This window comes from Dasypus novemcinctus, chromosome 11 (assembly GCF_030445035.2).
Source record: "Dasypus novemcinctus isolate mDasNov1 chromosome 11, mDasNov1.1.hap2, whole genome shotgun sequence".
NCBI lineage: Eukaryota > Metazoa > Chordata > Mammalia > Cingulata > Dasypodidae > Dasypus > Dasypus novemcinctus.
The window spans coordinates 113,680,169-113,824,347 of record NC_080683.1 but is presented as its reverse complement, the minus strand read 5'-3'; the positions used below and the strand labels follow the sequence as shown (position 1 = coordinate 113,824,347).

Below are 144,179 nucleotides of genomic sequence, written 5' to 3'. Positions count from 1 at the left end.
TATTTTTTTCAATTAGAGAAGTTGTAGTTTTAAATAGAAATCATGCATAAAATATAGACTTCCCATATATCAACCTGTTATTAGCACCTTGCATTAGTGTGGTACGTTTGTTACAATTCACAAAAGAATCTTTTTATTTTCTGTACTCTTAACTATAGCCCATGATTTAACTTAGGGTCCTCTGTTTGTGTTATACAGTCTGGTTATTTGTTTTAGTTTCTTTAATCTTTATTCTGGTGACATGCATACAAACTAAAATTCCTTCTTTTTAACCACATTCAAATATATAATTCAGTGCTATTAAATACATGCACAATGCTGTGCTACTATCACTACACTATCCATTACCAAAACTTTTCCGCAACCCCAAAGAGAAACACTGTAATCATTTAAGCATTAATTCCCTATTCCCTGCCTACACTTGCCCCGGTAACCTATATTCTAGTTTCTGACTCTATGAATTAGCTTATTCTAATTATTTTATATATGTGAGATCATGCATTATTTATCATTTTGCATCTGGTTTATTTCACTCAACATGATGTCTTCAAGGTTCATCCATGTTGTTGCATATACCAGAACTTCATTCCTTTTTACAACTGAATAATATTCCATAACACATTTTGTTTAGCCATTCACGGGTTGATGGACACTCAGGTTTCTACCACCTTTTGCAGTTGTGAATAATGCTGCTGTGAACATCACATGTAAATATCTGGGTCCCCATTTTCAATTCTTTTGGACATATACCTAGAAGCAGGATTGCTGGGTCAAATGGTAATTCTATACTTAACTCTCTGAGGATCTGCTAAACTGTCTTCCACAGTGGCTACACCAGTTTACATTCCCGCCAACAATGAGGAAGTAATCCTACTTCTTCACTTCCTCTCCGGTATTTGTAAATTTCCATTTGTTAAATAGTAGTCATTCTCGTGGGTGTGAAATGGTATCTCATTGTGGTTTTGACTTGCATTTCCCTAATAGCTACATGTCGAGCATGTATTCATGTGCTTTTTGGTCATTCATATATCTTCTTTGGAGAAGAGCCTATTCAGGTCTTTTGACCATTTATTAATTGGGTTGTCTTTTTGTTGTTGAGTTGTAGGTTTTCTTCATATATTCTGAATTTTAAACCCTTATTGGATATGTGGTTTCTAAATTTTATTTTTCCATTATGTAGGTTGTCTTTTTACTTTCCTTATAAAATCCTTTGATGCACAAAACTTTTAATTTTGATGAGGTCACATTCATCTATTTTTTCTTTGGCTGCTTGTGCTTTGGGTATAAAGTTGAAGAAACTAACACAAGGTCCTGAAGATGCTTCCTTCTGTTGTCTACCAGGAGTTTTATCGTTCTGGTTTTTATATTTAGGTCTTTGATTGATTTTAAGTTGATTTTTGTATATGGTATAAGATAGGGGCCACCTTCATTGTTTTGCGTATGGAGATCCAGTTTTTCCAGCATCATTTGGTGAAGAGACTATTCTTTCCCGACTGAGTGGACTTGGTACTTGTTTTAGTTTGCCAAAGACTGCCAATGCAAAGTACCAGAAATATGTTGGCTTTTATAAAGGAGATTTATTTGGAGTAAACTTTTATAGTTCCAAGTCTGTGAAAAGTCCAAAGGAGGGCATCATAAAAGGTGCTCTCTCACCAAAGTCAGCTACTGTTGATTCTGTTGTCCAGGCATGTGGAAAAGGAAGATGCCTGTCAGTCTCTGCCGAGGTTCCAGCCTTCCCCTCCAGGCTCACATTTCTTGAGCTGCTCTGTGGGCCTAGCCTCTTTGAGCCTCTCAGGGGCTTCTGTTTTCCTGCAGTCCTTTCTCACACATTGTAGAATCAAATATGCCAGTTCTCTTTTCCTCTTTCTGTCACTCTGTGTCTCTCTGTGCCTCTGTTTATATCAGACCCACCAAGGGGCAGACTCTCAACCTGAGTCCAATCAAAAGCCCTAAAGCAATCTTATCAAGTAATCTAATCAAAGGCCCCACAGCTGAATTTAATGCAATCAAAGGGTACCACGGGAATAGGTTAGTTTACAAATACAATCCTTCTCTTTTTGGGATTGATAAAATAATTTCAAACTGCAACATCATCTGTGTCAAAAATTAGTTGGCCATAAATGTAAGGGTTTATTTCTGATTTCTCAATTTGATTCTCCTGGTCTGTATGTCTTTCCTTGTGCCAGTGGCATAGTGTTTTTGTTCATGTTTTTTTCAAAGATTCATTTTTTATTTATTTCTTTCCCTCCCCCCCCCCCATTGTCTTCTCTCTGTATCCATTCTCTGTGTGTTCTTCTCTGTTGCTTGCATTCTCGGCAGCACTGGGAATCTGTGTCTCTTTTTGTTGCATCATCTTGTCACATCAGCTCTCCATGTGTGCAGCGCTTCTCCTAGGCGGGCGGCAATTTTTTCATGTGGAGTGGCTCTCCTTGCGGGGCGCACCCCTTGCGCATGGGGCTCCCCTATGCGGGGGACACCCCTGCGTGGTATGGCACTCCTTGCATGCGGCAGCACTGCGCATGGGCCAACTCAACACATGGGCCTGGAGGCCCTGGGTTTTGAACCCTGGACCTCCTATGTGGTAGGCAGACACTCTAACTGTTGAGCCACATCAGCTTCCCAGCATACTATTTTGATTACTGAGGTTTTGTGATAAGTTTTGAGATTGGGAAGTTTGAGCCCTCCAACTTTTTATTTCAAGATGGCTTTGGCTATTTGGGGCCCCTTACCCTTCCATATAAATTTGATGACTTACTTTTCCATTTCTGCCAGAAGGCTGTTAGATTTTAATTGGGATCGCATTGAGTATGTAAACTGCTTTGGGTAGAATTAATATCTTAACAATATTTATTCTTCCAATCTTTGAACATGAACATGGAATCATGGAATGCCCTTCCATTTATTTAGATCTTCTTTTTTTTTTTTAGCAACTTTTTATAGTTTTCTGCGTGCAAGTCTTTTATATTCTTGGTTAGACTTGTTCCTAGATATTTGATTATTTTAATTGCTGCAGTGAATTGAAATTTTTTCTCAATTTCTTCTTCAAATTGTTCATTATTAGTGATAGAAACACTACTTATTTTTGTGTGGTGAATTTGTACCCCACCGCTTTGCTGAATTCATTTATTAGTTCTAGAAGTTTTGTTTCAATTTTTCAGTTTTTTCTGTATGTAAGATAATGTCAATTAAGAAAAGTTTTACTTTTCCTTCCCAGTTACATGTATTCTATTTCTTTTTCTTGCCTAATTCCTCTAGCTAAAACTTTCTGTACAATGTTCAATAAAAGTGGTGACAGTGGGAATCCTTGTCTTGTTTCTGATCTTAGAGGGAAGGCTTTTATTCTTTCACAATTGAATATGATATTATCTGTGGGTTTTTCATAGATCCCCTTTATCATGTTGAGGAAATTTCTGTCTAGTCCTAGGTTTCTAACTGTTTTAATCAAAAAGGGGTGCTGGATTTTGTCAAACGCCCTTCTCTGCATTATTGTCCAGGCTTCTCCTCCCCTTCTTTCTATGTGCTTCTTGTATCTGCAGCAACCCCAGTGATCTCTTTGGCCCAGGCCTGATCCTGCTCTCCAGTGTATATTCCTTCTCTAGTTTCTATGATCAAACACCCAGGACCATTATGGCTGAAATTATATCATTGTTCTTCTGAAATACAGATACATCTCCTAGCACAGGATTTCAAGTTTGAAAAGATCCACCCTCTGCTTCTTGGGTTCCCTTTATTTTTCTCTAGACCAGAAGTAGAAAGATGAGGGGACAGTGTGTAGGGATGAGGGTGACCAGAAAAAGGTACCTAAGACCTTATATCCTAGTCAGTTTCCCTTTGTTGGCAAAGTAATAACAATCCTATGGGTCTCACAAGACCTAAATTCAGGCACAGAAAGGGGAACGTTTCTCTGCTCCCAGCAGACAAAAATGGAAGCAAATCTCTAGTTAGAAGAAATAGCTGGCAGCTGTGGAAAGGGAAACAGCTGTATCTATGTAATGGTGAGGAGAACTCACCCTCTGTGGGCATTAGCAAGAGGCTCCTAACACTTCTCCCCTCAGACAACCATCTACCCTAAGTGCCTCAGGCTGCAGAGCCACTGAGAATGATGAATTTGGGCTAGAATGGTCTCTGTTCCCTCTGGCAGGAGGAGCAGGGACTGGAGTGTGAAGGAAGCGCCCTGAATTTGCTTCTACAATTCCAGCTCAGACATTCTAACACCTAAAGCTGGCACTTTCACCTTAAGCAAGGCACTGGTTCCATTGTGCAGTTATTAAATTGCTTCATCGATATAGTGTGGATGAGAAAGGGTGCCTTACAGCTGATCAACTAACCTTTATTGAGTATCTACTCTAGCCCATGAAAGGCTCTAAGGATTCTTCATACATCTTACCTAATCCTTAAAGTAACCCAATGACTTACAAGTATTTCTATATCTTCCATTGTAAAGATGAGAAAACGGAAGCCCAGAGAAGGTTAGGCAGAGGTGGGGTTCGGATCCAAATCCAGATGGTCTGCCTTCAGGGTCCCTGCTCCAAACCCCCTGCCCATAACCTCAGATACTTCTATTTCTGTGGACCTTGAGCCCTCACTCTCTGAACATCTTCAGTCTTTTATCTCCTTCCCTACCTTTTGACACTACAGCGTTTTTACCAAATATTATAACTACTTTTATACTTATGTTAACTCTCCTCCTAGACTTCCAGTAAAGAATATCCTGCTCTGGATTTGACCCATCTTGGAATCTAAAGAGCTCAGAATTGTTCCTTACATATATTAGACCTTAAATAACCTTTTCAAATGAATGGATAAATGTGAGTAAATAAAGCAGATTCCAAGTTATAACCAATCCACTTGGAAAAGGCTTTCTGGAGCATCACCATTTTGTAAGTGCTCCTATTTAGTTAAAAAATGACTCTCAAACCAAGGCACACAGAGCAGCTTTCCTCAAATTCATTCCTACTAAAACCTTTTGCCTCTTAGGAGTTCCTTCTTGTGTGAAACTGTCTCCTCAAGGTTTCCTCAGACAGATCTTCAAACAAGCAAACAACTGGTACCCATTATAATTCTCCTTTTTTCTAGATTCTGCTTTGCAGTTTAATAAAAATAGTCATTCCCAAACAGTTGTCTCTATGTCTCCTCTCTGTCCCTTTGGTGAAATTCAACCCCAAATAGCCATCCTTCATCACTTTTGTTCACACATTTCACTTACACTTTCATTTGCACATTATACTGAAATGAGAAGAGGAAGTGTCCATGGAAGAACTAGAGCGGTGAGCCAGCTCCATGCCTTCCCACCCCCACCCACCGGCATCACCCAGACATGCTCATAAACTTGTCCAACTGCCTCGCTTTAGTTCCCTTTTCCTGGACCCTCCCAACCCTTAAAAGCAGTGACTCTGCCAGAACATACCAACCCCATGTCCATTGGATTGCCTGGGACTGGTGCCGGCAACTGGATCCCAGATCCAGAGTTGACTCATTGTACAGAGTATTCACCAACTCGTCATCATCCCCATAATCTAATTTATAGACCATGGAACATTCTGTACATCTGGCCAGAGAGGTGACTAATACTGTTTTTTCACAAAGACAAACACTTCACCTCCTTTTAGAGCGGAATGTGAACCCTCTGTTGCTGAGAACTTTCACCACTGGAATTAAGGAAGTTTCCAGCAAGTGGGAAATTTCAATCACAGTGAAGAAGGGTTTGGTAATAGTTACTTGTTTTCTGTTTTGTTTTTATGGCACTTGGAGATTGCATTGCCTTGGGATTTTCCTGTACAGGACTCTAAGTATAACCGGAAAATGGGCTCAAAATTGCAGGTAAAGATTTGACTTTTTGACCAAAAATGCAGTGGAATGAAGCTGTAGGGGCTAGGGGTGGAAACGCAGAGAAAGCCTATTTCCCTGATGCTAAGTAACCCTCTGGTTCTGTGAAAACTACAAGACAAATTCCCTAACTAACCCACGTTAAAGGTAGCCTTGGATATTTTTTAAGTCACTATGATATTGGCCAAATGCTATGAATTACAACAATTCTGTATTTTTTAAATGAAGAACAAAACCTTATCTCATCACTCTAACAAATCAACTGCTTTGGTTTGCTCAGGGTTGGCTGAGTCCTTGGGTTTCTTTTAGATTGTTAGGCGTTAGAACAGATAAGAAATCTGAATTATGGCCATTATTTTTCTTCTTCTTCTTGGCCCCTTCTATTTAGTTAAGACAAGACAGCTTGAAAGCTCATACAAATATCTGACATGCAATCATAAAAGATTTGTTGGGAAGTAGATGTGGCTCAAGCAGTTGGGTACCACTTACCACATGGGAGGTCCTGGGTTCGGTTCACCACGCCTTCTAAAAAGAAGACGAGCACACAATGAATGGGCAGAGAACAGACAGCGAGCACAAACAATGGAAAGGGGGGAGAAAAATAAATAATAAATCTTTTAAAAGTATATATATTTACCTATTGAACTCCCACCCTGCCCCTCCATTGACCAAACACCACTCAGCCATTCCTTACACATGTGACAAATGCTGTAGTGAAGGGAGCTATGCAGCGATGGACGCACAGAAATAGCAGTGGCTATGCATTTAAAAATGATGAAGCAGCTACTCTTCTGGGTGAGGCAGGAGGAAGGAGAAATGGGAGGAAGGAGAAGGCTTCCAGGCTGCAGGGCTGTGCAGAGGCAGAGGGATGGGAAATCCTGGAGCCTGGGCAGGGGTGGAAGAAGCCTGGTGGTCTTGGTGAGGAGTCCAGATTCCAGGGCCAGGCCAAGGCATCTGGCACATCCCGAAGGTGACTGAGAGCCACTGGTCTGTGAGTAGGTAAGAGCCAGGCGCAGTCTGAACCCAGAAGCTGCATTTACTGGAACCTGCAGCAGGGACACCCCCGAGTTCCGCATGCATGGATTCAGCTACAGTGTGTCTTCGATCACCCTTTGGGGCCTGGCCTGGGGGTGTCCTTCCCTTGCAACATTGTTTCCACTGAAAAAATATACTTTTATTGCCAAAAAGCCACCAGGCAAACAAATAGTTGAAAAGCAACTTGCACCTAAAATGAGGCTCTCTGGCAGCATATTGGGTCATGAACCTCTGAACTCTAGTTTAAGAAAAGAAAGAGCAAGGTCTCTGAAAGTAGCAAAAAGAACAAAGCAGCATCATAAGCTGACCATCCAGTCTCTAGCTCTCAGAGACAGCTGGATTTGCTTAATCCATATCAGAGAGGTGGAGTGGACACCGCCATCCCAGGGTCCTCAGGAAGGAGGAATAAAATATGGACTAGAGTGGACTTACTGGCCCTCTACTATAGAATTATTGTGGCTCTAGCAATGGAAGAAATTATATCATTAATGTGAAGACAGTGGCCATGAGAGTTGCTGAGGGCAGGGCAAGAGTAAAAGAGGTGTGCTGCTGGGGTATTTTTTGGGCTTGGAGTTGTCCTGAATGATATTGCAGGGACAGATGCTGGACATTATATATCGTGCCATAAGCCACTGAATGGACTGGGAGAGAATGTAAACTACAACGTAAACTATAATCCGTGCTGTGTAGCAGTGCTCTAAAATGTATTCATCAAATAGAATGAATGTAACACACGAATGAAAGAGGTTGTGGAAGTGGGAGGAGTGGGGGTGTGGGGAGTGGGATATATGGGAACCTCTTATATTTTTTAATGTAACATTTTGTGTGATCTATATCTTTTTTTAAAAAAAGATAATAAAAAAATAAAAAAAAAAGCACATTGCCTTGCTGCTGAAGAGTTCAAAAGTCAATGGGAAACCTCACCCTAAAGTCCACCTTACCTGGGTGCATACTAAACATGGATCAATGGCACCCAGTGCTGGGCACTATGTAGGCCCTTTATGCCCACTGCTCCAATGAGTCTTTTTTTTTTTTTAAGATTTATTTTTTATTAATTTCTCTCCCCTTCCCCCCTCCCCCCCCAGGTATCTGCTTTCTCTGTCTATTCGCTGTGTGTTCTTTTGTGTCCGCTTGCATTCTTGTCAGCGGCACCAGGAATCTGTGTCTCTTGTTGCGTCATCTTGCTGCGTCAGCTCTCCATGTGTGCGGCACCAATCCTGGGCAGCCTGCGTTTTTCTCATGCAGGGTGGGTCCCCATGTGGGGCACACTCCTTGCACATGGGGACACCCCTGCGTGGCAGGGCACTCCTTGCCCACATCAGCACTGCACATGGACCAGCTCACCACATGGGTCAGGAGGCCCTGGGTTTGAACCCTGGACCTCCCATGTGGTAGGCGGACACTCTATCAGTTAAACCAAATCTGCTTCCCCCCATTTAGTCTTTATAACCCTCTAAGTAGAGGGGTGAGGACAGTGAAGCTCAGGATATTAGCTGATTTCCCAGGCCACACAGCTAGCAAGTAGCAGAGCCAGAGATGGGCCTTGGACCTGCTGGAGGCCAAAGCTGGTACAGCCAACCCTCGCCCAGATGCTGCTGTCGATCAGTCAGCCCCTGACTATGTGCATTTTTTCTCCAGCCTTTTAAAACAAGTCCGTTTTCTTTGATGGACCAACTCAGGTAACAAGAGCATTTAATCGGTGCCATCCTTCCAAACTGCCCCCACTCCTTCCAGGGTGATCTTGTTCAGGTTCTCAAATGTGACAGTATTTTCTGCAGGCTTTCCAAGTGGATCATCTGACATGTTTGAAATCTCCCAGCACGGCTCAGCCATGGGCAAATATTAACCTCCATTACTTACGGATTGGTGGACTGAGCTAGAAAGAAGGTGAACGGCATGTTCTGGCATGTAGCAGGGATGGGAGTTGCTCTGCAAAATGGCAATGGCACCAACGGCTTTGACAGACTCATGACTCCACTGTAAGAAATTTCCTGCGGGCGATGGCAAGCAGGATGTTGAGTGCTCGGGGTACTTTCTTGGCTTGGGAATTCCATTCAAACATTGATTTATAACCGTACAAAGAATCCTGTGTTGATGAGCCCTCAGGTTCGTGTTCACCAACTGGCAGTCCCTTCCCAGGAATCCTTTGGGAACAAATATCAGAATCAGGAACAAAGTGTTTTCTAAGAAATCGCATCAAGCCTGACTCAGGACCATGCAGCAGCCACACCAAGGCAAACAGGGGCCTTGTAGGGCGGATGAAGGGGGTGAAGCTCCCGTGGGCTTCCCCAGCTTCCTCTCTGGAGATGCAGGCCCCGAGTCAGCCCTTAGTAGGGCTGTTTGTAGCCCTGGGGGAGGGGAGCCCTTTCTTGAGGTGGACACAACTGGAGCAAGCAGCCTTTCCCCTGCATTGTGACACCAATGACAGCAGTAAAGGGCAAAAAGGAAACAACCAATCAATACGAAACACAGTCATGTAAGCAGCTGTGTCCTCAGTACCGTGGTCTGTGTCACTTTTCACATGCACTCTAAAGAAATTCAGTCTCCTGTTGTAGCCTGCCCCAGATAATTCCAAAATGATGTTTGCAGAATCATTTTACACACATACATGTGTGTCTACATATTTCTAACACAATATTTACAGTTTGCCGTTGTGCTGCAAACTCCAGCTAAACCTCAGGACCACATGATGATGTAAGTGAAATCCTTCTTCCCACCTTACATGGTGAACACTGAGGCAGAGAGGGCTGCCCAAGGCTGGACAGTGGGGAAATAGAGTCATGGTATGAGTTTGACTCAGGCTTCACCTTATATCCACTGACAGCAGCTGTAGAGGAAAATAAATCTCGGACGAAAATCTCTGTCTCAACAGATGTTTGATCTGCTGATTTCAACTTCCTTACCAAGAGAATTAGATCACTTCTCCATCCAATCCAATTGATCTGCCATGGTTGGCTGTGGTGGATTGGGTTATATATCTCAACAAAAGACATGTTCTTAATTTTACTCTGCACTCCTGCAGATGTACACACAAGTAAATAGGACTTTTTGAAGATGGTACTTTTAGTTAAATCATGGCACAACTGAATCAGGGTGGGTCTTCATGTGTATTTCTGAAGATTTTATGTAAGAGTCAGAGAAGGACACGAGAGCTAGAAGCCAGAAGTCAGTGGAGACCAGGAGAGCAGATGAATGGAGCGAGAGGTCCCCAGGTGACAAAACAGAGAGACAAGCCAAGGAACCCCAAGAATTGTGGCAAGCCGGCACCAGAGCACTAGAGACTCTGGAGAGACACATGGTCTCGCCGACACCTGATTTTGGACCTCCAGCCTCTGAAACCAGGAGCTAATAAGTGCTTGTTGCTTAAGCCAAGCCATTGTGTGGTATTTGTCATAGCATCCTGGCACACTAAGACATTGGCCTTGCACAGCATATGCAGCACCAAGGTACCATCATCCTAAATCTATGTCCGGTGCTGATTGCACCATTAGAAACCCAGATCTGTGTGGTCATTTGTCCTCCTCCATTTTTTCTCTCTCTAAGAATACCAAACAACAAGCACTATAAGACTGATACCTAAACAGTAGCTAAAGGATGACCAACTAAAAAAAGCAAACATGCTTCAAATAATTTATACCAATTTCATCTGATTAATTAATGGTCAGGAAAAGGTGAGACCTGGGTGGAGTAAGCATTTCCCTTATTTCTTGGCTTCTGCTTCGGGACATTTCTCTTTCCCCTCTCCATAGTGCAGGCTCCACTACCATCTGGAGTTCCCACCCCACCAAATCCCCTCCGGCTCCTTCTTCTTCCCAGTCCTGAAGGTTCACGGAGCCATGAGATTCACAAGCCTCAGGGACAAGCTTGTTTTGCTGCAGTCCTCTGTGTGCCCAAAGATCTACTGATGTACAGAATCTAAGGAAGAGAGAGGTGGATGTTTTCATTTCCCAGCTGCTAAAACAAATTCCATACAATGGGTCAGCATAAGCAGAGGGAGTACTTTCATTTGCAAAGGGCTGCTGATGCAAAGTACCAGAAATGGGTTGGCTTTTATACAGGGGATTTATGTGGGGGTAAAAACTTACAGTTCCAAGGCCATGGAGAGTCCAACTGAAGGCACCATAATAGGTGCTTTCTCACGAAAGCCAGCTTCCACATGTTGAAGCAAGATGGCTACCAATCTCCACCAAGGTTTGAACTCAGCTGAGGACAACCAGGCGTAGGACTTGTCTCTTTCTGGGCCTCCTATATCAGTCTCAGCTTCTCTGCTTTCTTCCCGAGTTCAGCTGTAAACTTCAGGCATAAAACAGGACTCATCTCCTCTTGAGCTGCTCCATAGGCCCAACCACCCAGGCCTCGTGCTTCAGCTATCCTTGAGTCTTCTCTCACATGGCAGGACCAAAAATGGTGGCTTCCTTTTCCTGATTCAGTATGTCTCTCTCTGTCTCTCCATTTTTATCAGACCCAGCAAGAGAGCAAAACCTCAATGTGAGTCACACCACACTGATGTCGTCCAGCCAGTTTCATCCCTTACCGACTCCATGCCCGTAATCTATTTAAGCTATTGTCCACACTTTCAACATGAATATATTAATTGCTAGCTCAGCAAGGTACAGTGAATGAGATATCATGCATGAGAGCCTAACACATGGCATGTCTAGAAACACCGACACCTCCAAAGCCTAGCGCACCTGCTCAAAGAAGAGGCGAAGCCAGAAGCTGCACCTGGCCTTGGCTGTGGAGAACAAGAGGCGCAGAAGGCAGAGAGAGTTGACAAGCAGGTCTGGGCTTCCCACAGCCAGCATCAAATGCTGCCTAGTCCTTATGTAGAGAACCACAGGCTTTAAGGACTTCATACAAAAGCATCTGTCTAAGGAGGAACCTGCTTCTCCCTCAGAACTGGAGAAGGCACCCAAAATGGAGCCAGACACCCTCAGTTCCTAGATAAGGAGTCTCAGCCCCCGAATGCACCACGGTCCAGCCCAGCGAGTGGCCGAGCACAGACCAGCACCCACGTTCCTGATTCAAACGTGGTCCCGGGACTCTTCCCTCAGCACCATGATGCCCGGCCCGTGAAAGCAGGAAGGTGGCTTGAAAATGGGGTCGTCGCCACCCATTCAATCTCCTTTCCTTATTCAAGAACGATCAGAAGAACCGTGGCCCAACCGACCCAGCTCACAGCGTAACTGACGGAGCACCTTAGAGAGGCGGGAGAGGGCAGGGGACAGCAGAGGCAGCTGAGCCCGGAGCACACTGTGACCACGTGGGCATCTGCTTCATCTCTGCCCCGCAGCCTTGTGGTCATGTTAATAAAATGTCTGTACACACAGTGAAGAAAAGGAGACCTATTTTTGCCTAAGAACTGGAAGCACATGAGGGAGGGGCTTTTACTTTTCAGTATGAATTTTAAAAACTCTTTAAAAGCACAAGGGCAAGCAGTGGCTGTGCTGTTCAAAAATACAAGGGGGAGACCAAAAGCCGAAGCTGAGCCAACATCTCTGAGTCAAGGTAGTTTGGGAAGAATAATGCCATGGTTATTTAGCCAGATACTCCCAGGCCACTTCAATTCTGGGCGCTACATTTTACATTTTAAGACTAGAAATAAATCCTTTCATGAGTCTCATTTTTAGAGTTATGAGTTTCCATTCTTAGATTCCCTGAGCTGGATTTTTAGGCACAGACCATATTAGATCTCTTCTGTACAGTTCATTTTTAATGTTTTTCCTTCATTTTATTATTATTTTCATTTTGAGGGTGTTTTATTTAGTCTGCAGAGTTTTGTTCTGAATGACCAACACTGAAACAAATCAGGCAATTTAACGATAAATTCACGATTCTGCTTTTTGAAAGAACCTAGAACGATCAGGCAGCTTTGGTCCCACACTCCTCGATGCCAACAGTCCCCAGCAGTCGCGAGAAGCCCCCTGCACAGGCGGGCGTGTGCCCTTGGGGTCCTCCCTATCTGCCACCCTGAATCCCCAGGAGGCTGACCCGTGCCGCGCTTGCCCCGACTTCCCGGGGACAGTGTCCACGGAGGCCGGAGCCAAGCTCGGCAGTGGACCACTGGGATTCACCCCCCAGCTCCCTCCCCACTCTTCTCACAGCAGAAGCTCCCACCAACCGCCTTCTCCAAACAGCTCCCCTCCCCAGGTCCCGGGACCGCGTCCCCCTCTTCCCAGCGCCAGGAAACCACACCAAGCTCTGCGGTTTCCCTAAGCCCTGCCTGCACTTAGTACATTGTCCTTGATTCAATTTTCCTCAAACTGCTGAGCATGAACTAGCCTCTGTTTCCTCTCAGGTCCCTGCATGATGCACAAGGGAAAGCACTGGCTGCATATTAGAGGGTCAGTAAAGGGTGACAGAGTTGGCTGTAACTACGTTTAGCTTTCACCATCCTGTGTTTTGGGTAGCCCTGTTTAGTGTTTGGAAAAGGAAATATCCTGCACATTGCTGGACTGCATCTGTACCTATGAAACAGGTTGGAAATAGAATGCATGAACTCACTTAGTCAAATACTAGCTATGAATAAACAGTTTTCATCTGGCTAGACATGACCCCACAACTGAAACAGAATCTGGAAAATTCTGAGGCCCTGGGATCAGGATTTGGTCATGCTTCCTGGGAGGCAGGTACAGCTCAGGTGCTGGAAGAAGGAAATTTACTCTAACAGTCAGTAGGTGGGCTTGCAGCATTGTCAAAATGTGGGTCCCAGCATGCCCTGAGAACGGGTAAGAAATGGGGCTTCTCCAGCCCAAGTCAAGAATCAGAAACTCGGGGGCAGAGCCCAGGTGCCCGTGTGTTAATGAGCCTCCAGGTGATTCTGAGGCAGGCTGAGGTGGGAGACCCCCTGGACTGGAGAATAGCAAAGCTGCCATTTGGATGTCCAGGTGAGCCCCTGGCATCAGCTGATCCGTCAAAAAGCAAAGACCTCAGGAGCAGAGGAATTCAGAAACGGGGTTTGCTCTGGGGATACTCAGTCAGGAGGAAGTGGGAGCCCCGATCCTGGCTACAGTTCAAAGCAGAACTCCGGGTCTTACAGGGGAAATGAAGAGCAGGTACAATCAAGACAGCCCCCCAATATCAGAGGGGCTGGGGGCAAGGCAGATTAGAAGCAGGAAATAGGAAATGTGGGAAACAGATGTGAACTGGGGCCCTCATGCAGCTGGGTGTCTGAAACAGCCCAGTTAGCATAAGTAAAACTCAAGAGCAAACCTGGGGAAGCATTCCCCTCTCACCCTGAGATGGCTACCTCATATGTTTGCTCGTTGGTTTTGCTCATTGTCTGTTTGTTTTTTATTTTAGGAGGCACCAGAAACAGAACCTGGGACCTCCCTTGCTGGAGAGGGGTGCTCAACTGAGTGAGCCACATCCACTCCCTGCTCGTTTTTTGTGTTTTTGTTTTTGCTCATTGTCTGCTCATTGTTTTTGCTTGATATCTGCTCGTGGTCTGCTCATCTTCTTTAGGAGGTACGGGGAACCAAACCTGGGACCTCCCACATGGGAGGTAGGCACTCAACTGCTTGAGCCACATCCGCTCCCCTGGAGAAACATTTTGAGTGATTCAACATTTGGGGCTTGCATGTTTGACCAGAGTGTTCTAAGTTCCTCATGCCTCAAATTAGGACTGGTCCAAAAAGCCACAATGCAGCTGTTTTGATGCAGCTGTTTCTCCTGGCAAACCAAAGGTTTTGGCCAGAGGGGGACATGGTGCAATGGCTCTACCATCGGACTGGCCTGGCCAACCCCTCCCTACCTGCCACATGCAGGCCTCTGGCTCCCTTACTCAGCTCAGTGTTTTCCAGCTGACTTAGGGTCTGCAGTCTTGAGCTGTGGGGCTGGATAATTTATGGAGCTCTTGTGCTGTGTTTCGGCCTCTGCTTGTTCCTTGCCTTGTTCTTAGGAGTTAGCCAGGCTCCTGGCTTGTTCATGCCTCTGTGGCTGGGGCAGGCCTGAAAGCAGGAGCTGCTTGAAGACAGAGTCTCTGACTCCTGCCTGTGAAAGCCAAAGTGCATTGAAGAGCAGAGAGAGGGGGCAGAGAGGATGGGGGGCCTGGGGGGCAAGCGACGGGCCAGGCCTCCAAGGACAACAAGAATGGGGCGGTGGCATCAGCGGAGGGAGCCACAGCAGTGCTACTCCAGACAGTGCCAGGGAGGGAGCAGGACCCTTGAGGAAGGCCCTGGGCACATTCAGGAACCTCTGACCTCTCTAGAGAGTCCTGCACCCCAAATGTGGCCAGGAAACAGCAGAGGTCGAGACCCCTCAGTCTGGGGCCACAGGCACCTTGGGGTTCCATTCCCTTCATGGGCACGATAATCACCTGTTAGAAAGTCTGATTCTGGGGTCCACTGAGATCTTCTGATTCAGTGATGGGGGGTGGGTGGGCACTCAGGGATCTGCACTATAACAGATGCTTCAGAGGCAGGTGTTTTCTAGGACTCCACTCAGAAACACGGGAAAAGGTGAAGAAAATCTGCCTTCGACTAATACCTACCTGCAGGCAGGTGGTTTCCTTGCAAATCAGCATAATAGAAGCCATCTCCCTAAAGGTAAGTGATTCTGGTTCTTGCATCTTTAAGACCCCAGCAAGGCACCTTCCCCGAAGCAAAGCTGAGAAAATCTCTTCTGTCACCTCCCAGAACCCATAATTTCTCTCTCTACCCCCTATTTTGAAAAAAAAATTTTTAATTAAAAAATAAAAAACATACATATATATATAGTTGGTGAAAACTAAAGTAGCCCCATGAATTTCACAGTCTATAGAATCCATGGGTCATGACATCACATCCTGATGTTTGTGTCAGAGATTTTTTTCCCCAGAGTGATTTTCCACTGCGTACTCTTGAAAAATGAATTATTACATGGGTGAGTACTTGAGTGAGTCAGATGTGAACAGGCCACTTGTCTTCCCAGACGTGAGCCCACACCTCATTTCCACCATGGACTAAGTATAGCCGCCATCCGGCTTTGCGGCTGTGCCATCAGAACAGCACACAGGCAGCCTATGAGCAGTTACTTCTACACACTTGTCAGTTCCTGGAGTCTTCAGCATCAAGAACTCGAAATCCTGAAGATCTACAACAAGGGTTGGCAAACTGCAGCCAGAGAATCAAATCTGGACAACTCCCTATTAGTACAGAGCTAAGAATGGTTTGTACAATTTTTAATTGTTGGAAGATCAGTGTCCAGAGAGTGCTATTGATGCACACACACAAACACACACACACACCTCTTTCATCCCTGTCTTTGTGGCTGTTTTCAGGCTACAACAGCAGAATTGCGAGGTTGCAGCTGAGAACGTGAGGCCTACAAAGCTGAAATGTTTACTACCTGGGCCTTTACAGAAAATGGTTTGCCAATCCTTGACTATAAATTTGAAAAAGTTTCTGTTAAAGTTTCTGAATGAGTTCAAGGAAACAATGGAAAGTTGATAATAAAGAGCTTTGAGAATTTGGCCTTTTTTTTACTGTCAGCAGACAGGAGTTTGTGCCTGGGAGGTCAATGTGCAAATAGTTTTTCAGGGAGAACCCCTCCCTTTTAACCTTTGGTGTGTTTTCTTCCAGTTTTTTCCCTATGTACATAAATTTCTTACCTAACTGATATCATACCATAAACACAAGTACCTGCATACTTCATATGTGTGGTTCTGCTTCCTTTTATCCATTTAATAATTATGAAGTTTTACCATGTTGTTTTAATTTGCTAAGGCTGCTGGGAGAAAATACCAGAAATAGGTTGGTTTTTATAAAGGGAACTTATTAGGGTAAAAGCCTACAGTTCCAAAGCTGTGAAAATGTCCAAATCGTGGCTCCATCAGAAATTCTCTTTCCAAAGATCGGCTTCTGGTGACCCTGGACTCCTGCCACGTGGCAAGGCAAGATGGCAGCTGATCTCTGCTTTCTCCTCCAGGCTCACTTTCTCCTAGAGCTTAGCTGTGGGAGATGAGGCATATGGCTCTGTCTCTCTAGCAATGGGCTGCTCTGCTGATTTCAGCCTCCAGCCTCTCTCTCAGCCTCATTGGGTTTCTCTATCTTTCTGTGGCTATAGGTGGTCCTGGAGTCCTCTAGCTCACATAGCAGATCAAATCGGAAGCTGCCTTTTTCTGTGTCTGTTTTTGCTTTCAGTTCTCCACTTATGTAAGCCCAGCAAGAAGGCTGAGACCCAAACTGAGTCATGCCTCATTGATATAGTCCAATCAAAGGCCCTAAAGTCATCTAATCACAAGTGATCTAATCAAAGTTTTCCTTAGCTGACTCTAATGCAATCATAGGATCCCAGAACCACAGGAATGAATTAGTTCTAAGAACAAGATCTTTTCTGGAATTCACAAAAGCTTCAAACTGTCACACATGTCATTAAAAGTTCTTTTTTGTTTGTTTGTTTTGTTTTTAAAAAGATTTATTTTATTTCTCTCCCCTCCCCCCCAGTTGTCTGTTCTCTGTGTCTATTTGTTGTGTGTTCTTCTTTGTCTGCTTCTGTCGTTGCCAGTGGCATGGGAAACCGTGTTTCTTCTTGCTGCGTCATCTTGTTGTGTCAGCTCTCCATGTGTATGGTGGCATTTCTAGGCAGCTAAAAGTTCTTTGAAAACATTTATGTTTTGAGAAGTCATCTCTTAAAGTCACTGTTATATAAGACAATATCTATAACATAATATCTAATATAATACAACATCTACATACAATATAATACAATATAATATAATATAAATGAATGATAAAAGACCAACCAGAAAATTCATCTTATTCCCTGGGAGTCTCTTCCTTGGAGAAAAGACCCACAAGCAGGACCACATTTATATTACCTGCCTACAGTGCTCAGGTAGGTAATGTAAAGGTGAGAGTGAGATCAGGTTGAAGGATGTGGACTAGCTATAGATGTTACACCCCATTTCAGGATCCATTTCATCAGCTACATGTCACATTTACTCTTGAATAACAAGAGCAGTAATGAAATTCTATGAAAACATTAAGAAATGATAGCTGGCAGCATTTTCTTAATAATAAATTGTCTATTCTAGGCCAGGTATAAAAAAAACAAAAGAAAACATGTTTAACGTCTCTTAATCACAGCTTGAGCTGAATCCAGGCACTAAACAGTTGAAAAGGGTGGCCCCAGTGTAGTGGTGCCAGTGAAATGACTGGAGATGCAGAACAGGTGCTCATCCTTTAGAGAGGTTGTTCCACTGATGGCCCTGCCCCTACCAACCATGTCTTGAGATGGATATTGGGAACTGCCTGTCTGCAGCACTCTAGGCCCCTTTAAGGGCCTTAGGCTAAAAGAACACTTGCTAGTCCTCTTCGCAATGGAGTTCCAGATTTGGCCACCTCCAGTCTGACGCACTCGCACAAGAAAGCCAGGGAGGAGAGCAGCCTTGGCTGATGCCAACTGCAGCAGAGGAGGAGCCTGCAACCCAGCAGCTGGACAGCAACTCCTTGATGACACAGCTTCCTGATCGTCTAGAGGTGCAGCTCCCCCACCCCTTAATGCACTAGTTCTATAGGGTGGGTCACCCCTTAATGCACTAGTTCTATAGGGTGGGTCAGGGCTCATTCCAGGAAACCCAGCCTAGGTCTTTTTTCTCAGCTCTTCCAGGAGTTTGCAACTTATTTATCCTTCCTCGGAAATCCCTTTCTGCATCCACTAGCCAGAAAAGATTCTGCCATGTGAAGTGAGGATGCTGATTAATCCATTGACTCTATTTCTAGCTTTCTTGAAAACTATTAAGATGAAACAAGTGGATAGTGCTACATTTCTTCTGAAATCCCCAACAGGCCATAAGAAGAGAAGGGGAACAAGGAAGCGAGGACTGAAGGTAGCTGAAAATGATACATCTAGGGAGGTTGGATCACGGAGGACCATTTTACATCTTTCGGTTTTTCTGCCTAAGGGTTGTTGATTTAATGTCTATCCTCCTCCCTAGACTGTGAGCAACTGAGAGCAGTGCCGAGCTTGGCAATGCCCTGTATGTGCTACCTACCACACTGCCTGGCTGGAGGGAGGCTCAGCTAAAAAGGCAAATAGACAGGGCCGAGCCTGCCAGTGACAATGGAGGCAGAGGTTAAAGTGCTGCCACTTCATGCCAAGAAAAGTCACAGATTGCTGGAAACCACCAGAAGCTGGGAGAGGTAGGACTCCCCTCCTCCAGGTTTCTGAAGGAGGCGCACGGCCTCGCTGACATCTTGATTTCAGGTTTGTAGCCTCCAAAACTATGAGGAAACACATTTTTTATATTGTATTTTATTATTTTTTTAAATATTTATTTATTTATTTAATCCCTACCCCCCCCCCCCCCGCCCGTTGTCTGTTCTCTGTGTCTATTTGCTGCATCTTGTTTCTTTGTCCACTTCTGTTGTCGTCAGCGGCACGGGAAGTGTGGGCGGCGCCATTCCTCGGCAGGCTGCTCTTTCCTTTCACGCTGGGCGGCTCTCCTCACGGGCGCACTCCTTGCACGTGGGGCTCCCCTACGTGGGGGACACCCCTGAGTGGCAGGGCACTCCTTGCGCGCATCAGCACTGCGCATGGGCCAGCTCCACACGGGTCAAGGAGGCCCGGGGTTTGAACCGCGGACCTCCCATATGGTAGACAGATGCCCTAACCACTGGGTCCAAGTCCGCTTCCCTCATTTTTGATATTTTAAGCCACCAGTTTGCAACATTTTGTTATAGCAGTCCTGGGAAACTAAGATGCCATTTATCAAGCAAATACCAAAATGATTACATTTATCATCCCATTTAATTTTTACCACCACCTTACAGAGCAGATTTCTTTTTTTTTTTTTCAGTAGATTTCTTTATATGCATTTTAGAGATGAAGAAATTTAATCTGGAAGATGACAAGTGGCTAAGAGTCACAGCTCATGCCTGTGTTGTGGTTGCAATCCAAAGACGCTGATTCCACAGCCTGTGATGTGGTTCCCAGCACACCTGACATATTCAATTTTAGGGATCCAGTACCTTGCCTGGCAACTCTGGATCCCTCACGGTAACTAGGAAACCCAATGTTTGTACCACAACTTCCTCCTTCTGTAGGAAACACTTCAAAATGATTCTAGCATTTGGCATCTCTGGGTATGTGAATAATTATCCATGGGGGGGGGGGCGGTGCTTCTCCTCACCAGAATCACACCTGGAGGGAGGAGCTACCTACCTGTGAGGCTCAGAGGCTGGTCCTCCTCACCCTCAGGTTGTCCTAGTGTTATGCCAACCAATTTCTGAGGACACCAGCAGGAATTTTCCAAGCAGGAATTCTTTCAAAGAAAATGTATCTTGCCAAGGATTGTTTCTGTCATACAGTCACAGTCACCTGGAGAGCGCCTTTGGACTTGGAAAAATCTTCTAAAAGCTGCTGTGACTCAGTGGGAACCTGGTTGATTCAGTCAATTTATTGTTCATTCATTCATATATTCATGCATTCATTCATCATACAGCCACGATCCTGCACAGGGAGCTCCATTTACATGTAGTAGTTTTATCTCTTCAGTCACTACAGTAAGACATAGGGAAGTTGGAACACATTGTTTAGTAGTAAATATTTTGGGTGATCCTTTCTTAGGAGTCCTGAATCCTGCTTGTATGACTATAAGAAGCAGTTAATTTCTTGTGGGAGATTCTGTTATCTGCAATACCGATGCTGATTAACACACTGAAACTGTCCATATCAAGTTGGGCTCAGCCAGCTTACTCATAGAAATACATACACCTTGAACTTGGGTGTGATCCATCAGTCCTCCTAATTGATATCCCTCAGCTGCCTATGAAACGACTCAAGTTCAAAACATGTCCAGAGCATCTGACATAAAATCTAATGTTCTAAGTCTCATACATTGTCTCTGGGCCTTTCTTAAGGCTTCTTTGATCCTGATGCCAAATGTTTTAACAAAACTTTACTTCTCTTAGCTCATCAGAGTGCTGGCACTACTATGAAGAAGAAAGGAAAATGCCAACTTCCAATAGATTTTAAATGAGATATTTTTGCTGGGGCCTGTTTAAGCAAACACCAGTCTTCCCTGATCTTCTCACCCCGCTGTTCCCCAGAGGTGGAAACAGATTCCAGCTGATGATTCATTATAGAGCCAAGTCCAGGTAAACCCAAGCAAAGGCACACACCTCATTAGAGTTCCTCCTGCAAGTTCAAGGTCTAACTCAGTCTACTGGGAAGGTTATAACTTGCCCATAAAATTTACCTTTGGGCTGAAATATGGCATGTGAGTTCTTAGCCCATAACTACTTTAAAAATCAGAAAATTCAATTAGGTACTCCTAAAGTAAATGGCTGCTAATTGGCAGAGCATTTGGTTTTGAAGCTTAAAGCTTCTTGCAAACAGCTTGAGACGTTTTAATGTTTAAAAATGATGAAAACATAGGGTAACAGTTCGAGCAGTGTAAGAAATCCAAGACAATTCAAAGCCAGCTTCCCACCTGTCCCTGCCCCCACACCCCTCTCCCTGACCGTGGGAGATACTACTTAGTATTTTTGTGCCAGGGTTTCTCTCAACAGAGAACAGCGATGCTATTTACCTTTTCCCAGAAGATGTAAGGGAGTCAGTTTAATGAGTCTAATTCCCTTTTCCGGTTCAACTAGTGCACTCTTCTGAGGCGGGAGACTCACCGGAGCTTTCCTCCCAGCTCTGTGGTGATGGTTGGGTCTAGGCCCCTCCAACCCCTCAGAATTTGGAAGCCTCCCTGCCACCCTCATTCCCTCCTGTTTGTGCCTCACACAAAAATGCAGATTCGGTTTCACTGAAGCTGGGATTCAAACTGAGCTCTGCCACGTTCTCCCGTGTGGACTGTTTTCTGGTTTGTGAGTGAGAACGTTTATGTGTGAGGAATGAGAGAGCATATGTCAGGTGACTGGTGTCACGGGAGACAATCAAGGGTGGCTGCCGGGGTGAACACCCAGCCAAGAGTCCAACCTGGCAGCAGCCCACCGCAGGCCTTGGGGAGGCCTCCCCCCCGGGAGGGCAAGTTCACGCAGCAGTGGATTCCTCTCACCCTCCTGCAGAAAAGCAAAAGGAGGGATTTGGTTTGGGGTCAGACATTGCATTGGGGAAGATGCTTCAGCAATGAAGGAAATTTTCCAACCCTACACTGGCAGCATTTCCCAACCAGTAGCATGACTTTCTTTTCCCTCCATGATAGTTTTCATAATGATTTTTAATAGGAATCTGCTTGCTTAATGGGAATACAATGTGCAATTCTGCATTTCATATTAATGCTCTAAGGAGCAATAATAGTCAAAGCTGGGAAAGCTTATTAAGACTAATACCCCAACGTGGTTAAATGCATTAAAAAGCCTTAGTAAAGAATATGCACTATTGATCCCATTCACAGTCTGGGCTTTGGCAGACGGTCCATTAAGGCACAGCATGTTTTCAGTGCAGATTAGTCTCCAGAGTGCAGCTCTCCTCCGGCTTAGGATGAGGGGATGTGAAACTGAAGAAGAAATATTCTGGAAATTGCTGAATAGTGAGAGTCCTTTCTTTTCTATTTCTTTCCTTGATTTATGTAATTTATTTACATAAGGTTTCCAAAAGTCAGTGTCTCAGGTGCAAACAACAGTTTTCCAAATTGGTGAACGAGAATATAATAAAACAGATGCTCTCATGGATCTCCACAAGTGACTTGCTTTTCCTGCCTAGGGGCCCAACACTGGCGAATAACGGGCATCAGGCCCAGTTAGATACAAATAAAGCTTACGTGGCTGAGGGACAGTTAGTGCTTTTGCGATGTTGTGGGTCCCCCTCCTCTATCTAGCCCCAAAACATTTTCACCACCCCAAAAGACGGCCCAGTACCTGAGAAGAGGTGACTCCCTCTCTCCAGCCCCTGAGAACTCCAAGATTGGATGGTTTTAAAGCTTCTTACAAGAAAGAAGAGGAAGAATGCACTTGTCTTCACCACAGGTGCAATCGCAGTGGTCTGTAGCCCTGGGTAGGCTTCCTGGGCCCCTGCCCAAGATTCCCCTACAGTCAGTCCTCCCTCCCTCCCTTCCCACCTTTACCCCAGCAAACAGACACACTACATCGTCCGCCAAACCGTCCCCGGTGAACCAGTGCCCTGTCCCTTTCATCAGGGGAAGCATCATCTCCCAGGGGCCTTCTCTTTTTCACTTCTTGGCCACCCAATCAGGCGTGAAGGAAGAAAGGAAGGAAGGAGGGAAAGAGGGAAGGAGGGAGAGAGGAAGGGAGGGGTGGCATTAGCTTTAACAAAAGGACCGCTGGTTGCCCATTTTTATCAGGGAGAGCTTAGGCACAGAGGCAGGCAGTTTGTGGATCTGGGTGGGTGGAGAGGAGGCTCCTGACTGATGCCTTCAGCTTTCTCTCTGCACTAAAATGACTCACGGCTGAGAGTGGGGGGGGGGCGGTTCATCACAGGATAATGGAGAAGGCAGAGCATTGCGGAAGACCATAGAATGAACTTTCTAGAGAAGGAGAGCAAGTAGGGATGTGCTGAGGATGAAGACCGTGAAGATGCAGCGGTTCCAGCTCTGCTTGTCATGGAAGTTTCTCGGTGGGCTCAAGAGCTCAGTGAAGGCAAGACAAAGCAGGTTGGAGGTTTATCCACAGGGCGGGATTTTTCAAGAAGAGACGGGGCAAGGGTGAGGAGGCATTTGCAGGAGGAAATATTCAGACCGTCACAAGAATGCAGAGAACTTTCAGAGAAAAGATGTCCATGGTGGGAGAGAAAGATAGGAGATGATTATTGTTTTCCCCCTCCTCACCTGTGGCTCTTTCAGTCTCCCCCCACCTCCATCCCCAATTCCTTTCTGCCAGCCCAATTCTTTCATTCAAGGTCAATTTTAATGGCCTTTTAAAAAATGTACTTATCATGAAAAACTAATTTGCATCAACACTAATAATATATTTTGACAGCAAAAGCAAAAAAATGTTTCAGCCTCTCTATCAAAGAAATTAAAACGTCTTTTCTAAAATACAGCTAATTTTATTTTTTTTCTTACTAGGAACATGTGCTTTTAGCTGTCCAGCCTTCCTTTTACCCTGTTTGTAACTGAACCCCCTTTCCCTCCCCATTCTCCTGATTCAAGTCTCCGTTAGGGAGAATCTCCCCCCAGGCCCAATTCCATCCGTCTCCCCACTGCCCCCCTGCCTTCCCTGAGCAGGGCCAGTGAGGGGCGCATCTGACGGTGAGAGTGAGAGACGAAACCGTTTTCCCACTGCCCGCCCTTTTTCTTTTCTTTAAAAAAAAAACAAACAATTTGTTTTAGGCCCGCCCATGTGGAAAACACCTTTGTTTTGGTCTGCTCTCTGTCCTATGGCAAGGGGCCTGCCAGGGGTTGGTCTTGTGGCATCTTACAATTGCGGGGCTCGATCTGTCCAACTCAGGCCTGAGCATTAGCAGATTCGTGTGACCACAGATGTCAAACTGTGTCTGCCAATTATCTGTAATAAAGCAGAAGCGTCTCCCAAAGCGCCATTCCCTATTGCCCAGGAGTTTCTTGGTTCACGGCATCCTTAGTGTCTCAGAAAACTTTCCAGGGTGCCCCTAGGCCTAACAAGTCTTTTTATTAAGTGGTGTAGCCCAAACAATTTACGAGCTGTTTGGGGAAAAAAAAAAGTGCACATCATTGGAGAGAAAAGATAATGATCAGTCTATTTTTAAATAATCCCATTTACTTGCCAATAGACTGGGTGTGCGCTGGGCCCTGCCTGGTTTCTGAAACCTTGCAACCAGGTTGGACGCCACCCCACCCCATTTCCTATTCCCCAAAGACATTCAAGAGGAGCTTACTTTTTATCACCGCAATCAATGAAAAAACAACTTCACGCTGATACAACATCATCAAAAGAAACATAGTAGACCTAATGCTGAAAATGTCAGCTGCCTTGCGGCAGCAGGATGAGCACTGCCTGTCAGGGGTGGAATATGGCCATTTCCCTCAGAAATGTAAAAGCATCCCACAGCGTCCCTGCGAAGTCATTGTGGTACCCCAGGGTGCTTCCAGGCACAGTTTGGGAACCCACGGGCCTCATCTGAGAATCTTGTTTCAAACATGGAGCTCACACCCGGGTGTTCCCACGGCTTCCCACCTGCCATCGTGGCAGAAAAGATGCAGGTCACCAGAAAAAAAAACAGACCAAAGCCCCACTTAGTGAGGCAGGGAACTTAAACGATAGGGAGATGATAAGCTAAGTCTGAGGCTCTCTATATCTGAAATAAGGACTCTGGTGCAAGAAATGGATATCCCATCCCAGACCAGACTTCCAGCATCAGGAATGAGAAGGGACACCAAAAAAGAGAGTCAAACTGGGTTGGATCTGCTGCTCTCAGCGTCCTGATCACAGGTCATCTCCAGTGCCTTAGAGAGGAGGAACTGGAGACTTATCAGAAGACGATCTCCTTGCATATCTGTGTACACCCTTCTGAGCTGCCTCAGAAAGTGGAGTGGAAAGAACATGAGTTAAACAGAGCGAGTTCTCTTGTTTACAAGTTCGTGACCCAGGGCAGGTTGTTGACCCTCTCTCAACCAGCGGTTGCTGCATGTGGAAAAAGAGTTGCAAAACCAACAGCCTCAGCACCAGAGTGGGGACTGAATGTGTTAACTTAGAAAATCTGCCTCACACAATTAGTCCTTATTTGCATGGAGGTTATCTGATATCATTGTTGTCGCTTTTCAAAAGGAAGCATAAAAATATTCCTCTTACACAAAGTTGGGCATTAGAGATGGGGAAAAGCTCCACCACCAATATTCATGAGACTTTTCATGCCGTTACTTGCCTAGTTATTCATCATGGACTACAAAGCAATGATTGGAGTCAGATCAGAGTTGGAGAAGTGCCACCAAGTAGAATAGCAGCATTTTAGACTCGGTTCCCATTCTCTAAAGGTGCAGAAAGTGCAGCTTACTCCTCAGGGCAAGGGCTTAAATGATTTCAGGGTTCATGCAGCTCTGGTCCAGGCAAAAGAGTTCTGAAATGGAGAGCGTAGACATCTGGAGCCCTTACTTACGTGGGTCCCTTCCAAAGCCTTGAGAGAAACCTGAGCAATGTGCCCATATGGCCATGTCTTTTTTTTTAGATTGTACACTTTATTAATATTTATCAATAAAACTGATCAAAATTTTTAACAAGTGAGAAGACAATTCTTTTAAACAATAAGGGACATAATAAAGCCAACATAAACTATCAGAAAGTATTGTGAAAAGACAGAGTCTATCTGCCTTCTAGGCCAAATACTTAAAAGTTAAGTATATCTTTTTACAATCTCTTACTAAGAACAGACCAAAACTCCTAGTTAATATTGAAGTCCTTGTTTAACATGACAATAAGACATTTCTTAAAAATCTTACAGGAAAACCTAATAAATCGTACCCAAATTTGACCACGAAAAATAAAATTCCTTTTCTGCAAACCGTTGACTACTTTCCATATCCCTTTGGGTTTTACCAAACATTTTTCTCTCTTTCCCCCACTCTCCAAAATGGCTCCCTTGTCTTTCTGTTCCTTGTGTCTGCCTTTAGTCAGCTCGTCTTTTCTTTTTCCAGTAAAATTGTCCTTTTTTTTTTTTTTTTTGGTTCTATGATCTCTATTTTTTTTTAATGTTACATTCAAAAAATATAAGAGGTTCCCATATAACCCCCACTCCCCTCCACCCCACTCCTCCCACACCAACAACCTCTTTCATCATCGTGGCACAGTCACTGTATTTGGTGAACACATTTTGGAGCACTGCTGTACCGCATGGATGATAGTTTACATTCTCCCCAGTCCATTCAGTGAGTTATGACAGGATATATAATGTCCTGCATCTGTCCCTGCAATATCACTGAGGACAACTCCAAGTCCCAAAAATGCCCCCACATCACAGCTCTTCTTCCCTCTCCCTGCCTTCAGCAACTACTATGGCCACTTTCTCCACATCAATACTACAATTTCTTCCATTACTATTCACAATAGTTCTGTAGTAGAATATCAGTAGTCCACTCTAATCCATATTTTATTCCTCCATTCTGTGGCCCCTGCAATGGTGATGTCCACTCCACCTCTATATTGAGAGGGGGCTTAGATTCCACATGGATGATGGATGCAATTCTCCTGCTTGCAGTTGTAGGCACTCTTGGTTCCCTGGTGTGGTGGTTGGCCATCCTCACCTCCCTGTTAGGTGACCTGGGTAAGTCCAATGAACCAGAGAGTAGGAATTGGCCATGTCTTTCTGTAAAATTTGCTAAAGGAATATGTTTCCACGCAATTTGCTAAGATTGCTATATCTTCCCACTCAGATGTTCCCTCTGTCGGACTTTAGCTTCTGTCCGGTGGAGTTGAAGTGGCCACATGCATCTTGGGGACCCAGTTAATGGGAAGCTGAGTTGGGGATGCGTTTGGTTTGGCTTGTGGTCATTTCCGTCAAGTTCAGGCTAGCTGTTCTGGAGTAGGGGTGACTTCTAGAAGTACACCAACTGTCCACCCAACTCAGCCAGCATCATGGTGTGAGTCTACCATTCTAGGAATGTCCCCTACTTGCTCGGCCCCACTAGTTTGCAGACAGTAGAGGAGGGGTGATGCTTGAAACCTATGAAGCCAGAAGTCAGTCCTTGGCTAATTCTTCCAACTGTCAGATGTGTAAAATTTGAAATGGAGATTCAGTTTTCACAATGTCTACCCAAATTGGAAAGAAAATACTTGATAATGGCAAACATGCAAAAATAAATGGAATGCATTTCTTGCTTTTCGTTTTTTATGGTTATCACATGACAATTGATCAGAATCTCATCTTTTGGAGAATACAAACCTTTAGTGAGAATATACCTCCATGAGGAGCTGAATGTTTTATTCATCACAATTATCAATAATAAGAAACAAATTTCAATCACCCATAATAGAAGACTAAATTATCTTTTCATTGTCATCATACAAAATGATTTTTTTATATTGTTATCATAGGAAGGAAAAATCAGAATATGCAGCCAAAATATGCAGGGAAAAATGCATTTTAGAGGTATAGTAAGAAGTTAATAACAAATGGTACAGTATTTTTCTGAATTCTATGAGGTATTTATGGTATTTGTCATCTTTTTTTTATTAGTGATGTTGTAAATTTACATAAAACTCATGTAGAAACTACAGCCCAATAGATCTCTTCTTTTATTAACACTTTGCATTTGTGTGGTACCTATATTACAATTATTGGAAAGAATCTTGTTGTAATTGTACTCTTAACTACAGTCTGTGGTTTACATTATGCTTTCCTATTTTTGTCGTACATTCCTATGTTGTTGGGGCATTCTTTCTTAAATTTTTACTCTGGTAAACTATATACAACTTAAAGTTTCCCTCTTTAACCACATTCAACTATATAATTCAGTGCTGCTCATTACATTCACAATGTGTGCTACCGTCACCACCATCCAGTACAAAAACTTCCATCATCCCAAATAGAAATTCTATATAATTTAAGCACGAACTCCCCCTTTCCTTCTCCTACCCTAGCCTCTGGTATCCTGTATTCTAGCTTCTGACTCTATGAATTAGCTTATTCTAATTATTTCACTAATGTTATTAAAGTTATAACTGGTTAAGAATTCTTTTCTACAATTTGCATTTGCCTCCATAACCAATTTTGCATACTTTTTTTTAAGTTTGATAATTTTTTAATAAAGTTAAATGCACTTGTATCCTATGATTCAATAATTCTACTTCTAGATATTTACCCAAGAGTAATGACCACATATATGTACGAAAATTCCTGTAAACAAATAATCATAGCATCTTTGTTCTTTTTTTTAATAAATTAAAAAAATTTTTAAAGATACATAGATCACACAAAATGTCACTTTAAAAAACATAAGAGGATCCCATATCCCCCCACTCCCCACCCCCCATTCCTCCCACATCATCAAATCCTTTCATCAGTGTGGTTGCATACTTTTTTAAAAGACAATCTCCAGAGCTGTACAACTTTAAGGTCTTGCAAAACTCGGATCCATCCCTGATGTGAATTATTCCTTATAAAAAATACCTTTACTGCAATGTCTCCTAGATGGGTCAGTAACTACTCTCTTCATCTCTGGCAAACTTTACTTCCAAAACAAAGTGCAAACGGATATGAAATAACTTTCTAGAGAAGTGACCACCCTCGGCATGACCCATCAACCAGGCCCAGGCAGGTGATTTCACTGGCTCCAGGTAGTCACGGCCCCAAGGACGCCAGTGTTCCACAGGTAACATTATGTCCCCTAAACTAAGCAACATGGAAGACAATCTTAGAGCTATTTTTTTTTAAATACTAGTCCACTTCTCCAAAAGATGCTCTCCACAGTTGCCCAGCATCTCTGATTCTGCACTAACTATATAGAACTTGGGCAGATGCTAAATGTTTTGTCTTCTATGGAATTCAACAGTTTCCCCAAATACATCCTGATTCCAGTCATTCCAGTGCAAAACTATAGGTCTGAAACACTCTCCCTTTGCATGCACCAACCTCAGGGGCTGTGGAAGTACATGTTTATGCTCAGAGGACATGAACAATGGCTATCAATCTTCACTTGCTCTATTAAGTGACAAGGAGCCTGCAGATTGAATTACAGTCTTAGAAGTTATTGCCACTCAACTCACATAGAAGTAAAAGCTTTTGAAGGAAGAAGGTATTGGGAGTGTAATTTTGTCCCCATAAAGTCACCTTCAGGTCCTAACTTCAGTCCTGTGAACCTGACCTTATTTGGAAATGGGATTTTTGACAATGTGATTAGTTAAAATGAGGGCAAACTGGATTAGCGCAGACCCTAATTCAATAGTACTGGCATCTTATCAGGAAGGGAAAGGAGATCCAGACCCAGAGGAGAAGGCCATGGGATTGGAATGCTGCTGCTGCAAGCCAAGGAGTGCCAGGGACTGCTGGCAACCACCAGAAGCTAGAATAGGCAAGGAGGACTCTCTCCCTGGAGACTTCGGAGGGAACATGGCCCTGTTGATGCCTGGATTTCAGACTACTGGCCTCCAGGATTGTGAGAGAATAAATTCCCATTGTCTTAATCCACCCGGTCTGTGGGACTTTATAATGGCAGCCCTGGGATACCAAGACAGAGGGTGGGAAGGCTCAAGGGAGAGGTAGATGGGAGAAGTGGGGTGCCAAGGGAATGGTGACAGGCAGTGAGCACATAGCCAGCACAGGAGTGGCCATGTCTGGAGATGCCCAGGGGAGAAGCTGGGAAGGTGGCTGGGATGGGCGACCTCTATCAGCCTCACCACAGAAACTGGCCCCAGATCTGTTGGATCTGAGTGGATCTGAATCTGGACTCAATATGGTGTCTCAGAGGAAGCAACTCAAACCAGTACCATCTCTAATCCAGGGAGTTTCCAGAAGTGGAGGCTGAAGCCAGTGCAACAGTGCTCCATCTCAGTGCTCTTTAATCCAGGAAGCTTTAATTCCCTAAAGCATTCCTGAGTGGCCCTAGAAGCTCTTGTTCTTTTTGCCCTCCAGCTTCTTTGGGGCCCTCCATTTAGAGAGTAGCCAAGGAAAAATTGGGAGACGTTAATGGAGAGTATCCATAAATCTAGTCCTTCCAAATGAGGAGAAGAGATGGGAAGGGATGTATTAATCAGGGCTCTCCAGAGAAACAGAACCAACAGGATGGAGATATGTGTAAAAATATTGATTATAAGGAATTGGCTCACCTGATTGTAGGGACTGCCAAGCCTGAATTCTGCAGTGCACACCAGAGGCTGGATATTGTGGTAAGAGTTATACTGAAGTCTTCAGCCTGTATTCCATATAATATTAACACAGGATATTAATAATCACTTAGGTTGAGGGAAACTACATCAAATATAAGATGCAGGCAATATTTAATAGTAATATTGTGATGATGTAGTTTGTAACAAGTGTTTCACAGTAATTTAAGGTGTTGTTTGGTAAAGTGATATATGATGATATGCATGTTTGGTTTGTAAGTCTACAACTTTTACTAAACACTTATTGCTTATGTATGTTCGCGTATGAATGATATATTCAATAAATTCTAAATAAAAAAGAGTAGGAAAAAAAAAAGATGGAAACTCAGTAAAGAGTAGAGGGTATAGTCTTGAGGCCAAATTCCTTCTGATGCCGAGAACCCTCAGGTCTCACTCTTTAGACTTTCAACTGATCAAAAGAGGCCCGCCCGCATTATGGAGGCTGATCTCCTTTACCCAGAGTCGACTGACTGTGGATGTTAATCCCATCCATAAGATACCTCTACAGTAGCAGCTAGGCCAGTGCTTGACCAAACAGCTGGACACCATAACATAGCCAAAATGACAAGGAGGAAGGATATGGAAAGTGACCCTGGTGTGTGTGCTCTTTGACCAAGCAGGGCAAGAGAGTGGGTATAGAAAAAAAAACACTGGAAAACATGTTCAGCATACCAGCCTTCTGCTGACGGGGACTGAGAGCAACCTTAGGATGGAGCCGATGCCATAACTTTCCAGGGTGTTTTCACTGCTAGCCCTGGAGAGAAAACGCGGTCTTTCTTTAAATTTTTAATAAATGCATTCAGTGCTGGTACAATTCTTCTACATTAATGGCTTGTATCTTGCCTCCTGGAGTAGAGAAGAAGAGAGGACAGAGAGGACAAGGCCTTCCCCTGCTGTGGCACAGTCCGGTCCTACCCTGACCCCTAGAACATTTCTGGGGTAATCTAAAGATAAAGGGTTTTAGTTTGGCAAAGGACTGCCAATGCAAAGTACCAGAAATGGGTTGGCTTTTAAAAAGGGGATGAATTTGGGGTAAGAGCTTACAGTTCCAAGGGTATGAAATATCCAAATCAAGCACCATCAGAGGTGCCTTCTCCCCAAAATAAGCTACTGTTGATCCCATTGTCCAGCCACGTGGAGAGGCAAGATGGCTGCTGACCTCTGCCTTCCCCTTTAGAGTCTACCGTCTCCTGGAGCACAGCTGTGGGTAACTAGGCTAGGAATTGTCTCTTCCTGGGCCTCCCCTATCAATCTTGGCTGCTCCTCTTTCTTCCTGAGGTCAGCTGTAAGCTGTCAGGCATGTGGCTCAGCTCTCCCTGGGCCTCAGCTTTTTGAGCCTCTCGAGTCTTCTCTCCTTGCAACTCAGCTGTGGGCAAAACTGGAGTCCTTTCTCTCACATGGCAGGATCTAATATGTAATAGTAGGTACTAGTTGTTATGTAATCTGACAGTTCTAGCAAATGCAAACAGCCTCCTGATATCTATTAGTAAAACACTAAATAGAATTTTGAGCTCACATTTGTAAGATGATATTGCAAGAATTTCTTGGTCTTTCTTCATTTTATTGTCAGACCCTATTGCCAGAGGACACAAAGTATTTAAAATTGAGGGGGTTAAAGAAAATATATAAATGTCATTTCCCTTAGGAATGCTTTCAGCTACAAGTAAGGGAAAGTGATAAAGACATTTAGTTGTTGGCTACCACGTTGCCCAGAGGTGGGCAGTTTCAGTTCCATTTTTGAGACAGTAGCTCAAAGTGACAATAAGGATTGAGGCTCTTTTTATGGTTCCACTCTACTATTGTTTGCATGTTGGTTTTTAATCCAGTCATCTTGTCATTTCATGGTTATAGAATGATTGATGCACCTACAAGCATCTCAGCTGCTTTCAAGACAAGAAGAATGATTTGGGGGCCAAAGGTCTTTTTACAAGTCTCTGTATTTTTAACAAATATAGAGAAATCTAGAAAAAAGATTTCTAGAAAGATTTTTCCCTTACATCTTTTCAGCAAATTTGGTCACATGCCATACTTGAGACCAAACACTGGCAAAGGGGGACAGAATTACTATGACTGGATAAAACCTATGACATTCATTCCCTGGAGATCACCGCTTGCCTTGAGAACCAGGAATTGGAAGAAAATCATGGTTCTGGTGGTAGGAAGGAGGAAATGGCCGTCAGATGGTAACAAGAAGCGCCTTTCACAAGGCCTTCCTCCTCTCATCCTGCTGGCATTATCCAGCTGCCTCATCAGAGCAGGCTGAATGACCTTTGTAAGTCAACTCACTGGGAAGGCTCTCAGGAAAGTAGGTCACCAGTGTACTTTCTCCACACTGGGTAAAAGAAAAATGGACGCAGCTGAGACCAGTGATCTGACCCTCTAAAACCTTTGCTTCAGCAGGAATGGCTTTAATTAAAGACTTTTTAATGCCAAATACCTACTAGAGTAAGACAAATTCCAAACCTCCAAATGTTCAGGTTCAAGAGTCAGTCAGATCAAAAGCTAAGGGCATTTCAGATTTTGTCTTAATTCTCTGCACATCAATAATTCACAAAATGCTGAAAGCAATTCTAAGTGATTCTGCTCTGTGTCCATGGATGCTTCCATATTAAAAATACCCATGAAGTAAGGACAAGATTAGTTTACTGCTTGGTTGACATTTGTTTTTCAGAAAGAACCATCAATTCCTGGGGCAATTAAAATTTGCGCACTTGCATTCGTGAAAATCTTATTTAGACCCTCTTATGGAGACTAGCTTTTTTTTTTTTTTTGTAGATCAAATGAATTTTATTAAAACTGAATATCAGTTTGTTCTTATTTCACTAAAATGTTCAAATTATCAGCTAAGTTCTCTAATCTCAATATAACCATTTAGTAGGCCTTCCTGCATTGTCAAAAACTCAGAGAAGTTACAATATGGTAGACTTTTGGCAGAATTCATTTAATGTTTGAACTTGCCTTGGAGTGAGATATTTATGCTTACAGGCATTACAGAGTGATAATAACCAGTAGATATTGATCACTTACTTTAAGGGGTGCTGCACCAGGCATTTTCCAGACATGTTCTTATTTAATTTTCATAAGTCTGGGGAGAAGGCATCACTTCTCAAATATTATATATGAGGTAACTTCTTAGGAAGATTAAGTAAATGTTCCACAGTTACCGAAATAATGTGATTTTTAATTGCTGTTATTTTAAAGGCATTAGGTTGAACCAGATACTTTACATTTGCTGAAGTCCACAGGCGCTTAGAATATGATCCCCTTGGTACATTGAGACTTATTAGAGGTCTTTGGTTACAAGCAAGAGAAACAGATTCTAGGTAACTTAAATAGAACTGAAATATATTGGAAGAACATGGAGTAGCTCACAGAATCAAAGGTGCACAACTGGATATTGGAAGAGCAAGAACTAAAACAATTCCCAGCACGTCGGTAACAGAAACTAATCAACCCGTTTCTTCTGGAAAACACCATAGGAATGATGAGCATCAATCACTTCCTGTTCACCTGGCTCACAATCGGAGTTTCTGGGAGGTTGAATCTGATTGGTCTAGCTCAGGCCTTTCTGTACGGGGGGAGGGCAAGCCTCTTAATTGCCAGCACAAAATAAGGGAGAGGTGGTTCCCTAAAGGAATAAGAAGGTGCTGTTTCTGGAAGATGGGAGGGTGAATGCTGGATTGGGAAAAACACAATGTGTCCACAACATCTGGGATTTAAACTCCAAAACAAATCCAAAATCCTTTGTATCAACCATTTTCCTATCAAGTGATTTTTTTCAATCACTCCTTAGTCAAATAGTCAATCCCAGTGGGAAAAAAAAACAAGTAAAATATATAATAATAATTTGCACTGCTGTGTACAGATTAAATCATGACACCAGCAACCACGGAAAGGTTTTGCAGATGCTGAGTAGCGGGTCTTATTGGTGGTTCTGGGGTCTTGTCTGCCGGACTCCATCGTGCATTGGAGAGCTCCCTTAGCAGCCAGGCTGATCTAATCAACCAAAGCTGAGACCTTCTAGCGGCCTGGGTTCCCAGTCCAATTGCAGAAGTGTATACTTCCTGTTTCTAACCAGGATGACGTCAGAAAATCAACATTCTTGCTACTCTCGATATCCTCAAGCAGTTTCATATGTAGCGTAATGTTTCATCTGGGCTCTGGGAAACAAAATATCAGGGTATATATATTTAAATTTCCAAGTTCCTTTTTGAAGTAGATTTATTCTTCCATGGAATCCCCATGGGTTTTTATGAATGTGTAAAAGAGACGACTTGGCTTATTAACTTACGCTTGTTAAATTAAAGGCATGTTTCAAATTGTAAAGAAGCTACCTAAAAGTCTCTTTAATATTTCCAAACTCTTACCATCCAATAGCTTTATTTTTTGAGCTTTTAGGCATATTATTCTGAAATGACTGCTGGCTCCACTTGGAGCCAGCTTTTATTTGTTGATTGATGGTTTTGTTTCTTTTTTTTTTTTCTTTAAATATTGTATGTGTTTTAGTCCAGTTTTGTCCTGGAAGGAAGGGAGGGAGGGGAAGAGAGGATGAGAGGAAGAAAGGGAGGAGAGGAAGAGGGAGAGGGAAGGAGGGAGGGAGAGAAGGAGGAAGAGAAAAAGTAAATTGAGTTATTCTTAATTCATAGTAATAATACTCATTATGGAGCCTCTATGGCCAGGGTGTAGGGTGTGTAACTACACAACCGTCTCAATTGATGACAAAGATAATTACTGCTAAAAATAAATGTAAGTTTGTGAGGGAAATGTAGGGATAAAGAGGAAAAGGACCATGGCATTGCTCCAACAGTAACTCTGGCAGTGCTGTATTGAGAATTTAAAAGCTCTCGAGTTGATATATATTTTTTTTAAAGATTTATTTATTTATTTAATTTTCCCCCCTCCCCTGGTTGTCTGTTCTTGGTGTCTATTTGCTGCGTCTTGTTTCTTTGTCCGCTTCTGTTGTCGTCAGCGGCACGGGAAGTGTGGGCGGCGCCATTCCTGGGCAGGCTGCACTTTCTTTTCACGCTGGGCGGCTCTCCTCACGGGCGCACTCCTTGCGCGTGGGGCTCCCCCACGCGGGGGACACCCCTGCGTGGCACGGCACTCCTTGCGCGCATCAGCACTGCGCACGGCCAGCTCCACACGGGTCTAGTTGATATTTTTAAAAGACTCTCTGAAGGTTCAGTTAGACTTATTAAGCCGAGGGGCTAAGAACATTATTCTAGATCTGGTCTTGAAAGGTTCCAATCCCAAGTGTACTATTTAATAACAATGTGATAAAATCAAGTTACTTAATCCCTGTGAGCCTCAGTTTCCTCACATGTAAAATGGGGATAATAAAACCATCTACTACATAGCTTGTTGTGAGATAATACTTCTAACATACTTAGAATGCTGCTTGGACTTTATATTATTGTATCTGTGGGTAGGATACTGTATTAGTCAAAGGGGTGCTGATACAAAATACTAGAAATCTGTTGAGTATTTATTTGGAGTAGAAACTTACAGTTATCAGGCTATAAAGCATAGGTTGCTTCCCTCACCAAAGTCTGTTGCCACGTGTTGGAGCAAGGTGGCTGCCAATGTCTGCAAGGGTTCAGGCTTCCTCTTCCTTTTCAGGCTCCTTGGTCCCAGCTCCTTCCAATATCAGCTGTAGGCTGCGATAAGTATCTCTCTCTCCTGGGGCTTGTTTCCCTCTGGGCTCAGCTTCTCTGCTCTCTAGCCAGTCTACAGTCTAGCCAGCTGTAGACTATAAAGTTAAATGCTTGTCTCTTTTCCCAGGGTCTCTGTAGTGTCTATGGAGCCATCTCTATTCCTGTTTTCTTCTCTTGTGTGTTTACTTCCTGGGTTCCAGCTCAAAACTCCCACTCCCTTCTCTGCCGTATAGTTTTTCTCACCCCCATGAGTCCCCAACAACCAAGGGGGTAGGGACTCAACATACTACTGATGTGGCCCGATCAAAGTCCTAATCATAATTTAATCATGCCCAGAGGAACAGGCCAGTTTACAAACATAATCCAATAACTATTTTTTGGAATTCATGAACAATATCAAACTGCCACAGGTACTATAGAACCATGAAAACTGTATTAGAGAAATACCTGTTGAGATGTGGGAAAGGTGTGTGTAAAATAGCATATAGTGCATGAATCTCACTTTATTTTTCAGAATATATATATATTCATTAACAAAGGAAGTGAATACAATATAATATCAATAGTGGTTATCACTAAGTGGTAAAAATTAATGCTGAACCAACAAATTTTCGATTTATTTAGAAAAAAAGATATAGCTTTAAAAAATGAAGTAATTATATCATTTATTAAGATTAAGATGAGATTAAGAGTGATTACTTTGGGAAGCGGAATTGGCTCAGCAGATAGAGCATCTGCCTAACACATGGGAGGTCCAGGGTTCAAACCCAGGGCCTCCTGACCCTTGTGGTGAGCTGGCCCACATGCAGTGCTGCCACGTGCAGAGTGCCATGCCACACAGGGGTGTCCCCCACATAGGGGAACCCCACGTGCAAGGAGTGCGCCCCATAAGGAGAGCCACCCTGCAAAAGAAAATCGCAGCCCACCCAAGAGTGGTGCTGCACACATGGAGAGCTGATGCCGCAAGATGATGCAACAAAAGGAGACACAGATTCCTGGTGCCACTGACAAGAAGACAAGCAGACACAGAAGAGCACACGGTGAATGGACACAGAGAGCAGACAACAGGGGGGAAGGGGGGAGAAATAAATAAAATAAATCTTTTTTAAAAAAGAGTGATTACTTTATTCATGGTGTTCCTCCAAAATTACCAAAATTCCCCAAATGAAACTGGATGATTTTATAACCAGGAAAAAGTTCAATATACAGTAACAATACAGTGTTTTTCAAAAATGGTCTGTCCAAGTAGGAAAGACAAACTCAAGTAGTAAAGAACCTTTCCATTTTGATGATCAAGATCGAAGAAACTCCAGCTAGGTCACAGAGGAGCAAAAAAGTCTAAGGCTTAGTCCAGTGTAACTGCAGGGAAAGAAAATAATGCGGGAGTCAGATTCAGATGTGTGTGTGTATTTTAATCCTGCAAAACAATAATTGTGAGTCCTTACGCAAGCAACTTAACATCTTTGACCTTCAGTTCCTTATTTGTAAATTGAAACTGGCCAAGGCATGTAGTGGAGAATGGATGAAGCACATAAGAGTGAGGCACACACCTATGCATTCAATAATACCATCTCCATTCCAAAGCAGTCAATTTATCATCTTCATTATTCATTAAATGGAAAAAATAAGAATGTTTCTATATAGCTTCCTGCCATAAACCGGAATTTAAGTAAGCTTATGAAGGTAATAAATAACTGAAAAGTCCTTTTTCCTTTTATTAGCATTTAAGTCTAAAGGGCAGTACTGGGATCCTTTTTTTTTTAAAGCAACTATTTTTTTTTAGCTTGTCTTTATTTTAGCTATTATTTATGTCTATAAAAATTAATGCTGAACCAATGAAGTTTCAATTTATTTAGAAAAAAAGACATAGCTTTAAAAAATGAAGCAATTATATTATTCAAGAGCTTCCAAACCATGGGTGGAGCAGTTCTGAGGTCTTCTAATCATGCTGGTGTTATAGGAAATAGGTGTTGACCTATTGGTAATTTTCATACTAAGAGTCTGATTATGCTATGAGGAATTTAAATATATTTTAATTATCTCAGGATTCCAAATAGCCTTTCCTGTGTGACCTCCTATTCTCTGTATCCTGGTAGAATTTATTATGATAAGCAGATCCTCACCCACTTTCAGAATCAAATGCTACTAGAAGGTCAGAGAGCTGAATTTCAACCAGACCTAGTCACCAAAAAGAATCACCCCTTTTTTTCTTGTTTGTTACCTTTATGTGTGTATGTATTTTTGTGTATCCTCTAGTAATGCTCATCTCTGGCATTCACAATGTTCAAAGGGAATCATGCAGGTTTGAGGCTTCCTTGCTGTCTCCTCCAAGACCAGTCTTCTACGCTCAAAGTAAAGTATATCACAAAATGCAGACATCGAGAGTGGGGGAGATACCAATCAAGTCTTCTTGGCTAGGTAATATCTGGGATATCAATTTCCAATGCAGACACTACCCAGTTCATTATATTATGAAACTGAGCCTCTGGCATACAGGTCTCCTGAAATAACTCACGAGACCTGCAAGGTAAATATTCAGTGACTTGTTAAAGATCCCTTAAAACACAGCTTCTGCTTTCCTGCCATTGCTCATCCAAGGAATGAATCCAGCCACCTTGACATATCAAGGGTTGTTTCCATTATTTTCAGGCATCACACCTATTTAGTCTCATGGAAAAATGACACCTAAATAAGTAGGAAGAACAAAGAGGAAGAAAAGGTCACTCCATCTTCACCTGGTCCCAAATCTTATTATTCTCAAAAGCTGTCCTTCTCAAATTTTCATGTGTATAAGAATCCCTTAGGCATCTGATTCAGCAGGTCTGGAGTAGGATCTATGATTCTGCATTTCAAAAGGGTGATGCCAATGCCACCTGCCCATGGACCACGCTTTGAACAGCAAGGCCCCAAGAAGGCCCTTGGAATATCAGTGTACTTGGTCTCAGTGCTCCCACATCACAGGTGACATCAACTGAGGAACAGGCACACTGCTCATGATTTTTGGTTCCCCCATAATGCTATTGTATTTAGTGCTTCTGCTCATTTTGCTCCTGCTGACTTGTTCTCTAAAGTTCACCTCCACCTGGAAAATTACTACTTACACTTTAAGGCTTATCTCAAAAGCTATGTCTTCTGGGAAAGACCCACCCGGTGCACGGCCTATAACAAGGGACCTTGAAAAATCCCTGCTGGTTTATGAGGAAGGTTCTCCTTCCACTGCTTCCTCTTCCCCTCCTCATTCAACTCACTTGCTCAGTGTCCATTAAGAACCCATAAAGAGCTCCTTGGGTTGGGGAGGGTGCCCTTTTGGGCACATTCCTCTCATTCGGGTGTTTCCCCAGATTCTGTAACTCTTCAGGACACTGTGGTCCATACAACCAAAAGAGATGGAGTGATTTCTACCCTTTAACGTTAGCTTAGTCTTCTGAATTCCTTGGGCAAAGAGACCTGTGAAAATATAAAGTGATATATACAAATATACAAATATCACAGTCCCTCCAATAAGAGCTGTTTGCTTTATAACAGAAAAAAAAAATTTCTGTGTCACTCTCCCTCCCTTTCTATCTAGCAAAGGAAAATTCAGAGGCATCCACGGGCCAGGAAGGCAATATCCATGAGTGAAGGTAGTCAGTTGGGGACAGCATCTTGGCAAACCCACAATCCATCTGAGCAGAGCCGCTTCCAGCCATCCTCACGTGGGAGAGTGCTGGCCAGGCTGCCAGCCCTCCCAGATGCCAAAAGGCCAGATTTTTATGTGTGGAAATCTCCTACATCAACAAATCCAATTTTTTTGGTTTTGTTGTTTAAACACTGTGAAAGCCAAACAAAACGAAGCTATGGGCCAGATGTAGGTGGTTGGGCAAGGACAAGGAGCAACGCTTGATTTTTACTTTTGACTTGAAGTAACCCTATTTTTGAAATAATTTTTACTTTTAGACTGTTGAGACCAATCAGAGTTAAGTGCAAGGCTTACCAGTGCCTGACAGTCTGTGCTTGGCAACAGCTTTATTCCTAAAGCAAGATGAGGGCAGCAGGGTCAAGTCCTACTCAGGATACCCTTGGTTCCTACACACAGAGCTGATTCTCCTTATTCATGGTCGTTATGTTTTATAAAGTGGCCTTGAACACTGAATGAGGTTCGTCCTCTAGGCTCCTGCCAACCTCTGGTCACGATATTTGCATCAACTAATCAGTACATAACCTTGTTTTATGTGGGTTCCAGTTTAAAGACACCTGATTTAAAATACATTGTTGGAAAGAAAAAAAGAACAAAATAGAATATATTGTTGATTCATTAACATTGAACTCACAACCAGCAGCGCTACAACTCGCACCTGAATGAAGCAGATCTAACACACATATTGTCACCATAAGGCACATCACAGTCTTCTTGTACTTTGGAACAATAGATGGTACTTCAGTGCTACTCTAGGGGGTCATTTTAAACTGCAATAGCAGCACCGACAAAAAGTGCAAAAATATGAAGAACATGGCACTAAATATACCGCAAAGAGCGCACTTGTTTACCATCTGAGAGCTGAAACTATAAGACAGAACATCACCTTATTTGACCTCAACTTGGAACATGCACATTGGGCAACTCAAATTTTTCAGTGCTCTGGATATGTCTGCAAATGACCACAAAAACATCAGGAGTATGGACTTGAGGGTCACAAATACATTTTAGCAGGTAGGCAAATTTGCACGTAAGGATGGACTGTACAATTTGCATATATGGCCACAAACACCAAGAAGCATCTGGAAAGTCTGGTTCCCATGTCTTTATCACCTAGAGACCTATTTTCCCCAGTCTTCTTTCCAGAAAACTAGCTGCCATGTGATGGGAGGCTTCAAGAGGGCTGGAGGTCGCGTCGGCTTCTGACCGAGCTCTCTCTGGGCAGTGCAGCACCTGCTTCCAATTCAGGCTCCATTGTCTCAATCAGATGGTGCAGCAACTTCTAAGTCTGGCAGGTGATATAAAAGGCTCTGGATATTGAAGCTTTGATTCCCAAAAATAAACCCATGAAACTTGCCCAGGTTGAACAGCATGTGGGACAGAAGAGAGAGCGTGAACATCAGCAATACATTCTGTATCACCTTTGAGCAACAGTATCCTGCAAATCAAAGGACAACAACTATCAAAACATTATACCCAGAGAGCCCAGAGCACTGTTCCACTGCTTCCATTTTCATGCTTTTTATCCGTTTTTGTCTCTATTTTTTAAATGGGGGAAAAATATCGGAAGGTATCGGAAGTAATGGCTTCATGTTTTACATGCCTTGGGGTCCTCTTTGCATTTCAGTAGAACTTCAATAAATATTAATCTTGGCCCAGTGGTTAGGGCATCTGTCTACCACATGGGAGGTCCACGGTTCAAATCCCGGGCCTCCTTGACCCGTGTGGAGCTGGCCCATGCGCAGTGCTGATGCGCGCAAGGAGTGCAGTGCCACGCAGGGGTGTCCCCCGCGTAGGGGAGCCCCACGCGCAAGGAGTGCGCCCCGTAAGGACAGCCGCCCAGCGCGAAAGAAAGTGCAGCCTGCCCAGGAATAGTGCCACACACATGGAGAGCTGACACAACAAGATGACGCAACAAAAAGAAACACAGATTCACACTGCTGACAACAACAGAAGCGGACAAAGAAGACGTAGCAAATAGACACAGAGAACAGACAACTGGGGCGGGGGGGCGGGGAAGGGGAGAGACATTAATAAATAAATAAATCTTTTTTAAAAATTAATCAATTGAACAAAGGGGTGAATACATTATTTTAAATCACAGGGGTTAGAACAATGGCCTTTTTTCCTCTGTCACCATCCAACAAATCCGAGGTGCCCATTTATTACACATAAATAATGAATGAGCAAGAGGCTTTCAAGTTCCTCCTGATCACTAGCAGGCAGTTTAAAATCTCCAATGTGACAATTGCCACGAAGGTGTTAATACATGAGAATGTATAATAGAAGGATTTGACCTAGCAGGGCTATCACCGAAGGCTTCCTTGGGGAACGGATATTTGAGCTGCGTTAAAGCATGTATAGGGTTGTACAAAAGCTTGACGTGCACATGTCTACAAATCACTTTTGACTGCCTTTGCCCTACAATGGCAGAGTCCTTCATTGCCACAGAGACCAGATAGTTGGCAGTACCTAAAATATTTACTATCTAGGCCATTCCCTTCAAAGTTTGGCAGTCCCAGTTCTAGGCAGATGGGAAAGGTTGTGCAAAAGCCCTGTGGCCAGAGAAAGCACATGGAGCAGGAGTGGCTGAGAGGAGGCCTGGGCAACCAAAGTGGGAGAGGAGGTGATGGATGGCAAGAGATGAAGGTGGAGAGGGGGCAGCCCCACATCATAGGCACCTTGTAGCCTCCCAGGCAGAGTTTTGCCTTTATTCTAGATGCAATCAGAAGCCATTCAGATAGTTTAAACAAGATGGAAAAAGGAGGGGGTGGCACAGCTGCCGTGAGTAGTGCACGCGGGGAGGTCTCATCCAGCCAGTTGAAGGTCTTAAAAGCGGAAGTGATGATTCCAGTTGTCAGAAGGGAGAATTTCCCTGTTTACCCTAGTCAGCCAGCTTCCCCTGGGGAATTCACCAAAACCTCCATCAGAGCCCCCAGCCTGCAGCCTGCCCTGCAGAATTTGGACTTGCCTCCCCACTCCCCCCATCGTCATGTGAGATAATTCCTGTAGCGATCAGGAGCCTTGACCACGACAACAGGCACAGCGGTTCTGTCCACTAAAGGAAAACAAGAACCAGCGATTGAGGAGATTCTTTGGGCGAGCTGCAGCAGGGGGCTCAGCCATGGAACCTGCTGAGGACATTTCGCCCTCCCAGCCCAGAGCCTGTCAGTCACGGTGGAGCTTGTGAACACACTGCCAACCCCCTCCCCGCTTCATTTCAAGTCCCCAAGCCCCATGGGGGAGGGGCGCGCACTGCTGGGGGCCGGGGTGCCAGCCAGAGACTCTCAGCAGACACACTGGACCCTGAGGAAGTCACTGATGTCAGAGAGCAGAGGACGGTTTTTGCAAGAGGCCACAGCAGCTCGCGGCATAAGCATTCATTGACTATCATAAAAAGCGATCAATATCACTGAGAATATTTAAAAGCAAATATTTTCACAGTAGTGCTGCTCTATTATAACCTGACTTACTGATACTTGGATGCACCTTTTCTGAAAGTCAAATAATTATATATATGTGTGTGTATATGTGTAGGCTTGATTAGTATGTAATTGGCTTCTAACACTACTTTTATTTTTTTAAAGATTTATTTATTTATTTCTCTCCCCTTCCCTGCCCCACCCCCCCACCTGGGTTGTCTGTTCTCTGTGTCTATTTGCTGCATTGTCTTCTTTGTCCGCTTCTGTTGTTGTCAGCGGCATGGGAATCTGTGTTTCTTTTTGTTGCATCATCTTGTTGTGTCAGCTCTCCGTGTGTGTGGCACTATTCCTGGGGAGGCTGCACTTTCTTTTGCACTGGGCAGCTGTCCTTACGGGGCGCACTCCTTGCGCGTGGGGCTCCCCTACGCGGAGCCACCCCTGCATGGCAGGGCACTCCTTGCTCACATTAGCACTGCACATGGGCCAGCTCCACACGGGTCAAGGTGGCCTAGGGTTTGAACTGCAGACCTCCCATGTGGTTGGCGGACGCCCTAACCACTGGGCCAAGTCCGCCACCTAACACTACTTTTAAAACTGCACGCTACCACCTATCCATGGGTCATGAATCATATGGCAAATTGCAATCAGCATTTTTTAAATTAAAATCCCATTGAAGTTTTTTAAAAAAGAGTTCATCACGCATAGAAAAAAATATTATTTAATGGCGTTTTTCTTCAGATAGGCATATACACCAGCTTATGATAAATACTGATTTCTTATTGTGGGTCACAGCCAAAAAAGTTTGCAAAACACTGGCTCATCAGATGAACTGCTAGTCCTGTTCCTCAGTCAGTCTGAAAGTGAAGTTCCCAGGCAGTTTTCACTCATAGATAAGCTAAGCATTACCTCAATTTATCCTTCCGGACTCTTCCATTTATTGGGACCAGCACTGCATTTTAGAAGATGAGCACTTTGCACGCAGTCAGGAAGCATGAGATTGAGAATCACTGCAGAGCCAACAATACCATTTAGTCCAAGATAGCTCCCCAATCTAAATAAAAACAAAGAAGAGGAAATCAAGAGAACCTACCAGTGGACAAAAAGAAGCCATCACTAAACTCTATCTCCTGTTCTACTGCAGTGACCCAGTCCACCAGCACAAATTAAAAGGTCTGGCCTGGTATTATTTTCCTAACAATGTCCTGATGAAGGTCACCTGGATTTTGGGGGAATCAAAACAAACATATGTTCTATTGAACTATTTGGTTCCTCCACCCCCATCCATTCCTTACTTAAATGACTCTTAAAATATATATACTGTGCATCACCTGTGGGCTCACATAAATGATTAAAGCCATCATACATAAATGATTAAAACCTGATCCTGCCAGGCTTTCCTGGATCCAATTCATTGGCCAGTCCTCCAAAGTCGCAAGAGCTGTCAGAGATTTTGTTGTTTGTTTGTTTAGTAATTAGAATAAATCCTAAGGGCATAGTTGACCCACCTGCCATTATTATACTCTATCACGCCCTGACAGTAAGAGAGTGTGAAGGGAACTGTTTGAAGCGTCCAGTTTCCTAAGGGGAGGCTAAAATGAGACCGCAGAAATGGTTTTTGGGATTTGTCACACCTATAGGATTTATACTCTAGAGCTTCAGGGCGGGAAGCCTCTTTGTCTTGGTGAAGCCTCTCTGGTCTTTGGTGAAGTGAATGGCTCAGGAGCACCCAATGAGTGAGAGCCTGCCGGCACGCAGGCCGGTTTTCTGTGCATCCAGTGCATTCCGCCAGCTGCCTGTTGTAGCACCTGCATCTGTGTGAGGCTGAGCCTCTGAGCCCTGGGCAGGTTGTGATTCTAATCTTCAGCGCAAAATCGAAGCAGCTGGGGCTCCCTTCCAGCAGAATGTCATTTCTGTGACCACCTGAGAAGCACCCCCCCCCTCCTGCTTTCACGGCGTGCTCTGTTTCACAAGCCCCACAGAAGGCAGTGCGCAGGTGAACCGAACAGATACTCGTCCCCTGGTCCACTGGCCGTCCCCCGCTGACCCAAGGACGGCGGGAAACGTCGCTCCTGCCTCCCGGGTAGCAGCCGCCCTTGCCTTGCAGATGCTGTCACGCTTTCCTTCTCCCGGGCTGCAGTAACAGAGCACGGCAGAGGGGCTCAAAACAACGGGAACTTACAGTCTCCCAGTTCTGAGGCTGAAGTCCAAAGCCAGGGTGTCGGTAGGGCCGAGCTCCCTCTGAACCCTGCAGGGAAGAAGCCTTCCCCACCTCTTCTAGCCTGTGGTGGCGGCGGTGGTCCTTGAGGCTCCTTGGCCTGTAGCTGCCCCACTCCAGGCTCTGCCTCCATCTTCCCACGGCTTCTCCTCTCTGCATCTGGGTCCCTTCTCCTCTTCTTACAGGGACACCGTTCATACTGGCTTAGGGGCTTGCCTCCCTCCAGCATAACCTCGTTTGAACTAATTCCATCAGCCATGACCCTACAGCACACTCAGATATTGCAGGTTCCATTCTAGAACACTGCAATAAAGCAAATATGGCCATAAAGCGAGTCACGTGAAATTTTTGGTTTCCTACTGCATATAAAAGTCATGTTTGTACTCTACTGTAGACTATTAAGTGTGCAATAGCATTAAGTCAAAAGAACACAATGTATATTCCTGAACTAAGATATGACACAGAGACACAAAGTGAGCACATGCTGTTGGAAAATTGGCACCAGTAGAACTGCTCAACTCAGGACTTGCCGCAAACCTTCGATTTGTAAAAAATGCAGTATCTATGAAGTACAATAAAGTGAAGGACAACAAAACGAGTTATGTCTGTATTTCCAAATAAGGTCACCTATCTATCTATCCTATCTCTTTGGGGTCACAATTCTTCCCATAACAGTGGATATTTGCAACCATTTATGCATAAAGCATTTACTGTGATGTCTAGCATGTTCTATGTGCCAGGCACACTATGTGCCCAAGCTTTACTCTTTACTACTGTGTGACCTTGAGCAAATTCCTCAGTCTCTCTGATCATCAGCTGATCTACAGTAGAGTAAGCAGGCTAGTATCTGTGTGTGCTTTGCTGGCTTGTCAGATGCCACCTTGATACAGAATGGCAGGGCAGCTAAAAAGCAAACCGCATCTTCTCTGTGCCACACTGCCTTTGTTTGTAAAATTAGGATTTGCAATTGCTGTGAGCACTAAATGAGAAAATGCCACGTTCACTCTTCAGTACATTTTAGTTATTACACAAAAGAGTTAGATGACGTATACAATGCCAGATAAAAGCAAAATACAATTAACTGTTAAAGTTGAGCTCAATCCAAAGAGTCTTGGGGCCTGAACCCTTCCCAGCACTCCAAGTCCAGGTGGTACCCTCAAATCACAGGCTTCCAGGCTCAGGGGAAGTTTGGAGGCCTGGACAGAAGGTCAGCGTTGGCTGTGATCGCAAACCATTTCCAGCTCGACCTATGTGCCTTTTTTGTACCTTTTCCCCTCATCTTTCCCTTCCACATCCCAAAGCATAATTTCTTAAAGTCCAGTGTTAAGTGTTTGGGTTGGTCCTGTCTATGTATAGATAAAGGTTATGTCCCATTCTTGAAAGGACTCATCCTTCTAAATGAGTTAGGGCAGCATCAAAATAATCTGGAAGCTGAAGGTTATATTGGGAGAAGAGATGTAATAATCTACTAAAGTTGGAATTTACTAAAAGAAGTCTCCATATTTGTTTTCTTTGGGTTTGAACCTACTACTATTATGGGTGCTAAAGAATTCCTGCTGTAGTGACCACTGGAAATTAAGTGTTAGGTTATATCTAGACCCATTTTTTAAAATAATGGACCAATTCAGATAATTATTTTACTCATTCAAAATTCAAAATAACCAGTTTTTCTTAGGTTAGAGTTCATTCCAATTCATTTTATAAAATAGGTGGTGTATGGAGACAATATTTAGTATCCCATTTGGTGGAATAAAACTAGCATGACAAAAATATGAACATTTCTCCAATTCTGTCTTGCTTAGCCAGTAATAAGTGAGAGGGTATGAAGAAGCTTACACCTGCCTTAAGAAAACAACTGCCCATGCTCTTAACTGGTTGATGTTATAATTTTTGAAATACAAAAAACTAAAGAGAAGACAAATGAGAGGCAGGTAAATTCAGCTAGAGTAATTTTCTGTGCCCATTGCATATTTTAAGGAAATTACACTGGCTTTCACATTTTCTAGTGAAAAGCACTATTTGGACTGAGCTGTGCTGGGACTGCTTACCTCTGTTGTGTAATATGATGGGCTTGAGCTGGGAGCTGCTAGCGCTGTACCTCTCTCTATGAAAAATAGAGTACACATAAATGATTAAAATGGGGCAACCAGATACCTAATACTACCAGCCCTCCCTGGGCTCCGGTTCATTCATCAGCTTTCCAACCTCACTGACCTCCATCACCCAGTGACTGGCTCCTGAAATGATTCATTGATCCATTCTTTCACTTCACCCATTTAATTCAAAGGGAAATCTTTTCAATGAATTGACCTGTAAGCAATTGTATGTACCTTGCTGCCCTAAGGCAGACATCATGGTGGTGACAAGTAGCATGCACGTAGCTGTGGAGATGACTTTGGGCAAAGAAGCCACAGCATTTCTTAAACATCATCTGTCCACTGATTAACTGGTTATCCAAGTTAATCTTCTCCCAACAAGTTTCCATTCCAGTGTAATCTTAAAAGATACAGGTATACGAAAAGAAAGAATATACTGGCAGGTACAGAGATCTCATCAGATTTCTATAGAGACAATACATAAGGGATTTTAAAAATGTGTTTATAGTCATGAAGGAGATCCCTAATGTTGAGAAAAACATATTTCCTTCAAAACGGAAGGAGGGAGGGAAGGAGGGAAGAAAGAAGTATTGAACTACACCATTATATAGCATTTGCTCCATACTAAAGTTTTGTTTATTTTAAATTCAGATTTAACTAGGCATCCTGGATTTTCTCAGGCTATCCTAAAACAGATACAACAGACACAAATAACCTCAAGTGCAAGGGTAATAGTAGAATATAGTGAGTGTTTATACCTTTCTTTTTAGTTTAATTAAATATTGTAAGTTTATATCATTTGACTTTTAATCATGGCTGGGTTTAACAACTGACTCACAATATTCTTGAAAAGTTAACAATCAGCTTTGGCAAGTCAGCTCCAGCACAAGTTTAAATACACTAGTCCTACACCCGAGAGTTAGACTTTGGAACTGCAATATGGATATAAATTTGAAAGAGTAGCTCAGCTCATAATATTACTGTGATGTTAAAATAGCTTATAAACATGGCTTCATTAAATTTCACATGAAGCAGATTTCACAGTAATGAGTACAATGTAACTACAGTGTAACTGAACTCTTCCACCCTCCCAGACTCCCACAGGAAAAAATACTCTGTACCAAAGAAGACTACCTTTTCCTTTCCATTTTTAGTTTGTGTGGACCGGGCAGCCCTCTTCACTTTTGAAGATTTTAATGAAAATCTGTGTAACTTCAAAGCTTCTGCCATTTTTTGATGGGGGCTGAAGTGTGGGGACCGAGCAGAGATGGTCCCTTTGTCCTTTTGTTTTGCTGAGCTCTTGCACCAAATATTGGCTCTGCAAAGAAGCTGGAATTGTGTTTGGGGTGGAGGCGAAAAACTTGCACTCATCCAGAAAATAATCTGAGCAGGGGCACATAGGCTTGCAGTTAGGGCAAAAACACCATCAAGGTGAGTGCTCTGGAGGACAGAACCCTGTGGAGGACTAAGCTACCTATTTTTTTTTAATAAATAATAAATAAATACAGGTGCCCCTCACTTTCGTCAAACATTATGCTTAAAAGGATTTTCAAAATCAATAATCTTTTTTTTTTTAAGATTTATTTATCTCCCCCTCCCTTGCGACTTGTTCCATTCTTTGCTGTCTCATCCGTGTCCGTTCGCTGCATGTTTGTTTGTTTGTTTCTGTATCTGCTTGTCTCCCTTTGCTGCATCATCTTGCTGTGCCAGCTCTCCGCAAGGCGCATGGGCCGTCAGCTCTCCGCGTGCTTGGGCCAGCTTGCCTTTACAAGGAGGCCCTGGGACACAAACCCAGGGCCTCCCATATGGTAGATGGGAGCCCAATTGATTGAGCCACAGCTTCTTCCAATAATCTTTTGTAACAGTAAAAAGACACTCCTATTTTGTAACAAACATATTTGCAGTATAAATGCCACTCCATACAATTTTTTGTTAGTTTAGGTTTTCATTTAGTGAGGAACTTCCAGTACAAGACTCATATTATATTCTAAATTTGTGCATACTCTAGCTTCTCAGTAAACATTAGCCCTAAATTTTAAGTTCAATTGTCCTGGGAAAACATAAACATACATACTAAAATGTAGAATTAAAAACATTTGTTCTACATCATCCCAAATCCCTCCAGATTGAGAAATGAACAAAAATTAGTGTAACCCCTAACTAGAGCATATTTTATTGTTACTAAAGTTATCTCATGATGACCAACTTGTAACATTGATATAAAAAATAACCTTTTTAAAATTTAAAATTAAAAAAAAATTGTCCTAGAATTTCTGTTTGGGGTAATGGAAATGTACTGGTAACAGATGGTGGTGATGGTACCACAACATTGTGAATGTAATTATCACCATTGAAGTATACATAAAATGTGGTCAAAGGGGGAAATTTTAGCTGTATATATGCTACTAGAATAAAAATGTTAAAAAAAAAGCACAACAACATAGGATGGTACAGCACAGTGTTTGTGTTAACTATGAACTATAGTTAATAGAATTATAATAATATTTTTCATCAATTGTAAATGTACCAAAGTAATGCAAAATGTTAATAATGGGATGGGTATATGGGAACTCTACATTTTCTGCATGATTTCTATGTAAACTTACAACTTCTCTAATAAAAAAATATTAAGAACAAAACAAACAGTAGTCAGTATTTTATGTCACAGACTTGTGACAAAGTGTGTCTTTGGCAAAGACATCTGCATAAAAATAGTAAGTCTGAATATCAATAACAGTAATAGCTACAAAGTTCCCTAATTTAGTTCCTTTTGATAATTCCCTTATTCCTCTTAATAGAAAATTGTATCATAAATAGGAACAGTTACTAAAAATGTTTGATATCTCTTCTATCGATTTGAATAGTAACTCAATAAAGTATTTCTATAGGGTGTTTAAAGACAAGATTAAAAGCACTTACAAAAAAAAAGTTATTTTAAAAGGTGTTTATAGACTACTTTTCAAATTGATTTTTTTAGTAAACCAGAAAACTGTTAAGTTACTGATACTAATTAAACAAGACAGAATTAAATTATTTTGTTCGTATAAAAAGTCTAGTAAGCTTCTAACCACTTGACTGAACTGGAATTGATTAATTCAAAGGAGCGTTTTTAAATTATTTTTAAAGATCACACCACTTGCCAAGCACTCTGTCTGACTCAGGATATTAAGTGATGAAAAACGAATCCTCCCAGGCCTTACCTTTGCAAAATGAAACAATTTTTTTTCTCTCAGTGAAATTGAAGTTAGCTGCGCAAATCAAAGAGGGAGATGGTAAGTTTGCCCCAAATAGAAATTCAAAATTAATTTAAAACTTTAATAAAAAATTTTATGCCGAGTGTGGAGGAAATAAAATGGCAAAAGTACAAGGGAAAAGTGAAAAGAAACGATATCTGGGACATTGTCTCCTTCTTACACAGCACTTGACGACATGTGCCATTGCTATTGGTGTCATGTGCTCCGGCTTATTTTGCCTTCGGCTTCTGAAGAGGCCGGGGCATCTCCTTTCATACAATAAGGAGAAGGTCACCAGGTGAGAACCAAGGACCCTGGGTGGGCCAACCAGTTGTGTGACCTTGGCCGGCGACCTCATTGCTCCAGGTCTCGGTTGTCCGCTCTGGAGAGTGGAAGGTGGGAGCAGACATCCCCTCCACTTCCTGTCTGAAATTCAACAATTCCTACCTGAAAGTTCCGTGACTCTGAGCTCAGCGTGGAAACAGGGGAGAGGGCGCCACAGATGACTCAGCGACTCGCCAGCCGCTAGGGGGTGAGTCACAAGACGCCGGCAGTCCTCTTTCAGTTCTGCTTCATTGCATGAGAAGCTCGTGACTTTGTTTCTCTGATCAGAGCTTTATGGGAAATCAGGACATTAATAAGTGTTCATTTATTGGGCTTGTTAGGAAAAGACATTCCCTTTTTTTTTTGAAGAAATGCATCAGAGGTTCCATTTTGACATCAGAGCAATGGATTTGTCACCATATCACATAGGCTAGAAATTAACATCTTTTGCGACTAGTTAACGTTTTGATTTAAAAACTATATGTCAACTCAAAAATATGCAGTGGGGCACATTTCAAAATTACTTCAGGGAGCACACCAGAAAAAGATGTTAAGACCACTGCTCCAAACGGTCCTGTTTTGCCCCTTATTCCTAAGTCCAAACATATTGCCCTGCACATGGCAAGCCCTTGTAAATCACGAAGAAAAGGAGTGAAGAGCACACAAAACTTTGGGGAAATCTCCCCGATGAGTAAACCCCTAGTATTTTCTGCCACCTCCACCACCTGCTGCTCCCTGCACTAGGCCACTGGCCGGCTCTAAGAGGTTAGTAAAAGGACTGTTTGTGAGGAATAGGCAGGTGTGCAGGAAACCACAAAGAAGAGCCAGGAGTCTGTGGACTAGGAAGAGCAGTTGTCGCAACTCTTAGGCCTGAAAGGGGAGAAGGAGCAGAGCCTGGTGGGGCACCTAAGAGGAGCTGTGAGTTCTGGTAGCGTTTCTGCAGCCAGTCCAAGGCCACCTGCAGCGAGGGAGGCAGAGACGAAGGACCTGCCTCATTGCCATCCTTCCCTGTGGTCCTACCAGCGCTCCCCATTGGGCAAACCCAGCTGGAAAACTCCTCAAGCCCAGGCAAGTCTGCCCCTGGGGCAGGGAGCTTGCAGAAGGCACTTGGAGGGCAATGGAAGTGGATTGGTGCAGGGAGTGCTCATTAAAAATACTTCACATGAAGGCGTACTGATGCTTAATGTATGTAGAAGTCTTAATCAGCTTGACTGTAAAAGTGGGGAAATGGATGGAGTTGATGGTAGTGAGTAGAACTAACACAAATGGTTTATAAATGGGATAGTGACTACAAAGTGTAGTCTAGGGATGTAAAAATCAATTGAAAGAGGGAAGTGGATGTAACTCAAGCGGTTGAATACCCGCCTCCCACATGAGGCCCCGGATTCAATCCCTGGTACCTCCTAACAACAAAACAAATGCAAAAAACCAGCTCGGATGAGCCTCTGTAGCTCAGTGGTTGAGTGCCAGCTTCCCACATATGAGGTCCCAGGTTCAATCCCTTGCCCCAGTACCTCTAAAAAATAAAGTCAATTTGAAAGAAAGCTAGAGAATAATCTAGGGACTGAATAACATAGTGAATCCAGAGGTGGATGCGAATTGTGGTTAATAGTAAAAATGTAAGAATGTCCTTCTTTAAACCAGAATAGATATATGTCACTACTGCAGGTAGATGGGAACATAGAGAAGCATGGGAAAATACAATCAATGTAACCTATGGATTATAGTTAACAGCAATACTGTAATATTCTTGCATCAATGACAAAGATGTACTATATTAATAATCTGGGTTATAGAAAAATATACCAAATGTATATTATACACCTTAGTTAGTGGTAATAGTCTGATAATATTACCTCATAATCTGTAACAAACGTTCCACAACAATGTAGTATGTTGGTGGAGGGGTGTTGTATGGGAATTCCACACATGTGCATGATTGTTTTGAAAGTTCACAACTTCTCTAATAAAAATATGTTTTAAAAATTTACCTCAACACCAAGGAAAATTGTCCACTTAATTTTAGTTTGCTTCAGATATTACAAGGCCTAATAATAATAATAAATCAGACTTCCTGATCAAACACTTCAGGGGAGCATTCTTGGACACATTCTGATCACATTTGAAAATAAAGAGGAATATTTATGAAGGTAATTATTCTGGATGTGACTATAGGCAGAAGATAATGCAGAATTGGGAAGGATCATGGACAAAAGAACTTTTTGAAAGGCATTTGAAGGACCAGGATTAATATAATTTGGAGGCTTTTCTTAAAATTTGGTTTTGCATTTGGGATGGATGGATGGATGGATAAAAGAAGCACTCATGATGCAGAGGAAGGAATGCTAATATCATCTGCAATGGAACTGTTTCTCTACTTCCTGATTCTGAAACACAACTGAAATATAACAGCTTTGACAATATAGCACCCTCACCCACAAGTAGATTGCTATACAAAAACATCATTCAGAAAATTCTTATCGATCATGCACTTAGGGTCAGGCATCATCAGTGGGGCTATTGGTACAATAGTCAATAAGACAGACATTGTCCCTGCCTTGATGAAAGGTTTTTCAGACAAATCTAGCGCAGAAGTCCATTATGTGGACATAAAAGATGGAAGGTGAGTAAAGGTAAGAGCAGAGCTGCTCTGGTTTAATTAGCTGTAGGGAGCTCATAGCCCTGTCACCCCACTCCTTCTGTCTCTTGGCACACAGTAGAGGTAGTATGAAATCACTGGCCTTATAAACTTTACACCATTCGAGCCCTTCCTAGGGGTTAAGGGTCTATGCACTGTGTAGACTATACTCAAATAATCCCAGAAAGACATTTTCCCCACAATTCTCATTTCAAAACTTTAGGGAGTTAGCTGTATTATTGGAATGAGTATTGGAATGCTCTAGCTTTATCATCCATCCATCCATCCATTCATCCATCCGTTCAATTATTGAGTGCCTTCTGTATCTTAAGCATTGAGAATACTGTAGTGGAAAAGACGCATTCCTGCTCTTGCATCGTGTCCATTCTAGCCAAGAAAGGAGACTTTGAACACCTCATCGCACCAATCACTTACACAATTACAATTGTGATGAATGCTATGAAGGGAAAGTGCAGGATGTTTTGTGAGTATGGGGCTGTGGAGGCTTCCTTGAGGAAGAACATTTGTGCAGATGGCTGGAGGATTAGCAGGAATTCATTGGCCCAGGGGTTGCAAACTCAGATTCCCTCAGGGACACAGGCAGGTAACACCAATGTCTGCATGTGGCAGAGGTAAGACTGCTGGAAAGAGTAAGATCCAATACAGACTGCATGAAGCCCCCCCGGCCTTAAGGCATCCAATTTCAAACTTGAAAATGCTCTGGGGTTGGCCAAACCAAAGAGGTCTGCAGCCAAAGTAGCAGCTTCTACGATGATTCTGGCAATGATTCAGGCAGAAGGAACAGCAGGAGCAAAGGCCCTGAGGTAGGAGAAAGTGATGGTAACTGGGGACAGACCCCAAAGGAGAGGGAAAGTTTCCAATGGGGCAGGGCAGGGGCAGGGGGTAAGCCGGAGAGGGCCTTGTTCTTTATCCCAAGGACACTCTGATGCATTGGAGGGTTTTCAGCAGAGAAGCACATAAATTAGACTTTCATTTTTGAAAGCTCACAGGGTAGCAACACAGGACGTGGTTCCCCATCTCTCCTTCGGCATTTCATTTACATTATTTAAATAACTCTGTTGTTCTTTCTGTCATCTTATCTCCTGTATTCTTTGCTCTAGATGACCGAGCCGGAAGCGTCCTTCTTAAATCCTGATTCTGAAGATGGAAGTACAGATGTCCATGACCTGGATGGAAAGGAATGAAATTAAAAACTGGAGCCCTGTGCACAGAATGGCTGACACAGCCTTTGGTTCATAATCTGAAACCAAAATGCTTAAGACCGACCCTGTCTTCCAGACCTTCAAGAGATTGGGGAGAGAGATCCTGAATCCAATCAATCCTAAATGCTTTGATAGGAGCCGTGGTCTGTGAAGCCTAAGGTCCTGGGTGCACTGAGGCTGGAGGCCTAAAATGCTGCCCAAGGTGGCATCTAAGTGAGGCCTCCCCAGACAAAATAAAACTATTGCTGGACTTTATCATTCAGTTTAGTGTTTTATAACACAAGGCTTAGGATTGCGTACAGACTTTTATCATTTAACAGACACAAATATTTACCATGCTACTACTTGTGTGTCTGAAAGGCTAGTGCTGGGAATTTGCCCCCTCTCTTGGTGGCACCCTTCTAAGTCTTTAAAGAACGAAGGAGAAGAGATGGGCTGCTTTAGGGACTGACTGCGAGTCAGCAAATCTCCATCATGTTTACTTAAAAGAAAAAATTTGAAGTTAGAGACAAATTGAGTAAGCCAGACACATTTGCTTCTCCTTTTTTTAAAAAAAAGGAAATAACAAGCTCTTGTAGCTTCCTGCACAGCTCAACATGATGCATATGTGTATCTGTTGTTACTGTACAAGACAAGTTGGTTGAGCAATCTGATGGTAAAACTGTTTTTTTTTTACCCCAACTTATTTATTCCTAGGTATATGTAGACACAAACTTAATTTCTTCTCTTTTCTCTCTCTACAACTTTGTACAAATGTGTTCATGTTCCTTTACTCCTGCAAATAAAGCACTCAGAGAAGTCACTGCCTTTGTGAAATTACCTCAGTGAAGTTTCATTCTTCTTTATGCTGTCCCTAAATGTAAGCTGAAAACTCTTTAGGCTTGAATTTAATTTTCTAGCTATTATAAAGTTCTTAGGTAACTGACACAAAATCTTGCGGTGTTGGGAAATGAACTTTCTTGCAGATATCATGCATTTCTGCTCACGATGGAGGGAAGGGCTGCAGAGGATATGGACTTCCTATGCTTATTGGTGAACTCAACAAATGGAAGTTTCTTTTTTGTTGTTATTTTTTTTTTTTATTGGAAGTTTCTTTCACATGGGAGTTTGCATCCATGTTCCCCTCAACATCAGCTGTGGGAAGGCAGGTCAGCCCCAAAGTCAGCCAAACAAGGTTGGCATCATGAGGGGCCTGGTTTGCTTTCAGAACGTTGCTCTGATGGCTCCAACATCTGCCAAACCACTTTCTCCCTCCACTCGCAGCAGATAGAAAATGGCAGTGGTTGTCGGGCCTCTTCTTACCCTGATGTTTTCACTCCTTAGCAACTAGGGTTTCTACACTGAGGTATTGTGGTGATTGTCTTAACTTTGAGGAAGCCAAATCCCTGCTCTTTTCTAGAAAGATGTGTCAATGCTTTGATGGTCAAAAGCATTAAAATCCATAATTAGAAGGCAAGACATGTTCGGGCCAGAGAGTTGACAGCTTAGGCTGCTGATAAAGACTTTTAAGTGTATTGTTTTGTTTTTCTTGCAACTATAAATGGTAATACCTGTTTTATTTTGATGTTAAGCATGTCACGGTTTCACCCACACTAAGAGCTGAAAGAGATTAATAATGAGATGCCGGGCTTTGTACAGTGTCGAAGGAAGCGTTCAGCGTGCTCATTTGTTCTGAACATGTGCATGATTCCAGGCCTAAAGGGGCCGCTTCATCGATATTCCTTCTGATACTGCTATTTCACTGTCTCTAAAGCACAGAACAAATTTTATGAAGCACTGACCGAGATGAAATTCCTCCTTCCTAGCTCTTAGAGGTCTGGGCATTTAATGTGGCAAACACATCATTAGAGAAGTGAGCCATGGGGGCACAAGTGGAAGCATGGAAAGAACCAGAAGCACTGGCTTTGAGTCCCACCCCTGCCTCTGCTCACTAGCCCCAGCCAGCAGTTAGTGGCGTGGGGACAGGAGAGTGGGACAGGAGCACATGTCCCAGCGAGAGCTGGATGGGATATTAGGGTTGCCGCCTGGTGGCAGCGGCCGAGGACAGAGCTCCGGAGCCTTGGGGGACAGCCGGGCCATATATGTGGATGCATGGCTCAGCAGGGTGTAGTTGAGGCAGCCCGTGTGGGGAGCCCACCGTGGGATTCTAGGTCAATTCCACCTGGCAAGGTTGGCTTGATGTCATCCCGAACTCGGGCACTTAGGCTGGCTGAGTTCACACTCCTTAGCTTCACACCAATGGACTCACAGGAAAACGTGCCTCTCACCTCTCCCTGGCTTGTGTTCCGAACAGCCCCCTTACGTGCTGGAACACGAGCAGCTCTTTCCCAGGCCGTGCCTTCACCCTCCCATTCCCACCACCCGGGTGCCCCGGGTCCACCACCACCGGCCTAACCCTCCCCCTCCTGCAGAGCCGGGCGCAGAATGCAGCCCTTGCACAGATGTCCAGGTGTCCGAGCCAGGCCTGAGCTCACCGCCCGCAGAAATTGCTCAGCACCTGCTTTGCATTTCTTCTCTGAATTAGACCTGTGGCTTAATCTCCACGAGACTAGAAACCTCTGAGAGGATGATGCAACTTCTACATTTTCGTTCTGCCCCCAGGATTTGAGCTTGGTGCCTTTGCTGTAAGCACTACCCAGGAAAGGCCTATTGAGGTGATCGCTGCCCGCACTGCTGCCAGGCCTGCCTGTTGAGGGAATACAATAACCAAGATTTCAGGGTTCGCGTAGCGCAAAGTTATCAGGGAAGAAAAGTGGAGAAGGCCGGCTGTTACTCTACAAAGCACATCGCATATTTCATGTGTGTGTGCACGTGTGCATGCATGTTTATGAATATATCACATTTGAATAGATACAAAAATACATCCCTCAATAACACTGCTTTTACTGAAAGGTAAAATGACACATCTGTGTACTATGAACTCGGCCCAGACTTCCTGAAAATTTCACAGAAATAAAAGAAATGAGGTGGCTAGAGGGCTAGAGGACAGAAATTTCAGACTTTCCCTGCTGGCTGAGAGGGAGAAAGCTGATTCCCTCCTGCAGTGGAAGTGTGTTCATAGTATCCTATCAGGAAATCCATTGTTTCCTGACTTCTGTAATTCCTGCTTTGCTGGGAGCAATGGCGTGAGAGGGGGCCAGGAGGCCTGCGGCCTCTCTCCGCTTGCCTGGGCCCTCTCCGCAGCCACAGCTGGGACTGCTTCCCACGCCCTGGCATTTTCTCGCCCAGCACAGACTGCTCTGGCCCCCTTCCTACTTTCAACGGAGAGAAACACCAAGACATCAAGGGCAATCATTGTGCCCTCCATCTGCGTCGCTTATGAAGAGGTGCAGCTCGTTGATGTCATTTACTCCGTTTTTGTGATTTGGGTAGCTTAATGACTACAGAACTGATTTTTGTTCTGGAAATGGAAATTTAGTTCTCTCCTGCTGGGTTGTCAAAGCCAGTGGCTTTTGCCCTCTGGAGCGCTGGGTGCCCTTGAGAAGCCACAGCCTCGGTGCTAGGAAGGCAGGCTTGCAGAGCTGCAGTAGCAGCCAGAGGCTCAGAAAGCAGATTTCACAGGAGGCTCAGAAAGCAGATTTCACAGGAGGCTCAGAAAGCAGATTTCACAGGACTGCTCGAGAGAGCACAGCCGGAGCCGCCCCCCCTAACCGCTTGCCCGGCAAGAATGGGGGTAAACTGGCCTCGGCTGATTTGAGGAGGCAGCAGTGAGGACCCGAAGGAGAGGTGCCGAGCAGATCCCCAAGGGAGCACTGCTAAATCAAGACCGGGCATTGGAAGCATAAAGGGAAACACCGTTCATTTAAATGAGATCACCTCTAATACAAGTCTCCTTAAATTAAGTAAATCAAATCCCACGCAGGTTCATCCTAAAACTCCATTTCCACTCAATCCAATTACTTCCCCTGTGGCTTTGGCTTCAAATAGATCCCATCGCAGGTCACACTGAAGTCCCGCTCCCCGCCCCCAGCGCCAACAGCTGTCACAGTCAAGGTCCAGTTATTAAGGGATCACAGCTGCCAAATGGCAGCCTTCTGGCAGAGGTACAGATACCAGCCAAGGACGCCCTGGAGGAGAATGCCTTTGAAAATGCCTAGTTTCTTTTGTGCTTCTTGCCCTCCTGCGCCCTTGCCCAGCACTCCACAGGTTTGTCTATGCGTGCTCCACCCTCCTAAATTCTTTATGTTGTCTTTTACCAGCATTAGAGGCCAGCACTCCGACTCACAGAACTCATCATAGTCCAGCCCCCTCCACCAAGTGGAGCCAGGTGGATCATGAGCCCAGGCAACCACTTCCTCAAACGCCAGGCCAGACCCCGCGGCTCTAACTGCGCGCGGTGGGCTCGACCAGGCTCCCGGGGGCGGACGATGCTGCTGAAGGCCAAGATCCTTTTGGTGGGGCCCTGAGAGAGGAGAAAAACGTTTTGGCCTCACTTTCTCAGCTCTCAGCTTTCTGGAAGAAGAACATGATTTTCAGGGGAATCAAGAATATTTTAAAACTATTACCCCTATTACAATAGCAAGAAATGCTATAATATTTTCATTATAAACTAGAAGGAGGAAGTTTTACCTGATCACTTAGAATATTTTTGAAGAATACTAGCATTTATTCTCCCTGAAATTTTATGTTTAATTAGATAGCCTTGATGTCCAGACACCATATCAGATTGGAAGGTAGAGTACATATCGAACCCAATGTTAAAACTCTAAATAATGCTCAGAATAATCAAATACGGTGAATTTATAGCTCATATACACAAAGTTTGTTTTAATTATCCTAGAAATCATTTTTCATTCACAATTTTTATATGTATTTGCTATTTTTTAATATAGCCAATCTTAAATAAACTGAAAATACAATGAAAAAAAAAAAGAAAAGAGAAGCCAAGCCAGACTCTTCCTAGCCTGTAGTCAATTTCATGAAAGTTAATAACCCCGGGGTATCGACCCCTGGACCTCCCATGTGGTAGACGGGAGCCTAACTACTTGAGCCACATCCACTTCCCAATAACCCTATTCATTGAAGGAGATGAACAAAAGTGGCAAGACAGAGATTTAGCAACTTCCACTGGGTCTATGTACATAGAATTGCTCCCCAAATCAATTAAATGTAACCTAACTGCAAAAACATCACAGCTGATTGTGTTACACTTGTAGGATTTTATATGGACTAAATTCTATAAAGCTTATTTTTTTTAAATAAAGCTTTAAGGTTAGAGATTTTATGGGCAAGTTGAAAAAACAAGCTTTCTCTAGCAATTTTGCTGACTGAATTTCCTACTGCAGTCTGCTTTGAACAGTATAAAATATGAATTTGGGAACTGTTATTACTACATAAACATTGTATAAAAGAAAACCATCTTTCTCCTTCTTTTTAGGGTAATGAATCATGAAATTCTACTTCTATCCCTTACATTGTGAAATGTAGACAAATTCCCAGAAAAAATCACAGTCATGAATAGCTCCTGCATAAACTATTCAACGATTAGGGTGCTGTCAAATCAGTTTTGTTGTTGGTTTTAATAGAATTTCTTTTTCAAGTGTCTCATCATAAAGCTAGCAGTGGTTCTGAACTTTGGATACATTTAGAATCACCTGGAAAATTTAAAAATTATAATACTCAGGTCCTGCCTTAAGCCAGTTAATCAAAATCTCTCTAAGGGTGGGGCCTGGGCATCAGAATTTTTCAAAGTGCTCAGATGACTCCAAAATGCAACCAGAGTTGAACACCACCAATCTGTAGCCTGAAATGCAAATTTAAGAGCTATTACATCTAGAAAAGAGAGGAAAGCTTAATTAACTGACCTAGGCACATTACATAAAATCACTGATATCAAGTCCTCAAATAGCCATTATGGGGAAAAGAAAAGAGAGCCAAAGCATTTTATCTGTTCAGAGTCTGTGACAATTAAGTAAATCTTCACAGTTCTGAGTAAGACCTTCTCTACCAAGAAGACAATATCCCCTGGTCTAGCTTCTGTTTCCAATGTTAGGAGAGCCCAATTATCAACAGGAGTGAGGGCACTCTACTGAGCGGCCGAGGCCTTCCCCAAACTACGGCAGGCCACTCGCCCATGGCCTCTGCTGTGGGCAGGATACAGTCCAAATGAGGCCTTCATCTGTTTCCCAGAAAGAGCTGAATCCTGCCCACAGGATTTAGCTGAAGAGTGTCTGCTATATTTTTGTATTGTCTTGTTTATTTCCAGGGAACTTTAAAAAGTAATTGCCCCAGGCACTTTTGGCCTAAAAGGACAAGACTGTTGGGCGCCCCGTGGCTCCAGCCCCAACCCCAATAGGACAGGAGGGGCCAGGAGCTCCCTCAGCCTCCGGCCAATGGCAGGCCCTTTGGGCCTACACAAACTTAACCGTTGGTCACCTGTGGTTCCATCCCCATTACCTAAAGGGCAGAAGGGACATTACTCAGCCTCTCAGGGAAATTGTACCACATTCAGCAGACACGGATTAGAGGGTCCAGAGGGTCCATCCCCACCCCTGGCAGGGAGGAGGTGGGGTTAGTGCTACATCAATCTACCTGGGCGACTGTGGTCATTTTGGACCTATGCAGTATAGATTTTGCCCACACCTGCAGCTCCATCATCGCCCCAGACAGGGGAGGAATGGGCGTGAAGCAGCATCAGTATCTCCAGGAAACTACAGATAGTCTGACCTGCAGGAGCTGGATTATTACACACAGCTGCAGCTCTGTCCCTACCCCAGGCAAAGGAGAACACTGAGAGAAGCTTCATTGGTTCTTGGGGCAACAAAGGCAGCTTCAGCTTCCACAGCTTACAGTATCAACTACATCTTCAGTTCCTACTACACAACCAGCAAGGGCAAAAGAGGAAGAAAGCCCTAAACTAAAGAGAAAAACTGTACCCAGAATAAATACATGTAGTGAGCGAGACGCCAAGACACCAACAAAAAATTACAATCCACACCAACAAACAGGAAGATATGGCCCAGTCAAAGGAACAAGATAAGCCTCCAGATGATATAAAGGAGTTGAGACAACTAATCATAGATATTCAAACAAATCTCCTTAATAAATTCCATGAGATGACTAAAGAGATTAAGGATATTAAGGAGACACTGGGTGAGCAGAAAGAAGAATTTGAAAGAATACATAGAAAAATAGCAAATCTTATGGGAATGAAAGGCACAATAAATGTAATTAAAATTATAATGGAGGCATTTAACAGCAGATTTGAAGAGGCTTAAGAAAGGATCTCGTGAGGTTGAAGACATGGCCTCTGAAAGTGAACATACCAAAGAACAGATGAAGAAAAGAATGTAAAACACTGAGCAGGGTTTCGGGGTGCTAAATGATGGCAAGACATATTCAAACACATGTGTCATGGACGTTCCAGAAGGAGAAGAGAAGGGAAAAGGCATAGAAGGCATATTTGAAGAAATAGTGGTAGAAAACTTCCCAACCCTATTGAAGGACATAGATATCCATGTCCAAGAAGCACAAAGTACTCCTTTCTGAATAAATACAAATAGAACGATTCCAAGATACATACTAATTAGAATGTTAAATACCAAATGCTTCTAAGAGCAGCAAGAAAAAAATGACTCATAACATAAGGATACCCAGTAAGATTAAGTGCTGATTCAAATGACTTCGTTAAGAAGGTGAAAAGGCAGCCCACTCAATGGGAGAAAATATTTGGAAACTACATATCCAATAAGGGATTGATTTCCATTCCATATAAAGAACTCATACAACTCAACAATAAAAGAGCAAGGAATCCAATTTTTAAATAGGCAAAAACTTAAATATACATTTTTCCAAAGAGAAAATGCAAATGAACAAAAAACACATGAAAAAAATGTTCAATATCACTAGCTATCAGGAAAATGCTAATCAAAAAGATAATGAGATATCATCTCACACCAAATAGAATGGCCAATATTAAGTAAGCAGAAGACAATTGAGTGCTGGAGAGGATGTAGAGAAATAGGAACACTTCTACACTGCTTGGTGAGGTGCAACTTCTGTAGAAGAGTTTGGCTGTTCCTCAGGAGCTAAACACAGAATTGCCATATGATCCAGTAATTCATCTACTAGAAATATATCCAGAAGAAATGGAGTTGTGACATGAAAGTCATCTGCACACCAGTGTTCATGGAGGCATCATGCACAATTGCCAAAAGATGGAAACAACCCAAGTGTCCATCAACCAATGAATGGATAAACAAAATGTGGTATATACATACAATAGAATACTATGCTGCAGTAAGAAGAAATGAAATTGGAACACGTACAATAACATAGATGAATCTTGAAGACATTATGCTAAATGAAATAAGCCAGACACAAAAGGACAAATACTGCATGGTCTCACTAATATGACCTAAATACAAAGAATAAATGCATGGAGTTAAAACATGGAGTATAGGTTATTAAGAGAGGATAGGAGGGCTGCGAAGGAGTACTGATGCTTAACCTATGTAGAAGTTTTAATTAACTTGACTTTAAAAGTGTGGAAATGGATAGAGTAGATGGTAACACATTACAGCGAGTAGCAGCTGGTTTATAAATGGGATTGTGGCTGAAAAGGGTAGTCTAGGGATTTAATGTTAATTGAAAGAAAGCTAGAAAATAATCTAGGGACCGAATAACACAGTGACCCCAGAGGTAGATGAGAATTGTGGTTAATAGCACAAATGTAAGAATGTCCTTCGTGAACTAGAATGAATATGTACCACTATTACAGGGTGGTGGGAATGTGGAGAAGCTTGGGAAAAATAAAATTAATGGAACCTATGGACTACAGTTAACAGCAATACTGTAATATTCTTGCATCAATGTGAAAGATGTTTTTGTATTAATAAGAGGGTGTATGGAAAAAATATGTGACATGTATGCTATGAACCACGGTTAGTGCTAATAGTCTGATGATATTATCTCATCTGTAACAAATGTTTCACAATGGTGTCGTATGTTGGTGAAGGGGTATTATATGGGAATTCTACACATGTTCAAGATTGTTTCATGCTTTCACAACTTCTGTAATAAAAGTATATATTTTTTAAAAGTAATTGCCACAGCTATAAAAATTGATTTTGAGAAATGGTAAGATACATAAAAGTTAAGTTAACGCCAGCTCATCACTCGGCATCTTCTTGAGTCACTGGAATGACACGGTGGGTGCTCCCAGCTGCCAATGGGCACTCTTCTGGGAGCTGTCCATGGGCAGTGTCTCTGATTCCAGGGCACAGAGGAATCACCTTTCAACTTGAGTCTGCATTATGTAACTGCATCCCAGGGAGCTCTGATGGAGCAGCTAGTCCCAGACCCACCTTGGGGTACACATCTTGAGCACAAAGACAATGACTAGAGCTTCAAGTACCTTTGAAAGTGTCCTCCCAAAAAGGAAGAGATTTCATTGAGTCAGGACTTCATTGTGCATGTCAATGATATGAAGGCATTTGGGAGGCATCGAGGCCCAGCTGAGGACTCCGAAGGAAACAGTTAGAAAGGCATTATTTGCTACTGAGGGATGCCCACAAGAGTCTCCTGTCCCAATTGTAAATTGTCTTGGTCCACTCCCACATTCTGTGGTCAAGTGCTCTTCGGGCCTCTGTGACAATCCCATCAGGAGTGGTAACAACACAGCGTCGCACCCTAGAGTTTGCATCTTACACTGAGTCCTTAATCTACATGTGGACCCCAAAAGCATTGTTCAGACATCTTGTAATCTGCTTTTTAAAAACCCGTGTCTACACATAAATCAGTTTAAATCAATGGAGTTTTGCATGATTTTTGTGATCGAGTTTAAATGTTGACTGTACAGAGGAAAGAAGAGTAAGTTTTGGGTGGCTTGACCCTGAGAGCACTAATATAAATGTTATATTAGTGGATCGGTGACTTGTCTGATAAGATAGCTGACAAAAATTTTCCCTTGGCATCCAGAGGGACTCTATGGCCCCAGGGACTACAGAAGATAGGACTTGATTGTGAAAGGAATCCAAGAAAAAGTAGCAGTGGGGAAGAAAATGTTCATAAAGAAAGCAGTTACCTGTGAAGCAGAGGGACAGAGGCAAGATGCTGAGTGCGTTCTGTAAACAAAGAAGGCTGAATTTCATAACAGAGAGGGGTTCAGGAGAGCCCCCCGAGGGGCACCCGCTGGATGGGGGGAAACTGCTTGCCTCTGCCCATCCCTGACAAAATGGTCTGGAAAGGAAATTAATTTGGAGAGATAGAGGGATAGAAATGAGAGCGATAAGGATGGAGATAGAAAGACAAAGGTAGAGATACAGATATGAGAGAGAGAGAGAGAGAGAGAGAGAGAGAGAGAAGAACTAAGTTTATTGAGCTCTTACTACTGGCAAGAGCAGTCATCTGATTGCAGGAACTAGTGTTATCTGCCGTTAAGATAAGGAGCAAAGAGGTTAAGTAGTAGTCCAAAGTCCAGCTGAGCTGGAATTCTAATAAACCAGATAATCTGGCTCCAGAAACTCCAGAAACTCTGTTTTCAAACTGAGCGGGAAAAATGGCTCCCTGGCAACGAGGGACCACTATCAACTACCAACTGATGATGCAACTGGAAAATGACCTTATACGGAAGGTTCAATGCGGATCAGCAGAATATCCATGTCTACATAAAATACCATGACTTTAAAATGCTGTTTGACCTAAAGTAAGGGGGAAATGGAAAGGAGAAATGAGTTTATATGGCTACGAGTTTCTAAAAAAGAGTCTGGAGGCTGGCAGAAGGATTGCCCTCATGCACAACTGACAGAGTCAGAGAGACAGATAAAGCAGATACAACCCCCAGATATTGGTTCCTTTGAGGGCTAAAAAGACCCATGGGAGTTATGGTCATGGCCGATGGGGTTAACTACCAGGGCAGATGGCCCCTCTTTGGAAATGGTGTTTATGTGTGATGAATCTGGACTCAGATGGGATCTCCCTTCATAAGACTTTCATGCTAATGTGCTGGAGGTGCAGTTAATGTTGGGGTTTAAGATATATTTAGGGGATTTGAATCTCTGGACTGACAATGTGATAGCCAGGTCCTGAGCCTCAACAGACTCCAGCACCTACAATCTGATCTATTGGACTTACCACACTCAGCTAAGATGGAGTTGAAGAAGGACAACCACCACACCATGGAGCCTAGAGTGATTACAACTGAAAATGGGAGGATTGCATCCAGCATCCATGTGGAATCTGAGCCTCCTCTTGACATAGAGGTGCAATGGACACAACCAATCCAATGTCCACATAGAAGAGGTGGCATTGGATTGGGAAAAGTGGACATGGTAGACGATGGGTATGGGGAAGGGCAGGAGGAGATGGGAGGTGGAGGCATCTTTGGGACATGGAGCTGCCCTGGATGGTGCTTCGGGGGTAATCACCAGACATTGTGGGTCCTCACAGGGCCCACTGGATGGAATGGAGGAGAGTATGGGCCATGATGTGGACCATTGTCTATGGGGTGCAGAGGTGCCCAAAGATGTGCTTGCCGAGTCCAGTGGATGTGTCATGATGATGGGAACGAGTGTTGTTGGGGGGGGAGAGGGGGGGTGAGGGGGTGGGGTTGAATGGGACCTCACATGTATATTTTTAATGTAATATTATTACAAAGTCAATAAAAAAAAATTAGGAAAAAAAAAAAAGAAGGAATGCATGTTTCGTGTGTAATTTATTATATTCCTGCTATCAAATTCATATTATAACTAGGGTGCAAATAAATGGAGAAGATTTATAAATAGCGATAGACTAGCTTTTTAAATGTGCAGAATCAGTAAGATGTGGCCACTATTAATTAAACAAACCAACAACAACAACAAATTATTTCTACATCCCAATAATTTAAACTGAGGGAACAGATATTAAAACCTGGAGTGATGATTCTTTGTTTACCCAGATATCCCCAACAAGGTTAAAGCTGGCCCTGATTGCTCTATGTCTGAGTGGTCTCTGTGTCTACACTAAACAGAATCTGATGTGTCTGGCTCTTTTACTCTAAATAATTTACCCACAGAAGTTGATTTCTGTAATTTGTTTTCCTTAACATTTTATTTTAAATTGTCAAACATGCAACGAGAAGTTGAAAATTTTTACGACCCTCAGCATCCTCAGCACACAGGCTTTCTGTGGCCATGGGTCCAGCATCTTCTTGCTTACTGTGTAGTTTAGTCTCTGAGTCCTCTCACAGTGCCCAGCATGAGGCTCCTTCTGACTTGAGTCATTGGATGGATGCAGACAATTCACGATGCCTTAGGCAGGGTAAGTGGTGAGGAACTGATCCAGTACAGAATCCAAAGAAGCAAAACTAAGAATCCTCTGTTACTTTGTGCTTGTTATTGCTGGCAAGTTACCTAGCAGTCAAAATGGTGAAAGGATATCAAAGTGTATGACATTTACCCAGTGAGCTAAGACTACTGAGAATTCTCTTCTCTCCCTAAACTTCACTCCTCTTGTCTCCACCACACTGGAGCGCACGTGGTGCATAAAGGAGCATTCGCTTTCATACCCACTGGCCAAGGTACCACAAGTGAACTTGAAATTCCATCCCAACAGTACTAACCCCCTGCAGCAGTCATTTGAACATATACTTGTGCCACCTTTATGGGCATCACAGCCTCTCGCTAAAAAACCACATCATCCATCTCACTGAGATACATGGACACCTTGCAAGGATGACACAACTGAACAGTGGCTGGGAGAACTGCCTGCCTTTCAATGCGATTGTTTGCTAAGTGTAGAGGCGAGTGTTGGCAGGAGCTCTGGAACCATCCATTGCCCTTGAAGATGTCATATGTGAAGCAAAAGCCCTGAAGAGGGAAAGAACCTATTCGAGAAAATCTAATTCTGCAAACTTTCTTTCAATTGAGGAACCTAGCACATTCTGGAGATCTCATTTAAAAGGAAAAATGTCAAAAATACATTGTAAAGTTAGCTTAATGACCAAGTCCAATGATAATTATTTTGTTACCTCTTTGGAATTTGATTGTGGCTTATTTTTGTTTTATCAGAACATGTGAATGAGCAATATTTATTCATAAGGATAAAAGGCTCAGGCTTATGGAATATAAAAGTATGAAAAGGGTGAGTAGATCAGGGCAGGGAAGTCTTGCAGTCTTCCTTTTATGTTCAATTATCTCCCTATTCCTTTCTTCTTCCAAGCATAAGGATAGCAATGTGCAGGAAGCAAGATGCTAGAAGGCTGCTTTACATATACATTCATATAGATAGATAATTCTCCAACAAAAAATTTCAGGTTACAGTAGAACGTAGTTTCCTGTTTCCCCTTACCCTAAACCTGGAAAGTGAGATAAAGGGAGCAATTCTAATAGCCAGTTCTTCACAACTGGAAAGCCTCAAGGACGTGGATTACCATCAACTATTATGGAGGAATTCTCTTATAACCCACAGTAATTGCTGTTGCGCCTCCTCCCTCCTAATTCCTGCGAGTCCCAGTCCACAAACACTGAAACTTCTTTCAAAGTCAGGCAGCTCAGGAACATGTTAGAACACGGCTCTAGCTCCATGGGGCTGCTCTAAGATGTGCAATTTCGACTGTGGCCGTGCCGGTCGACAGCGAGTCCGCTGTGCTGTCCTGGCAGCGTGTCCAAGGGGCACTCAGGGCCTGTCACCCGAGAGCCAAGATTGCATCTCATGCAGACAGGGAGGTACACCCTGGAATCCCTTTGTCCTCAAATGTTACACAAACTAGGTCAGGCTTCATTGAGCTCCTGATACAGAAAATTCTTTTCTATATCGGTGAAGAGAATTTCAGTCATTAGTTGACTCTGTGTCCTTTTTGATTAGGTGTAAAATTACATTTCATGTGTGTGTGTGTAGACAGACACATGTATCTTTTAAAATTAAAAAGTTCCATGGTTTCCTTTTGATTGCCATGTGATGATTGGTTAATCAATCATCTAACAGATACTCATTAAGCCATGTATACCTTATAGGGTTAAGCATGGTGGGAGATATAAAAAAATAAGGAATGCTTTCTGCCCCATAAGAGGAGTCACAGTAATTAAGTAGAGTAGGCTAAGGCTCTTGTCACATTCAAGAACAATTACTGCCAAAACCTAGGGTAAGTGCTATATAGAAGCTCCAAGTACAATCAGAGGCAAGAGAAAGAAGTTGGTTTGACTTCAACAAACCAGTACAAGGACATCAGGTATGAGCTGTCATAATGTAACGGAGAAAATTATAGAGATAGGCTGAGGGGCAGGGTTTGACAGATTACTTTGTGCAGCACACTTGAAACAAAGACAGATATGGGACCAGGCACGATCTATGTTGGGAGACTTGCATGTCTCATTAGAGAAGGCTCCAGATCTGGGCATTGACTACAACAAGCAACAGGAAACAGGTACCTCACAGACAGATCTTGCTCTCTTTTTCATTCATTCTTTATATTCTTTCTTTCCTTCAACATATATATACTGAGGGCCTATTAGGTGCAAGGCACTCTTCAAGGTGCTGAGTCCTGAGGAGATAGTGTCTACTAACCTGTAAATTGCATTCTTGTGGGGGAAGGTATACAATAAAAAACATCATGTCAAAGAGTGATGGGTGCTATGGAGAAAAAGTAATCAAGATAAGGTGATGGGGAGAGAGTCTATTCTTTTTTAGATAGCTAAGTGAAGAAGTCACCTCCCAAGGGGAAACATTTAGGAAGAGATTTGGATTTAATTCTGATTTTATCCAGGCAGGAGAAACTGTAAGGTCAGGCAGGGAAAACTGTAAGGGTGAAGGAACTAAGGCATTTAAGGAATAAGAAAAGGCCAGCACAACTGAGTTGAGTGAGCAGGATAGAGGTGTTAAGAGATGAAGTGGGAGAAATCGACAGATCATTCATGGCAAGGAGTGGGGAGTTTATTCTGAGAGAGATAAGAAAATATTAGAAGGTTTTGAGTAAGAAAACAACTTGATTGGCTTTTGATGTGAAAAGATTGTTCGGGCTGCTTAGGTAAAGAATTTACTGCAGGGAGCAAAAGACCAGTTAGGAGGTTTTTGCAATATTCTGGATGAGAGATGATGGATCCTTGAACTGGGGTGGTAAGGATATGAGGGGTGACTGATGTCAGGATAAATTTTCAAAGTTGAGTCAACAGGACTTGTTGATGAAATGATAGGAAGAATGATGAAGAAAAGATATAAGTCAAGGATAACAGCACTGTTTGGGGATTGAGCAACTAGACAGATAGTGGTGGCATTTACTGAGATGGGGAAGCGGAATTAAGGGTTTAGTTTGGAAAGTCCTCTAAAAATGTCAAATAGGGAATGAGATAGCAAATCCAAAGCTCCAGGGAAAGGTTGGGTCTGATGATCCGTATTTAGAAATCAACCACATATAATATAAGTAGCAATAAAGTCATGAGATTGCATGAAATTACCTTCCCAATGATCTTAGAAAGAGAACAGAGAAGGGCTTGAAGCTTGAATATGGGTCCATCCAACATTTAGACATTACAAAGAGAAGGAAGAGCCAGAAAAATAGGGTTAGGAGGGGCCACTGGGGCAGGAGTGTGCTCTCCCAGAAGCCAAGCCCCTACCCATCCTCCCCACAAAAAATAAGTGTTTCAAGAGAGAGGAAATGGTCAGTTAAGCCAAATCTTCTGAGAGACAGAATTCGACAAGGACTGGATTGAGCAAAAAAAGACTTTGCTGGTAACTCCCTAACAGCAGCTATAATGGGATGGAAGGAAGAAAAGCCTAATGAGAGTGACTTAGGGGACAATAGGCTAGGAGGAGCAATAGCCCACATCTGGGAATGATGTGCCTAAAATATGGCAGTAGCTCATGGAGACAAGAGATCTTGGGGCTGGGGTTTGTTTTTATGGGAGATTGGAAAACATCTGCTCATTTCTATGCCAGAGGGAATGAGGATGTACTCAAGAAGAAACTCAGGAGACACTTGCAAGAGCAAGGGCATGGGTAGGATTCAGTGCAAAATAGCTAGTCACCTTTATAGAGGCAAGGATGGTTCTTCCACTAAGCAAAAGAAAGGAAGGCAGAATGCCTGGAAGATTCAGTCAGGGTAATAGATGTGATGGTAGAAAGAGGAGGTAGTGTTCTCTATTTGCTGTTTCTTAGTGAAATAAGAGGTCAGGTCTTTAGCTGAGAAAAAGGAGCAGGGAGAGACATTGGAAGTATGAAAAGAAGAAAGGTGTAAATCAGCTGCCTTGGAGAGTGTGAGAGTGGAACTTCATTAGGTTTGCTGGGCAGTGCTAAGGGACCACTTGAGATGTGTGGTCATAAACTTGACGTGGGAATTGGCCGGGTGGTATGCTTCCTCCCACAGCATTCTGCTCCCAGGTGCAGACAAGCAGTGGGCAGAGTTGGGTGTAACCAGGAGTGATGTTTGCAAGGTGAATAGAGGAAAGGAATAAGAGCAAGGGATATTAAGGAGGTGTAGAGGGCAGAAGCCCCAGAGAGAGAGGAGGGATAGTGTGAAGAAGTTCCATTAGTGTGGAAGAATTCTTTGACTTAGGGGCACTAAAGCAATGGGGATGGATGGGAAAAGGTAATGGTCCGATGGAGAATCCTTAGGTTTAGGTTTTAGAGCTGGTACAGTTGGAGGTAAAGAAAAAGTCTTGATCACAAGAGTAAGTGACTGAGGTGGGAGGAAGGAAAGATCAACCAAAACAGTGAAACCCAACGTAAACTATGGACATTAGTTAATAATACAATTATAATAATCTCTCATCAGTTGTAGCCAAGGTACCACACTAAAGCAAAAAGTTAAGAGCAGGGGCAGGTATTGGGAACTCTGTATTTTTTGCGTGATTTTTCTGTAAAACCTTTAACTTCTCTAATTAAAAAAAAAAAAAGGTCATTGCAAGAGATAAGCTTAAGGAACGGGGGGGGGGGGGGGGGGGGGGGCGGGTCATCTTTGTGAAGTTACTAAGAAGGATTTTTCAAAGAGCAGTGCTGGGAAGAGAGTGTGTGAGCCAGGTGCTAAAATCACCACTGACCAGAGGACTGAAGGCAAAAAGAGTGACTGTCAGGCATGCAGAATACAGTTGCTGGAGTTTTTCAAGGGAAAAGGTAGATGGAAGTGTCTAGAAGCGGCAAGAAAGACCAAAAAGAGGCAGGGAGAAACCACCCTGACCCCTGTGAGAGAGGTGCCCGCAAATCCATGTCCTGAAGGGAAGGCAAAGTTTCGGTGAGATCTAAAAGGCAGAGGAAATACCCTGAAATAGCTCAACATTGAAAGGCTCTTTGCCTGTGACAAGCATGCTGATTTGCAAAGCACCAAGTGGACGTGACTGGGGACAAGAAAGGGTAAGAGGTTGGGTCAGGCTCCTTGTGTTGGACTAAATAGGAAAAAAAAAAAGTTAGTGTCAAGTATGTGTTTGTATACTAGTCAGTTCTAGCATTGCTTAGGTCAAAGGTAGCTCCTGGGTGGCAGTCATGTAGCTGTTTCACTAAACTTTTGCTCTTTGTCCTTCAGCAGAAGGATCGGGTCTCGGTGATGGCTGAGCAGGTATCCATCTCCCTTCCTCATGCACTGTGTTCTTCCTGCCTTCGCCGTGCTCCATACTGCATCAGCCAGCAGTGAAGACCCAATTCTGAATCCCCTCAGTCCTGCTGGCATGAACTTCTCTCCCCTGGTAGTGAATCCCCTCAGACTTCGGAAGCTTTCTGCATCCACAGGAACTCCACCCAGGACCGGCACTAGCCAACAGTTCCTTCAAGAGACTGGAGCCAAATTCCCAAGCCTTCAAGTTCCCTCTCCGTTAGCGCCACCAAGGTTTTATTTTCTGCTGCTTCTGGACTCCTGAGAGTGGGTAATTACTTGACAAAATTAAAGGACACCCCATGAATAGGAGTTACTGACTCATATAACGAGATTTTCAAACTACTTATCCATTTGACCATAGACTGCCTTCCAAGCTTGAGCTTGGCACTGAGCAACCTAGAACATAGCTGAATCTGTTCTTTTTAGGTTATTATATGCACTTATCTCATTTGGCCCTTGCCAGAATCCAGTGAAAGAGGCAGATGTAGAAACTGAGGCCATCAAGTTGTCACTTGCTCAAATCCACATAAAACCCCAGGTGGGTTTACTGTGAAGTTAATGGGGGGGTCAGGGTTCCCCTCTTCCCATCTGAGACCCTGGAAGGGGAAGGGGCCCACCAGTGTCTTCACATAACCATAGGATCTATAGAATTTGTGATCACAGTTGGTAAGTCCAGCTGTTTCTTTCTGTTCAGTTTCCTCTCCGTTAGATTTCCCTTCACTTCGGGTGGTCTTGAAGTGGGTCTTTGAGCATTCTGGGGCTCAGCTAAGGGACAGGTGAGCTGGGGATAGATAGATTAGGTTTAATAGGATCAATTTATGTGGTCTAGAGCACACACGTTAGAGGGGTCGAGCCTTCGGGTAGCGGTCAGCTGGCCTTGAGGAACACCTCCAGTTCCCGGGGTCCCACCCTCCCTGGGCCAAGTCCTCTGGCTCCTGACACAAAGATTATGGGCTCCAGGGTGTCCCACAGCATCCTGGCCCAGAGGTGTGTGGGTTGGGGTGGCGGGAGAGAAGCAAGGTGTCACCTGTAGGGACTGAATTCCCTTTCTGTTCTCTCTGTAGAGAATATCACAAAATTTTTGTAAATGAAAGCGCTCGTAGAAGAGCATGCAGCCAAAAATAGTGGGAGAGTAGTATTAGAGAAATGTCAGGGAGTTGGTTAATAAAAATATTATGTTATTTCTGTGGATTTTGTGATGTATATGGCATTTGTCAGTTTTTCAAAATTCATGAGTCTTGGTGTTTCTTTTCCATTATGAATTCCATTATATATTCCCTTTCATACCAAATGTTGTCTTTCTAATCGCTCTTCTTTTTCTTAAAGAGGATCTTCTCCAAGGGGTATAAGGACTCACGATACTTGCAAAGAAACCCGTGTTCTAACTACCAGCCCTTGGGCTGACTGCCTCTTCCCTCCACCTGTCCCTTTTAGGGTCAGAAAGGAGAGGGGAGAATCTGACCAGTCGTAATTTCCACGGAGATACGTCATTTTTATTTTTCCTAATGATTTATCCATGTCGAACATTTTGATGCCATCAAATTCCCCCTGCCCCCACTCCCCAACCTCCACCCCAGCAGTTTTCCTTCTCACACAAGCCTCTTCATTTCCTGATTCTGGCCTGGGCTTGAAGCAAAGATAACTGAATCCAGCTTGAAAAGCTGCTATTACAATATTTTCTAACGAACCGGGGCAGGACATGCCAACCAATTTATGTGAGCTATTCCCCAGTGGAGAGCTGACCTAAAAGCAGAAACCTGGGGCCTTGTGTAAGTCTGATGCTGCTCAGATTAAGAGCTGAACATTTGGAATCACCTTTCCTCCTAATCAGGCCACTGGCTAGGTAAGACGCCCCCACAGCGAAATGTTGAAATAAGGGGAGACTTTTCGTTGTTTTGCTTTTTTTTTTAATCAAGTCCCTGAGGGAGTAGCATTTCCACTGCGACTATTGCTCCAAATTCTTACTTTAATTGCTAAACAGATAGAAAAACATAAGATTGCCACATAAGAACAAAAGAGCCAGGTCTTATACCTTGAGAAAATGACTACCACATTCACTGCCCGTTCCTGCACAACCGTGTGTGCTCACTTCAGTCAGTCCCTGACTCCCAGGTACAACAGAGCTCCTTTCCTTTCTGTGAAACGAGTTGGAAAGAAAGAGAGAGGGTAAGGAGAGAGAGAGAGGAGGGAAGCTCGGAGGGAGGGAGGGACAGAAGAAGGGGAAGCAGGATGGCAAGAGGGCAGGCAGGATGGGAGGGAGGAGAAGAAGGGGTGGGAGAAGATTATTCCTGTAAACTGCCTGTTGCTCCCTGAAAGACCATAAACAATAAAGCACACCCAACACCCACAATGCCAAGCCTCTTTCTTGGACTGCGTCACTAGCAAGCTCAACTTACCAAAATCTAGGATGTAAAATCTGAGATGGAATCCTGTTCTTCGACATTACCTTAAATCCCTCTTTTACATGTTTACGGTAATCCCTCTCCCTTCCACCTTGGGTGATTTTGAAATCTTCTTTGCTGTTTGGCCTATTTGACGGAACCGTAATTGTTTTGTAGGCCTGTTTTACTGTACTAGTAACATCTTTTGGGCAGGACGAATGTTTTCAAACGTGGATTGGCCGTGCTGTGGCCTGCCTGATGAGTCATTTGGCTTCCCAGCACGGACCCCCCGGGCTGTTTTTCCTGCGGTGATCGGGAGCCCAGTTTACAGGAATTAAAATACAGGTCTGGGCAGCTGGAGCAGCCCGGGGGGAGAGCATGGTGGCAAGGCCTGAGCTGGTTAGCTCTCCCAGCAGTCTAAAGGGTAGACCCGAGAGGGCGTTGACCTTCCAAACAATGCCCCGCTGGAGGACTGAGGGTTGTTTCTGGGTAGAAATTCCCCGCCTTCCATCTGCATAGCCCCCCGGGTATTTTAGGGTTGATGCATCAACTGCTAGGGATCTTTCCCAAATCCAGACAGCCGGCCTGGGGACAGAGGCCACCAGCGCCTGGAGGAGGCCCAGCTCTTGTGTTCCTCCTGCAAAGCCCTGTAGGCCGAAGAAGGATCAGATCTGTGGCAGGCAGCAGAGGACAGACGCGGGAGCGTGCAGAAACCGGCAGGGCGAGCAGCTGAGCCCGCCCAAGTGAGGCGGTACGCCCCAAAGGCTCACTTAGACAAGGGTCTGCTGCTCCTGCGGGGGTCCCGTCTTTTCCTGCACCCCTCAGGCCCTAGTAAGGAAGGGCAGGCCCCTTCTTCCTTACGTTATTGCTAAATTAATCTGAATACCACCGGCCCTCAATTCTGCCAAAATCACCATTATCCGCTTTGCACGTGATTCATGTCTGGGGCCGCTGGACCTCTGTGCACCCACGACTCATTCCAACCTCCGCCCACACTGAAAGGATGAGGGAGGAGTTTTAAAACCAGTTTGCCTCTTAATTAAAAACTCTTATGAAAATGAGACCAGGAAATGAGGGTGGGGAGTGGCGGGATGGGTGAAGAGAAGCAATTCTGCTGTAGCCGTGGATGGCACCTGGCCATCAAGGTAAGGCAGATGCGAGTCAACGTCGGCCGGGCGCACCTGCTCAGACCCCCTCCGACCTGGCAGAGGGTTCAGACTGTGGCCAAGGAGCCTCACTGCCTTAAAGATGAAAAACAGAACCCCGCTGCAGAAGTAGGGAAGAAAAGAACGACCGGAGGAACTTTGGAAGGAGAATTTTGTCTAGGTACTGAAAGCCGAAGGCAAAACAAGCTGTACACAAATAGTATAGTTAGGTAAATTTGTGTCTCTCAGGGGTTTGGGTTAGCGATGCTCAAACTATTTTATGTGGATATGAGGGTTGAACAAAAAGTACATCTACTGTGGAAGAAGAGAGCCAGGTTTCACACCGCCCATCGACGGAGAAAGGAGTTACAAATGAGGAATTGGGAACAGCTAGGATGAACCCTGCGGTGTTGGACTGGAAGCAGCAATCAGCATGAACTTGTGGATTGTAATGTATCTTTTCAGGAGGGCTCAACTAGGCTCCTTGGAGATAAATAAATAAATATGTATGTATATATTCATTGGTGTTTTTAAAGGAAGTAGATAAACCAAGCTCATCATGAGCAATGCTATCCCAGGTAGGGTCCCTGGGGGAGTTATTAATCCAAACACTACACTGGGTAGAACTACGTGGAGGAAACTGGATGTGGCTCAACTGATAGAGCATCTGTCTACCATATGGAGGATCCAGGGTTCGATCCCCAGGGCCTCCTGACCCGTGTGGTGAGCTGGCCCAGGCTCAGTGCTGCCGCCCGCAAGGAGTGCCGTGCCACTCTGGGGTGTCCCTCGCGTAGCGGAGCCCCATGCACAAAAAGTGTGCCCTGCAAAGAGAGTCGCCCTGCATGAAAAAAGCACAGCCCACCCAGGAGTGGCACCGCACACACGGAGAGCTGATGCAGCAAGATGGCACAAAAAAAGGGATGCAGTTTCCCAGTGACACTTAATAATGCAAGGGGATACAGAAGAACACACTGCAAATGGACACAGTAGACAATGTGGGGGAAGGGGAGAGAAATAAATAAAACTAAATTAAAAAAATCTTTAAAAAGAACTACATGGAGAGGAAGGGGTAAGAAAACACCAGTAACAGGTCCCAAGATGTCTCCATCCAGGAACCATGCTCAAGCTACAGCCAGCTCCATTTCATTCATTTCCACACTGATGAAAGAGTGCAAATTCTGAGACTATTGTTGAATTTTGGGTTACTCTTTCATTATTAATATTGTGGTAAAACACTCATAAACATATAAGTTGTCATTTTTACAATTTTATTTTTTAAGTTGGTAAAATTTACAAATGTTTTAATTAAATACACTTCATTTTTTCAAAACTCGGCAAACACACATATATAAAAAGAACAGTTTCAAATTCCTTCCAAGTCATTTTAACCATTTTAAAATGTATAATTCAGTGGCATCAAAAGTATTCCCAAAGTTGTACAACCATCATCCCCCTTCCTTCCCAGAACCCTTTCATCACCCAAAAGGAAACAGCATATGGATTAAGGAGTCACTCCAGCCTCTAGCAACTGCTAATTTAATTTCTGTGGATTTGCCTTTTCTGGACACTGCATGTAAATGGAATCATATAAAATTTGTCCTTTTGTGTCTGGTTTATTTCACTCAACATGAAATTTTCAAGGTTCACCCATGTTTTAGCATTCATCAGAATTCATTCCTTTTTTATAGTTGTATAATATTCCACTGTATGTAGATCCAACCTTTTGCTTAACCATTCATCTGCTAATGGACACTTTGGTTGCTTCTTCCTTTTGACTATTGTGAATAATATTGCTATGAATACTGGTGTACAAATAACTGCTTGAATCCCTGCTTTCAGTTCTCTTAGCTACATGGCTAGGAGTAGAATTGCTGAATCATATGGTAATTCTATTTTCAACTAGAAGTCACTCTTAATATATAAAACTTGCTTAAAAGGGGGGGAATCCCCATTTAAAATCTGTGGGAGCGCAAACCTAAATTTTTGGGCCCCTTACAAGCCATTTTTGGACCAACAGTGAATGACTAAAATGGAAAGGGCAGCTACCCAGGGGCACATCTCAGGGATGCCTCACAATCAGACTCAAGAGACTCCAGAAAGTTACTTTCTCCAGGGAACCTTCCCATGTGTTAGTCATTGGCTGGTCTGGTCTGCGAGCTTAGTCAAGGAGACCAAGCCTCGTGGGGTGAATCACTCCGGTTTGGTCAAGTCTCTGAGGGGTCCTGAAAGCCACTTGTCCGTTTCCAAGGAGAAATTTATTTAGGCATGTTTTTAAGAAGGGAAGACGGCAGCTAAACGTCACATCACATGAGGCTCGAATCAGAAGATTCCCAGGCCCCCAAAGACCTCCCTGATGGGCTCCGCGGAGGCAGCTACCCCCAAGGCGAGCACCAGTTTTCTCTGATCTAGGATTCTCTTGCTGTTGGCCACCGCTTGTGTTGTCTTCTGTCTACGAGAAACGCACACCCTGCTAAGTCTGCCTGTTCCAGTCACTTCTCTTTTCATCTGACCAGCACCTCAAAGAGCTCAAGAGGGTTTAAATCGAATGTTTTGTTCCTTTTGACGCTATGGGGCAAAACCCTCTGAGAGGTTTACAATAGCATACAATGGAAATTCAAAAGATGTAATCAGACATCGATTTTAGGGCAAAAGGTTTAGCCAGGAGCGGAAACGAGCACGCACAGTCCGCTTATGGACTTCGAAGCTGTGCACGCTGGTTTGCCTAGAAAGAGCACCACTATTTACAAAGTGTACCATTCCTTACGGCTAGAAGCTCAGAGTTTTGAAATGTATAGAATCATTTCTGCTAAGCCTAAAATCTAGGGTTCCTTTATCCAACAAATATTTATTGCCTGTGACACACCAGACTCTGTTGCTGGGGAAATGGAGACAAATAAGAAGATGGGCCCCGCCCTCGAGGAGCTTCTGGGGGAAAGAGGAAGAGTGGTAGGGAGGGAAGTGGGAGCCAGCGGCAGGGACTGGCGCAAGGGAAAGAGCTTTTCACTCTGGGGGGCCTGCAGAAACTTACCTCTGAGCTGATTCTGATGAGAAACAGGGGCTGGCCAGGCAGCCTAGGGTAGGGAAAGGAGAGAGGGGAGGGCAGAAGGCAAAGAAAACAGCAGGCGCGGAGAGATGGAGGCACTAAAGAGCATCTCGGTGGGTGGTCGATGGAAGGCGGGAGGAGCTGGGGCAGTTTGTTGTTGTTGTTGTTTCTTTTTTTTTTTTTAATGTTACATTCAAAAAATATAAGAGGTCCCCATATATGGGGACATGGCCCTGAACTGCAGAGCCATCTGTCTGGGGCAGTTTTGATAGATGTCCTCTGCATGCAAAGAAAGGATACTCACCGGGATAACAACTGTCATCCAGGAAAAGTGAGAGGAAGGGAAGGTGGTTTTTAAAACTACAGAGAAGCCCATGGCTCATAACAGGAAAGGCAAATAGCTATGTCTCGAGTATTCTCTCAACAGAGATTTCTAGAACTGCAAGTGCTAGAGTCCCTGAGAAATGGGAACTGACTGGCTAGGTTAGAATTTAACTGAACTCTACCTTTTTTAAAAATAAATCATAAGATTTTAATTTTGAGTGAAAACATTCCTTGAAAATGTTACACTTTTCATATTAATGTTTATAGCTAGTTTAAGGCACGTAGTGCAGAATACTTCTTTTCTGATACAGAGATCCCCAAATGTTTATCTAACCACATGGCACAAAATTGCTTTAGGATGTTATATGGTACAATATAACCCTACCAAATGTTGGTGGGCAGGGGGGGGAACTTTGTGGGTAGAATTAGTATTCTACTATACACTGGCAAAACTCTATTAGTAGATTCAGGATATTTTTGATTTACAGAGATGGTATATAGTAAAATATTACTTGTCTAACAGTCTTTTTTTTTTTTTAAGATTTATTTTTATTTATTTAATTCCCCTCCCCTCCCCTGGTTGTCTGTTCTCGGTGTCTATTTGCTGCGTCTTGTTTCTTTGTCCGCTTCTGTTGTCCTCAGCGGCACGGGAAGTGTGGGCGGCGCCATTCCTGGGCAGGCTGCACCTTCTCTCGCGCTGGGCGGCTTTCCTCACGGGCGCACTCCTTGCACGTGGGGCTCCCCTACGCGGGGGACACCCCTGCGTGGCAGGGCACTCCTTGCGCGCATCAGCACTGTGCATGGGCCAGCTCCGCACGGGTCAAGGAGGCCCGGGGTTTGAACCGCGGACCTCCCATGTGGTAGACAGACACCCTAACCACTGGGCCAAGTCCGTTTCCTGTCTAACAGTCTTTTAAAATGAAATTATATAATACACAATTAAATTATCCATATGAAGAAAATTTCTTAATACCTGAGAATTTGTGATGAATATTGTTTTAACAAATCAACTTTATTGATAGGTATCCATAAAGCATACAATTCATCCCAAGTGTACAATCAATGGCATTTGGTATAATCACATTGTTGTGCATTCATTGAACTCTATCTTTTTAAACTTCTAACTCATATTCAAGAGGACTAGCCTGATGTTTTTCTTTTGATCCATCACCACCCTGCCAATTGCTAATGATATCTTTTATGCCAAACACATTCCTGCGGTGGCAGTGATGGGGGCGCGCAGGTGTTCAACTGCTTTAGACTGTTACATCTCCTTTTTTTTTTAACTTGCGCCTTCCACTACCTAGGTAAACATGCCGAGTAAGGACATTGTGTTTGTTCTGCAAAGGCAGGCCCTTTCCGGCCAGACGTCATCCCTAAGCCCCTCCTGTGTACACCTTCCGGGGCATGCACTGAGTATCAGTAAGTGACTCAGATTCACAGATGACACTTAGGTTCCCCAAGTCCTCCGGGGGGCTGGCGATTGCTTTCTTGCACAAGGCCCTGGTGTGCCCCGGTGGGGAGAGACCTCTCTGGGGGCCTCAGAGAAAGTCTCCATGCCTCTCTGATGAAACAGATGGTTTGGCCTCTGAAATCCTTAGCTGGATTTTCCAGGTCTTGAAGGTACGAACTGTCACATGCCATATCTGAAAAGTCAAAGCTTCCTAAAACACTAATCGTGTTGATCATCATCTGCAAACCTAGAACAAATTTCCTATCGTGCTTTCAAAACACAAAACTAACAGTTACTCATAAATGCCTTCCTTGTTTTACACCGTTTAAATAACTGTGGTTAGGTACAATATGATTACTCCAATTTCTTGTTTGGAGACTATAAAACTTTGGGGCTGCTTTCCTTTATTTCCTTTTTCCTTATTTCTTTTTCCTTTTATTTTTCCTTTCTTATTTCTTTTTTCCTTTATTTTCTGCTTAACTGGGGCCAACTGGTAGATTGTAAATAATAAAATCACCCATGTTCTTTTTAGAAAAAAATTAATATCATTTAGACAAAGCAGAGCCCCTCCCTCCTTCTCATCTTGCTCATGGATTGCCAGCTTTGGTAAATAAAAATACAGAATGTCCAATTTAATTTGAGCGTCAGCTAAAATAATAAATACTTCTTTAGCATACGTATGTCCCAGGAATATTTGAGATATACTAAAAAAATATGTAGCTATTTAGATGAAATTCAATTTAACTGGACATCCTGCATTTTATTTGGCAACATACTCAAAAGAACCTCAGCTTTCCTTAATAATATCTTGATTAGGATAGCTAAAAAAAAAAAGAAATCTTCCAACAAGCTTGATAAGAATGAAATATGGGGAGGTGTCACTTGTTCAATAAAATATTAGTTTGTATCAATTGAATTAATATAGGCATTGCAAAAGACATTTTTGATCAGCGTATCTGAATGTAAAAAAATGCCCACTATGGGTTAAGAGAAAAGAACAGGCTGAATAATGGCTTGATAGGAGTAAACATAACAGTACCTAGCTTTTATTACTTGCTCACTATGTAATAGGTATGTTCTAACCACTGTTTTGTATTAACTGATTAAATACACACAACACTAAATGATAGGTACCAGTATAAAGGAAAAAAATTACGGTCCCAAAAGGTTAACTTGCCTACAAAATATTCTATATCCCCACATATAGATAGTATGTTACCCAAAGTCACACAAGGGGAGAAGAAAAAGACTGGACAAAAATACAATAAGCCCTAACACTCATTATTTAGGGTATAGAAAGAGCGATCTTTAAAAGCTTCCTGTGTTGATATTTTCTGTCAGGGGCCCCTTTGTAACCAATCAGCAAATGCAACTCTGGGTTCAGGCAATCACAAAGTTCTTGCAAAGGAACCCTGCTGCAGAAGGTGAAATGGGAAATTCATCAGCTTCTCCTCCAACCCCAATGGGGGGGGGGGAAATGTTGAGTTCCTGTGGCTTTTTTTTTTTCTGCCTAGAGTTCCTTCTCTAGGCAGAAGGACAAGTACAGGTGATTTGCTCATGCCTCCCACAGCCGATCAGCATGTCCTGCAGAATCAGTCAGCCTCCAGAGAATTACAGCCGGTGGCAGGTGAGGAATTACGCTAGCAGGTTGGACCGGCTGTCTATGACAAAGGACGCAGAAGAGCCAGGGGCAGGCTCCAAGCCAGCCCTGAGCCGAAGGAGATTGCTGCAGTGGCGCTGTGACGCCACAACTGAGTTATTTTTAAGGAGCCTGTCACCGGCAAAAGAGAAGCTTCTGGCCTTTACTTTAAAGGAAAGGTGCCAGCCTCTTAGCTCATCTTCTAATTGCCTTGTACGTAGGAGAAGCAGGGATTCGTGTCAGGAACGAGCAGAACAGGGGAGCCAAATGCTTCCTTCCAGTGTTGGAAAGTTCACTGGGAAGTGGGGTCCGGAGCAAACCAGAAGAGGCAGAGTTCCCTTCCCATTCAGGTCCACAGCAAACTCCGGTTCCTGCTTTCCCATGGAGTAACCACGGGTACTTCTCAGAGAGATGCTACGAAGAAGCTGCGGCCCAGAGCAAGCGTGAGTCATGGTTTGTACAACCCAAGGGTGCTGCCAACCGCCTCTGCGCTCCCTCACAGTTTTTGTTTCCTTCATATGATAATGAGTTGTTGGCACTACGGATGTGTCTTCTGAGGGGGAAAAAAAAAGTGGACACCTGTGATTTTTGGAGCGAGTGTTCTAGGCCTCCTTTTGAAGTAAGCCACATGCTCGGGCTCCAAGTAGCACCCACGGGCAGTCGCCCAGCCCAGAGCCCCCTGCCCACGGGCTCGGAACAAAACGAGGGCACGTGATTTCTCCAGCTCCTGCCTCAGGCTTCTCCTGAGTAGAACAGAGAGTAAAGGCGCTTCAAACAAAAGCAGGAGGCTTAGGGTGAGGAAAATCTTGAAGGTTATCACCCATCTTGCACTTGAACCCACAGCCTCTCACCAAGAACAGCTGTCATTGTCATTGTGAAGTGTTTAGCCCCCAAACCAAGTCATTAAATATGAAATTCTTCCAACCTATGACCCATTCGTTTCTAGAAAAATTCCACAAGTCAGATGGTACATCCAAAGCCCCAGGCTAAAACTCAACTCCGTGTTTGACCTTGTGCCTCACCAGTTCTCGTTTTGTGGAGTCTCATTTCTTTCCCTGACAATCTTGACACTTTCCAATTCCTTCAGAATCCAGACTCCAGACCGGAAGGGGGAATCGTGGGAGGTGTGTGCTGTGACAAAGGAGACCAGGTGGCGCCTGAGGTTGCCTCACTTAGCACAGAGTTCTGGAATGCGCTGAGGCATTCTAGGTTTCCCCTCCACCTCCAGGTGTGCAGCTTCCACCTCTGTCAGGTGTGCTCCAGGGGTCCAGGGACTGAGCAGCAGGTGTGACGGGGTCCCTCCCATGTCCACTTCAGGGCCCGCCCACCAGTCTTCCAAGGGTCCACCTCTACATCCCATGTTCCCGGACACCGAAGCCCACTTCGTCCACCAGGTGCCCCAGAATGAGCACCTGCTCCCACCCCCACTGTGGCCTTGAGCCTCAATCTGACAGAACTGGGTTTCCGGCTACCCCACCCCAGTAACTCCCCATGGACCATGGACTAAGCCCTGTGGCCCAGTGCTGCCTGGCCTGTGCCCACACCTGGCAGAGGCTGCTTCCTTTCCTGCTCCTTCCCCCACTCCCTTGCCGGCAAAGGTTCCTCCCTGCATCTCCCAAATAACCAAGTCCCGTCAAGGTCTGCTTCTGGGGGAACCCAAGGAAGGCTGAGTGGTCCTGGTGATTTACACTCGTTTGATTTAGGAAGCCCATTTAACTTCTCTGAGAACCCGTGTCCTCGATTGTGAAATAAGGAAAGGATCTAGAAGTCAAATGTAATCATAAACGTGGACAAAGGGGTTGCCTCAGGGGGCCGCCAAAGCCATGCCCGGCCTGGCCCACTCTCCCCCACCGAAGGGAGTTTGTTTGCACCCCTACCTCATGCCCTGTTCTCACTTGCTTCTGGGGCTCCAACACCCTCTTCTGCCTGGATCATTCTTTCTTCTGCATGCTTGGCTGTGCCTCCACCTCCTCCAGCTCCCAGCTAGGATGTCACTTCCTGAAGGGAAGCCTTTTCTGGCTCCCCAATCTAGGTTTATGTTCTTGCTACGTGCGACCAAATATAGACTTCCCATCATTGTGTCTGCAGGTTTATTGCAATTCCTATGGACTTCCCCAAGTCCCCTTCCCTCCCCAAACCACCATCCTCACCGGCCTTTATGCCGGAGGGACCCTGTTTCTCATCGCCCGTCCGGAGCACACTGTCTGCAGCCTGCAGGGACTTAACTAGAACTTGTTGGAGAAATGAATGATGGTGATTGACTGCAGAGCTGGTGAATGAGAGGACTTGGCAATATAGGTTGAAACAAAGCTTCCCACACAGCCAGGCTCTGTCTCAAAGGTCACCTGTGATGAGAAGGGGATTTCCCCTCAGCATTCTGTGGGGCACTGGAGACCCAGGAATGGCTTCCAGCTTCATGCAGCCGGATCTTTTTATCCTGGTGTGGGCAATCATTTTTAACGTGATGATTTTAAAAAGTCGCAAAGCATTGGGCTTAAAATAATCCAGCCCCGTAGTTACACAAATGTGGAGCTGGAATTTGGAAAAGTAAGTTTAGTACCAGATATTGCACATGAACATCGTTTGGAGGCAGAAGTCCCCGTATCTGGCGGCTGCTGAACCCATGCAGCCTTCCCAAGTGCCAAACAATTCCTTGGTGTCAGACGGGCTTAATCACAGCAATCCCCAGACCCCCGATGGATGCGGCCCCGTGCAGGGCCTGTCCCGAGCTCCTCCATCCACCACCTGTCCTGGAGTAAATCTGAGACGCATCAGTACAGCCTTCCTGGAGAGTCAAGTCCAAATTCCTTAGTACGGCGTGCAGGGCCCACCGCCCAGCCTTGCCACCCTCTCTCCAGGCACATCCGCCAGCACATGCTGCCTCACGCACTCCTCGTGGTATTTCTTTGCCAGAGTCATGTTCTTTCACATCACTGGTGAGGTCTGAGCAGGGAATGCTTCCCTCTCCGCCCCACCCTGCCCTTTGTATGAGTTTTGTTCACGGACTCCTACTCATCCTCTGAGATGCCGCTCCCATCCCAGGGCAGCCCTCTCCGAATTTAGGGATTGGAAGTTCCTCCTCAGGCTCCCACTACTTTCTGGGTTTTTCTCCAGGACAACATGTACGTATCAGAAAAAAACATTTGCCTGCTCTGCTCACTATTTCAAACGCAGTCACTCTATGATCTTCTAAGGGCTTATTCATATCTGTCTCTTAATACCAAACACGGTCCCTTTTCCTGAGCAGCAGTCAAGAAACACTTACTCAAATGTACTAAACCGTAGGATCTCGTTTTTGTATTATCTAGTCCTTGCCTGACTAACAGGCACACTTGAAGTAAATAATCAAGATGTTTTTGCTGGGTGCCCTTTAAGTCCATTCACTGCATTTACGCACGGGGAAAACAGGAAACGTCCCGGCTTTAAATAGACACATGTATACCCCTCCAGTGTGCCGGAGCCACTCTGGTTTGGGCGTTGGCATCACGGATGGGCAGCCCTGGTTGCGGCTTCTGGGCCAGGGGACACATTCCGGGCATCGACCTGCGCGTGGTAACTGACAGTAACTGACCGGGCCTCCGCTGTGTCACGCTTGGGGCTGCACGGCACCGAGGGCTAGACGGGGCTCACCCCTCAGCAGTCCGTTTTCTATTTTAATCCCGCGGAACGGGAGGAGGCCTTTGTTCGGATGAATGGAATCTGCAGCCAGGCGTGGAGGCCCTTCCGAGGCAGGGCGACACTAGAAACGTTGCTCCAGGACCGCCCTGGCGCCTGCCGGAGGCCGCCCGAGGCCAGGCTGCCCCCACTCACGCCAGGAAGGGTGGCCGGCAGGATGCACAGCCCACGGGAGGTGTGGCTGCCGCCCCAGGGGACGCAGGCCAGGACCCCGCCACAGAGACGTGGCTGCTCTGGTCCCGGCTTTCCGCCCAGCCAGAGTCTGGGGGCTGAGCTCCCCAGGGTCTGGCTTGTTCGGACTTGGGGCACACGCTCACATCCCCTGCAAACCGTAACAGCCCCCACGTGCCAGCTGTTGTCAGCCAATGCACCGCCCATTGGCGAAAACCCCCCCTCCTTACACAGCTGGAGAACTGAAATCCAATTCCCAATTCCCAAGGTCCCAGAGCCAGGCAATTCCCAAGGTCCCAGAGCCAGGAAGAGGCTGGATGTGTTAGCATCTGGGGGGGCCAGCGTGTCCCCCCGACCTGTACCAGTCAGGATAGCCGTATTAACATGACCATGCTTAGAGCTCTAATGACCGTCTGCTTTTCAGCTCGTTGTGCCCCCTTTTAAAAAAACCCTTTCAAGGAAAAGATGTCTTCCCCTTCAGATGAGGAAATTAGGGACAAGAAATGAAGTGAAGGGTGGGGGCCACCCTGTGGGTGATCTCGTCTTGGGGTGCAGAGGACAGAAGCCTGCCTCCTGCCTTCTGATTCCAGACTCTGTCCATCGCCTTCTCGCCGCCTTGCTGTGCACAGGGTCCCACTCAAACACGCAACACACAGACACGCTCCCCTCCTGGGACAGGCGGGAGACATGGGCGTGATTTATGTGACACAGGCTCTTCACAAACATCCCAGGCACCATGGAGAAAATCATCAGATCACTCACTAAAGCCAGGGCGTCTGGTCGACCCCCAAATCCGCTCACAGTCAGGTGACCCAGGCCTGCCCTGCACTCTATAGGCTAACAATTACCATAGGAAAAACGCGTTTGCAAGTTTAGCTCCCGGAATAAAAGCTTTCAATTGAATTCATTGCTAGCACCACAGAGGGCCATTGGAAAGGAGGCCTGACCCTGAAAAGAGGGTCCTTGATACTCTAGTAGTAAAGGATTTACAGTAGAATGAGGACAGGTCGTGGCAATTTCTATCAACAGGAAATCAAGTATTGGAGTCACCAATTGCCATCACCACCAGCTTCCTTATTGCCTGTTGGGGGTGGGGAGCTCTTATCCCACTAGAATCAGAGACTTAGTACTGTGTTTCCAAGGAAGACCATAAGATAGTGAATCCTCTTTAGTCACGGACCCCATATTTGTGAATTCATCTAGTCACTGAAATGTATTTGTAATCCCAAAGTCAGTACTTGCAGCGCTTTTACAGTCGTTCACAGACCTGTGCCGAGCTGCGAAAAAATTGAGTTGCCTGACAAGACGATGCTCTGCCTTCTTGTTTCAACTCTCCTGCTAGCAACAAATGTCCTTTTTGTGGTCTCTGATTGCCACATTTTTCTCAACCTTGTGCTTTTTACTGTGATTTTGCAGTTTAAAATGGCCCCCGAGCATAGTGCTGTCTAGTGTTCTGAAGCACAAGAAGGTGGTGACCTGCCTTACGGAGAAACTACATGTTAGATGAACTTTTGTCAGGCAGGAGTCGTAGTGCCAATGCCTGTGAATTCAATGCTAATGAACCAACAGTATACACTAAATAAGAAGCCTGTAAACTGAAACACACAGAAACGAGCTCATGTATTGAGCAACCAATGGAAATACTGTGATGAGAGGCTCTCAGGAACCTCACCCTGTATTTCTTCTAGTAGCTATGGTTCAGGATTTGCTAATTCAGCGCTCATGGCAACTTTATGGAGTATCACTACCATTAAAAATGAGAATCGACTCTACCGTGTAGGAAGGTTAGGTCACTGTTTAACTTAAGCATCTTCTGGCAGTAGGTAATCCTAAACTTGGAGTGGATGTAAATTTATCTTGACCCAAAACTTAGTGTCATTTGCTATTAGAAATCTGAGAAAATTGTTGACATTCTGGCAACTTCAGTTTATGCTGCTCACAAACAGCCTCCATGGGCCACAAAGGAGCTCAGGGCCCTTGCACTGGCTGCTGTCCCTGCTGGAACACTGCCCCCAGCCTCCACGTGGCTTGCTTCCTGAGCGCCCTCTGATTTCCCAGAGATGTCTTCCCTGACCATTCCTATAAAACGTAATCCTTCTCCCCACCAGCCCTGGCACTTCTCTCACTCTTTTCCCATTTTCTTTTTCTTCACAACTGATATTCTTTTATATTTTATTTCTATTTATTTTGTTCCTTGTCTATCTCCCCCTACTAAAATATAAGCACATGAGTGCTGGATTTCTCTCTTTCTCCTCCACTAACATCTCTGCTCTTAGATGAATTCCTAATACATAGGAGTCATTGAGTAAATATGTGTTGGATGGATGGATGGATGGATGGATGGATGGATGGATGGATGGATGGATGGATAGATGGATGGATGGATAGATGGATGGATGGATGGATGGATGGTCACAGGAACCATGAATAGTTTTGGTTGGCTGAAAATTGGCACAGAGTCCAAGTCCAGCAAGAAATCTGATTTCTCAGCTTTCCTTTCTCCACTCTTGGGCAGTTGTTCTACCAGCTTCCATATAAGCTGGTTCTACCATTTTAGTCATGGATCCCTGTGTTGATCATATCACTACGTGGTCGTTTCCTCAGTTATCTTGGCAGCTATGTGGTAATGTTGCTCTGGGGGCAATTCTAAAAGAATAGCATTTTCTGATGTGGTTAAAGTGACTATAGAAGATGTGTCTAGCTGGGGTCTGAAGTCATATGTGAGGGAACATAGTATCGATTCCCATGGGCCAAATCTGTAGATGGGTTAACAAGCTAATTGTCAATGGCACTTTTTATTCACTTAAGAATAATTCGAATTTGTCTATTCCCAATGCATTAAATGCTAGTTACTCCACCGTTTTGTTTTTTGGTTTTTGGGTTTTTTTTCTGTATATAACAGGGATGGTGTTGTCCCCAATGCTCTCATTCAAAGGGGCATTCCCAATTGGATCTATCAAGTTCCTGCACAAGACCCCCACCCCATCAGATGGCCATGTCCCCCTCTGTTGGAGGTAAGATAGGATGGGGGACTTGCAGGGGACTAACCCCTCAAATGTTGGGTAACCCACAGGTAATGAGCAAGGGTAGAAGACTAGGTTAAATCTCCAGGACACCAACATCCAACGGCTGAGGGTAATGGCCCTGAGGGTCCTATTAGACAACAACCTGTGCTAAGGATGCATCCACTCAAACTGGTCCTGGAGGTGAAAGAACTTTCTTTTGCTCCCACTCACCCTCTTGCCATACCAGTTCCCAGTGGTCTGACAGCCTTCTCCTCTCCCTTTCCCTTAGCCCAGTTTTTGTTTCATATATATCTCATAAATTCACATTCTGTTTTGTCTTTCCAACTATATTATCAGCTCTTTTAGAACCAGGAAAACTCTTAAAATTATTTTACAAGCCACTGTGCCTTACCCAGAGTAGGCATTCAATAAAAAACTGCTGATGATTTGATGGCGGCCCAGTCTAGAGATATCTGTGAGGTATACCTCACTAACCAGGTTGGGAAGCCAGTCAGCATGAAATGGCAATCCAAGGCCTTATGTTTAGGTGAGCCTTTCTATCTTGAGCATTATCATTGGAGGTCCTGGTACAAAATCCACGATAAGAATCACACAGCATAAGGAAGCAAAGTGGCACAGCTCTGAGAGGAAGCTTCCATTGATGATGATGATGGTCTTAGTTGGCCATGGTGCTATGACAAAGAGCACAATGGGTTGGCTGAAACAACAAACATTTATTGGTTGACAACTTTGCCAACTAAGGGTACAAAATAGAGGCATCAGCAAGACCATGATTTGTCCCCGAAGACTTCTGCTCAGGTGCTGGCTTGCTGCAATCTTTGGGATTCCTTGGCTTGTAACCCTGCCATCCATCTCTTGATCATCTCTTTCCTTGTGCCTATTTTCCCAGCTTTTCCCTGTGGCCTTCTCTAACTCCTGGCTTCTTGTTTCTTCTCTTTATAAGGCCTCCAGTGATCTGGAGTAAGGTCCACTGTCATTCAGTTGGGCCACACCTTAACTAAAAATAACACACTCAAGAGATCCTCCTTACAGTGGGTTCACTCACACCCACAGGGGCAGAGAACAAGAGTAAGAAGATGCCCTTGGGGGTGCCTAACTCAGTCCATCACAGGGATGCTGCTGCTGTAGCTGATGATAAATGTTTGACTATTTACTATGCTCCAAACACTCTTTGAAGTTTTTTTTTACATGTATGAACTAATTTAATCCTCACAATAAAGTCTACATGATTTACATTTATGTATGAAGCATTCATGTATAACATAAGTGAATGGACTCCACATGAAAGAGCAAAACAAAAATTGAAAAAGATTAAGCTTTCAAGTTAGTGTCATTTTCCCATTAAAAGTCTTAATACTCACCCCAGGGAAATAACAGATTGAGTGATATTAAAGGCATTTGCATCTGTTGCCTTCCTCTCAAGCTCTCCATTACCAAGGAAAAAGATTGCCACTCAATTAGAACATGGCACAAAAGATTAGACAGTTTGCATCCCAAGATGTAAAAGGCTTGAAAGACTGTGGATACAGAAAAACTAATTGGAGACAAGAAAATGGAATGTGTTATGACATATGTTAATGCTGTGGGAGTGTCCATATCAAACCATCAAGGTACTTCATGTCGTGTTCCTTCATGTGGCTGCCTGAGTGATACAACTCATTTCCAGTAGAAATAAATCATGCATCCTCAAATTGGATGTGGCTAGCTGAGTCTAGAGGTTTAGATCCATGAGTAGCATATGGTCTAATGTCAGCTCTTGTACTATGTTTATTTAGAATGTAAATTAAAGTCCTGAGCTAGTACAAGCAAGTGGAGAGACAGCAGGCTGAATTTGTTATGGTAGGAAAAGGAAGTAAAACACATTATATCCTCAAAAAAAAATTAAAGATATAAATTTGGGTAGAAAGAATTGTTGGCATTATTATGGCTTTTCTGTGTTATAATTTAAAAGTTTCTTGAGATCATTGTATATTCACACATATTTGTAAGAAATAATACAGAGAGGCCTCTTGTACCCTTTACCAGAAGGGTGTTACCCCAATGGTAACTCTAGTGCAACTCTAGTGCAATCACAACCAGGATGCTGACTTTGATACCATCCAGTGCTCTTGTCCAGATACTCATTCATGTGTGTGTATTAAGTTCTATACAGTTTACGTCTGGTGTAGGATTTTTGGATCTGTTTTAGTTTCCTAGGCTGCTCAAGCAAATGCCATGCAATGGGTCAACTTAAACAAAGGGGATTTGTTAGCTTATGGTTTTGAGACTAAAAGGAAATCCAAATCAAGGCATCATCAAGATGATGCTTTCTTCCTAGGCATTCTGAGGCTGACTGCCACCTATCCTTGGTCCTTGGCTCCTCATCCATTCTCCATTCTCCATTCTCTTTTGGTTCCATTAGATTTCAGTTTCTTCATTCCTGTGACTTTCTCTTCCTCTGTCTGAATTTCACTCTCTTATAAAGGACTCCAGTAATAAGATTAAGACCCATCTTAACTGAGGTGGACCACACCTTAACTGAAATAACCTATTGAAAGGTCCTATTTACAACGGGTTCACACCCACATCAATGGATTAAGCTTAACAACATGTTTTTCTGGGGTATAAATAGCTCCAAACCACCACTGTCAAGATACTAAACAGTTCCAGCCCCACAAAGATTCCTCATGTGCCCTTTTATAACCACATCCATTCCCTCCTGTACCCAGGCCCCATCACTAATTATTGATTCTTAAATGTTGCTGTTTAATTCATTTTCCCAGGAAATTAGAATTGATAGAGTAATAGGACTCTATAGAGTAAGGAAAAGCTGAAGGAAGTAATATTAAATTCTCAACCTGGCTAGGTTGTTGATTTCTCATTGGACCTAGGGCAAGTAAAATAACCCACAGGTGGTTCATTTTGTTCTTTATTTTAACACAGTAATAAGATTATAGTCAAATCTCAAGTGTTTTTCCACATGGGAGTTTGCTGATGGGGTGGGTTGATAATGTCATGGAGTTCATCAGAACAAGGTCACATACCCCGAGCTTACATGGGCCCTTTTGTCCTTGTGCCTCCACAATTTCACATTGCTTGTCCCAAGGAGGTCCAGATAAAGGGAGAATAGATAAGGAGGTATCCGCCATTGCTAGAAGTAGCATTCCAAGCACATAACTGATATTGGTTCCCTAAGGCTACACAAAGTACCACAAACTAGGTAATTCAGAACAACAGAAATTTATTTTTTCTCAGTTTTGGAGGCTAGAAGTCTAAAATCAGGTGCCAGCAGGGCCAAGCTCCCTCTGAAACTTGTGAGGGAGATTCCTTCCTTGCCCCTTCCTAGCTTCTGGAATTTATCTGCCAGCCTTGGCATTCCTTGGCTTGGAGCTGCTGCACTTTAGGCTCTGCCTCCATCCTCTCTGGCCTTCTCCTTTGTGTGTTTGTGTCTCTCTATCTCTGCTCCTCCGCATACAAGGACATCAGTCACATTAGCATAGGGTCTACCCTACTCCAGTATGAGTCCATGTTAGCTCATTACACCTGCTTTCTCCCTATTTTCCAAATAAGGTCACATTCACAGGTTCTGGGATTTAAGACTTCAACATACTTTTTTGGAGAAACAATTCAACCCATAACACAATGCATTATTTTCATATACCATGCAATGAGCTTGCTTCAACTATGGGGATTTATTGGCTCATGGTGTTGAGGCAAGAAATACAAAATCAAGGCTTCAGCAAGGCAATGCTTTGTCCTTGAAGATTGTGGTGTTTGGGGGCTGGCTGCTGGCTTTTCTGTCACACGATGATGTCCTCTCCTTTCCCTTCTGGGTTCCATGTACTTCAACTTCTGCTCCTCCGTGTGGCCTTTTTTTTTTTTAAAGATTTATTTTTCTTTCCCCTCCCCCCCACTCCCATTGTCTGCGCTCTGTATCCATTCACTGTGCATTCTTCTGTGCCCACTTGCATGCTTGTGAGGCAGCACCAGGAATCTGTATCTCTTTTTGTTGTGTCATCTTGCTGCATCAGCTCTCCATGTGTGCAGCACCACTTCTGCTCAGGCTGTGCTTATTTTGCGTGGGGCGGCTCTCCTTGTGGGGCACACTCCTTGCGCGGGGGGCATCCCTACATGGCATGGAACTCCTCGCATGCAGCAGTACTGCGCATGGACCAGCTCACCACATGGTCCAGGAGGCACTGGACCTCCTCTATGGTAGGCAGACACTCTATCAGTTGAGCCACATCCGCTTCCCCATATGGCCTTCTTGGCATAAAACTTCCAGTAGTAAGACTAAGACCCACCTTCTCTTTGACTCAGAGATTTGTTTAACATTTTTGCCACCCCAAATCAAAATAAAGCAAACCCTTCCTCTTTAGATTACCCTACTGTACAAGTCATTGTCCCATCTCTCTTCTTATTTGTCACCAAACTTCTTGAAACCGTGGACTTCACCAACTGCTCCTGGATGCCAGGAGCCTCTGAATGTTTCCTGAGCTCACTAGCACGAGGCTCCAGTATAGCTGGTGCTCAAGAAATAGTTGTCGAATGAATATTGGTTGAAACTACAGCCTCAAATGTTATTCTGTTATTCTTGGCAGTAGTTACTGGTAACGCTATCCCTTTTTAGTTAAATTTGGTTCTTCCATATTGTAGAATATATATGTGAAGCTAAAACCATAGGATTCTGAACGTTACTCAAGTCATTTACATGTGGAACTGATATGAATCATTCCATGACACTTGAAGTGCAGAAAGTGTCACTCTCTGTGGGACGTGCAATAACGGGCCTTCTACTCATAAGCGTGCACACCCATAAGGACAGACATGTGGGGCTCCATTGGGGGGTGGGGGAGGGTGGCTGCATTTCAGCCCATGCTCCACAGTGGGCCAAAGTTGCCCAGACTGGCCACACTGGGACCCAGAGTTGAGAAATACACAATCTGTTTGGAAATGTCTTCCCAGAGCCTAGTAAAGTCTTCTTTCTACCTTTGTTTTTGATGGGGAATTTAAAAGAAAACTCTGATATATATCCCTTGAGGCATCAGAGTGCTTAGAGGGGGCTCAAAAGGGTGCATCAAGCCCACAGATAATTTTCTGTTTGTCTTATGGAGAGCATTTCAAATTAGGAAGTTTTACATCCTTTTACTTTAATAGATGCTTTTGCTGCTTGTTTCAAAAAGTCAGAAGATCTGGAGTCACTGGGCCCATGTTCCCAATTGGCGGGGGCCAAGGAGCAGCCCCTTTTTCAGAGGGCCCCATTCTCCTCTGTTCTTTCCAGTTCCCAAATTCCTCACTCATTTTCTTTCCCCAATTGGTCCCTGAAAAGGTTTAAGTTTTGTTTTGTTTTAATATATTTTTAATTTATAGTTTTATGTTTTTGACTTTGGGTCTAGACTCTAGAGGAAAGAGTGGGAGGTCTATAACCAGAAGAAAAAAACCTCAAAAATACCAATTAATTTATACTGATCAGCTCCTGCACCATCGTGCACACTTGCACTCACAATGCCCCCTTCCCTCAATTTCCCATAATGATAAGCAAATAATTGCAAAAACCTTATTATGGCCCAGGCCCTTTATTAAATGCATTTTTAAACTCACATCAATCTTCTCCATAACCCTATAGGGTAGGTAGTATGTCTATCTCCACCTTTAGATGAGGCTGATCTCGAACAGAAGCTAAGGGACTTACCCAGGTCACATTAGTAAGTGGCAGAGCAAGGAATTCAGTGCAGGGACTCTGACCCTGGAGTCTTTGCTTTCAGCCAACACAGTATGCTTCCCTGGACCACAGCCACTCAGTTAAAAATTCCGTTCTTCAACACCTCTCTCCATGTCCACGAAAGGTACTCTGGGTTTCCAAAGCTGGGTTAGTTTTGCCTCCTTTGTGCTTGCAGACTCCCTGTGCTTCCTGCTGCTGTGACCCTCCCCCTGCAGCCCTGGAATGGCCAGCAGAGCTTCCTGTCCAGCCTTGAAGCAAGGGCAGACTCTTATTCACCATCCTGTGGTGCAAAGCATGCGTCCAGTCTGTGTTGGTTGAATGAAAACAATACCTGCTTTTTAACCGTTGTACAGCTTTTTAACTTTTGTACTGCTATCCTCTGGGATCAAACTGTCGTCATCACAAAATTGGACCCACCAACAGCTTACTGGTTGATTTCACTGTCTCCAGACACCCATTTCTCCAAGGTGATGTCTTGCCCTGCAAATGCCCGTGAGAACAGCTTTATTCTGAGATGCGGGGAGGGCTGAATATGATAGGTTGAGAGAGCGTCTAACCCAGTGTGGGGCACTTAATAAGTACTCATGATGTGATGCCTGCTCTTGGAGATGCTACTAGAATATTTCATTCAGTATCATTTTTATAAAGTCACCCCCAGGAAGCTCCTGACTCAAACCTTAGAGAGCTGCGTGCTTTCTCATCTTCAATCTGTGCTTCTCCCTCTGGTGTAGAGGACAGAGTAAGAGTAGCCACAGAACAAATAAGACTCCATCCCCAGGAACAGAAAATGCACTTGATTTGGAATGCAAGGCAAAAGAGGCAACATTATCCTTCTATCAGCAGCTACAAGCATATGTTAGGGAGCCTGCAACCATATCTGCATGAATATTTGAAAAGATCCAAGATAAGACTTAAAGAAAACGTTTGGTTGTGGCATCGGCTTGGGGCCGACATAATAGTCTCAGACCCTCTGGCAGCAGGCGTGATGTCTTGTGGAAGTACCTTCAGGGCTCTCAAAACCCTTCCTGCCTTCCATACTCTGCAGTCTCATTTGTAGCTATTCCATTTCAATGAGACCTTCCTCTGTGAGTATTTTGGGATGTCTTAGTTTGCCTGATCCGACTAGCACAAATACCACAAACTGCTTTCCGCCTAAGTAACAGGAATGTATTGGCGCATGGTGGTGAGGCCACAATAAGTCCAACCTCAGGATACTGGGCAGCCTGGTTTTCTCCCCGAAGCCTGGGGCGTTCCGGTGGGTGCCCACCCTGTGTGGGCGCCTCAGCTTGCGCTTCCGCTTCCTGTCACGCGGTGATGCCGTCTTTCAGTGCGCGCGCCCTGCTCTTCCGGTTCCCCTGAGTTCCAGCTTCTTTTCGTAAGGTCTCTAGTTCTTCACATTACGGTCCAGCCTGGTTCAGTTGGCCATGCCTTACCTAAAATAACATCTTCCCAGAGGTCCTATTTTCAGCGGGTTCACAGCTGCGGGAACGTGAGTTAAGATTAAGATTGGGGTACCTGATTCAGCGCCACGTCAGGTTACCATAGTCACGCTGATAACGTCGCCCAACTTGCCTGATGGCTGGCTTAGCGCGCCACACCCTGCTAAGCAACTTACAGACGCTGGATCTGCTCATTAGTCTAAGAACTCAGAGACCGAGGAACAGCCGTCATCTCCTCTTTAAAGATGGGGTAACAGGCTTAGACGTCTGAAAAGCATGTCCAAAGCCTCACAGCTGGGAGATGAGGAAGACAGGATTGAAACCCACGCCTCGGCACTCTTCGCCATGACTCCACGCCACCTCCAGGCCCAAGAGTAGCGACGGTGCCTGATTACTTTCATGGTGATTCGACTGTGCACACTGGAGCCCTGTGTAGAGGTGAAACGTAGACCCTGTAGGCGGCTGCGTCGTCTTCCTCACCATCACAGAGGTGAGAGCCCCATAGTGACCTAAACAAGCACTGCCAGCAAGTAGACCCCGAAAAATTGAGGGAAGCTGTCTTTTAGATGGTTTCTTTTTCCATCAGACTTCATGTTTGTCCACTACTTAGAGTGTCTTGCAAGAGCACATAAATCTGTATTACATTTTAAAGCCTTTCAATGGTCTATTTCATTATAAAAATAGCATACCCTAGATAAAAATAAGAGTGTTCATCCTAACTACACTTTAAATCCTTCCAGAAAGGCTAAATTACTGATATTTTCATCAGCCAAAGTAGAAAAAGAATGCTAAACAGAACTCTCTAGTAAAACCCTTTATTAAAATTTAAAAATAGAAATATAATGTGATAGGCTAGATATGCAGTATTTTTAAAATATAATTAAATAAATAGGAGAAGTGAAAGGGCATATTGATCTCCCCAGCCTCCAGTCCAACAGCTTCTGTCCAAATGTCAAACTGTACTTCAGTGACAAGACAGTGCGAGGGGAAATGCCACATCAAATGAGAAAAGTCACTAAAGTGTGTTTAACCATTTATAACATCTGACCTTTCACAATTCTAATGATTTCTGGTTGTACATAACCTTCCAAAATAACCAGCTTCTCTTCAGAATATTGAATTACATTTTTAACTAAAAGTTATTTCTCCTACTCCCTTTGGAAGAGCTTAAAATTTTTGTCCCACTCCTTACAGATCTTTTTAGAAGCTGGTGGGAAGTTCCAGGAAAACCTGTGATGCATAGCCAATGAAATTCTTGATCATAGTTCAGAGTCCCCTTTGGATGAGTTTCTCTCTTTTGTTTAAGAAGGTTGCTTATAGGAGGAGGCTGATTTTTGTAATCAACTATGGGAAAAAAGAAAAAGAATAGTCATCAAAAGGTTAGCCTCAACTTTGTAAGCAATTTTTTCTTTACTTAGGCCACTATAGAAATAAGCATTGGTAACCAAGGGCTGAGTCTAAAGACAGTGAGTCAGAGTCTACAGAAATGTGATGGAAACTTCATCCTGCACTCATTGCCTAAGGAGTAAGTCAAGGTCAGCAAACACTTGTTGCCCTATTGATTGATGAATATATTTTACTTGCATTTTTATTCTATTTTCTGTAGACTTCATATACACCTGTGATTGATTAAATTCAGAATGGTAATGCCATTAACTATGAGGCAAACTTGGGCAAGTCATAGTCTCTCTTTTGGACTCAAATATGAAGGTTTTGGATGAGATCTCTAAGTTCCCTCCCAGCTGTACATTACATTCAACAATTGTAGGTACTGGCTGTGGCCAAACATTGTTCTTTGTAAAATGCCCTAGCAACAAGCACAGTGCCTGAAATCTATGAAATAGAGAGTCTAGGGTGAATGGATGGAAGCTTTCAAAGGAAAAAGTAAAGTAGCTCATCAGAATGAGATGGACAGGATGTATTTGGTAAGCCATAGGATTTTTTTTTAAGGTTTATTTATTTATTTATTCTCCCCCTTCCATTTTTGCTAGCTGTGTTGTCTTCTCTTCTCATTTTCTCTCTTTTAGAATCCATCATAATTCAATCCTGGAGACTCCTGATGTGGAGAGAGGCTCCCTGTCAATTGCACCACCTCAGTTCCTGGTTTCTGCTGTGCTTCATCTTGACTCTCCCCTTGTCTCTCTTTTGTTGTGTCATCATCTTGCTGCGTGACTCACTTGAGTGGGAACCGGCTCACCACATGGGTACTCATACCGGTACTCATGCAGGCACTGGCTCATCACATGGGCATGCTTTCTTTTCTTCTTTTTCACTAGGAGGACCCAGGGATCAAACCCAGGTCCTCCCAAATGGTAGGCAGCAGCTCTATCACTTGAGCCACATCCACTGCCCTAAGCTGTAGGATTTTAAAAGCTCTTCAACTTTATTGTAATGCATTCACGTTGTGATGAGTACAACTCTGTGGAAACCTACAGAGAAAAAACAATAATAATGGTCTCACCCATCCATCTCCTAAATGAACCAATTTCCCCCCTTTTTTGGTATCTAAACTTCTATTCTTTTTACTATGCTTGTTGTGGGTTGAATTGTGTTCCCCCAAAAGATATGTTCAAGTCCTAACCCCTGGAACCAGTGACTGTGACCTTCTTTGGAAATAAGGTCATTGCAGATGGAATCAAGTTAAGATGAGGTCCTACAGGAGTAGGGTGGGCCTAGATCCAGCATGACCAGCGTTCCTATAAGAAAAGGAGATTTGGCACAGATGGAAGATGGCCCTGTGAAGACAGAAGCAGGGATTAAGGGTATGTTGCCATGAGCCAAGGAATGCCTGGGACTTCTAGAAAGTCCTGGGGTCACCAGAAGCTGGAAGAAGCAAGAAAGGATCCTCTCCTAGAGGCTTCCAAGGGAACATGGACTTGAGAACTTCTTGATTCTATTCTTTAGAACTATGAGAGAATAAATTTTTGTTCTTTTAAGTCATCTAGTGTAGGGTACTTTATTACAGAAACTAATACAGTGCTCAAAAATAAGTAAGATTTCTTTAGGATTATACATTTTTTTAACTTGACCCTATATTATGTAATTTTTTTAATTAATACTTTTTAATAGCTGTATAGTATTCTTTCATATGGTGGTACAATGTATTTAATCACATCCCTAATGATGGACTGCCAGGCTATTCTATAAATTCATGCTGTTACAACCAGTCCTATAATAAAATCCCTATACATATAGTCTTGTATGCAGGTGTTTATATTTTCAAAGAATTTATTCTAAAAAATAAAAATGTTGTATAAATGTTTCTCAACGCTTTTCAAAAATATTCACACTCCACCAATAAAAAAAAAAAGTGCCTGTTTCTCCAGTGTCTTGCCTGCTTAGACTGCATCAAATTTTTTTCTTATTTTTCAGTCTAGATGAAAAAATGGTACCTTGTCATCTTAAATTGTGTTTTTCATATGTTTATTCATATATGTTTGTGTCCTTTTGCATGATGTCTTTATGCTCTTTGTAGTCTAGGTTTCTTTTCTGTTAGGCTCTTTGCCTTTTTCTTATTAATTTGCAGGAGCTCTTTGTAGATAACTTGTGTCAATCCTTTGTCACATGGGTTGATATGAATTTTGAAAACGTTTTCCACCTACTACCGAGTAATATAATAATATTCATTTCTGAAAGAATTGATAAGGAAATTGAGAATGCAGCCACACCAGAAATAGCTTCACAGGACAAAAAAACAGTACACGAAACTCAAAGATCTTATTTCACAAAAGAGAGCTTCTTCACCAATTGCTGATGTCCAGTTTGAACACTTCCCATCCAGATTGTTAACAATCACAGATTGAAAATTTTCATTTGGCATTAAAGTACCTTGATGCACTTATTTAGTGAACAAGACCCTTGTTCCCAGAGATGTGGGCAGGAGAGCAGGGAAGATGTATCTATTTCTACAAAACAAACTACCACAAACTTGGTCACAAAAGCAACACTATTTCCTTTGCTCATAGATCCTTTCTCTGCTCAGCAAAGTCTGGGATTTGGGTTGAAAAGACCCCAGAATCATCTGGAAGCTTTGGTATTCACATGTCTGGCACCTGGGCTGTGATGGCAGCTGGGCTCAGCTGAGACTGGCCATCGGGGGACCTACTCGTGTTCTCTTACCCTGACAGCAGTCTCAGGGTATTCAAACGTCTTACCTGGAGGCTCAGGGCTCCAAGGCACAATGTTCCAGTGAACCAGGCAGAAGCAGCATGGGTTTTTACAGCTTTGCCTTAGACATGCACGGGTTTGGTTGAAGCAATCACAAACCTGCCCTGAGTCAAAGGGAGGGAACATGAACCATACCTGTCAATGGAAGCAGAAGTAAAGAATTTGCAACTATCCTTTAAAGCTACCACAGACATATAAGTAGGTGTATGCATATATGCCTGTGTGTATTAAAAACCTTTTAACCAATGGGGTATGTAGTGCTATGTCTACTTTAGCTCAGCCAGGGTCACTTAACTAGCAGAGGCACGAGTCAAATCTCCATCTATAGCAAAACACAGGCTAATTCTACTAAACCATTGACATTTCAAAGCTCATTCTTGCCACTCCAATAATTTTGAGTTCACACTATTTGTGGTGGTGGATTTCCTTTGAAAACAAAATAAGCCAAACGAGATGGAATTGTGTTCAATTTAAATAAGCATTATTGACAAAACAGATACACCTCAGATAAACTTCACGAGAGTTTCAAATTGAAGCCAATCATGTTGAGAACAAACTCATCCTGAAGCACGGCATGTTCTGGAATTAAAAGATGTGAGGCTCCTGGGTGGTTCTTTGTCCCTTGGCACGGATTGCTCCAGCCTCTCTACATGCTCCCTTCTTCGTAAGCTGAAGTGAAGTAGCTGATGAATTGGGTCAGCCCTCCATTTCATGGTGTACATAGAGTAATAGGCTAAGACTATGCCAATAGCGTGGAGAAAACAGGACTTGGTACTTTTTATTCCCCTCTAAGGTCTCAATCAATACTAATCAATAGTCTATTTCATCATGTGCAGAGCCTGGGGAGACGGTTGACAGAAGCAAACCTCCCACGCATGGTTCATTTGCGCTGTACATAGAGAGGCAACTAATGAGCATCTTTTGGACAAGTCGAGTTGAAAATATGACCTTCTCATCTGTCAGTTAGGAAATTATATTGAACCTCATTTCAAAGGTTCCTGTGGAAAAGAAAGGGGAATCACTAATAATACCACACCCAAAAAATCACATGCCATAAAACCCATTACCTTCTAGAGTTTGTACTTTCCAAAGTTATACATAAAGCTATTCCAATTCAGAAGTACTTCCAGAAAGTACTGACCTTTGCAGAATGTTCTAATGACCTGCTCTGTTCATTCTGCTTGAGGTGTGTGTGTATTTCTGCATGAGAGTATATGTGACCACATGTTTTTCCAGGGCTCCATCAATGAGATTTATGCAATGACACAGTCTTAACAGAACACTGAAAACACCTTGACCGAGGAGGTCAATAGGGAGTCCAAAAGAATACATTTTCTTTAAAATGAATAACAATTGCAAATTCTAAGTCCATTGCATGATTGAAGTCTGTGACATGTGCAAAATTCAAAATAATTGAATGAGTTATCACTGATATTCAAATGAGCAATTACTAACAAATTGATTTGCACCGTTGGCCTACGTGTTGTCACAAGAAAAAGAGGATATTTATGGCTTTGTGTAAGAAGAGGCTGTGTTATAAACATGCTTGAAACATTTTATTACATGGAACCATCGAGAGAAATAACAGAGGGAAAGGTGTGTGGGTGCCTGCGTGGGCGAGCAGGCTCAGGTAAAAGCTGTTAACAGAGATATTGGGAGGTGGCGTGCATTTCTAATCAACTCTACCATTTCTCTTGTACTGAGGAACTGAATTTTGTAGTTCCATCTAAAAATGCTTTCAGGTAATAGAGATAAATATCAGCTCTTGTTTATTTCATGATCTGGCTAAAACCAGATCCCTGGGTGAGGGAAAATTGAATGCCTTAAATCTAGGTTAAATGCTCTTGCTAGATGGGACTTGCCAAGACAAATACAAGTCTTTTCATTGGTTTGTTCCCTTCCTTATAACCACAAACTATCCCATGCTTCGCATTAAATAAATAGCCAAATCAATTAGCAATGGAAATATTTCCTCACCTTTTTGCCAGTTCGAATAAAAAGATATTTGGTAGATACTGCTTCTGGAAGGATGCTGTATATCTATACATTGAATGTTTTGCTTTGCTTTTAACATAGTGAGACAAGAAACAAGCTACAAGTACAGAGCATTTTAATCCTTACTTAGCTTCTTTTCTACGATAGGAGACACAATCCATGGATACCTGTATTTTTCCTGCAAAATTCCATGAACCCATTCTACTATTCTTCTATACTTTTTTTTTTCATAATTCTTTCAGTCAAAGAAAACCTAAAATGAACTGATATTTTTGATTTGGTTTTCCTTTTCTAACTTTTCTTTTGATATATCCATGCATTAAATGAAAAGAAATCTAATTTGGTAAAAATTAAAGAGTTCTAAATTCTTTTTTTTTTTTCCTAATGTGGATTTTTGCATGTACAAAAACAAACCTATAATCCCCTGTGGGATTTCCTAATACTTAATTACATTCATCTGCCCTGCTCATGTGGTCAGGTCATGAAGGCCAAAGAGGAAGGCAAAACATTTCCCAGGACTTGAGCTGCTTGAGGCCCTTTCTCCTTGGGGACAGTTGTTACTAGATAGATACTTTATTGTTTATTATTTTTTGTGCTTTCCAGGTTGCCATAGAAAAAGATTCACATTCCATTCAACAATTAGTGTAATCACACAAAAACACCTTAGCCTATTGTAGAGATAGACTTTCTAAAAAGGAGCGCACATATATGTATTCATATATATCTCCTGCTTTAGTGAAAGCAAAAATGTGAATTATTTATGATCTTGCTAAGCCCTGTCACACCTAATTTGCTCCTGATAGTTTCTTTACGAGGTAATTGGAGGGGCATTTTACTATTATTTTACAGATGAGGAAACTGGGGCTCTGAGTTGAGGAGACTTGTTCAAGGCCATACCACTGGGGAGGGGATGTTGGAAGCCAGGTCTCCCAGACCTTTACACAACATTCTCTCCACTCCACATACATAATAGCAACTTTATTTTACTCTGATCATTATTTTTTAAACAGTATTGTTGCAGAGGGGGGAAGTAAAGTGAATATACTATTGGGGGGAAAAAGCAAACAGAGGTTCAAGAGATTGTTTTTCATGTTAGGATTTTCCATAAAAAATAAATGACACTCCAGGGTGACAAAATCTTTGAAGCTTAAGGAAGAAATGGCGAATAGGGCTTGGCACAGCAGTAACACAGGTATTACCTTAATGGTTTAAGAATCTCAGAGGTACGTAACAATTCCTGAAAACGGTCAGTGATGGCAAGGTCACTGATATACTCTTCTTGGTCTTTTATTTGATTCATTTGAAAACCATTCGTTAAGTGCTTAGTGTCGCCCAGGTACCACACTATGTGTTGAGGCTACAGAAATGATTAAACATCTTTAATGAGAAAAAGAGGTAAGTAAATACATTAATTAAATTAAAACAAGTTGAACCTATAAAGAGGATGTTATAAGAACCCAGGGGTTATTTTCCTTTCATCACAAGCAGTAGTAGTCTATGCTCCTTTGTATTCCGAACAACAGATCTGCCAAAGGAGGCTTTGTAAACAGTGGTCTCTCTGGGCCCATCTGTAGGCAGCTTTACTTATGAAAATAGAGAGAAAATGAGATGAGACCTGCCTTCTCTCCACTGAATAGTCAACACAATGCGGTCAACACATTTGCTATTATTGCATTGACCAAAACATAACCCCAAATAACTGGCTACCCTCAGTCAGAATCCCTGCCCTATGCTTCTCTCCCCTCACCTAGTTGTCCTCTTATTCATTCTTCAAGGGTCTACTCTAACATTATCCCTGAGGAAGACTTTCCGGGCCTCCCCCTACTCTATCCCACTTATCCTCCTCCTCTCCCCAGCCAAGACTAGTTTAATGCTTTTACGCATAATTCTTACCACATGCTATGTTTCTCCACTAGGCTGTGAGTTCCTTAGTGCCAGAAACTATGGACATTTATGTCCTACCCATAGCTCCTATGAGCCACAACCCTTCACCTCAAATAAATACACAGCCTACTTAAAACCAGTGTACTCGCTAAACCAACATGGCTTCAAGGAAAAGTCCCAGCACCCCCTTCTAACCACATAGCTTAGATAGTCCCTCCTATGTATGACTCAAATGCAATATATACCCATTAAAATCTTTTCTAGGGAGGGACTGGGGGAGGGGCAAGAAAACTTGATCAGACATCATTTTTCTTAAATCAGTTCCATTGGGATAAAGTTTATATGCAGTAAATTTTGCCCTTTTCATGTATAAAGTTTGATGAGTTTTGACAAATGCCTAGTTAAGTGTGCCACCACAACGAGAGAGAACATTTCTATGACCCCAAAGAAGTCCCCTCATATCCCTTTGAGCTACCATCATTTTAAACCAACTCTATAGAAGAACCAGGATACCGATCAATGTCTGTGGTGATTTGAAGCTGTATGCACTCCAGAAAAAACAGTTTTTACATCTAATCCATTCCAGTGGGTGGGTACCAATTATAAGTAGGACCTTTGGATGGGGTTACTTCTGTTAAGATGTGGCCCACCTCAATCAGGATGGGTCCTCATCCTATTTCTTGGAGTCTTTTATAAGCAGAGTGAAAATCAGACAGTGAGAGAGAAATCTACAGGAAGCAAGAAGCTGAAATCAATGACACTTGGAAGTGAACAGAGAGGTCCGGAAGAGCCACCATGTGCCTTGCCATGTGACCAGGTGAGGACCGAGAATCGCCAGGAGCCAGCCCCAGAACGCCAGTCTTCAGGGAGAAAGCATTGCTGTGATGATGCCTTGATTTGATGTGGGCTTTCTTTTAGCTTCAAAACTGTGAGCAAATAAATTCCCATTTTTTAAAAACCCAACCCATTTCATGGCATTTACTTGACTAGCCTAGGTAACAGAAACAATGTCATAGGTGAAATGATGTAGTCTTGCATCTTGTACAACTTCTTCCTGCGTCTCTCCAAAATGAACAGTTCCTTTTCCCTGTTATCAGGTCATCATTTGGTTGTATGGTGTTTTTCTTTTCAAAACCTCAAAGCTCTTAGCAAGCATGATTTGGTTGTTATTCCCCCAAAGCTGGCCCCACAATGGAGATTTATACCCCAAATCAGTGAAACCACTGCATCTCTTTCCTGATTAACTTGTGCCTTTCTCTCCTTACCAGCACCTGCCACGTAAATGTTTTGCCCGTACTAGATGTGCCACTGTTAAGAGTTCAGGCTTCATCAAGGATGCATGGTACTGGTACCTTCCCCTTATGTGTCCTTATAAGGTCTCTGGATGGTGAAAAGGCTCCGCATCTCGGGACACTTCTTTAGGATTGATTTGATGAACTAATGGGTTGATACAGCAAACCAGTGAATGACTACATAAATGAATGAATGGCCACCACCACTGTACCCAAGAGGCAGTATCAGATGAATCAGGTGACTGGCAGAAGGCCACACAATGATGGGGCAGGGCCCCACCTGACACCAACTACATTTTCTCTGTTCTTTCCATTTAGCTATAAACTCTCCTTCAATTAAAAAAAAAACACCATAAAATATAGAAACCAAATAGTAAAAATGGAAAAATCACAATCAGTAACTTAATGTGCGAAGAATAACATGAAGACATGAAGAAGGCTCTCTGTGGGTGAATTTGCGCTGTATAGGGAGAACGCCTTACCGCCTTTATTCACCTGCTGGTTGGGCGCCTCCGTCAGATGGCTTCAGTGCGACTTGTTGGTAAAGCTCTTTGTGTCTTGGAAAAAGATAATTACCTTCTCTATTGCCCATTGATTTGTCAAGACAAGGGAGAGGCGGCTAGAAGAGATCCTCGTGGAGAGCGAGAGATCCTCATTCTTGCCCTACCGTTGCACTTTATTTCATTTCTCTCTGCGTGCGCTTGGACAGGTCGGGAACCAACGAGATCGAGCTCGGTGGCGGGGCTTTCATTCCCGAAGACGCGGCAAAGGACCGTCAAGGAGCACGAGCTAAAAATTGCCTGCGTTTTCTAGGGAACGCGGATGTGAACGGTGCTGACAGCCAAAAAGACCAGCAGCGTCTATGAAAGCCACCCTCCCGCGGGGGCTCGGCCGCCTTCCCTCCAGCTCGGGCTGCGGGAGCCGTGCGCGGCGCCTTCTGCCAGCCCCGCATCCTCTGCCTCTGGCTCTCCGGCGCGGCTCGCTCTCCCTCCCCCTGGCTTCTGCTCCTTCTCACTCCTTCTCGCTGCTGCCTAACTACAGCTCCCACTGGAACCCGCACCATCAAAAACAGCTCGGCTCGCGAGCCGCAGCCTCCAGGGGCGCCTCACCTGGAGCGGAGCGCGCGGCTCCGCGCCGCGCGGCCAGGTAGCCGGGGGCCGGGGAGGCGCCTTTCTCCCTCCCGGGAGCCGCTCGAGCGTCTCCCCGGAGACGGGCTGCATCCGGCCGGCCGGCCCGGGGTCCTGCAGCCGGGATGCCTCGCTCTCCCAGGCGCGATGCGGAGAGGACAGCCGCCGCCGGAGGCCGCTGAGAGCCGGGCGGGGCGGCTGCGGTAGCCGCGGCTGCGGCAGGGGAGTGCCCGGCGGGGCGCCGCCGGCCCCTCCAGCCCGCTCCCGCGCCCTCGACCCGCTCCGCGAGGGCACCCGGGGCCACCGAGCACCCACCCCCGCGGGCGCCACCCTGGAGCCGCACCCGTGAACTCCCCACTGTGGAAAATGGTCAACAAAGACATGAATGGATTCCCAGTCAAGAAATGCTCGGCCTTCCAATTTTTTAAGAAGCGGGTAAGGCCAGGTTTGGTTCTGTTTCTTTTGTGTTCTGCTCGCCTCGCGCTGGCCAGAGGTCAGGCCTGGGGTCGGGCTGCCGAACCCGCGGTCAACCCGGTGCTTCTGGGAGCCGCGGTCAGAGCGCGGAAATGCACCTGCCGGGATGCAAATCTGTGGGAGGGGGAGCTGGGGAGGAGTTGCCCGGGGGGGAGGGGGGCATCTTGAAGGGGGCTTCGAGCCGGGAAGGGGACTCTCTCAAAGTCACCGCGATTGCGGGGCGGGTGCCAAGAGCCCCGGGCCGAGCACGACGGTGGCCGGTCACTCCGTCAGGGACCCAGTCCCGAGCTCGCTCTCCGCTTGCCTTGGAAGGGTTCAACTTTCTTCCGCATCTTTCATTCACTCCCTCTCAAGGGCTGCATTATCATCTTCATCCATCAGAAGCAGCAGCTCCTGGCCTCCCCAAATTCATCCAGCCAGTAATTTGCTGCGTCTCTATTTATGGCATAAGTAGCTAAGGACGGGAGTGACCTTTTGCAGAAATGGTGGGATTCAGCGTTTCAAGCCTCAGTGGCAAGTTGCATCAATTTCTTTAAGGAAAAGCCGGTGGTATCTGAGCAGGGCTTCAGGGGTAGCTGGTGAATATATTAATTTTTCGGTTTCCTTCCTTAATAATGTGACCCTGGCTGTAAATGGGCAAAAAAAAAAGACTTGACTTTTTCTTTTTTTCCCACAATAAACTAGTTCATTGTAATGGCAACACTGGTGGTCGATGTAAATATGCACATTTATACACCAAGTGGGAGGTAAGACGTGACTGATTGTTCAGAACTGAGGACGGACTGTCCGCTGGAGACACAGCGGAAGCCTCTTCTCAGCCCCCGGCTGTCCAGTCCCGTTCAGTCCCCGCGGCCCTTTCCATGAAAGGGTCCTCTCCATTCACCCTTCCCGCCCTCCATTCAGGTCCTTTCTGTGCCGCGCCAGAACCGCAGCCCTTGGCTTACCGCCTCCTCCCGTGCCCCCCCCCCCCCAGCAGGACACCAAATGACGAAATGCCAGGCCGGGCCGGGCGGCTCCGCAGGCAGCCCGAGGCTCGGCCCAGGCTCCCACCGCCTCTGCCCAAATGCTCATCAGGAGTCCAGGCCGCCCCAAAGCCAAAACCGGGCATTAAAAGCGACAGAGAACCCCCTCCCCGGCGGCGGCGGCTGCCGGCGACTTCGGGGTCCCGTGCGGGCTCAAGTGAGTGGAGGCGGTGGGCGCAACTCTACAGAGGCGCAGGCCTTCGAAATGTGCCCCTTCCAAGGGACAGGCCTTTCGTGGAAACGAATTTCCGATAGGAAACAAACGTTTTGCTAATAAAAATACCCCCATCCTTCTTTTAGTTTAAACCCTCTAATCCTATTTTTGGGGGGGGGGGGGGAGGGGGGAGAGATTTTAAAACTCCTCAACCAGGCACCTTGAATCAACCAAGGAGCTGTCAAGTAGATTTTCTTAAACGTCTATGTCCTGTTCGTTGCTGGGGAAATGCACTGATAGAACCACGAGTTAACCAGCTGGCGGTCCTCTGTCTAAGTGTCCTTTACCTAGAGTCTTCTGTGGGTGCCTCTGCAGACCTTGAATTCTGCAGGGAAGGACAAGCCCCTGTACTGACTGATGCCTTATCTGAGTACTTGGGAGAGGAAAAAAGTTTACCCCCCGTATAACTGTCAGGTGACTCCATCAGTCTCGGACTTGGGTGTACGGGTCACTGGGGATGGACGTGAAATCCTGCTGCCCTCTGCTCCCTGCCGCCCGCTTTTCAAGCAGGGCCAACTAGGCAGCTGTGCCTCCCCAAGTCAGTGACAGGCTGATGGCTAAATTCCTTACTTCTCACTGACTGGGGTGTATTCCATTCTGAAGGTTCATTTCAGTTGGTGCCAGGACTTTGCTCTTAGTTTTGCTTTTTTTTAAAATAACACCACCAATATTTAAAGAAATGTGTAAAACTTAAAGCAGTACCAAAGTATCCCCTACCTCCTCCCCCTCTTCCGTTTTTCCCAGAGTTAACTGTCAGCTCCCTTTTGTCCAGCCCCTTTCTAAGCGTGTACACACCCATTCGTATACTATATGATGCCTTTGTTTTTGGCAAAGAACAATCTATTTTTCCTATATTCTATTGTTGAAATTCCATGCATTTCTGCATAATTTATTTTTAACCTAGCAGGACAGTCTGACAAAGTGAACCTTTGTCTGGTGCCCACGTTGAATCATGAATAGCTCTGGGAAGAAAAGTATACAATTTGCGGGGGGAGAGCATCGGGGGGAGCTTACTAAAAAGACTGAGATTTAGACCTATGTTTTGGTGGCAGAAATCTTAAACCTTGCTTCCTAGGCCTGGGAGACAGTCCAAGGTGAGCAGCAGCAGCTCACCAAAAGAGCGTGCCAGTCCTCCCTCCCTGTGGCTGTCCACCGCTCATTCATTTAGGAGAGGAAGCCCAGCCACCAATTATTGTGTTTGTGGGCCTAGTATTTTCCGTGTTTTTATCCCGTTTAATCCTTGCAGGAACCCTAAGAAGTAAGAACAGTCATTAGATGTGGAAAGTGTGGCTTGGAGAGATTCAACCACACACCCAAGGTCACGTTGCTAAAAAAGTAGCCGAGTTCAAATTTAAACTTTATTTCACCCCAAACCTGTATCTTTAATACAGGTTTTTGATTTCAAACCCCCTTTCTTTTTCCAGAGCAGAATCTTTTTTGTTCTAAATAAATCTACATGCACATACCCAATGTATAAGGCCCATGAAAGCTCGCAGGCCTCAGCTGGGAATCCCTTCCAGGCCCAGCCCTCCAGCAGGGCTGTGACTGGAAGCCACCCTGGGAACCGCTTCTAGGAACAGTTTGGAGCCTCAGGCTTGCTGCTAGGTCCACAGAGTCCCTTGGGTTTATCCTTTCCACCTTCCTGTTTTCAAAGCTCTACCAGACCAGCTTAATTTTATTTAGCTGAGAACTGCTAAGCTCACCTGGATGAGTGCTGCTTTCATTCTCTATGCATTAATGAAAAATGCCTATGGATTGTGTTTTATTCTTAGAGTATTCAAAACTTCTCTTAAAATGAATGGAAAGGTGTCTTTTTTAGTCCTATTCTCACAACCGAAGAGCTTGAAAAGTTACCAGCCACTTTTGTCCCTGGTTCAAATTCTTACCTAATGACTCACAAAACACAAATAGAAGACATTGACAAAAGACAAAGAGAAGAATCCTTTTTGGAAATCCACTAGATATGTAAAAGACTTCTATAGGCACAATTATATTACCTTTTGTAAATATCGAAGGGTATCTAGACATATAGAATGTTGGATTTGGAATGACCCTTACACATCCTCTAATTCAACTTCCCTCTTTTAAAGGTGAGGAAACCAAGTGCCTAGGAAACCAGCAGTTTCACCTGCTGAAACTGCCAGACCTCAGTCCAGAGTTTCCTCTTCCAGATTTAGGGCACTTTCCACTGCCTCAAGCTCACATAGCGCTTCATGCCTTGTTGGTTCATTCTTGCAACCAATGGAATGAGAACCGAATGTAGTTCTTGTTTTCGTGGAGCAGATTGCCAAGGGGCAACAGCTTTGACAAGACATTTCTGTCTTGACTCAGTATTTCAGGATTAAGTGCATTTGAACAATTCTTTGTAACAATAACTTGTTTCTCTAGCACTCGTATTGCTGAGCACTGTTCTTAAGTATATTAACACCTTTAAATACTCACACACAAAAAAACCTGGGGTAGGCAATTATTATCCTATTTCACAGATAAAGAAATCAAGGTCAAGGCACTAGCCCTAAGTCCTACAGCTGTTAGTGGTAGGTCTGGGTTTGGATCCAATGCCTGGTTCCAGAGTCCATATCCTTAACCCTTACACGTCCGCCTGCCTATGCTCAACAATTCCAGGGTTTGAAGTCAAAGAACTGCGAAGGTGTGACCACCCTATTACACGGACAGATGCAGGACATTATATATCCTGCCATAGCCCACTGAATGGATTGGGAGAGTGTAAACTACAATGTAAACTGTAATCCAGGCTGTAGAGCAGTGCTCCAAAATGTATTCACCAAACGCAATGAATGTGCCACACTGATGAAAGACTTTGGTCATGTGGGAGGGGTGGGGGGAGGGGTAGGAAGTGGGGGAATAGAGGATCCTCTTATATTTTTTAATGTAACATTTTGTATGATCTATGTATCTTTAAAAAAATAAATTTAAGAAATCTGTTTTTTAAAAAAAGGCTTCCGCATGTTTAGCAAAGAAATGAAGTAAGCACATCTCAAGTGGTTGTCCTCCTCATTGGCTCCGTTAGCAGGAACCCTCTGCGTTCCATGTGCCTTTGCCCTGTTTTGTCTGCTTAATGTATCAGAATTGGAATGATCACAAAGCCCCTTTTCTTATGCAAAATTCTCGATGTCTTCCCAAAGGGAGAACGTTTATTGCGAGCTGCAGCACTTTGCCCCAGGGATCCTCACAATAACCCCCATCTTATAGCCCAGGAAACTGAGGGTCAGAGAGGTTCAGTAACTTGTCCGAGGCTGCAAGAGCTTGTAAGTGGTGCAGCCAGAGTTCCAACTCAGCAGTGGGCATCTGCAAGGCCAGTTCTGCTCATTTGTGTAGCTCCAGCCTGCAGCTAGGACAGCTGACACTGGCGCGGCTGGCCGTCTCTGGTTGGAAACCGCGCTCGGGGAGGCGAGCCCGGGGGTTTTATTTTTATTTTGCCACAGCTATGGAGAGTATGGGAGTCGTATTTCCAAGTGACTCCCCAGGGAGTCACATTTCCTGGTGACTCCCGAGGGCCACAGGAATGCTCTCCAACAGATGAGAATGCTGTCTTAGTTTTTCCCAAGATAAATCTGATCATCCTTCCTGGAACTTCCTGGAGACTCCCAAGGGCTTCTGCTGTGCTTTCTTCAGAAGTAGCTAAAGTCTAAGCTGTTGCAGCCCCTCCGGAGCGCTCCCACAGCGCAGTGCCACACCAAGTCACGCCCCGCTGTAATATTAGGACTGTTTACTTGCCTGTGGCTCCCACGGGGCTTCTGGAAGGTCCTGAAGGGCAGGGATCCACTTACCTGCTCACGACCTATTTGTCAAGTCTGGCTTGTTAAACGAAAAAATGTGAGTAAACAAATGAATGAATCCTTTTATAACTTGTCCCCAAACCATTATTATCTTCTCCTCCTTCTCTTTTGAAACAGATGAACTCTTTAAGAAGCAAAGACATCATAGTTGTCTCTCTGTTTGGATGTGGATTATATATAAATTCCGGCTGATAAATAACCTAAATGTGGTTCAAACACAAGTTGTTACGTGCTGGCAGGCTCTTAGGGAATCTCGACTTCAGCTTGTTGGCTGACCCAATGCCCGTGATGCTCCTCGCAACAGGCCAAACAAGGCAAAGTATTGATTCACTATTCTCTTTGCATTTGCATCAGTATAAATCACTGGTTCCAATGCCCTGTACGATATCTGCATTATGTAATCTCCCTCCCAGAACCCTAAAATCATCTTTTCAACAGTTATACTCCTTCATTTTTCAGTGTGGTCTTGGGGGCCACCGAGCATGAAAAAGAATTGAACTCAAGATGCCTTTTCCACTTGGACCACCAAGTCCCAGGTGTGGGACTGGACTGGGGGTGGGGGGGAGGGGGGGTGCTCTGTGGCTAGGTTTACTAAGCTGGGGAGTTGCTTTTCCATCCAGCAGATTGGGGTTAGAGCTATTAGACAACCGAGATGGCTCCCGCCATCAAAGCCCTGTGTTAGGCTCTTACACTGCTGGAGTGCTTGGGAAATGTTTTGAATGGATGTGTAGCAGATTTCCTTGAAAGTTCTATTTTTTCAAGAACAGGTGTTGAAGTGTTGGTGCTATATAAACTACTGGAGTAAGAAATATTCTGAGCTCACCCATCTTTTATATGGTCTATGAGGGCTTAACACTGTAAAGCACACTGAAAATGGGGAAAGCAGCCGTGGAAGTGCATGTCCTCAGTGGAGATTTCAGATTATAAAAGCTGAAGGAGAAGAATTGCAAAGGGAATTGGATCAATAGAAAAGTTTAATTAGTCATTTAGGTCAAGCTAAAGATAGTTCACTGGAGGAAATGTTGTAGAATCATATTTCTAGAATGGGAGCTCTTTAAAACAGACATGAGTTAATATTTTAGAAGTGTATCCAAAGATTTAATTAGGAAGTATCAACAGTCTTTAATTGGCAGGTAAGGAGACACTCCCCCTTTAAGCAGCTAGCTAGGAGCCTTGGCTTCTAGCTGGCCACCAAGTCTGCGTCTGAAACCATTGGCTCCTCTCCAGCGCTGGGTTGAGGACTTTTACCCCTTCCATGGGGTTTATGAAAGTGAAGCTCGCGAGCAAATAGTTTCTCCTAAGTCCTTGAACTTTGGAACCATCTCTCTAGGCATCTGCATCTTTCCTATTGGTAAGGCAAACTGTCCAGCCCCTGGTCCCAGGGCATTCTCCTGGCCCTGACACGAGCAGGACAGTTGCAGCCACCTGCTCCCGTTTCCCGTTTCAGGTCTGAGGGCAGGCTTCCCCAGCTCATGGCCAGGTTTCTCTGGCAGACCCCATAGCGATGCAGGCAAATTTATTAAAACTTGTGTGGGGGAGGAGGAGAAGGAAAAGAGAAAAAGCGGAGAGCAAGGCAGATGTTTGGCATCGTCCTCCTATGCTAGGCATTTGGAGGTAGAATTACTGTTTTGGTTTACTTACTCTCCAGCCTATTTCTTCACAGCATTCTGAAGTGACTTCCTAGGTCTTTACAACAAAGGGCAATGAAAATCAGGATGCCACCAGAGCGGCAGGAGAGTCTTGCCCTAGGTAGTGCAAGACCTACTCTTAATTGCTTTTTCTGGGAAGAGCGCACCTGTCCTGTCCCTTCCTAGGTCAGGGCACTCACTCAGAGTGCCATTTGCTGCTCGGGAAATGACTGCACAGGCAGCTCTTTCCTTTTTCTTTCTTCTCTCATTTTCTCTCCCCATGGAATTCTCTGGAGAATAAGCGCATAGCAAGGCAAAAGAGAGAAAAGTCTGAAGTCAAAGACCCCTTCTGCCACGATGTAGTTGAACCTTAGCTGAGTGAGGTAAGGCAGATACAAAAAAGGCAACTCCTGTACAATTCCATTTATATGACATATATAGAATAAATAATTTCATAAAGACAGAAAGTAGATTAGAGGTGGCCAGGGGCCAGAGAAAAGGGACTGCTGGGTGTTCCTGCTTAATGGGTACAGAGTTTCTGTCTGGGGTGATAAAAAAGTTTGAAAATAGAGAGTGGTGGTGTCTGAACAACATCATGAATGTACTTGATGCCACTGAATTTCACACTTAAAAATAGTCAAAATGACACATTTCATGTTCTATATATTTTACCACCGTTTAAATTTTTAAAAGTATCCCTAAACTCACGCCCTGTGGAAAACAGAGGAAGCATACTTTTCTCACTCAGTGACTTTCGGAACACCTTGCCAACTCTAAGTCTATTGGAGAGGTTTAGTTTCTAGAAATAGCAAGGTGGGAAAAGTTCCCAAATATTTAAAGCATAGGAAAACTCAAGTCTCTATAGGGCCAATGTTAAAATATTCCCAGTAGAGACAAAAAAATTTAACTTAATACTTGGAGAATTAAAAATAAGAGGCAACAGATGTAGTTAAGTGTTCGAGCACCTTCTTCCCATGTCCCAGGTTCCAGGTTCAATCCCTGATACCTCCTAAAAGCAAAACCAACAAACAAATGAAGAAACCAACTCTCATTGGGGAGCGGATATAGCTCAGTGGTTGTGCACATGCTTCCCATCTGGGCTCAATCCCTGGTACCTCCTTAAAAAATAATAAAGTACATATTTTTTTCCAATATTATTATCTACAAATGTAGTGATTTTTAACCCTGTAAAATGAGCTTTCTGAAAATTGACCAAATATCTTTTGAGTTGAATCTCTCTGGACCAGTACTTATTTGGGTTCTATTATAGACAAAATTATGGGAAAGAAATTTATGAGGCTATAGCTTCCTGGGTAATTAAAAAGATCAGGGTAAGGCTAAGTAATAAAACTGTGAGTGGAGCGGTATTAAAATCTATAAAAACCTTATCAAAGAATCCTCTCTAGAGTCTCATTTGGCTTCTCAGAAACCCAGAATATAAACTCCCTGAGGTCAGGGACCTTGTCTGACTTGTTTTCACCTCTAAATAGTGCAGTGCCTGTACATATAGACTCGCGATAGTACTCATTTGTTCAGTGAAATAATAAAAACAATTTAATCAGGGGGCTGGGGAGAAGGGAACACAAGTAACTGTAGTGTCACTACCTGATTCAATAGAGAGGGTATTGATGAAGCAGTAAGAACTTAAAAACATGTCTTGGAGTGATTTTTTTTTTTAATGTTACATTCAAAAAATATGAGGTCCCCATATACCCCCCACCCCCCCTCACCCCACCCCTCCCACATCAACAACCTCTTTCATCATCGTGCCACATTCATTGCATTTGGTGAATACATTTTGGAGCACTGCTGCGCCCCATGGATAATGGTTTACATTGTAGTTTACACTCTCCCCCAGTCCACCCAGTGGGCCCTGGCAGGATACACAATGCCCAGCATCTGTCCCTGCAGCACCACCCAGGACAACTCCAAGTCCTGAAAATGCCCCCACATCCTAGCTCTTCTTCCCTCTCCCTACCCTCAGCAGCCGCCATGGCCACTTGCTCCACATCAATGCTACTGCTTCAAGAATGCCAAAGCTGGCATTCTAACAAATAAACATGACGAATAAGAAACTAGTATCTTAATGAAATAGTATACTCAAAAGTAGGGAATGAATTCACATTTATGTTTGGTCAGGCTTGGCAGAAACTAGGTTGGAGCCCTAGGTTCCATTTTGATGACTAATTTGGCAATTTTACGATACTAGATGTCAATAGTTAAAAAGCAAAAAGCATTTTGCAACACATTGGGCCTAATTTATGAATACTCATCTATTTCCATCAGTTTTACTATGATTAAAAAGAGAAGATTAATGAAAATATTAATGATTTACTGGAGAATGTGCTTAATGGCATTATAAAGCTTAAGAAGTTAAGAGAGATATCAAAGAGTGTTTTGTGGCATTTAATCATGGAGGTAAATTATAGAATTTCTAATCTATCTTTTGGGCAGAAAGTGGTAAAAGTGTCTGAAAATGTCTCTGATTTTTCACAGGAAAATCAAGGTATTTCCTTTCCTGACTATTAAAGCCCCATTTCTATCTGAAATGAAATAGCTCTTCAGGCTGGGCTCTAAGACAGGATTTTTAACTTTGTTAAAATTATCAGTAGTTCTGGAAAACATCAAATATTGCAGAACATCTATAACATTATAGATCAGCAGATGGAGCAGAGAGGTTTGGCAGACAGGAGTGAAAATTTGGCCCTGAATGCTACGGAACAAAGTTTAAGGAACTTGACAGCTGATAGGATGTTTAGTATAGCATTTTGCAACTGAGTAACAACTACCCGTAAATTAATTTCTCCGTCATAGTCCGTAATGAACATCAATATAATTGCCTTTCCTTTCAGCCACTTGACCTCAACGATTAACTGTTACATTGTAACAACTAGGACATGGCACTCATTGTGCTCAGGGCCTTAACTATCAGTTTTGGCAACACAGTCATATCTAATTTATTTGTCTATTTGTCAACTCTTACGTAAAAGGGCCTACACCTTCTCTGCATTGCCCTTACTAAGATGGTGAACATTGCTAATAATTAGTCTTCTTGCACAAAAGAGCACGTCAGAGCAGGCATTTGAGATTAACCCTTCAGACTGCCTCCCAGTCACATGGAATTTCAGAACTTGTGTGATTTACCACTTGCGTTGTCTATTTCATTCTTTTCCAAAACACAAACAAACAAACATCAAAAAAACCAAAGCAATGCGCATTTCCAATAGTGCCTTCTTGCCTAAAGTAAGTATCCTTCAAACCACAGATGCACATTTTATTCAGAATTCCTGTTAACCTTTGTTCTATTTTCATCCTCAACAGCCAACAGGAATAGGGCTCCTCTGCCTGTGTTCAGCATCCTTGTAGAGAAGGGATGTAGAAATCCAATCCTCTCACTCCCCCAGCCCACCCCGGGCCCGGCCACTTGGACCCTGACCTGCTCTTAGATAGCTTTTAGCTCCCTAAACTCTTTTTTTTATAGCATCTGTCAATTTGTAATTACATATTTGTGTGGCTACTCAATTAATGTCCTTAACATTGATTGGTGCCCTACTGGACTATGGCCAGTGACAGCAGAGACCTTCTCTCTCCTTTGCTTGCTGTCGCCTACCATTGTACCTTCAGGGCCTGGCGCCTGGGGCTTATCAACAAATATTTGTTGAAACCAGTAAAAAGATAAGTGATTATGAAATTCTGACCTACAGAGAGTTCATCTAAAAGCACACATAGAAATTCAATTCTTTTACATTGTATCTTCTAACATTTACTGTTCCCTGTAAAGGGACTCACATAATAAACTCCTCTTATCATTTAGCAGTAAAGATTTTTCTTTTCTCAAAGAAATCATGTTCAGCATGATATAATCCTTCAGGTTCCCCTCGGTGGCCAGGAAACTCAAAACTAAAGATAGAGGTACATTTCCGTGCACAAATTAGAAATCTTTGGAAATTACTCAGTTTGTGAATTGGGTTTTGATCTTGTTTTTTGTTTGTTTTTTGCTTTTCTATTATGTATATCTCATTGTAAACTGCCTCAGATGTTTTTGAAAGCAAGGGAAAAAGCATATGATCTAAATTTAAAAGGCAACCATAGAGGACCAGTTCCAAATATAAAAAGTAGATGATCATTGTGATGCTAATGTATCCTTATGATGATAAAGAGCAGGCACAGGAGATGGCATAGTTTGTAAAGTATTGAGTACTCCGCTCTTTGGTTTCATTCTGGAAAATGCTTGTCTCCAACCAGGTGAAATTAATCTCTGAACCAGAGCCAACTTTTGAACTCTAGGTTTATTTCAGGTATGCAACTTAAGCCACATGGACTCAAAGTAAAATGATGGGAATATGTTCTGCTTGTCCCATAAAAATATTGCATACCTTCCAAAATGGTACCCAAGCATGCTAGAGTTAGACTATCTATTGTTGCCTAGCAAACTAACTGAATAGTAGTAACCAAAACCACCACCATTTTATTTACTGACGATTCTGTGGGTTAGGTATTCTGGTTGATGAGTTGGACTGTTCCGCGGGTGCCCTTGGCTGGAGCCATTTCATTTGTCTGTATGTAGCTGGTGGCTGGGTGGGACCAGGAAGTCCAAGAAAGCTTCCCTCTTGTGCCTCAGTGCGTCTCTGGCAGATCTCTTTCTCCATGTAGCTTGGGCTCCCTCACAGCTTGGTGTCCTTTTTGGATTGCCACTGGCTTCTAAGAGGGAGCTGTCCTGAGAGAACAGACAGAAGATGCAGACCCGTTAAGGCCCAGCCTCAGAAGCTATAGCATGCCACTTCCACTGCATTCCGTCATCCAAAAAAGTCACAGGGCCAGCCCAGCCTCAAGGCAAGCCAGGCGAGAAGGGCTAAACTCCCCCTCTGAAGGAATGTGTGACTGTTTCTGTTCATGCTACTCAAACATAATTTTCTGACTGTACTGAATTATCTGTGCCTTTCTATTTAAATGAAACTATTTCCCATTAACAGTCAAAAAGTAGGAGAAAGTATAGACTAGTTTGGTTTTGGTTTTTTTTTTTTACTTTTTATTTTTAAATAACTCAAACTTACAGGGCTGTTGCAAAAATAATACTAAACCCACACAACTAACTCCAACATATCTCCTACCCAGATACCCAGATCCACCAACTTTAACATTTTTCTACATTTGCTGTATCATTTTATCTATCTATCTATCTATCTATCTATCTGTCATCTATCTGTCTGTATCTATAGACTGGTTATTATAGACTCATCTATCATCAGACATACCCAGTTGGAAACTTAACTATGTTACTTTCTAGCTTTGTGACATTGGGCAAATGGCTTGATGTTCCCAGCTGGCTTGTTCATCTGTAAAATGGGTTAAATGATAGCACCGACCTCACAGAACTGTCGTAAGAGGATAAATGGCAGACCGCAGTAAAGCCTCTGGCTGGTGCCGCGTGTACTAAGCCCTCAACACATGTTAGATATTGCCAAGCAGACGTCCAGAGTATGAACTTGTGTTTTATGGCCTCCTCTCTGAGTTATGTTCTTGAGTATCCTGGCAGACAGGCAGCCCTGAAACCTCTCTGCTTTGGTATTTTATTGTTTAAAGGTCATTTCTCAAAAGACCTCTGCACTGTCAGCAGGTTCAGAATTTTACTGAGTTGTTTCGTTGTTTCCACAGGCTTAGGAACCAGTGAACATAATTAATTTATCTTCTAGAGATGCTGTCCCTAGAGCTACTGCAAAGGTCTGGCTTCGTTGCCAAAAGGGTATTTCATTTCTACAGGATCTCATTAAATCAAATGACAGCAAATTAACTCTGTTTTCTTGGCTCCATATGCACAAAGCACAGAGGGGGAAACAAACACCAAACCCTTAAGTTCCAACCTATAATCAGCTATTGATGAGCTTCTATTTGAATTTAATGAATTTAATGTGAAGTTTTGTTCTCTAATCTGCCTTGCCAGTGCCAAGTCAAGACTTGAAACCCATTTAAAATTCAAAATCATAATCCACGTGACTCAACAACACTTTGAAATGGCCTTTAAAATCCTTCTATTGTTGCCCTTTCACCAAAATATTTCTTACTGAAGGTTCAGAAACTTGAATCAGGAGGCGCTGCATCCCGTGATTTTCTTTGACTCTGAGATCAGGCTCTTCCACTTTGTATTTCTTTTGTCTTGTGGACACTTGTCTGTCCCATCGTCCCTTTGCTCTTCTTGGCACACCCCACTGTGGACCACTCCCCAGGCAAACACAGTAGTAGTTGCTGTGGGCCGGGGTCCCGAGGTTCTCCTACCCCAGGGCTGTGTCCTGGCTCCCTTTGGGCTCCTCCTGCTCTCACCAGCCTCTAGCCCCGGGCGGCCAGCCGCTCTCCCTCCTACCGCCTCTTTTCCCTCTCCAGTTCTTCACCTTTCTCATCTTCTCACACACTCTCTAGCCCTCCCCACCTACCACACACACACATAAATTCATTCATTTGTGTGCTTTAAACACAACCAATTTATCCTCCCATGTCTATCGGCTCCCTCAATGCCCTATTTCCTGGTCCCAGATGTGTACCTAATAGTCCCCTTGAAATGTCTCACAGACACTGTGAACTAATCACATCCCAGATTGAGCTCTTGATTTTCTCCCCTACCTATGTTCCTTCCCTCAGTTGTCCCCATCTCTGTAAATGAACTTTGTGGGAGCTGGAAATCTATAAATCATTCCTCCTTTTCCTCTGTTGAGCATTCATTTCATCAGGAATGTCTATTAATTTTACTTCCAGAACATCAAAAAAAACCTCCTCTCCGTTTCTAGGACCTACGTAGCCGTACAAGTCACCATGATCCTTTTCTTGGGCTCTTTACGAGATTCTCGGCCTTTCCCTTCCATGTCCTCTCTTCCCCTGCTTTCCCCTTCCTTGCCTTTCCTCGGAGAGACCACAGCACTTACTACGATGACCAATAGTAGTATGATTTTGCTGAAGAAACAAGGCTTTGAGAGAAGAAAGTACTTCCCTAGAGTTTTATAGAGAAACAGCTAGCATGAAATCAGAGCTTTCCTCATTTGGGGCAGTAAACCCTCCTGCTCACACAGATGCCAATTGTTTGCTTGTAAGTTCTTCTAAATTAAAGAACCATTTTATTTTAAAAAGAGTTAAGGTGCTTGGATTCTCCTTAGAATAGCTGGTGCTAATATGCTTTAGTTTAAATTATATTGTTCATCCCTGACTACCTCAGGAAAAAGAAGTCACAGGGACTGGAAAAAGCTCCAAAATCCTGCCAGAAAGAAATGACCAATTTCTTTCTTTGAAACTAGAAGAAATAAACATAGCTGAACTTCTCTGAGTATTTCCAGACTGGGATTCTTTTTTTTTTAATGGTTTACTAGAAGCTTTCATTTTGAAATAATTTTAAACTTACAGGAGAGCTACAAACATAATACAAAACCCATATCGAGAACTCCAATATACCCTCTACCAGACACCCAGATTTACCAGCTTTCAACATTTTGCCACATTCGTTCTATCATTCTATCATCATCGTCACCATCATCCATTATCTATCTTCTAAACATTTGTGAGTAGGTTGTACCCATCATGCTTCTTGAACACTGAATACTGCCATGTGTGTTTCCTAAGAACAAGGACATTTACTTACTGTATCTTAAGTACAAGAAACTTAGCCTTGATATAAAGGTTGCAGGCTATATTCTGATTTTTTTCATATGGCCCCAATAATGTCCTTTTGGGCACTTCTGCCTCCATTATTAGAGCCAGCCCAGGGTCGTGCATTACATTTAATTGTCACAATAATCATTTTAAGGACCATATTTTTACTCATGTGTTTTACTGTATGCCAGCCAACCATTCAGTATAGTTTCCAAAGTCCTCCAAACTCTGGACATGTCACCACACCTCACCCTACCGCTTCCCCTCAGCACACCCCTCTGCCTCTGTTACCTCGGGAATACCCTATGCCACCACCCTCATTCTCACTGTTCTTCAACCTGAAATGTCCTCTTCTCCCCCCAACTTGGCTAAATCCTACTTACTTTTCTGGTCCCCTTTGGCCCATGACACTTACCCAGTTCTTAGGAATTGCACAGATTGCCCTCTTTAAGTGCCTCTTCAACTCATAGTTATTATTGACTTGTTCCAACTTCCCTCTACTGATTGATAGCAATATAAGCAAAAGTCACATTTTCATAGCACTTGACTGATGCAAGTTCCAGGATTTTTCTCCCTTGCATCTCACAACTCAGGAATGTAAGTTTCCCAAGCTTTGCTTTACCAACGAGGAGGCTGGAGTTGGGAAGATTAAGAAACTTGCCCATGATCACATGTATGGGTCAACATATGACATTTCAGAGTCTTTCCATTCCATCACATCTCTTCTCCGGCCAGCCCTGTGGGTTTTCACCGGGCATTTGGTGCTGACCATCTATTACTATAGGGATTTCAGAATATGGAAAATGGAGTTCTTCTGTTCTCATGGCAGCATTGCCAGACCCTTTGGTCTAGGGGTAGAAGAGGATTCACTTTAGCCCCTTCTGCCTTCTAAGTAGGATTCGGTTCCCACTCTCACTTCCCCACAGACCATCCACACTGCTGCTTCCCTAGCTCCACTTCCCGACAGGCCTCATGCTGCCACCTATCCCAGGAAGACCTCCACGCTGCCATCTAGAAGAGCTTTCCAGAAAAAACACACATCAGAGCTTGGCATACTGGTGCTTACAACACTTTAGTGGCTCATCGAGGCTCTCAAGATGAAGGCCCAATTTGTTGGCATTGCAATAAAGCCCTTTGTGGTGTGGTCGTCTGTGGCCCTCATCTCTTCCTCTTTCTCATCCACTGAAGGCCATTCTTCAAGCATGCTGAATAGCTTCCTTTTCCCCCGCACATCCTACTACCTGCCCAGGGGCTCTGAACCCGTGGTTCCTGGGGTCTGTGGATGAAATTCAAGAACATAGTTAGAAAAAAAATTACTCCTATGTGTTTTCACCAATTGTTCACAGAAATTTACTACCTCTTCCAGTTACGAATGTGGTCCACAAACCACGGAGCATTACCACGACTGGTGACCTGGTCCCTGACGGAAATCCCAGCTATTCTCACCTCAGGTGACCGTTGTTGAAGGCGCTGCAGCCAGTCCTTTATGCTCATCACTTCTGAGAAATTAGAGTAGGCTACCAGCTCTCCTCTGGTCCTTGTATTATATTAGTAAAGATGCACATATCATACTTAAAGGCTTTCAGAATATTTTGCTTTCTGTAGTAGTGTAATATAATTGTTTTCCTCTGTAATCCTATATATTTGACTTTAATTATTAAAACCTTATTGTAAGGCGGAATCCCTAGGCTTCGCCACTGTCAGAAGGGGTCATGACTCCTTCCTCGGGCTCCACAGTCTTGACTTGGTCAATACCCATTCACTCTCAGGACTTGGTTCACAGGCGAACCTTGAAGGCTGCCTTCCCTGCCCTTCCAAGTCTGGCAGCACCTCTGCGTTACGACAGTGATCCCACTGTGGTACAAAGCCCCTTTTACTCAACTGTCCCTGGCACACACATACACACACACCCCCGGAGGCCAGCCTCGTGGCTTTGCCTTTGTTACAGTCACAGTGAGTGCTCAGGCATCAACTGTGCCATGTGGACCGATCCTCAGCCCCTTGTAGCCCGCTGACCCACTGGGAGCCACCCATTCATTCACATGAGTTTTTGAGCATCTGCTTCGTTCCAGGGACTTCCAGAAATGCCTGCAATGGAGAGCGGATGTGACGCAAGGGGTTGAGTGCCTGTTTCCCACCTGGGAGGTTCGGTTCTCAGTGCTTCCTAAGGAAAACAGAAACAAATAACAAGCAAACACTAACATAAAAATCAATTCAGGGGAGCTGATGTGGCTCAGTGGTTGAGCGCCAGCTTCCACATACAAGGTCCTGGGTTCAGTCCCTGCCTCCCCCACCCCACCCCCACCTAAAAAAAAAAAAGAAATGCCTGTCCTGACACATTCTCAAGGGATGAGTCAGTCAATAAGCAAATTTAAAAGCAACACACTATATATTAGACGGGAAACGTGCTGGAGATAAATAAAGATGGGGAGGGGGTAGGAGACCAGTGGGGGCCTCGCTGCTGCCGGTTTCTGTCGTGTGGCGCTGGCTCAGGACCTGTGCTGTGTGCACAACCGCACGCTCAGAAGATTCAGGAAGCCCTGGCCATTCATTTCATCGTGGAAGGCTACAAACGTGCGGCTTCTGTAACGTCTGCTGCTAACATCCCGAGGTTCACTCCCCTCTTCCTGGATGGAGCATTTCATGGGTGGGGGTGTCCCCAAGAGGACCATGGGATCTCAAATTGCTCTTTCCCACGTCCACTCTGCAGTTTGACATAAGCAGTTTTCTGCCATGCGTCATCAAGGAATTATAAGGCCATTCGGGGAGACAAAAAAGACTGGTTTTTGAAAATCAGATAATTATATCTGATTTATGTCTTCATCATCTCCATAAATCACTGTAATATCCATGCTTCCTTGAGTTTGGCTTTGTACTGTTTACTTTACTTACAAAAGATAATCAATTTGGAACCCAAATCCAATTGTAATCTTTTTACTAAGTGCCCTAACTTCTGTTCTTTTTTGACATTTAAACGCAAGTTTTTGTTAAAGTCATTATCATACCGCAAGGTTTAAAGGTTGAAATCAGGGTCAGAATCTAAACAACGTCAAAACAACTGATTGTAAGGTGAAACGTCAACCCAGTCAAGGCTGTTTTGGCTTTACAATGTCAACCATCCCGCCTAGCTGAATTGTGTTATTATATTTTCAAATGGCCTGAGATAAACACAGATTTTCTACTACTTCTGTTTGCCTCATACCTAACGTTTCACTATTTAGGGACACAGAACAGCAAAGCTTCATGCAATAGTATATCTAATAATCCTTTGTAATATTGTCTTAATTCATTGTAATTATTTAGATTTAAATCTTTACAAATATTTTGCAATGAAATACTGAGATTTGTACTGCTTATTAGAAATGGGCAAATTACAAGCCATCTTTTTTATCAAGATTCTAAAGTCAATATTGCCAGAGCATGGTTCTTCAGAAATGAAAACCCTTCTGTCCCTCTTCTCACTTTTTTCTCCTGTGGCCCTCAGACATAAACATGGAGTTTAGCTGAGAAAAGAGCCTAGAAAGAAGCACATTATCTAATCTTTAAGATGATGAACAACTTAGATAATAACCGTCCATGTCGGTGACAATGTCATTTAATTTTACTCTTCTGGTCTTTTTATTCTGCCAGGTGGGAACCCTCTGGCATTTCAATCCTTGTGAATATATATTGGTAGTACTTGTAACATTCTGAGAAAATGGAGATATTTAAGTGACTGCTACATTGGAACCCTTTGGATAAATGGCCAGTTTTAGTATTTTAAAGTCGGTTATGTGTGTCCTGCCATGGCCCACTGGGTGGACTGGGGGAGAGTATAAACTACAATGTAAACCATTATCCATGTGGTGCAGCAGTGCTCCAAAATATGTTCACCAAATGCAACGAATGTGGCACGATGATGAAAGAGGTGGTTGACGTGGGAGGAGTGGGGTGAGGGGGGTGGTGGGTATATGGGGACCTCTTATATTTTTTGAATGTAATATTTTTAAAAAATAGAGAGAAAAAATAAATAAAGTCGGTTATGTCAAGTGCTGAAAACTTTTAAAAGCCATTTCTTTTATCATTCAAATGCATTAGGGATCCTTTCCATCTTTTTTTTTTTCTTCTATTTCCCAGTAAATACTGAATTTCATGTTTGCAAAATGACTCCATCCTTCCCTGGTTACAGGGCACTCTTTCTTGGGCTTTGCATTTGAAATGGACTTGGCCTGTGTGGAGCGGTGACCTCCTCAAGGTTTAAAGGGAAGGTCGTGAACTTACCTGAGTGACTTTCCTCACCTATAAGGTGGCAGAACGTTCTTGCCAGCCCTGAGAGTGGGAGACCCGGGAAAGGGGGCGGCTCTCTTGTCGTGACTCGTACCTGATGCCCACACCCACCATTCTCAGCGCAGGTTTGGTCCAGGACCCGGCTAATTCTCACCTGGACCTCGGTAAAGATTTCCCGCGGGCCCTCCACCGCCCATCTCTCCTCGCTCCAAAGCCCACACGTGGCCGAGCTGCAGATGAATCTTAACATGCCAACGACAGGTGGAGACCTGGCTTGTCCCTGCAAAATTCCTGACAGGCCTCTCAAGCCCAAGGCCCTCTGCGGCAGGCCCCCAGTGGATCCTCTCCTGCCTTCACACCCTCTTCTCCCCCACATGTTCCCTGCCACATATTCATTCGTTCATTCAGGCACGTTTCCTGCGGGCAGCCTATGTGCAGAGCCCTGGGATTGGTGCATGACCCAGGGGTGAGCCAAACCAGGTAAATTCCAGGCAGGTGGGAAGAAGGGCACTGTGGGACAAAAACGTGGGTGGGAGGAGTGGGGACTTTACGACGGGTGGCAAATAAATGTGTGCACCTTGAGCAGAGAGCCCAAGAGCAGGGGATGTGTATGGAAAGTAAAGTAGAAAATAAACTAGGCAGGACCTTGCAGGCTTCCAACTGGTGCTCTGTCACCATCCAGGGCACAATGAGGAGCTTTGTGTATTGAATGAGCTGCAGTTGCCTGCAGTTCTCCTCCCCCAAGTCGTTGCTCCTACAGCTCCTTCAGTCTGAACGGCACCCTTCAGCCTCTCCACCTCTGCTGCTCAATTCCCAGCCATTACTCAGTTTCAAAGGTGTCCTCCTCCAGGAAAAATCCCCCCTCTCCCTAAACCAAATGGAGCTGTAGCACAGTCGTTTGTGTTCTCACCTATTCTAGGTCCCACACCTGGGCTGTCCATATGGCAGCCACTGGCCACATGTGGCTACTGAATACTTGACAGGTAGTGGGTCCAAACTGAGATGCATGTGCTTTAAATATCAAATACACACCAGGGCTCAAAGACTTCGTATTTTACAAAATGAGTCTGAAATAGCTCATTAATAATTTTTAGGTCGATTCCCTGTTGAAATTATAATCATTTGGATATATTGGGTTGAATAAACTATATTATGGAAATTAACTTCATTAATTTTATTAATAAATTCATTTCTTTTGACTTTATTTAAGGTGGCTGCTGGAAAATTTAAAATGATAGACGTGGTTATCGTCATCTTTCTTTTGGGCCACACTTGTCTGTGCCAGACGCGTCCTGTGCGGAGAATGTTTACTAGTGTATCCCCTGTGTGTCCCCCTAACCACGGAGCACACTAGCTTGCCCATAGTAAAGACTCAGTCAAACTTGTTTAAGTTCCTTGCCTTACTCTGAAGTTTTTTTAAGAAGTACGTTGCAATTTTAGTCTGCTGCCTACTTTCCATCTGAAATGTGTAGCCAAAACCCCACAGTGAGAAGAATGACTCAGAGAAGGGGACGAGTTTTCCCTTGGCTCCCAGAAGGCTAACGCATGGAGCATATGGCGGGACCGGGGCCGACACTGCCACGGCTGGTGATTCAGTCGGTTTCTCTCTTTCCAAAACACGAACTTTTATGGCAGCACATGGAAGGAGCAAGTAAGACAAGAGGATCCTTGTGGTTTCTCACTTTATCTGTGGAAAAAAATCTGAGGTTAGGGTTTATATTAAACTGATGTTAAGAGGCCTTGTCACTACTCTGTGTTTTTAACATCTGTTGCTAACGCTAAACTGACGCTGATTATTATGCATGATGGCTTATGAGTGATGGGTCACGAGTGATGGAATAAACAGGCTCATGAACATTATCTCGTCTTTTTGACTCGATCTTCTTTAAAAATGAGACCTAAGTCTAAAGAAAATTGAGAGTACAGGAAACATAACAAAGAGAAAAAATTATTAGGATGCTAAGCGGTTTTGGGTTGGGAACAAAAGTATTTAGAACTTTCCAATGCAGCATCTGTAATTCTCTGGGTCCTTTTGTTTGGAAGACAGAAGGCTGGCTTCTGGGTTAGCGATCCTCCTCGTGTTTCATGGAGGCTTCCCCGCAGCACCCCTTCAAATCCATTCTCCTTTTTGTTAAGGAACTTTGAGGACAAGGTGTTTCCCATCATAAAATGGCTGGGGGACACCTCTTTGACAAGCAGAAAACCTGATTTTGAGAATCTGATGGTTTGCACCTTGTTTGTGGTCTCCTAGGGCAGCTGTAACAAAGTCCCCAAAGTAGGGGGCTTATGACACAGAAATGATAGTCTTGCTGTTCTGGAGGCCAGAAGGCTGGAATCGAGGCGCAGCAGGGCCAGGCTCCGGCTGAAGTCTGCAGGGGAGCAGCCTTCCTTGCCTCTTCCAGCTTCCGGTGTTTTCCGGCAATGCCAGGTGTCCCTTGGCTGGCAGGCGCCTCGCTCTGCCCCCTCAGTCTTGGCGTGGCCTTTTCCCCAGTGTCTGTCCGTGCAATGACCCTAGTTCCAAATAAAGTCACATCCCCGAGACCAGGGGTTAGGACTTGAACATGTCTTTAGGGTGGACACAGCTCAAGGCATAACACGCCTGGAAAGGTGTTTCGCTTTGGACGTCTCTCCAGGCTTATTTTGTTTGTTTGTTTGTTTAAAGATTTATTTTATTTATTTTTCTCCCCTTCCCTCCCCCCCCACCTCCGAGTTGTCTGCTCTCTCTGTCCCATTTGCTGTGTGTTCTGCGTTTGCTTGCATTAACCAGAGGCACTGGGAAACGGCGTCTCTTTTTTGCTGCATCATCTTGCTGTGTCAGCTCTCCGTGTGTGCGGCGCCATTCCTGGGTGGGCTGCGCTTTTTTTTTCAGGGCAAGGCAGCTCTCCTTGTGGGGCACACTCCTTGCACATGGGGCAGCCCTAAGCGGGGGTGCCCCTATGTGACACGGCACTCCTTGCGTGTGGCAGCACTGTGTGTGGGCTAGCTCACCACATGAGTCAGGAGGCCCTGGGGATCGAACCCTGGATCCTCCATATGGTAGATGGATGCTCTCTCAGTTAGCCACATCCGCTTCCCTCCAGCCTTATTTTGAATGCCACCTGCTTGTCTAGGCTGTGCTCAGCTTCCACCCACCTGTTACTGAGGAGTCTCCGAATGTCTTGGTCTCAAATTTCTCTCAAAAGGTTATCAGATTGCCATGAAAGGATTTGGGATAGAATTCCCTCACTAGCCCCTCTCCAAGGGCACTAGCAGCCTAGAGTAGGCTGCCCCCCTCCCCCTGCCAGGTGCTCAGTTTCGGTTCAGTTGATTGTGGCCAGTTTCAAGGTTTTTACCCAGAAGGCCATGGGGGTGTAGCAGGCACCTTTCTACATACTTGGCATTATATTTACGTCCATACCCTGTTTTCATCCTTAAGCTCCAAGACCTTTTTGCTGGAGAAGGTTTGTTGAATTGCGTTGTGTAGCAGCACCCCACCAAGGGGTGGGGACTCACAGATAAAAGGCATGACTAAGAACAGGGTTTAGGGTTTCATGTTGGAGTTTTGATGTTGGAGTTTGATGCTGAAGACTTAAGCTGGAGCCTCAGGTAGTCAGCATGCAGAGGAAAGAGAAGCCAGCCCAAGGAAGAGAGGAACCTAACCCAGAGAGAAGCAAGACCCTGGAAGAGAGGAACCCAGGATGCCTGAACCCTCACAGCTGTCAGCAGCCATCTTGCTCCAACAAGTGAAAATAGACTTTGGTGAGGGAAGTAACTTATGCTTTATGGCCTGGTATCTGTAAGCTCCTACCCCAAATAAATACCCTTTATAAAAACCAACCAATTTCTGGTATTTTGTACCAGCACCTCTTTGGCTGACTAATACACACTGGCACATGGCACGTGACAGCTGCTGTGATAACTGTGCCCCTGTGGGTTTGTTGTTGAAGTCCAGCACATTTTTGTGAAGAGGAGGCAGGAGGTGGTAGATAGGACTTTGAAGGCAGTCAGACCTGGGTTCTCCATCTTCCTTCCTGTGTGCGTTTTGGCAAATCGAGTGACTTCTCTGGATCTCAGTAATTTTCTTCTATAAAATAGTGATGACATTGACCTTGTGGGATAGCATAAGCATAAAGTGCGACAACTGTACAGTGCCTGGGGTACAGTCAGCCTCCAGTAATAAAAAATTGCCTTTAATGTTGTTCTTGGAACTATTGGTAGAAATTTGACTTCATTTTCACCCAGATGAGTCCTTACTTTATGAAATTCGGAATATTTATTTATCTGTGGTGAGAAAGATTCAAACTCAGGGTCTGTAACCTCAGACATTACATCACTTAGAAATCTATTACATTTTACATAGTCATTGATTGTACATGGCACCAAATGTCCAAAGAAAACAACACAAAACAAGCTCCTAGGCCATTGTTTGGACTTTAGTGTATTTGGTAGCAAACACTATAGTCTTGTGGCAAATCAGTGTAGCATTTAATAATAGTGGACATTTGTTTAAGCATTTACAACTTACAAGTGTTTTCACAGACATTATCTGAATTAATCTTCACAATAACTATACTGCCTGGGAGGCAGGTGTCTGATGATGATGGTGATAATGATGATAATGAAAATGATTACGGAAAAAAATAATAATAATACCATCTAGGTGGAGGAGAGGTTGTATATACCAGAAAGCACAAGCTAAAGAAACAGAGTTCTTGGTTCTAATCCTCAACCTGAAGGAAGGAAGGAAATAAGAAACTAATATTAACAAGGTGCACATTAACTGTCACACATGTATTTGTTCTTACAGTAGCCCAGACAATTAGGTGGTATCCCATTGGTAGATGAGGACCTTGAGGCTCAATCCATTCAGTGTTCTGGCCAGAATTCAAATCCTTGCCAAATTCCATTGATCATATTCTTTTCACTTATAACCAAGGTGTATGTCTCAGTTTGTCAGGGTTATCTTGATAAGTACCACACACTGGCTGGCTTAAACAACAGGAATTTATTGGCTCACAGCTTTGGAGGCTGGAAGTTCAAAATCAAGGTATCAACAAGGCCTTCCTTCTCCAAAGTCAGTAGCATTCTGGGGATGGCAATCCTCCATATGATGATCTTTCTCTCTGGTTTCTCCTACTTCTGAGAGTCTTCTGGCTTCTTCTTCCAGGTCCAATTTCCTTTGTTTACAAGGACTTCAGCTATATTACATTAAGGTCCACCTCACTCAGCATAACCTCTTCAGAGATCCTATACACAAATGAGAGGTGTGATTCAGTCTCCAACGGTGCACTCGTCTTTACTTGGACAAGTTAATTAACTTCTCTTGACTTCATTTCCCCCAGCTGAAAGAAGTATCTGAGCCATCCCTCATTTCCTACTAATCTCTGACCTATGGTCTGTCAGATGTTCTCTCCTGCATATGTTTCCAACCAAGATTGCTTAGTCAGTATTATCTGAAGATACCAAGAGACCCCTTGCCTTAGTTTACCTTCCCCACCTTCGTGTCAATTAGCATCAATCCTTTGGATTAGGTAATGAAGGTGGCATTCCCAACTCAAGAAACCACTGGTGGACGGCAGACTTGGCCCAGTGGTTAGGGCGTTCGTCTACCACATGGGAGGTCCACGGTTCAAACCCCAGGCTTCCTTGACCCGTGTGGAGCTGGCCCATGCACAGTGCTGATGCGCGCAAGGAGTGCCATGCCACGCAGGGGTGTCCCTGCGTAGGGGAGCCCCACACACAAGGAGTGTGCCCTGTAAGGAGAGCCGCCCAGTGCGAAAGAAAGTGCAGCCTGCCCGGGAATGGCGCCGCACACATGGAGAGCTGACACAGCAAGATGACACAACAAAAAGAAACACAGATTCCTGTGCCGCTGACAACAACAGAAGTGGACAAAGAAGACGCAGCAAATAGACACAGAGAACAGACAACCGGAGTGGGGGGGGAGGGGAGAGAAATAAATAAATAAATAAATCTTAAAAAAAAAAAAGGAAATTGACAGTCACTCCAATTTTCAAAAAAAAAAAAAAAAGAAACCACTGGTAAAATGGGGTAGCCACCTTGGAAGGCAAACCTTTTAGCAACCCATCCTTCTCAGGTAATCAGAAGCAATGGCTCCTTATATAGGTTTCCTGTAAATTCCATCTATATGTCATTTAAAGCAAGTAAATTACTTCTCTCCCATTACAGAGATACCTTTGTCCTCATTTAGAATAGGGTGATGTTGTACATTTTTTTAAATGTCTCTACAAGCATTTAACAAAAACAATAGACTTCAAGAATGGTGGAACGAATAAAAGGATAGATTGGCATTGATAATATAGAATGGTGCCCAGATGAACTCTAAACTGGAATTTCTGACTTTGTAGGGAATGGGACAGCATCTGTCTCCCAGCCCACATCAAGAGATGGGTTTGCCCAGTGGTGAAGGAAATGTCCGGGCAAGATGTTCTCCGCTGGCTTGAAAACTCTGAGCATGATTAGCACCGCTTGGGCCTCTGGGATGGCCACATGAGACCGGGGGTCATTTTCCTTCCCCCTACCTTCCTGCCCCCACCCCCCACCCTCACAATGTGTAGACACAGTGCAGCTGAGGTACCACCAGGCTCTGGGCAGTGACCAGCTAAAGTGGCCATGCAGAACCCAGGAATCTCCGCGCGCACGCATGCGAGCGTGTGCACACACACAATGGGTTACTACTGGGGAGTATCTCCGGGGTGGCTCACCAGATTAGTAAAGATCTGCTTCTGGAGGCACTAACAGGCTGGCCCTAAGGGCAGAAGATACAAGGTGCTTCTGTTGGGGGAAAGGTAGAAACCCAGAGCTGAAAAACAAAACGAACGAAAAACCTTGACTGGAGGGGGTAGGCGAAGGAGGGGAGGGCCTAGGTTCTCAAAGGGTGGCCCACGGCCCAGCAGCATCAACTGCTCCTGGAACTTGACAGGAATGAAAATTCTGGGCCACCCTGGAGGATGGAATCAGAGAGACTCTGGGTGGGGCTCCTGGAGACTGAGTTTCCGCCAGTCCTCCAGGTGTGCCAGAAGCATCACGCAGTGCGAAAACCCCAGGGCCAGTGGAAGTTCAGAGCATTGCAGGGTGGCCCTGGCAGGGGTACTGCCCTTATGACCAGGCAGTGGGGGTCCGCTGGGCTTCGTTTACATAAGCCCCCCTTGGGCCCGATCCTTTGCTGGGTGCAGAGCCAAGGGCCCCTCTCCCCAAGGCACTGCTTCCTGGATTAGTCACTGTCCCTGTGCCTGGTCTGGAATTTTCTGCGCAAAAGGCTCCAAGCCTGGTTCCAGCCCAGGGGGCTGTTTGGGAGCAGGAATGTGGTGAACGCGTGGGCCCCTGGCAGTGGGGTGGAGCTGCGTGGAGCCAGGTGGCAGCCTCATCCGCAGTCCCTGGGCATCTACAGGTACGTCCAGGGCCAATCACACTCCCACCACCTTTTTCAGGGGCAGCCTGGTGATCCCCACTGAAATTACTGAACCATTGAGAAGATACAAGTCCTATCATTGCTTTGTCACTGGAAACCCATTCATCAGAGGATCCCAAGACACCCTAAGAAAATCAACTTCAGTGTACTTTAGAAGGAGCTGTTAATATTTTTCTGCTTGCCTATTTATACGCTATAACCTGTCTTACACATTCAATCACCATTTTGAGATTCATTTTCTTCTGCAGGCCTGTGTGTGTGTGTGTGTATATATATATATATGAAAGATTCAGAAATAAGGTCCAAAAGCTAGGTTAACTAGAAAATTAATGTAAAGTAAACTTGGGTTTTAGAATAACCCCAATTCCAAGTGAGTGAACTTTTCTTCATCATGAACAAAAACTATTTCTTGCATAACATGAAAAACTTAGAAAATTTTAAAAACTTATTTTTAAGAAACTCTTCATTTCCAGAAAAATGGAAAAGAACAAAAAATTAAAAGCACCCTAGAAATTTTCAGAGCTCAAAATAGTAGAAGTATATTCAGACCTAAGATTTATTATTTATATTCAGGGTGACACCAAATAATATCTTTCCTGTTTTAGAAATCAATTGTTTAAATATTTCAAAGTCGGCATCCTACTGACTCCTACTTTCCTTTCATTAAGATATATGTAAAGTGTAATTGTATATACTCTAATGAAATGAAAAGAAGGAGAAGCGAGATTCTGCTAACCAGAGCCAGAATACACACACAATCCTTCAAGGTGGCTAGACCCAGGGACATAAAACACACATAATTTCCATCTAAGAACTAATGATTACAGTCAAAAGGTGTCTTGTTTCAAATTAGGAAATCCATTATATTCACCTCAAGTGGTAATGTTATATCATAATTATATTTTATATTGGCTCCATAATTCAAGTCAAAGCTGCTGAAAGAGTAGAAAAATCACTGTAGCCAGCAGTCCCACGAAGTGTGCATGGTGGAAAGCAAAACTCAGTGAATGAGCGTCTGTGTGATAGTCTCTGGGGTTGGCTGTGTAGGAAGAGTTAAGATACATATTTCAGACAGATCTGTGTCTGATTTCTTTGTCACCTCCATGCTGAATGGCTTGGAAGTTAATTTCATAATTTTCACTCCATACTTTTGAGAGAGAGAGAAACCAGGGTTAGATATTCCAACAAAATATCGTTTGTGCGGTGGTTTTACCATTTCAGAGATTGCTTTTTACAAAATCCAGTTCTCAACCTTATGCTTATCTAGCAAAGGATTGTTTTTCTGGCTACAATCCCACAGGAAAAAAATGAATGTATCAGGGAGCTCATAATAAGCCAATTGTGGAAGCCAATTGAGTGTCTCCAAAGCCATTTGGCTGGAAGTTTGTGAATCTTAATAAACTTGTTCAAGCCCTGAGCTGTTGTGGAATGGCTGGACGGTTTCTGAAGCACATCAGCTTTTTCTCCTACAGAACGAGAACCCCGTGAGCCCATTTACTCAGCAGGTGACTATGTATCTAGGAGTTTTGGGCTAAATACAATGCTCTGTAGATTAGAAATATTGTTTCTGTGAGCTCACAGCAAGGTTCTCGGAAGAGAGGTTATAAGGAAAAATGTAATTCTATCAAAAACAGCTATATGCAAAATATAATTCCATCAAAAACAGCTATATGCAAAGGAATGCTTGGAACCCAAAAAATGCATGATTTGACCCCAAGAAACACCCTCTTACAAGGAGTGAGAGATTAGTCAGACTTCCTCTTTGAAGTGCCTTCTGTTAGATCACAGCCTTTTGAAAAAAAGAAAGCTCCACTTAACTTTTGGTATATGGGAAGACCAAAAATGCCTTCCTGTTAACTCCATCCATTAGGTCATCTTCCACATAATAGTTATTTAAAAAATTACCAGAAAACTATGGCCATTGCCTCTGTCTGTTCATCTCCATCTTTCTCATCCGATCTCCTTCTCCATTCTACTGCTCTTTGGATGTCCCTTAGTTTGTCAACACTCCTATTGAAATCTGAAGAGCAAGTTTGGAGCCAGATCTCCTGATGTCATTTAACAGAACAGGGGTCCTGAATGCTTCTACTGATACAGCCTAATCCAGATCATCCAGAAGAAGGCTTAAACTGTTTCCTATAAGGCTTCGAGTGAACTAAAAATCCCTGGGATTTTACTACTTGAACTGCTTTTAAGTCAGTCTTTCTCATTCTAGAGTTAAGGAGAAAAAATGAGTTGACCTCTCATAACTCAAGTGCAAAATAGTTTAAGTACATACTTAAACTTCATGAGCAACTTTCCCTGTATACATTGCATATGCAGTTTTAGTATATCAGAACTGAATATGATTATAACAATCTTTTTTTCCTAAAGATTTATTTTTATATTATATCTCCCCCCCACCACCACCAGTTGTCTGCTCTCTTGTATTCATTTGCTGTGTGTTCTTCTGTGTCCATTTGCATTCTCAGTGGCACCAGGAATCTGTGTCTCTTTTTGTTGCGTCATCTGGTTGCACCAGCTCTCCATGTGTGTGGTGCCACTCCTGGGCGGGCTGTACTTTTTCAAGCGGGGCAGGTTTTCTTACAGGGCGCATTCCTTGAGTGTGGGCTCCCCTATGCAGGGGACGCCCCTGTGTGGCATGGCACTCCTTGTGTGTGGCAGCACTAAGCGTGAGCCAGCTTACCACATGGGTCAGGAGGCTCTGGGTTTGAACCCTGGACTTCCTATATGGTAGATGGATGCTCTATCAGTTGAGCCACATCTGCTTCCCGATTATAACAATCTTGATCACCCTCTACCCCATTCTTGCCAAGTGCCTACAACTTTCTTGGAGTAAACCTATTGAAGAAAAACTTTCTATTTCTTCTACTTCCCCTCCTCCTCCTCCTCCATCTTCCTTTTTTAAGATCCATATCCTATTTTTTCTTATACCCAAGTTCATCTTTGAAAAGCTAGCTGTGAACAATTTTTAAAATTATCTCTTATATATGTATATATACATAGTGCATACTTACAGAGGCTCATGTGCCTTGCTGTTTCTACAATCCACTTATCTTCTAATTCTCACCTCCTGGTGGGCAGATATTACCATTACCATAACACTTAATGGATAATAAAAGACACAGAGGGCAAGTGAGTTACTCAGAGTCACACATCTAATAAATGGCAAAAACAAGTCTTGAAACCAGATCTTCTAAGAGTTCTAAAACATTGAAGTAAGAGAATAAAAACCAAAATGAAAACAAACGACAAAAAACAAACCCTAAAACTATGTATGCGATACGTGAATGAATAAGTTGAAACAATGCCTTAAAATATGATTAATGTCTAGATTCGAGAGAGCTGGAGGAGAAAATTAAGGTATGAAAATTCCTAAAGGTTAGGAATGCTATGGTATTTAAACCCTTGTGAAACCAGTATAGGCCTGTTGACCCCATGGGGTGACAGGTACACATTTAGAAATTAATATGATGAATGCTGGTTGAAGCTGATCCATGCAAGACACTGTACTTGGGGTTACAAGTGACACAAAGATGTCTAAAGTGAAATATTTATCCTTAAAAGAATGTAGTAAGGGCCACAGAATAACAGTCTAAAGTACCACCACAAGGCATTTACTCATTACTTTTTCCATCCATTCATTTGACAGATACTTGAGAATTCCCTGTGCCTTCCTGCCAATCATGAATAAGGCATAGGTTATCATAAGGTAATAGAAGAGGGAAGCAGACGTGGCTCACCTGATAGAGCATCCATCTACGATGTGAAGGGTCCAGGGTTCAATCCCCAGCGCCTCCTAACCTGGGTGGTGATATGGCCCATGCTCAGTGCTGCCATGCGCAAGGAGGGCCGTGCCATGCAGGGGTGCCCCCACAAAGGGGTGCCCCACACGGAAGGAGTGCACCCTGTAAGGAGAGCTACCCGGCGTGAAAAAAGCACAACCCGCCCAGGAGTGGCACCACACACACACTAGAGCTGACACATGCAAGATGACACAACAAAAAAGAGACGCAGTTTCCCAGTGCCACCAGATAATGCAAGTGGATACAGAAAAACACACAGCAAACAGACAGAGAGAGCAGACAGCGAGGGTGAAGAGGAGAGAAATAAATAAATCTTAAAAAAAAAATGGTAATAGATGAATGTCACCTACAGGAGTGTTCAAACATGAGAAAGGGAGAGGCCACTCGTAAGACTGAATAGGACAGAAAGAAACTCTCCTTTCAAGAGAGGAAAAAGGAAGAAGAGTAAAGATGAGGATCACTAGTGAAATGGGCCAAGGACACCTTCCCCCGCTCACAGAAGCAGGTTTCTGCAAACATTCTTGGGGTGACACTATCTCCAGAGAAAAAGACTAAGCAGGCAGATGTGGTCTGGTCTGGTAGAAGAGTGATCTTCAAGAACGTGTTAAGTGCAAACATTAAAGCCTGACGATACCAGGCAGGTGAAGCTGATGTCAGTGGATGGGAAGACCAGAAGCCCCTGGAGATGAAGTGATAAGTGAATCATCAAACACTCCCCAAATCAAGTAAATGCCATAAATGCCTAAGTCAAATGACGTGGAAATCATTGGTCCAAAGACATGTTAGGAGTCTAACTGTAGAAGCAAAGGCTCCTCAAGGTCTTATAGGTGCCTGAGAAGAAGGAATAAACAACAGAAGTGGTAAAGAGATTAGTTTTGCAGCCTGAAACCTCTGGGGAATTCTCAGGGTATAAATGAAGTCTTTTTTCATACATGTGCTTAAAACTTCTAGCGTGGCATTATGGCAAAAATATTCTTCTACATGCTGCATTCCAAGAGTACTAGGAACAGGGTTTATATCTCATGATAATAGGGCATGAAAATAATTGCCAGCTGGAATCATTAAAGATTGCATGAATCATGGTGCTATACAGCATCATCGATTCACACAAGAAGTACAAAGTAAAACGGGGTTCCAAAAGGAAGCTATTTCATTCCGTTGTAATAAATTAGCAGGAAGGAGATGTTTTTCGAAACACATTTTCGCGTTTGGGTAAGATTTTGCCTGGGTTGAGGAATACAGGCACCCCAACCTACAAGAGCACACAAACAGCCAGAGGCACCAAGACCGAAAAGTACAGAATTTGTTTAGGAAAAGACCAAATAGTATGTTTTGGCTGGTGTATGGTATAAAGGTAGGCGGGTCTGGGAGAAAAAGTTTAGCAGGAACCTGGAAAGAGTTCAGATAAAATGACAGAAAGAGAGGCGGGGAGAGGGACTTGGTCTTTATTCAGTCGACAAAGAAGAGTCATGGTAAGTACTGAGCAATGACGTAAGTGTGGTGGAAGGGATGGATCTGGCAGCCATGCGCAGGGTGGAACCTAAGGAATGTTCCCTACGGAGCTGAGAAATAATGTACTACCAAGCTGGTCGTCTGCTGAACATGGTGTTTCATTCAATCAGCAGCACTTATTGAATATTCAGGTGACTCTAGACAGGCATGGAGTCTAGAGTTCAAATCTCTTGTTTTTCATTAATACTCCAAGATATTTTGGTTTAGTGGATTAGCCTAAGTTCCTATGAAAATCCATTTAAGAAATCTTATTCCATGTTTTTTTAAAACTTCTTCCCTACTTTCCCATTTGTTAGGATTACCTTCTCTTTTTGCTCAGAACATTTACACTTGTATTTCTTCATGAACTCTGGATGCTTATTTCAATTATCCCTGGAGATGGATAAATGATCTTTTCTCTTTACTTTTTGAAACCCCTTATTATCTTCTCTGGAACTTGGTGGAAATGCTCAGAGACAGCTTGACTGCGGAAAAGAAATGAAATCTTGGTCATGACCAGTGTAAACCAAGAATGTAAACCAAGACTGCAAGAGCCAAAAAAATGTAAGAACAGTGTGAGTTCAAGCCATTTGACAATTTTTATAACCATTTGCAATTTAATTTAATTTAATTTAGATAGTCTATTCTGTCTTGTCCACAAAGAACAGCCCCAATTCCATCTTTTTTTCCCCTAAACCAGGGCTAATATTCAGTTGTTACGCACTGGTAAGCTGTACTGGTTTTGAACTTTTGAAATATTTCCATAATGGTTAGTAAATAAACCATTATCCAAAGCCCTCTGAGTGCTCCCCCTCAAACAATCCAGCTTCCCCTGCCCCTCCCAAAGGACTTTTCAAGAACTCTCCATGTCCAGCAACCAGACAGGTAATGCATGGGACAGCAGGGGACTGGAAGTACTCCACTCATTTCAGATGCCCAGCATTTGTGCCCCTGCTATTCACCTTGTGAAATATTTTTAATTATTATACCTACTTAAAAGCATCTCTCTTTTCCCATGTAATTCCATTCCCTGCCTCTAACTACATCATGGTCCACATTCAAAAACATATACCCTTGCCATGTCAGAGGGCCCTACTTTGGAATTTGTGCTCCTGAGTGTGACAGAGCTGGACTCAGATGAGACTTTTCTACACATGCCTCTTCTGTCACTTTTACTGAACCTGTGGTTGGCGCTAGGGATGGTCCATACTCAGGAGACTTGAATCTCTGGCCTGCCCATGTGCCAGCTGGGCCCTGAGCCTCAGCAGAGTGGTGACTCCTACTTTCTGGCTTGTTGGTCTTACCCAAATCAGCTAACAGGGAGGTGAAGATGGTCAACCACCACACTAGGGAATCAAGAGTGCCTACAACTGTAAGCAGAGGAATTGTATCCATCATCCATGTGGAATCTAAGCCCCCTATTGATCTAGAGGTGGAGGGGACATCACCATCCCAGGGTCTACAGAATGGAGGAATAAAATATGAACTAGAGTAGACTGACTGATATTCTACTATAAAACTATTGTGATGAGTAACAGAAGAAATTTTAGCATCGAGACGGAGAAAGTGGCCACAGTAGTTGCTGAGGGCAAGGAGAGGGTAGAAGAGATGTGATGTGGGGGAATTTTTGGGATTTTGATTTGTCCTTAATGATATTGCAGGGTCAGATGTTGGACCTTATATATCCTGCCATAACCCACTGAATGTACTGGGGGAGAATGCAAACTACAGGGTAAACTATTATCTGTGTAGTGCAGCAGTGCCCCAAAATGTGTTCACTGAGTGTGATGAGTGTGCCACAATGATGAGGGAGGTTGTTGGTGTGGGAGGAGTGGGGTGGGGGGTGGGGAATATACAGGAACCTCTTGTATTTTTTAGTGTAACATTTTTTGTGTGAGGTATATATCTTAAAAAAAATACAATTTACAAAAATGATGTGGTGGGGGTTGGGGAGTGGGTTATATGGGAACCTCTTATGTTTCTTGTTTTTTTATGTTTTTTAATGTAACATTCCTTGTGATCTATTAACTTTAATTTTAAAAAATTAAATTAAATTTTTTAAAAAACCATATACCCTTTCTGGACTCTGATGGTTTCTCTCTAGGTGAACTATTATGTCAAACTTTCCATATAGCAATAGATGTGGCTCCCAGTAGAACTGAGGGCACACCCTTAGAGCTTGCAATTGAACGGAAAAAGTGAACTCTACCTTCCAGCTTCAGCGTGGAAAAAAATTCCATGGAAGTTTTCTGATTGGTTCTGTTTGGGTCACATGTCCAAACAGATGTCCAAAGGCATGGAGTCTTATAATTGCCTTTGCCTGAATCACACATCCATCCCTGTGGTCAGGCATCCCAGGTACTGTCCAAATTCCTAATATTTGAGATGAGCAGTTCTCAAATGAGAAAGAGTAGGTAGGGACAGGAGGAGGCCAAGATGACTAAAACAAGGAATGCACACAACACCAGACTTTCTTCGCATGCAAAGCTGAGTGAGTGTTTGAAACTTTGCCTGTAAGATTGCAGATTAGTGCTTAAGGAACATCTGCTGGTGCCAAACTTCTGTGGATTCAATATTAAATTTGTTTTGTTTGTGTATGGTTTTTGTGATAAAAGAATGGCACATGCATGGTGATCAGAAGTTTCTATAAAGCACCATTTCCTGCAAAAATTTTATGTATGCAGCTCTCTCCATAAAGCTGAAGGGTTTGCTGTTTCCTTTTGGGGTTTGATGAGAAACAATACTAATTCACTACATTAAATGCATCTTTACAGAGTATATATGCCATTTTCTTTTTTTTTTTTCTTTCTTTTGCAAGCCAGTTCATGCTGCTTGATATGGGTATCGGTTGGCAGAATATACCATTTCTGGAGGGGCAGGGATCACCGAGAAAATATTGCTGGGATCTTTCTTTGAGTCTCATCCTTTAGACCTATAATAATTATTATCATTGTTTTTGCAAATCACAAGAATACCTCTGTCCTGAAATGTATCTTTTTTCCCCTCTCCACTCCTCTTCATCTCAATTATCCTGATGTCAAACAATGGATTTTCCTATTTCAGCAATTTCTATAGGATCTTTGACTTTTGGCAATCCTTTCTCAATCCATTCTTACCATTCACATCTTCAGAACCTTACACAATTCTTGGACATAGTAGGTACTTAGTAAATATCTATTTATTAGCTATGACTTTCTTGTTCCTAGAGAATAATTAAATCTTACCATTTTCTTCATTTACAACACATGAAGTGAGGAAAAAAAAAAACCAGAATACAGAAATAGAAACCATCACCAACACAGACCAGCAGAATTTGGAGGAAAGCTGTATCTGCATAAAATGGAAACTGAATGTGCTCTGAATTTTCTTTTATAAGAGGACTCCAGAAATGATCAGAAACATCAGGGAGCAGTAATAAACTCCCCGTTTGGATGTTAATCATCTTCCCTTTCATTTACCAGTTTCAATTTAATTAAGTAATGCACATGGTTTGACTAATGAGACCGTCATTCAGTCTTTATGATTGCACTTTAAATGGATTTTCTAACAAGTGTCCTGAAGACCGTAAGATTATTTTAAAAGCCTTGTGGGGGTTTTGTTGTTGTTTCCCCAGTTTACCTAATGGAGGAAACACAGTTACGGAACAATGTGCTTGGAATGCCAAGCACAAAGAGAATGGGCTGGAAAAAGGAAATGCTGTTTGATCATATATTCCCTCAACACACCTGTACTGGATGCTGCACCCTATGGAAATAGGGGCTCCTGACCAAGTAGCAGAACCTCAAGTAGCCACAGGCCTCCGGGGAACTGTAAGGCGATCTGCCCCAAGCCCTTCATTTCACAGAGGAGGGCATTGACATGCAAATGAATTAACTGACTCACTCCAGGTAGCTGCAGAGCTAGAACTAGGATCCCGATTCTTAATTCTATCAATTCATTATTCCTTTCCATGGAAAATCATTTTGATATCTTGGACTGTTGTTCGGTAAAATGAGAGGAAAACCAAATCATTTGTAAACCTACTGCTGAATGTCAGTATAGCATGAAAACAGTTATTCTTTGTGCCCCACACCTGGCCCTACCCTTAATCATAGAACCTATTAAATTCCTAAAGTATCTAGGTTATTCTAGATTTTGATAACTCGATGAAATAATAAATGTAGGATGTAACCTTAGGGTTTTTGGAGAGGGGTGGAGAATGGAAGGAAAGAAGGTCTTTGAGGGAGACAGGAGTGCCGATCTCCCAGCGGGGCGAGTTGGCACAGCTGGGGGTGCAGCTGCGCTCCTGGTATGTGTGTGGAGCTGCCCCAGTCATCGCCCCAGCCTGCGTCTGCCCAGCGAGCTCCAGCTCATCCTACCAGCACCCCAGCCCTCCAGCCCTCCAAGGCCCGGTTCATTTCACTCTCCGTGTAGCCTTCCTTGACCTCCATCCAGGCTGCAGAGAGCTTGAAAATAAAATATAAGAATTTTGGAAAGCCACTAGTGAACCTGCATTTTTTAAAAGCTCCTCTGAGATGCCCCAGGTTGAGAGACCCAGGTTGAGGAGATGTACCTTCTTATGCCCTGCTCAGGTCATAGTGCCTTCTGTCTGGGCTGAGCTTACTCTAACTCATCCAGAGCACAGCACATCTGCTCACATCCCTCTAAGGTTTACAATTCTTCAGGCTTCCCTCCTTGTGAGTTAAGGATAAAATTTCATATTCATTAGCAAGCATTCAAGTCCCTTTGGTATCTGACCCCTGCTTACCTCTCCAGCTTCCAATCTCACCATCCTCTCCCACTCACCACAGGCTCCAGCCAAGCTCTCTTTCCAAACATACTTTTAAAGATACTGTCTTCTGTCCAAAAAAATGCCTCCTACCTGTCCCCAACACAACCCTGCCCCCTGGTCCTGAAAGGTGAATGCATACTTGCTTTGATAGTGTTTTACAGCTGTGCCTTTCCTTGTTGGTCTCTCCTCAAAGAATCTGAGTTCATAAGGGCAGAATAGCCTCTTAGTTTTGATCCCTGTGTCTTGGCTTGTACCTGGCATTGATCCCAGGGACAAATAATTCTTCATCACCTCCTATGTGCAGGGCATTGTACCAAGTTCTGGGAGTAGAATGGTCGGAGCTTCAACTTAAAGTGAAGACAGATGGTAAACAGTGTGGGGATAGGTGAGGAAGAGGGAGCCACAGAAGTGACTTCACAAATGCTCATCAATGAACGTATGCGAGAAAATAGCATCTCAGTCCAGTCCTTGGAAAACTCACACTCTAAAAAGGGAATAGACAAGAAGAGCAAAGCGAATGCATGTTGCTATTGAAACAAACAAGCACCTAAATGAGCCAGGGGTGGTGGGAGACAGACAGCAGGGGGCTGTGCCAAGTCTTCCTTAGCAGGGTTTTTCTGATGGACACAGTAGGTCAGAGGGCCTAGGAAACCGAATGGTATGGCTGGAGGGTCTGGGTGCA

General features: G+C 43.8%; 1 long non-coding RNA gene across 1 annotated transcript; it reads right to left on the bottom strand.

Annotated features, from left to right (window-relative positions):
* Positions 1 to 37,294: 37,294 nt before the first annotated feature.
* LOC131280463 (uncharacterized) lies at positions 37,295 to 107,242 on the bottom strand. Its single transcript, XR_009188068.1, has 3 exons — positions 106,965 to 107,242; positions 44,198 to 44,342; positions 37,295 to 41,307 (listed from the first exon to the last, which is right to left on the bottom strand). It is a non-coding gene; the product is annotated as an uncharacterized lncRNA (long non-coding RNA).
* Positions 107,243 to 144,179: the final 36,937 nt, after the last annotated feature.